The sequence below is a fragment of the Haemaphysalis longicornis genome, unplaced genomic scaffold (genome assembly GCF_048455015.1).
Source record: "Haemaphysalis longicornis isolate Haplotype H1 unplaced genomic scaffold, Haemaphysalis longicornis Haplotype H1 scaffold_5, whole genome shotgun sequence".
NCBI lineage: Eukaryota > Metazoa > Arthropoda > Arachnida > Ixodida > Ixodidae > Haemaphysalis > Haemaphysalis longicornis.
The window spans coordinates 10018009-10162187 of NW_027526385.1; the positions used below are offsets into that span (position 1 = coordinate 10018009).

At 46.8% G+C, this 144179-nt stretch overlaps 1 protein-coding gene across 1 annotated transcript; it reads left to right on the plus strand.

Moving 5' to 3' along the window:
- Positions 1–16306: 16306 nt before the first annotated feature.
- Positions 16307–74110, plus strand: LOC144139038 (uncharacterized). Its single transcript, XM_077671527.1, has 8 exons — positions 16307–16522; positions 18698–18900; positions 22646–22796; positions 51560–51663; positions 62549–62687; positions 64978–65160; positions 69926–70051; positions 73858–74110. Exons 5-8 carry the CDS (start codon positions 62628–62630, stop codon positions 74065–74067), a joined length of 579 nt encoding a protein of 192 aa, XP_077527653.1. The 5' UTR covers positions 16307–16522; positions 18698–18900; positions 22646–22796; positions 51560–51663; positions 62549–62627; the 3' UTR covers positions 74068–74110.
- The last annotated feature ends 70069 nt before the right edge of the window (positions 74111–144179 follow it).

Consider the following 144179-nt stretch of genomic DNA (forward strand, 5'->3'; position numbering starts at 1 on the left):
ATCGAGTCCGTCTGTAGCAGGCGGTATAGCACGCCTTTGCGGCGCGTTAGTTGCGGGTGTGGGGCAGGGAGTCGCTGCCTGTTGTGGAGGTACCATCTCAGGGTGTCTCCGTACGTCTCCAGTGGTGCTGGTTCGCTCTCTTCGGCTCGCAGTTGGCTGGTTCCGATTGCGGTCCGAGTGTTGGCTGGTGTGCGTCGCGCGGTAAGTCCTCGCGTTGCGCGGTCAGCCTCCTCGTTCCGGTTACGGATCCGCCCCTCTGGGTCGAGTGGTCCCAAGTGTGCAGGATACCAACTGAGAAAGATCGGGTGCTGGCGGGTTTGGCCCGTCCTGTGGAGGAAGCGGGCCGTACTGGTGCTTGTTGTGTTGTTCGCAAAGCGGAGGATCGCTGTTCTTGAGTCGCTGAGTATCGTTCTACATCGAGGGTCGGTCGCGGCGAGGGCGATCGCGAGCTCTTCTGCGTGATGCGGTTCCGTGGCCTTGAAGCGGCCGGCCGTGCGGATTGTTCCATCGGATGCTGCGATTGCGACTGTCGTGTAGTAGTTGGGCCGGGCGCGGTCTTCCGCCGCGTCGACGTAGTATGCGGTGTTATCCGCGGCGTACCTGGAGGCTACCGATCGGGCTCTAGCCAGCCGGCGTTCTGGATGGTGTTCCGGGTTCGTATTCTTGGGAAGCGGGCGGACTCGGAGGAGTCTGAGCATGGGTACGGATAGGGTGGTCGTGCCCTCGGCGGGCTGGTTGCGGGACCTGATATTCACTTGTTGCAAGATGTGTCGTCCAGACCGCGTGGTCGACAGCCGGGCTATTTGGGACGTGTTTTGGGCTTCTGCTATTTCTACCAGAGTGTTGTGGACGCCGAGGTCGAGCAGCCGGTCTGTGCGTGAGTGCTGGTAGAGGCCTATCGCTGCTCGGTAGGCTTTGCGTATTGCTGCGTCAATTTTCTCACGCTCGGCCTTGCTCAAGTTGTGGTACGGGGCTATGTAGGCGACGTGGCTAATAGTGAAAGGCTGCAGAAGTCTCAGTACATGTCCTTCTATCAAGCCGGCGTGTCCCGATGAGACCCGGCGGATCAGCTGCGTTTGCCGCCTTAATCATGACAAGGTATACTTTTGAGTAATATTTTTTCAGCCGCGGTAATCGACGCAGAAGCGTAGGGTGCCGTCTTTTTTTGTCACGAGGATGACAGGTGATGCCTATGGACTCTTTGATGGCTGTATCACATAACCGCGAAACATTTACTGTACTTCGCGTTGAATCGCCTCTCTCTCTCTCTCTCTCTTGAGGAAGCCCTCTACTGTTTTTGCTGAACAAGCCTCTCTACTTTGTCGGCTATGTTTCGATGTTTAACCATCGCAGTGCGCTCGAGCTTCGAGGGAGAAGGGAAACCGTAACTGCAGGAGTTGATGATGGCGTGATGCTGATGTTTTTGCTCTGAATCTAAATTGGGGCCGATGTCCACTTGAATGGACGTATCGTAAGTGGCTGGAGCAGCAGATACGCTCTGGGTTTCTTAGTGATTTTGTGCCCCGAGAGCGGGTAATGAACTTTGTAGGGAGTCTACTATTTCCACGTCAGCTATTTCGGAGAGAGAAGCCACATTCATGTTACGGGCTAGTTGCTGAGGTGCGGTACAGGAGTTTGTGACGAGTAATTCATTGCGGTTATCGTGGAACTCCACTTCTCCCCAAGCGACGTGTCGTTCTAATAAAAGGGGCACATTAGCCTAGGCATTTCCACTTCTACTAGTTTCGAAATTTACAACAAAAAACTAGCGCAGGGCGGCAGTGTGACGTGATCATCGCCGATACGCAATGCCATGCTGTACGGTTCATTTTCTGTTTTACCGCTCGCTTTTTCGAGAAGGTCATGAGTAGTGCCCTTAAGTGAATACCCGCCCTGTAGTCGTGAAGAAATTTCAATCCGAGAATAAGACTCCCGAAGTAGTCTCGGGCGACAAGGAAGCACGCTAAAACTTAAGCCTCCTCTACTGTTATCCTTGGTGTGCACATGATCATAGGTACAATGAGATGGCCGCCTGTCGTCCGAATTTGTGTCGCATGTCGTTGTGTTATCAATTTTTTCAATCCGTTTGCCAACTGGCGGCTCGTCACCGAAGAAATCAGCCCTGGTGACAGCGACAGCTGTCAAGGGGTAGTTGTCGAGAAAGACCGGAATTTCACCAGAAGCTGCACCATCGCCTCTATGGACCAATGTTCTAGCGGCTGTGCAATCGCTGGGTCGAGTCGTGGAGCTAAGGCCGAGTTCACAGTAGGGTAGGAGATTCAATTGCGTCGAGTGGTCGGGCTCTGTTGAATGTGGGCGTTGCGTCGATGAAGGATGTTGTGATGACTGAGCGGCGGCAGCCCTACCCCCGGAAGATGCCGTCCTCAGTTTGTCCGGCTTGGGCTCGCTAAAGTCTCGCCAGTCTAGGAGATGGTAATAAATTGTAGGCGGCGGGTAGAGGCGAATCGGCGGGGTGATGGAGACCTGGATTGGCGTCGCAATGGTGGTGACGATAGAGTAAGCAGGTTGGTGGGCTAGGTATTCCTGGACCTCAGGAGGGCCTTCACCACAGCGGCATCGAGGGGCATCCGATGAAAATCCTCGAAACCCCATGCGAAAATAGGGGCAGTGGCTCCGAACGTAATCCGGCTTCTACGCCGTGATATCACTATGACCGATTGTCGGCAGTGGGTCATACCACGGCCTTCCTAGCGGGTTGTCCTTGGTGAAGCCGCGCTGCGCCACTGGTTAACCGTTAGTGCCCGCATGTTGGTTGAAGGCTGGAAAGGTAGACCTCAAATTACCGGTCGCAGGAGCACATTCGAATACGCCATAACCTGGGGTGCTGTCAGTTTGTAATTTGGAGAAGGGGGCCGCCTCCGGCACCACAGTTGGCTACAACAAGTTCCGTATATCTTCGCCAACAACGTCGTTGAAGCAGGTTTTACTGCGCTGATGACGTATTGAGTGGGCTTTCTGCAGCTCGACTTCCGAACAATAGCTCTTAAAGGCTGCCGCAGACAGGATTCGGCCAGATTTCCCGGCATTAGAGCATGACAGTTTGAGGTCTGGGTTTCAAAATGGCGGGCGTATTGCATCACACGTTGCTGTAGCACACGTTTCATCTCTGCTGCTTCTTTGATGAATTCAGCAACGTTGCGCGATGGATTGCGAACTAGGTCACGAACAGCTGTTCTTTAACTGCTCGCAATAAATGCCATACTTTTTTTCATCCGGCATGTTGGCGTCCACCCGCCTACACAATCGGCTCATGTCTTCCACAAACATGGCAACAGTCTGTTTTGGACCCCGCACTCTTGATTCAGGGTGATCTCCTCCTGCTCCTTTATTTCGCCGCTGCGGTAAGTAGCCAAGAGCTGCCGCCGAAATTCCTGCTAGGTGTTTAGGGCGGACTCGTGGTTTTCAATCCAGGTCTGAGCAGCATGCTCCGGAATGAAATAGCCATTTATGAGCTTTCGACAATCACCCCACTTATTGAAAGAGGCCACACGTTTAAAGCTGTCAAGCCAATCGTGGGCGTACTTAAAGCGATCCCCCTGAAATGATTTCAGGAGAAGCGGCTGAGTCACTCCTTTTGCCTGTATTGCTTCGCTCGGGTAGAAGTGATGACTAACCTGACCGGCAATGCGAGACGTCCGAACGCCGTCGCCGGCTTGTATGGTGAATAGGCATGGTGTCGACGGCACTGGGCCTAGAAGCAAGCAGTTCTTCAAGGGTGAGGTACATGGGCTTGTACCCCGCACACACTACAAAAATATCACAGTAGAGGGAAGCCCTTTCTGAAAACAGAGCCCCGTTTGTTGACGAGCCGCTCGCAGAGCACCAAAGAGCAGCCCTTGGGGTATACCTTTTCAAACCACAGTCACACTGCTCGGTTATAGTAGCGGGCTTTTTGGCGCATACCCGTGCGGGTAATTAGTGTTTGCAGTGTTGTAATATATATATATATATATATATATATATATATATATAGAGAGAGAGAGAGAGAGAGAGAGGATAATAGTTAGATACAAGGTACGTTAGCTCACTTGACATCATAGTTGACACCCCAGAATCCTGAACAAATCTAGCAATTGTGGTCGTTTTCATAAATACTCAATGGCGTCATTGGGTAACGCTTTGAAAAGCGTTAAATTGAGTTGGTTCAGTGTCTGGTTAGAGCCAGGGTCTCATAGGTAGTGATGACAAGTGTACCCTTTTTGAGACATATGTGCAAGCTAGTGTGGTCTGCTCTTGGTGCAGCGTGCCTACTTGCTATGCATTGGGTGATTAACTTAACATGAGGTTGGACGTTGAAAACGACTGGTTGCCCGTTTGCTGCGCTAACGCGATTCCCAGTTTCGGCGCGTAATGACGCCTGTGTTGGTGTTTAGGTAATATATCGTTCCACTCCCTAGACGCAAAGCGGAGATAGCGTTACAGCTCGGCCTCTAGCTGTGAACAATCCCCGCCGAGTCTACCTGTGCGCTGAGGTGCGTCCGTTGCCATCCCCCTTCATGTTCATTTTGTTTCCCTGAGCTTTTGCCGGCCACTAGGGGCAATGCGGCAAGTGTCTCCATGTCTAACAAATTTCTTATGCGTAATTCAAAAAATGCAGGTTTTTCATTATTTTTTACCTTTATTATTTCCAGTAGGCGGGATTTGGGGCTTTTCCATTCGGGCTTTCAACTTTCAACCGTTATTTTTCCAACCCAAAGCGCCGTTGTTCTTTTTTGACATACATTGGCTGCACGTGATGCGGCCGGTTTTCCTCTGTCAACGTCGCAGTTATGCCGGCTTACTAATCCACACTTTTGTCTTTGTTTACCCCTTCCCTCTCTCGAGTTTGCATTGCCTCTGTTGTTGTTACGAGATGTTGTTGTTACTTTTCCTTCTGTTCTACTTTCCCAGAGATTCTCCTTGATTAGGGGGAGAAAGGGAATCTTTCGCACGCCACCTGTGCATAAGAGTTGTGTGTTCGTTGTAGCAGAACCCCGAGGAATAAAGCTCCACCTTTCCAAAATCTTGGAAAATTAAACACTGTAATGGACGAAAACCCTATATCATGTCCCCCACTATATATTCTATATAGATAAATATAGATGTCTTTGTGCCTGTGTGTGTGTGTGTGTGTGTGTGTGTGTGTGTGTGTGTGTGTGTGTGTGCGTGTGTGCGCGTGTACGTGCGTGTGTGTGCGCGTCTGCAAACACCACGCAGAAAGCCACCAGACATTCACTCAAAACCAGTCTGTTCTTCCATGACGTGAAAGAGCCGCCCTAAAGAAATATTGGTTGTGTTCCACACTAAGGCACTTTCTCTGAACCACGTACTTCAACGCCCAATCCAGCGTGGTGAAACAGCACGTTCTAGGTACCCACAACACATGAATGTACTGTTCTTTGAAGCCGTTGTTTCCGCGCCCCCAAAACCGTTCTGAGCACTGTATCGAAATTCCTGGTTACTTTGTTCGAGCTCTGAAGATGCTATGTTGTCGCTACAGGCAACGCATCCCATTCGACGCTACTCTGCTTCGGGGGCTATATAATCTCTGCTGAGGATGCCCAGGAGCATTGGCTAAGCCATGGGTACGTCAACAAAGTTGCAGGAGGGCGAGGAGCAAGAGGAAGCGGTGTTTCATGCCGAATTGTGTATTCAATACCTGGATACATGTTGAATAACCTGTCTGAAATTTTTTCTCCACCAGGTGACTTACCTGAAGGTGCCAATTTATCAGGTGTGTATAATTTATTCCTCATTTTCACCTAACGTTTTTTAACTCCCTTGCCACGTACTTTAACAGCGTAGGGGCCAGATGAATTATTGTCATGAAGTCAAAGAAGACGCAGTTGTCTTCAAGGAAAACAAGTTTTTTGGAGCGAATTACCCTAAAAACTCAAAGAATACACAGGCGGTGAAGCAGCAGTCAACAAGGTGACGTGTGCAGGCGAGCTCCGGCGATTCGAATGCCGTGGCGTCTGCTCTGCAGGTTTTATGTTTCGGCGCGGGTGGTTCTGGAACCCTCGATTTACATCAATTTACAAACCATGAACTGCTGCTTTTCCAGCTTAGCAAACTAAACCTTGATCGCAATCTTTTCGCTTGGTTGGAGCAGTTTCTTCTTAACCGTTCACAGTTTGTAACGTGCAATGATCATGAATCTTCACTTAATACCGTTTTATCTGGTGTGCCACAAGGTTTCGTTCTTGGTCCTCTTCTTTTTCTTATATATATTAATGATTTGCCTGAGCGTGTTTCCTCTAACATCCACCTATTTGCTGATGACTGTGTTATTTTTCGCGAAATAAAGGATGTTAACGATACTAACCAATTGCAAAATGATATCGCTGCCATACCAGATTGGTGCTTGAAGTGGCAAATGGAACTTAGCTTTGCTAAATGCAAAGTTTTGCATGTCTCACAGTTGATGCTTTCTTCGCCTTCTTACTACCTCAATTGCACGCCGCTCGAAAACGTTACATGATATCGGTACTTAGGTGTTAATATTTGTGATCATCAAACCTGGTCTTTGCATGTTGAGAATTTAATTAACAGCGCTAATCACGTGTTAGGCTACTTACGCCGCAACTTTCGTTCCGCACCGGTCTCATTAAAAGCACTGGTATACAAAACATTAGGTCAAAACGTCAATACGCAGCTTCTATTTGGGACCCCAGCTCTGAAACTCTAATTAAATCATTAGACCTAGTCTAGAACAACGCCGCTCGTTTCTTTCTTCACATTTACAGCAGAATAGGTAGTGTTACATTAATGAAAAATTCCTTGCAATTACCTCATCTGGCTGCTCGTCGCAAATACAGTAGACTTTCCTTGTTCCATAAAATTTATTACCACAACTCTATTTTACGCACCGCTCTCATTTCCCCACCTTCGTATGTTTCCTCTCGCACTCACCACCCTCAAAAAGTAGGCATTATGACATGCCTTCTAACCCTTGTTTTCCGTCATTCATTCCTCGTACATCGAACGAATGTACATCGAACGAATTTTACTGTTCTATTAGAACAGTAAAATAGAAAGCCAGAGTATCAAGTGTTGAAGTTTATATAATACATAGAATTCAGTGGCACGCCCGTCGGCTTCTCTCAAAGCACTTACAAACACGCAACGGTGCAGAGAATTCGTGAGAATGATGTGTTATAGACAGCGAAGCCAATAATTTGAAGGAATTGGCTCAATGTGGCACTGCATTAAAATCGTTATACATATGAGTGCATGCTTATAATGTCGCTGGTGGAAAGAAAAAAACATGCTGGGAAGTTTTTCGCAATTTATATCCCTTATCTACAAGCCAGGCGCGCGGATTCTAGTATGTGTTTAGCATGAAAAATACTTCTGCGGACACTTTTTTATTACTAAACTTTTGTATTATAAATGTGTCAAGAAATATCTAATCGCTGCTTACGTGGAACGTTGGCGATCTGAAATGAGCCCTATATTTTTTTCTTGTAATTTTTAATTACGTAATGGTCTTTCCTTTAAATATCCAAAATTTCAACCCAGCGGGCTGTTTTTGTTTTAGATGAAAGCAGCTTAAGGGCAGGAGGACATCCTCAAACTTGAAAGCGAATAAACAACGTTACATGATGCTAATATTTCATATAAATGCTTCAGTCATTATTTGAACACCGCCCACGCTATTTTTATCATGTTTATCCCTTTTTAGGCGCTCTACCTACGTAAGTAACTTATATGAATGCCAATCCATAGTAGGTACCTCCGATCTGTATGTGCAATAAGCAAGTTTAGGCAGTAGTATTATTTTAACAGGGGAGTGTTTCATGCCGGGGTACACAAACCTCACCCACGTCGCTATCCGTCACAGAAATGGCATCACCAAATTATGCTCCAGTTGCTCGGTGGTTCTACGAATCGAGCCCATGATCAGTCTAGCCACAACGGAAGGTGTGAAACGCTCTGTCAACTCAGCCATGAAGTCATGCCCGGATAGCTTTACCAACGCGCTGGATGTTCTTCCCTCTAACTTATTCATTCAGAAGGTGCTGCCGTCTAGAAGAGGAGAAGCGAAGCAGTGCGTGATGACGCTAACGAGCACTGATGGTTGGCGCCTCGATAGGGCAGTGTAGTGCTGCAGCAGCTGCTGACTGTCCGTAAGCCGCCTCTGTGGAACGCCGCCGTAGCATTCCACAAGCTGAGGTAATCGCTACACGAGCGTCTCGTGTACACGCCACGGAGCAGACCCAATGTGCTCGCACCTTTGCCGAAGCGTGCCGGCAGCTGGATGTCGCTTTTCAGCAGGTCGTCGCTCGCCAAGGACACCCACAAGACTGCTGCCGATAATCAAAGCATGATCCTTTCGGTGTAGCGGGACGTTATTTTACTAAACCATTAGCTGTAAACCCATTATGTTTCGTTTGCACGGTTTGCGAGCGCCTAGGGTCACAATCGGGCTTACGCAATGCTCCGGCACTGGCAATCCTGTGTTTAATGTTGATATGTCAGCGCTGCCATACCGATGAAATATAAATAGCGATGTGCACGTTAATATCGATGGGCAATAAATATTGAAATGCTCCGGTGAGGGCAGATTTCACTTTCGTGTTTTACCTATTACTATAAAATAGGGATTAGCCACATTTTTTACTGCGATGCAGTGTCTCACTCCCCGTTTACATCCCGGTGTAGGCGATGTACTGGGAGCCGCTTCTATGGTCCTCCTCGCCACCGCCAACCCATTCTAACAACTGGTATACCCGTCGCCACCACCGATAGCGCTTTCATAAATTGCACACATGGTTGACAACAGCTGTAGCTGTGTTACCAAATTTCAGCGGACAAATTACAGAAGCGTGAATTGGCAACAAAACCACGTAGCCACTGCTGCCGAATTTTTATCCGCCACCGCTCTTTCCTGAAATTCTACCTCAGGGTGCAGTTGCGAATATGGCCCGGATGTAGCGGGATTTGCCCGCTTGCATCGTCGGCGTGACCCCATTGTTCTTCAGATTGAAAGGCTTTCTGAGCGACATTTAACCGGTGCATTTGGCGCCTAAGCACCTAATCACCGATTGCCTGTTTATGTGTTTACACTTAGAGTGCGGAAGGAGGCAGAAGGCACACGCAGCTAGCCTTCATGCGCGTACCGATGACGCCCTTTTTGCTGGCGGAAACTTTAAACTTGGAAGTGTCACGGCTGAATCCGACCTGCTGTCAGCTGTCCTCCGCGGTCAAGCGTTTTGGGTTTGGGTCGGTATATTGCGGCGTCAGTAAGATGCCTCGAACCAGGAAAAAAACGGATATGCTGGGGAAAATTCTCAGCTCAGAGAGTGAGATTAGTGGTGGTTCCTTACATCTAGCACATCTCGCATGGCGTCAAAAAGGTGGCGAGAAATTGCAGAGTGCCCGTTGTGTTTTCGGCTCCCCACAAGTTGGCGGAAATGTGCCACAAAGTCAACAGAGAAACAAAAAGACCTTAGGGCTGGAAGCACTCCACGGGCTTTGTGCCATTGATTACTGGTGTAGTTTATCGCATTCCGCTCGCCTGCCGTAAATGTTACATTGGCCAGACGGGGTGATGGCTGAATGACGGACGTAGAGAGCATCGCTCAGCAGTATGGGCTTTAAAAGGAATGGGGCACTAGGCCGACGATTGTTGCAGGTGCAAATGCACTCCACCCTACGAATGAACACAGGTCTTGCACATGTCACGCACCCAATGCGAACGTGATATCGACAAAGGATATTGAATTGATCAAGAAGGCGGCGCTTGTATCAGCACCTATTCTGTGGCATTCTCCACTAGCAAAGTGGGATTCCTGGAGCAAAGATTAACCCGTGGACGTGTTGATAAATAAGCGTCCCCTTTCTCTCCCCCTTTTTGCCTGTGTCCGCGGTTGGCATATTGTGTATGTGTATTTTGTAAAAAATTCAGCTGATGCCTAGCATTCGTGCTGTGATTTCTTTACTCTTGCGGTTCATCTTTTGCACTAGTAAAATGCACCCAGGATCCACTGTTTTCTTGCGCAATAGTTTTATTTAGTTATGTGCTTGATATTTGCGATAGCATTTTAGGAAGTACGCGTTAAAAAGATTTTTTACACCAAAATACAAAAGAGCCCGTGCCGTAGCCAAGACCTTTTGGTGGTGGTAACTCCAACAGTAACGAAAGGTTCCAATGAATTGCGGGTGAACAGTATAAAGGGGAAATCAGACTTAATCGAGCAAATCTCTACCGTGTTTATAGTTGGAGGAACGAGAAAGTAGGTGAAGAGAGGTTTAGGTTGGTGGGGCGAGGAGCGACATTTACATGGCAGGACGGTAGAGAACTGGTTTTCAAGGTCATTCGCAGCGAAGTGAGACTACGCGCTGGTATACTCTTTTGTTTTATTGATAAAAAACTTTGTCAATCTTTCTTGCTATCATGTAATCACGGTTGCATTTAGGAAACCTTTTGTTCAGAGTAATAAAGTGCAAACATATATGCAATGCAAATGATATGCAAACATATATGCAGTTTAGGTGCTTCCTTGATGATGAAATTTCATGCTCAATGTTGACTCCTGTTGATCTTCCGTCTTGATCTTCCGTGTTCGTTCTCTGCCGTGATCAGATCTTCATCTTTCCCTCTCCTGCTGCCCCTTGTGCCCTGGTAGACCTTCTGTAAAACTCAGAAACTGATTACTTCCCCCTACCCCGAGTCTCCGTGTTTTTCCTCCCCTTTACTTCATATTAGTCTTTGTTGTTACTGGTGTTCCAACGTGAACTATCTTGATTGTGGTTTCACTTTTTTTTGTCACTGATATCCCTACCTGAGCTATCTTGATTGGGGTTGCAAGTCGTTTTTTACGGAAATTTGTTGGACTTCCGCTACTTCCCACTCCTCCACGTATACTCCCTTTATATTTTATACTTCCTACTTGAACTCCTACACTGTTGCACTTATGTCATGTTTATCGCTCATTATAAGTACTATATGATCTCGTGCACCCCGTTACGCGATTATATCTGCCAGCTAACCTCAGATATTTTAACCTCGGATATTTTCAAGCGAGTGCACCACTCTAACCTCTTCCTCTCTTCCTTAAACATTAATGTACATATATAGTTCTACCCTTTTACAATAGGGTTTTTTCCCTTCTAAAGTACATATACTAAATTTGGACCGATACAGAGAAGATAAGCTTGGCCTCTCTTCTAGACAGGAGTACCACCCTTATGGAGGAGTTGGAAGGAAAGACATAAAGCGCGTCGTACAGCTATACGGATATGACATCATGGCTAAATTGGCGCAGCGCTTCACACGTTCTGTTGCGGCCAAACTGATCGTGGCTGGAATCCTAGCGCCGCCGCGCCTATGGATCTTTTTCTGATGAGGTCATTTCCGTTACGGATATGACGTTAGTGAGGTTTGGGTACCCCGTCATTAAATACTCTTATGTTAAAAATCCTTCATAGGACAGACGGGACGATGCATTAACAACCGGCTGAGCGATATTGCGCACTCATTAGTTACCGAAACAGGAAGCATGGTAGCCCAGCATGTGAAAAGTTGCGCTTGTGTGATGGTGACTTTGAGGACTGCCATATCATGAAAAGGTACAGAAAGCAGCGAACACGTGAGATAAGCGAGGAATTCTTTATTCACATCAGAGGATCGTAATGCACAAACAAACCACCCATCGCCCTGCTGGATAAAGAAATCACCGGTTTAGTGACTTAGGAGAGCTTCTCGTTTAACCTAAAGTACCGCGACCATGCTAGATACGCCCCCTGACTGCCTGTTTAATCTATTTTTCTGGTGCCTTATTGCGCACAGAGATAACCATGCTCATTTTGTTCCTCTGTAAATATTCCTTTCACAAGTCAACGGTAATAATTCAGAAACCGTGTTTGTTACTCTTGACTTTGGCCTGTCTTATTGCCGTTCAATCCATGCTATTATGATGATGAGTTTCCTTTAATAAATTACAGATGAATCGGGGTATATAGAACCTCTATTTAAGAAATTCCTTGAATCAAAGAAGTTTTCATATTCGCCATTGTCACCCCGATTGAAGCCCATGTGTTCGAGACCTTTACATAACAAAACGTGGGTGTGGTTAACCATATTTTACAAATCCGGCGAGCTGATCAGTTGTTGTTTTTTCACTTTTACTTAAAAATCGGCTGGATAAAGGAATTTAGCTAATACTAGCAGTACCATAAGAATGCAGGAGGAATAAAGCCATCTGGAATCGCGTAAGTATAAAATTCACCATTACGATGATCATGATGATATGGGCTAGCACCTTCCCGTGGCTAATGAAGCGGTCATTTCTGGCTCTGATTGTGAATCGTGACACCGCAACAGCTGGCAAGAGTAACAACCCTTCATATTTTCTTTTCGCCCGCACCGCAAACTACCATACGTTTCAACGTGTGCGCGGGGTTTCGTTTCCAGACTGACGGTTTTAGATGCTAGGCTGTTCTGTCGGGGTTTAGTCGCATCTCTCCACTTCAATCTGTAGTATCGTTTCTTCGGTGATGAGACCTGGTGCTAAAAATGAAACTTTGTGTCTTTTCAAGAAAAACGCACAATTTTACATGCTGTCTCTGCTGGCAAGGAGGAAGAATGTTGACGCCTGGTACTGTATCCCACCTAGTACCCTTTCAACAACATTGAGTGCGGTAAAGGGCATCAAGTTCGCAAAAAACACCGTTTCAGCATAATTTTGGTTGTGGTAACGCCCTAAGGCGCCGAAATTTGTCAAGAAGCAAAAGTGATACCTAGGTACGTTTGTTAACGTAGGGGTAATGAATTCGCTTCCTTGGAGCGCAGTGCAGTGCAAAAACAACGAAGTTAGTGAAAAAGCAGGAGCCGCAACTCACGCAGCTTTTCGCTGCGAAAGCTATCCTTGAAGGTTGATTTCAGCTTCGCTGATTTTGAGCGTTTCGGCTTCGTTTCTGCTTCATTCCCTCAAGCCTTAACTCCAAAGCTACATTTAATGAAAGCCTCGACGTAACGAAAAATTGCGAACTTTTGTCAGCTTCGTTACACCCAGGTTTAACTGCATGGCCCTGATGCAGATAAAAGCGACAAAGTAATTTTTTAGAGATTGGTCCTTTTATCAAGGGAATATGACATATGTAACCAGATTTTGCACATACGACTGATACGGCTAAAAAAACGCTGTTTTGCGTGGTCTCCTGAGAAACCTGTGGCAGGGCTAATTGAGGTTAGGTGTAAATTACTGGCGTTGACGAGTTCGTCAGTACGTGTGCAGACATTCGGCATACTGAAACAGTTTGTGATTACACATTTTCAACATACAACCACCCAAAAAATGTTTTAAACATATTTAGCAAGCAGGTAAAAGGCGCAGAAAAATGTCTGAAATTACACACATAAGGCTGTGGACAGCGGGTAAATATGACATCAGAGAAGGTTACTAAGAGATAATTTCAAAATAAACTTCAAAAACTAACGAAAATTTGCAAATTTATTGATTTCAATGGACGGAGCGTGGGCGCGCGCGGCTCAGTCATCTTGTTGCTGACTCTCAAAACCGGCCGAAGCGTCAGACAATGTTATATAGCCGGGGTCGGAAAGGCCATACCGACGCCAATATAGTGACCTTACAGGTTTATTGCTCCAGCAGCTTTTGGTGTGGTTCAGAGAGCGATCACACAAATACACATAGACGTAATCAGTGTTAATAACTTGGCAGGTTTGAAATGCCGAAATTTGATATTGTCGGTGCAGAAACTTCTAACGGAATAAAGCCGACCCGTTTCAAGGCTCTGTATAAGTAATATAGAGGAAAACGTTTTCATGCTTTCGCAGGGGAGGCTCTTCTGATTCATGGAATGCGACGCTGACCTTCGGGTGCATGTTCTTGCTCGTCGGAGTGGTGGTCACCAGCGTCGCAGTTCTCACTGCAGCCAGCCTGGGCAAGTAACTAGCTCGTTCCAAAAATTCACGCTTCTCCTTTGATCATCTGACAGAGTTGTACTATGGGCGAAACTCGATGGGTATACGCCCATCATGCGGAAATCCTGCGGGACATCATCTTTGAAGTAAGCTCGACATATTGATAAAAAGGCACAGCCGTCTTTTTGGGGAATTGTGTGAAGAATATTTTTAGAGAAACAGTTTCAAGTAAAGCAAATATACAACAGTGCAGCTCTATCGCCGAACCAATTCGATAACGAACGTTTGGAAAGCGTCGCGTTCTTTTGCGTAGAAATTCACAGAAGTTCCGACACTGAGCCGCCGTGGTAGCTGCGTGGATAAGGCGTTCTGCGGCTAACGGTACCACGATGCTCCCTGTGGCCACTTCAGTGCTGGAGACATTAAAGTAAAATGTCCACCTGTTAAGTATTCAAACAACACTAAATGCCCCCAAGTAGCGTAACCTATATTGTAGAACAACATTATCAGGTGCTTTGCAGTATAACTGTGGCTTTCGCGCGTTGCACCCCGCAATGTTGATTTTTGCTAGCTGGAGGATGCGCAGAGAAAGCAAGTAGAAAGCCTGGAGTACTCAGACACACAGTTGGGCGCTGGTGAAGTGTTCTCAACAGCGGGCGCCACGCAACGGGGCTTATCGGTAATTTCACCACCTCTCCCGTGGTCCGTAAATAAAATCTGCGCTTGCACAATGTGCACAAAAGGCAGTGTGTACGCTACTTGCGCCAGCCTGCTGTTAAAACAACTAGGTGGGCCACCTAAAGCATTAATGACACTCGTATTCACGTCCTTAGTTTTGATTACTTGTTGCGTTTGGGCAGAACGGCTGAGAAATGCTTGCAAGCAGCAGCGAAGAGGCCTGTTGAAAAAGATGACGCCTCCCCTCCTTCGTGATTATTATCATTATAGGTATCAGCACGTTTCCTTAATGCACTCTACAGAACGAGTCACGGCGGATCGTCCGTGTCGCCCCATTTTTGGTGCCAAAACCCGGGACCAAAGAACCTCTGGAGGTGAGCCACTCCGAGCGGATTTGTCTTATCGTCTTCGACTGCCGTCTCCCCTTTTTGGCACAAGAATGGAGCCGCCGTTTTAAAGAACCCGTGATAAAGCTGGGGGTATCCTTTAGAATCAGAAGAAACAAGCCGGACCCGTTCGTGCTGCACCTTTGCCGACACATGAGATGCGCCTTCGCGGCTGCGTAACTCCCTGTACGATGGCGTCAGATTCGGCCGTGTGTGCCTGATCGCCAGCCATATCGACGTCCCTGACGCTGCAATGGACCATGAAGGCCCTCATCGAAAGACAAAGAATCTTGTGGGCGCGACTAACAGATGTTTCGTTTCGACTGGGATTTGGTGGTATGCCGCTACGAGGTCGATCTTGCTGTATTATTTTGTACCTGCCAGCCGCGCACTAAAATCGTAAGTGTGTGGCAGAGTATACTGGTCCGGCGTTGTCGATGCGTTCAAGGCTCTGTAGTCACCGCACGGGCGCCAGTCATCTCCGTCGTCTTTAAGTACCATGTGCAGCGGCGATGAATGGTTGCTAGACGAAGGGCGAATAATTGCCAGCTGCAGCATATGTTCGAACTCACTGCGTGAAGCTTGAAGCCTGTTGCTGGAAAGACGTCATGGCCGGGCGGTGACTGGAGGCCCGGTGGTGACGATGTGGTGAGTCACGTTATGTTTCACCGGCTGTTCCGTGTTGCGGGGCTTGGTGAGCGAAGGGAAATCGGCCAGGATGTGGTGGTAGGTAGATACTGGCTGGAAGGCGCAGATGCAAGATGAGCAGATGTTTGACTCCAAACCACGTACTTTGAGGGATGTGATGTTATCCTTGAGGCAACGGTCACGTACGCTCGCATCCAGTTTGAAGTGGCTGAGAAAGTCTGCTCCGAGTATGGCGAAATTAATGTGTTCTACCACGAAGACCCAGCGAAATTTGCGCCTGAGTCGAACGCCTTTTGTCAGCGAGCGGAAGCCGTACGTAGCGATTGCAGTGTTGTTCACCGCCTGCAGCGACGATATGTCCTTTCTACATAGGCGATCCTCGGGAGTTGCCGGGACAAAAGAGATTTCGGCTACTGTGTCGAGTGCAGCTCACAGAGAAGGAATAAGATAGGAGTGGAAACAAGGCTCCCTAGCGCGACCAGATAATTCCAGAAGCGCTCGTCATAGGTTACGCTAGCGGCATCTGCCGCGGGTGAAGAAACTGCGTGGCTATCGCGATCGATATTGCACTGCGCAGCCACGGAATGAATTGCGGCCGCTATCGTTTTGTTCATCAGGTGCCGCTACCCTCTCCTTCGCCGTGGCAGCTACGATGCTTTGCAGTCCGCTGTGGGTTTCATTGTGACATTCTGGTCGCACGCCCGCGCTTGTCGCATGGGCTGTTTCGCCTCCTATATATTCGTGTTCCGTGGTGCAGCTGCTAGCAGCCGTGCCGAAACGACGTTGGTACCAGCAAACTCCTTCGTGTCTATCTCGTGACTGCCTTCTCTGGGAAGAGCTTGGCCGTCTTGAAGGGGATCGGTCGCGTTGTTGCTCGGCGAGTTGGGGAGCGCCAGACAGCAAACGTTGCTGCATGGTCTCGGTAAGTTGCACTTACTCCTCAAGGCGCAACAGTCGATCTGGTTTTTCGTGCGTTCTTGCAGCAGCTATGGGCGCGACGTTTGGAGCAGAGTATTCCGTGATGCGATGGGCAAGTTGCGCAGGCGATCAAGGGAAGTCTTATCTGAACCCGTGAGAGCCACGCGCACCGACTGGGGCAACCGTTGCAGAAAAAGTTCACGAAGAAGTGAGAGCTGGCTGTCCAGACTCGCGTGCACACGGAGTAGTTGCCGTATCCACTGAGGCAGTTGGAAAGGTCGTTGGTCGCCCAGCTCTTCCCGACATAAGAGCTGCTGAAGTCTGCTCTTTTCAGGCGCCTCGAGGTGGTCCAGCACCGTCTTCTTGATGATGATGATGATGGTTGGATGTTTATGGCGCAAGGCCAACTGGGGCAAAGAGCGCCAAAACAATAGTCACCGTCTTCTTGAGGGTGTCGTATTCCCCTTGTGTGTGTGGGGAGGGGGGGGGAAGGGCGAAACCAAAATTTCGTCGATAACGTGGGCTATTTCTGGAGGCAGGGCTGCGACGACGTGAATATACTTCGTCGACTGCGAGGTGATCTGCCGGAGCTGAAAACGGGCTTCCACTTGGCGGAACCAAACTCTTGGATTTGGATGCCAAAGATCTGGTAGCTTCAGTTCGGTGGCGAAGACTGCAGGCGTTGAGGCAGCAGTGCTGTCGTCGGAGCTGATCGCAGCGTGTTCGTTGAAGCATAGGGAGAATCTGAGCTAGTTCGATCATAATTGATTAAATACTGGTCAGCCTAAATGTAACTGGGGAAGCAGACAATGGCGAGAGACGAAGCACAAGCGCTGACTTTGCGCTTGTGCGTCGTCTCTCGCCTTTGTATGCGTCCCCAGTTAAATTTGGGCTGACCAGTATTTAATCAATTCGTTGAACAGTTGTTCGGGTCACCAACTTTGTAGCAGCTAGGAATGTTGGTGCTGAAGGAGGTGAGAAAGCAGACATGAAGCTAGTTTTCAGTTTCAAGGCAAGACTTTATTTTCCAAAGATGCGTGCGCCGAGAGCTTTCCCCGACGAGGGAAAGAAGGGAAACCCCCGCGTCCTTCAAACGGAAGAGGAAAAAGGCCTCCCGAGCGAGCAGACGACAACGGTGCAAGGACTAATGCCAGGAGTTGACCGGGAAACCAGATAAGCACTTTCCCGAAAGGCGACCATTGAAGAGCGCGGGGGAAGGACCCTAAGCCGGCGGTGGCGTCACCAATACCTGTCTTTCACAAAGGCGCACTCTCATCAGTTCGGCGGCAGACCGAAGGGAAAGGAATGCGCGCGGGTACCGACCGGATTCCGCTACAAAGTCATGAAGAATATTGTAGCTTGCCGAGAAACCGCGAATGTGCATCTAACGGTTCTATACGGTATTGTGAACTTGTGCCAATCATTTTTGCATTGAAATACTCAGAGAAGTCTGGAAACCTAAGAGACGAAGCACTAAAATGCCCACACCGGATTTTCCTGATCTCAGAGCTTGCAGGGTACATCAAATGTTTACAGACGACGCTTTCTGTTCTTGTTTGTTCTGGAAATTACCAGAAATAAAGAACGTGAATACCAGCCACCAATACGAAGGACAGGATGGGCGTGCGGGGAGAGATATAGCTTTAAAATAGTTTATTGTCAAGAGCACATTATTTTAGCATCAACGTACATATAACAACAGGCAAAAATATATATTGAACCAGTACGCGTGTTTATCGTCCCCTTCTAGGGCCGCTGGCTTGCATAAACGCAGTCTCAATGGTTTGATAATACATCTGCCTCCAATTTTGGAACTTCAGTCTCTTCTACTATTTCGGCGGTTGCGTGGTCCTTGCCTGGTTCTTGCAGTTTGAAAACAGAGGCACGGTGTTGTGGCTGCGTGCGCCTGTTTTCTGGTTTCGCAGTAGACCGTGTAGTTCACAGTGATAATATTGTGTCATGCTGTATTTTTATTTAGCGACGCGTGCACGACTGCTTTCCGCAATGTGCATGCCCAAATTCTCGCGGAAAAAATGCTCAGAACAGTTGCCGCAACCGTCGCGGAACAGTTGCTAAGAACTTGTAAATCACGCGGTCATTCGGAACTGACGTACGGGCGAGTGTGTGTAATTCGCAGCTAGAAGGTACTCAAACTAACCCCCTATTTGCCCTTCAACAGGTGTAACTCACGAGGACGACGATGCAAGACCTACCGGAGGCGCCGGTGATCCCGGTTCCTCTGTTCCCGATGTTGACACCTCGGGACGGAAAAATACTGGTGACTCCGATGAAACAACCGGTCACCCGGTTGTTTCCGGTATTAGAACACCCAAACGTACAAGTCCCACGCATACAGAGGGACCAGGAACCCGTTTTCCAGGAGTAGGTGCCACAGTGGATTCATTCACTCGGTTTGTCCCATCGGTGACGGATTCAAATCGGCATTAGCCGTGATTGATTGATCGAAAATATCTATATTCAAAAGAAAAAGAGTTGGACACAAGAAGGTAGCTATCCCAATTAGAAGATACCACTGGCTTCCAACGCCGCTGAGTTGGACACAAGAAGGTAGCTATCCTAATTAGAAGATACCACTGGCTTCCAACGCCGCTGTGAGTCTCGTTGTCAGGCAGGGCTGTTGTGCAGAATGCCGCCACTATTGTGCTTTGTAACTTTTACGCCACTTGCAACTTACAGTTGTGTAACAAACAAATCATAGTTTTGGGAATATGTTACGTTGTGTGACGGTTTAACGATAGCGAAACAAGTATATTAAATATTTTGAAGGAAGCGGGCATCAAAACTGGCCCCCACAGTCGTATGACATTTACCAGGGATCAGTCCCGAGTGAATATGGGTTATCGTCCATCAACGTGTGAGACACATCATCATCCCCAAAAATACGGGAAGCAAAAAAAGCAATAAGCTTGAAGCATTTACGCATGGCCCTAGCTATGAACCTGTGGAATTTTTACGTCCCAGGACAACATTTTCACGCTCGTGCACGGATCGAAGTACTGTATTCTGGTTTTTCTCAACACCCTAAATTTTGCACTTTCTTCCAATGCGAGCACTTGTGACTTCGAAATAAGTATTGATTTTGCAATGAAACTTCGCATGCTTGTTTCTTCATTACTACGCTGGGCAATGAACTAAGATTTTTAAAACAGGATAGTAAGTCTTTTATATAATCATGTTTTATTTCAAAGAAGGCCGACTCTGAAATAATGCAGACAAAATTATACATTTTTGGTTTATTTGGTATTTTAACAATACACGGATTCCCAAATATGGGATAGAAAAGATCCTAGTTGTTTGCACGGAACAGTTATTTGGCAACCTCTGTACAACAACGTTTCCAGTTCCTGCTAACCATTCAGTAGCATAATTGGTGCCGTAACGGTCACGTTAAGGGTAATATTGGCCAATAACAAGCATCACTATATTTTTAATATTTTCACTAAAAGACGGTGGTTGTTTACTTGGTTCATGTGAAACAACGATTGGGTAATCAAAATTTTAAAAATTTTTGAATGAGGTTTTGACATCCATTAACAAGGTACTATGCTAGTGAATTCGAAGGTGAGCAGCCACCGAGCTGACTTATAATTTAGGTCGGCTGAGGTGATAACTGGATTGTATTGCCAGTGCTTGTATTGCCAGTGGCAGAACTCATGGCAATATGCAGAATTAGCGTTCGGCTTGCATCTGGCTTAGCACCTCTTTTCTGACCGCTTACTGGTGGTAGGACGGCAATTTCACGTCCAAAGGAAGAAGGGCTGAAGCAGTGGAGGGGGAGGGTGTTCCTTGGAAACGAACTTGATGGAAGGAGGGGTAGGCGAAGGGTAAATAGATGAGAAGGATGAGTTACGCTGCATAGTGAGGAACGTTCAGTCGTCTTGGAGAAAGAAGTCAGTTTGACCCGCATATTGATAAGAGGGGGGGCAGAGGCGGGCGAACTGAATTGAGTTCAACTCTAGTCTGGCATCAAACCGCGAGAGAGCTAATATCATGGCCCGGCATCGAATGCGAGGGCCATCAGATTTTTAACAGTGGATCTATTTTAGAGCTGGCCCTGACGACAGAGTAAAGGGGCAGTGGTGTCTCGCTCTCTCTCAAGCAGGTTTCTTCGCTGCGCAAAAGTCTGTTCCCCGTATAAAAAAATATAAAATAAAGAAAATGTCCGCTGGCCTACGTATTTTCATACAAAACGGTTTATACAACGGTGCATTGCTACAACTGCGCCTCAGCCTCTGGGGCTTCGCGAAACCGTTTTCCCTAGCTGGTGTCAAAAGTGCAATAGCGCTTCATCGGTCCTTCCAAGTAACGCCTATACTCCCTAATTGAGGAGCCAATTGTGCATGAGGTGTTTTTATTGTGTACAGCTTTCACCAAGGGTTATTTTGGTGAAGCGCTAGAGGTCCCATGTGTCGGTGGATTCGGGTGCTTTACCACCATTATTCACAGAGTGCGGGTGAGCTCGAAAGGGGCATTTCCTTCCGCACTAGGGTCGAGAGCTATGGCGCGCGTAGAAGCATATTACCCAAGGTTCCCAGTATCGTTCAATTGTCTCTAAAAGAACCTGTAAATACACACGTCATTTTAAGCAAATGAATTTCTGCAGGCGATATTTCGCGGCACTAACGTAATTACCATGAAAGAGTTCTTCCAGAACAGCAGGTACTTTTCATTAAACCTGTTACCCGCCATAGTGGCCCAGTGGCTGAGGCGTTGTGCTGAGGAGCCCAAGGTAGCGGGGTCGACATCTGCTCGTTGGTGGCTTTTAGATAAAGGCGAAAACCAAAGACGCACTTGTGCGCAGCTTTCAGCGCCCGCTAAAGATGCCCGAATTGGAAAAATTATTCTGGAGTCCTCCGCTACGGAGGGTCTCTTGGTCCATGTGTAGGTTCGCCGCATCTTAACCCCAAAAATCATTGGTTTTATTTACGAATTAGGTAAAATAATAAGCAAGTCCGAAATACGTAAACCTAGCAGCAAATCCTTGTTTTAATTTTGTAAAATGTGACAGATATTTTTCACACCATAAATAATTCTTTCAATTTCAAACTTTACTCCTACTTTAGGATTCGAGCTGCTGAGGACTCCATCGCAATGGGTATCGCCGTATAATATCAGGGCCGCCGTTGCTTAAGAAGCGTGCCTGTAATTTGGGATACCCGATACGATGGCTACGTTATTACAAAGTATATATTTATCAAATGAACCTCGGCTTTCACGCAGATACACACGGCTCAATAGTCATTAACTTCTTTGAAAGAATGGGTCTATGAGTCAACATGTAAAAATCAGGTAACATAGTTCTTGAGTGCCTGCTGTATTGGTTACTTGTTTTGATGGAGGATATTGTCTGTAATCATTGTTTACCGTTACATTTGCCTTAAGCACGGGAAACAATTTTGCGTGCTCGCTTCATTATATTACGAAAAGATGTTTGTTTTTTTCATTTATACAACTAATAAAATCATTGGTATGACCTCGCTTACGTCACCAATTATCCTTTAGGCTTCTTCGGCACAAACAATTTTAAATTCCAATCTGACAATTGGTTTAGTGCTCGGTATTATCCATGCACCTGTAGCTCTTACGAGGCCTACTGTTCGGAAGCTGAATCATCTCAAGACGACTTCGTGTACCGATACACGGGCGTTGATTTTTCCTTTTACACATAGTTTACACGCGCGGCTACCACCATGCAAATATGAAAATTTTCATGAGCCCTCCAAAGTCCTGGCAGAGAGTATGTGGGTGGAGTGCATTGTTCGACCACGAGCTGAGCATACACTTGCTGTTAAAAGGCTTTTAAGCTGATTCTTGATATACCCAGTGATATTGCGTGAGAGAAATGGTGTGTTTCTGTATTCGAATGCCAAAGGAAAGGGTGCGGGTGAAGCCGATATCAACCTTAACATGGCAAGATTAACCCTGACCCCTTTACCCAATATATACTGCATTACACCATATTACCCCATATTACCGTATTATCCCATGTATATCAAATGAATTTCTTACTTTTTCTTTACGTTGGCTTAAAGTTAAAACTTCGAACTACAAATAAGTGCAGTGGTTGTTGTATGTGAATCATAATACAAAATACCATTTGTTCTAGAGCCAAGTAGGAGGAATTGCCTCAACTGCCAAAGATACCAAGGGAGGAAGTGCCGAAGAAGCAATTACCATTGACACCAAAACTACTGCTTCTTCTAGCACCACTACCACTACTACAACTACAACAAGTGCTACGACTACTACGACCACAAGTGAGTAAGCCAGAAACTAATTCACCGTATACCTTAACGGGGCCATGCAAAGAAAATACAACTTTTATTCCAAATACGTAGTGTTTTATAGAGCCCCGACCCATTTTTGGCTGGAAAGTTACGTTTTTTCACTCAGAAAAAAATAATCAATTTAAGAAAGTTTTGATTTTCAGGCGAAAATCGTGTTTCGTGACGTCTGCCATGACGTCACATGGACTGGTATTCAAGTGACCCTCAAGTTCGCTGTTCACTCTGCAGCGGGCTGCAGAGCCTTGTTTACCATCATTCTGCCTAGATAGCGCCACCATACTGCTCTGCGCAACTATGGTCCTTTGCTTCGTTTTTGACAGTGTTTGCAGCAGCCTTGTTTTTGTTACGGCGGCAAGTAATGGTTTTGTGACACGTGGTATATTTGCAAAAGAGGGTCACGTAATACAATGTCGCTTACACCAATTGGCCAGGGTAGTCTGAGGCAATCCCGAAGCGCCGCAGTGCTCTGTAGCTACAACAAGCATAGTGGGCGCAGTGCACACAACGATACGCACTGGTGCTTCTATGAATACTCGTACTTTCGTAACTTCCGTTGTTTCCCCCCACCATTCTTACTGCTGTAAAACGGATATACATTACACTTAAGCGAAAATATTTCCTTCTTTAAGGTTATTACCTCTTCATAACTTGCATTTGCTTTTTCCGGCATCATCCAATCGCATGGCTCTGCATCGACGTCGTATGTTCTATTGCTGGAAATGAGCTTGTGGGTAACATATCCATTCCATTTTTTTCCTAATTATATAGCGGATTTGAGCAAAGTTTTTTTGTTTAAAGAGGCGTCAGTATGATTCTAACAAGCCAAGCTTTCGGATGAACCAAACTTGTGTTTTCTCTGCAAGTCCCCTCTAAACAACAAAGGGCTCAAAGTACGTTAGGGCCAAAAAGTGGTCTTCAGGGAATTCTGCAGATACGTTTCGGGGGCTTAGGGAAAGTCGCTGCTAATTCAACTAAAATATTGAATTTTTTTGCAACTTGAGGCAAGGGGAGCGTGCTTGGCATGTTGTCAGCCATGTCGTCCTTTTTATTTATTTTTTTTATATGTACATAGCTGCTACCTCACGGAATATGTTCGCCACACCTTTTTAAGGAGAAAACAATAAATAGCCTATTCAGCGAAAGAAACCCACGCCCGGCTCCGGGAACTTATGAACAGCGTTCACGAAGGCCCTTGGTTACACGATGCGTTCCACGGTGCGAACTTGAGCCAAAAAATGACAGCCCATCTGCTATGGTAAGAGGAAAGAGGGCATGCACACAGCAAAGTTGGCGGTCGGGTTGGATTTTCTATGTTGGGGTGTTGCTTTATTTTGGGCTTCCTATCTTGAGTTATAAGGACGGTGGCCCGATCTCTGTCACAGATTAAGACGGCGCACGATTGTCGGGTAGGGGCAGTGACGTCTACTTTAGCGTGGCTGCGCCAATCGTATCGCAGGCTTCAGTGCGTCGCACAGGTGGCCGCTAAGCACAGCACGAAAATTCGCAATGGAAAAGGGGGAGACACGCCGTGCGTGGCGACCAGTATGCATGCCGTGGTAAAAAAGGCCACGTTGGTGGATAGGAGTTTAAAACGGGGCTGTAGGCAAACTCCCTCTGTAGAAGACCATGCTTCACTGGGCAACAGATAATGTGAGAAAGCCCGTTTAAAACGAAGTCCACTGCATTGTAATGTCGGCTTCACCTGTAAATACACGCGCATTGCTGGAAGGACCATTTTGTGGGGTCAGCATAGGACATGTTGTATCAAAATATGGAGGACGTAGGGGCATTTTAAGAGTGCAACGGTTTTCACCGGCCGTAACTTCGCCGCTGCAGAAAAAATGCCAAGATAATGACGGGCTCTCGTGATCGCGTGCCCCGCGGCGCCACCGAGCGTCCTCAGAACGCGCAGTGGCTTTAGTAAAAAACTTCAAGGAGTAATAAAATGCCTCTCGTTAAGCAATGCCTCACAGGGAGCACTGAATCCCCGGCTCGCGCAGTGGGTTAGAAAAAAAAAAACTTCAGCGCTGTATTCAAGCGCTAGGACGCGTGTAAAAAACTCCACCACTAATGCTAAAGATGAAAAGACAACCTGCGTTGGAGAGAGAGAGAGAGAGAATGAACATCTTTAGTTTGGAGCCTAATGGTGCAGGATGGTGAGAGCACCACCTGTGGGGGGCGTCCGCTAGTCCGGGATGCCCTGGTCCTTGCTGTATGCTCGTGCCCTGTCTGTCAGCATGCGCTGGGTCGAGAGGTCCGAGATGGACAGCCGTTCCACCCACTGCTCGTACGTAGGACGGGGACGGGGTGTAAGGGATGGGGATTTTTGGCACTCCCAGACCAGATGGTACAGGATGCCTGGCTGGGGGCAAAAGTGGCAGGTACTATAATACTGGGTGGGGTAGATATGGTGGAGGAGGGTACAGTGCGGGTAGGAGTTGGTCTGTAGCCGGTGGAGTGTGGGTGGTTCGGCTCTGGAAAGGTGGTAGTTGGGGGGGGGGGGGGGGGGGACCGCTGACGCTCGTGTCTGGAGTGAGCGAGAATGTCCACGTAGCCATCCAGTGTGTGGGGCGCCTTCTCTGTGTCTTGGCTCTCTTCGGAAATGGCCCGGAGAGTGTGTCGGAAATGGCCCGGAGAGTGTGTCCTGCATCAGGCAGCGGCGTGTGCGGCCTCGTTTCCGTCGAGACACTCGTGTCCAGGGGCCCAAACATTATGAATGTCGGGAAGCTGCGGGATGACATTCAGGATCTTGAGAGGACACCGCGACTGCCGCATTCGCCAGAAGCCATTAGCAACGATTGGAGACATGGCTATGAGTGTGCCACTGCTTCCCGAGGCGACTTGCCGATTCCGCAACCGCTGCCTAGAGTCGATGACGAAGAGCAGGTGTAAGTCAACAATTCTGAGGATGGCATCGAATTCACCAGGGCGGCGGCGACCTCTTCGATGCAAAATTAGTAGCCCCGCAACTATGCAAATAAATAATGATATTGAACTCAGTTTTGTGTCCGGAAATGCTTACCAATAACCGCTTCGCAGTTGAAGTTTTTTGCTTCTCGCAATTTTTTTTCCCTTTTTAATGAATATTTTTCATAACCTGAGCACACGACGCTGAGAGAAATGAGGCACGCGAGAAAGAAAGCTGTCACCTACGCACGACAAGCGAGCATCACCAGCAATATAAATTCGTAACGCCCACCAGAAGACGAAATGATTCCGCGAGTTTTTGTTTCATACAAGCCGGACAACGGGGGTATTAGGCATAGGAAGTTTCGCCCTGAAAATTGGCAGTGTATCTGGTCATTTTTTTCTGCAAATTTCTTCGAAATCCTTCTCCCCACCCTGCCACGTAATAGGACCTCCTCTATACCCTGACCACCTCTCCCTCCCTCTGGTTCCCGTCTCGCTCATGTCACTATAAACACGGTGGGGCCTAGCTCAAGCCCATCTAATATTGCTACAGTTGTCAGTTATGACTGTTGCACCGCCGCCTGCACCGTGAGTGATGCAATGAGAAATTCCACAGCAACAAGGACCTATTTTTGAAGCAGATAAAAAGAGAACGCTGACGGCGTGTGCCCGGTGAATTTGGCAACCGTTTTTGTGGCTTTAGCTCTAGTCGTTCCCGGCAATAAAACACCTTGTTTTCCCTCTCTTCTGCCGAGGTGCCAGGGCCATCTGTGACAATATGATCTTGTTCGCCCTGGTCTCCCACCATCTACTGGAGCTCTGAAAGCGAAAGCGTTTTTAGTTGGACCCATAGATCGCGGTAAATAAAAACTAATGAATTTCCTCAGACACCGGTTGGTCGACCTACAACCCCTAATATTAGAGATGTGTGCACACACGATGAGTTCGTCAAACCGTGCTCCCATTGCGTCGAAATGGTTACTTGAAAATCGTCAAAAAATGATTCCAGATATGACAATATACGCATCGATCATGAAGAAAGAGTTCAGTAGTATATCTTTATTTCATGCGCCTCGTAACGGTGTACATTTAAATCATTTGCAGAGTCATCTACTTAGTGCTCGACAAAATGTCGCATCAGTTCGTTTTTTGTTTCTGATTTAGGTGCTTCAAAATTTTTTGGTGAATTAGAAGCACTTTCCGAGGATTGGGCGAACCTTTCACGCTTTCATCAGGGAATGATAATTATTTTATTAGTAAACATCTATGCCGCCTTCAGATCTAAGCTCCAGTGAAATTCCTTTCGTATTTTTGGCTACAAAACGGGGTTTTCGAACCTTTTATTTGACATCGCAAAAAATTCGAAACATATCTATTTACAAATAATAGAACACGGCATAGTACCAATTATGTATTGACATTTTACTTAAATTTCGTAATATTTTCTGTTCGATCAAAATATGTCCCGGCTATTCAATCGAGTATCAAGGGACAAATAGAAAGACATACATGCCAAACCTTTGTGTTTTTAGAAGGCCAAGACAGGCAATTTTATTTAAAAGCCAGCGTATGACATTGGCGTCTTCAATACAGTAGGCCTCCTCACACGGCTCTTCACACATGACCTTGATCTCGGCAGTAGCGATAGGCGGTCGTCCCCGCCAGTTTTGCCCCTTACGAATGGAGGGAAAGAACGAGCAGAGAAACTAACCATCATCACCAGTAGCCCGTGGACAAGTAGGAGCGCAACGCGTATGAGACAGACCGAAGCAATTCGAAAGCGTTGAGGCTAATCGCGAAGTAACGCGAGTTTTGCGGAGATACTGAGAAGACAATCGCAACTCTAGGCGAAAAAAAGGTGTTCCAAGCGTTCTGTCGGAAATTGTGCTTTCGCAGTCATAACCCGCAACTAGCGCATAGCCTTCAGGAAATTGTTAATGCACAGAGCACTAAAGGGGCCCGGCTGGCCATTGTGCGTCGTCCGGGGTAACGGTATCTAGCCAGCGCCATAACGAGTACCGCAGCGTCACGTACCCAAACAGGGGCTTCGCTTCAAAAACACCACTGCTTCCTCTGGTCGGGATCATACCTGGGTAGCCCGACTTATGCAGCCGATTTCAATCCCATTAAGCCACATTACCACACGTTCCTAGTTAGGAAAGTGTTGGGGCAGTCTTTGCGCTGCGTTGTGGCAACGGAATCTGGCGCTACTAGGATGCAAACAAGTACCCAGTAACATAAAAAAGAAAAGATCAATAACCACGAAATAATTACTCTGTAATAATGAAAACCCTATCTAGTGCCTTTGGGCATTTTAAGCACTCAGTCCATGCTGATGCACTTAAATTAGTCAAGTGAGGAGTACTTAATTACTCCGCACTGTTATTCCTTTACGGGATGGCTACAAGCCAGGCACTTCCGATGTGATGCGCAACATAATATAACGTATTCATGCACCGCATCACCGTTTGTCAGTCGGCCTAAAAGGTACTAAACCACTGTTACTTACAAAAAGTACGGCTATAATTGAGCCATGACAGCATTTACCGTAAAGAGACAACTGCTCTCTATAAACATTTTGCCACTACTGTGACGGGAATCCAGGTCGTTTTCGCAAAACTCATGCTACATTCAAATTCCGTTATTGCGAACCTCAGATTATTGATTTTTTCATATAACGAAGCTATTAAAAATCCCCTACCAAATCCTCATTAATTTTTGAGTAAAAATATTTTAATACTACGAGTTTTAGAACATCAAATAGTTCAGAATAAGGTATTGAATTTCATCATCCTCATATACAACACTTCCAAATAACAAATTCAGAGTGCATGAAATTACTCGTGTTGGTGTGAATGACGAGTAATAATGGGCATGTACAACTATCATCACCAACATACTAAATGCGCGTTAGCCCTATCGCAAGCGGTTGTGCTTGGGTGGCGCCGCTTCCTGACAAGACCGTGCATTTTAAGGGAAGCAATTGCAAATGCGGGAAAAAGTCGAAAGTGCGAGTGCCTGTACTGCAGTGCTGAAATTCCACGGGCGCTAAAAAACTCACGCCCATGTCATCAGCAAATACAAGAAGCCTCGCTGGATGTAAATTAGGTCTCTCTGTCGTGCTATTACCGAGCCAATCCACACTTATGAATGACGCGATAGCTGTTTTCCGAATGGCTGCTCAAGGCGGATGACAAGACGGGGGGTTGCGGAAAGAAAGATCCGCGTCATTCTGGACAGCTATTCGCACACCTTGTTAACGTTCGCCTCACAAATGTTCGGTCGGAGTTCTTCCTCTTGCGGAAGCTAGTGCGAGTCAAAGCCCAGAGCCCTAGACGGAGCGATACGTGCTTCTTTATTGGCTGTCCTCGAACAGAACTACTCATGATGACCGTGGCGCGTGCTCACGCCCGCTTCGTCCTTCTTTTCTACATCCTCCCGCGGGCCTAAGATGATTAAGCGGCTGATTTTGACAGGACATGATTTTGCACTGGACGGTTTATCACGTGACCGGTTGCTATCTGCAACGCTCTAGCGACGCCGTCGACGCCGTGGTGCAGCATTGTCACTCGCCCTAGTTTCCACTGCACTGGCGGAGCGTTGTCGTCATGCACTATTACGACGTCGCCCACCTTCAGCTGCGGTGAAGTAGCCTGGGGACAGCTGTGAGCCGAACGCAGAAACAGCAAGTATGCATTCCTCCATCTGTGCCCCAACTCAGCCGTCAGCCTTTGATGGTAGTGTGCTCGTCGCCGTAGCCGTAGCTCGTTCCCAGAGTTGACGACGTCTCAGTCACCGATTACTCTTGGAGCATGCAAAGCGCACGCCTACCTGCCAGGAAGTGGGAAGGCATAAGTGGCACTCTTTCTTCGGGGTGGTCTTCGACGTATGTTAGAGGTCGGCTATTAGTAACAGCTTCCACTTTGCAAAGGGGGGTGGACAGTGCTTCGGCAGTAAGGCTACTGCGCCCAAGTGAGCGCTTGAGTACGTCCTTGGTGGAGCAAATGAGACGCTCCAACCAGCCACCGCACCAAGGGGCTCGCTCAACAATGAATTTCCAGTGCACATTGAGCCAAGTCGCATATTCTTGAACGGCTGACGCAGTGGCCTTATATTCTCGAGCGCAACTATGAAACTACTGAGCGTTGTCAGAGTAAACAGTGTTCGGTATGCCGCGTCTTGACCCGAACTGACGGAAAGCCAGTAGCGTGGTAGTCTCTGTCATAACCGAAGTCGGCTCCAAATCTATGGAACGAGTGACAGCACATGAAAATAATAGAAAGTAAGCTTTTGCCGGAGGAGCTTTTTCACGCACGTAGAGTGGTCCACAGAAGTCCATGCCGACCACCGAGAACGGGTGTGCTGCCGTGATTCTGCCGCTTGGGAATGGAGCAAACGGTGCAGTTTGGGCACTCAGCCTCCGGCGTCTGCACGTCAGACATTGGGACAGCACCGTTTTGACGTATTGGCGTCCCTTCACAATGCAGAACCGTTCTCGTGTCTCCGTGAGCTTGGCTTCGAGTCCACCGTGAAGAGTGTGGTGATGGGCCGCCGAAACAACAAGGTACGTAAACTTGTGCCGCGCAGGTAGCAGAAACGGGTGCTTGACGTCGATGCTGGAATTCAATTTGTGTAATCGGCCTGCTACGCGGAGCAGACCTTCGCCATCCATGAAGGGTGAAAGTAGAAGCACCGCTGATGTTGAAGGAACGGTCTGACCGACTGACAGTACCCGTACTTCAGTGCTGAATAACTGATTGATTGATTGATTGATTGTGGGGTTTAACGCGCCGACGCAACGCAGGCGATGAGGCGCGCCGTAGTGGAGGGCTCCGGATTAATTTTGACCACCTGGGGATCTTTATCGTGCGCCGAAATCTCGTACACACGGGCGTTTTTGCTTTTCGCCTCCATCAGAAAAGCGGCCGCCGCGGCCGGGAATCGAACCCGCGACCTCGTGCTCAGCAGCGCAACGCCAGTGCTGAATAACTCCAGCTGGACGTGCCGCATCCAGTAGCGTTCAGCTTTCATCATCTCAGTTGCTGAGAGGGGACCGCTTGCTGGTGGTCCTCGCCGCATTGCATTTTGCAGAAAACGTAGAATCCAGGCCGTGACCAGCAAAAGGGCCCTGAGGGTGCTGTAATTTTCTACGGGCAGTAGCTGTTCGTGCTTCGTTACATCGCAAGGGCAAACCAAAGTTTCCTGTGACACTGCGAGCTCCTTCGGGCCAACATCATCAATGTGCATTTCAGGGAACTCATGTTTTGGACCTAGGAGCCACGAAGGTCCGTGCCACTATTGGGTTGAGTGCGGAAGAGCCTTTGCCAGTATACGTCGTCTGACTAAATCTGCCGGGTTGTCTTTCCCGCTGCAATGTTTCCAGTCTGTAGGAGCAGTTAGTCATCCTATTTCAGCCACGCGGTGTTCTACGAACTGGTCACGCTTTGTGGTGGCGCTAGTAATCCAGCGCAGCGCGACAAGAGAGTACCTTCACAAACTGGCGGGGGCGTCTTCCAGAATTGCAGTTGCTTTGGCATAACGTACGAGTCGTGCTCCAATAACGCAGGCAAGAAGCTCTAGCCAAGGCAGGGAAATGGGCCTGAGAGGGGCGACTCGGCTCTTGCTTTTTAACAATCTGGTGTCATATAGGCCACTGGCACCCAGCTTTCGGACGTATAAACGCCGTAAGCTCGCGGGCTTGCATCGCAAAAAGCGTGGATCTCGACTGAACCTTCCACATCGAACGAGTGCGAGAACATAAACCGTGGAACCTGGACCTCATTCAACTGTGTTAATTGTGCGCACCAACTGTTCCATCGCGCTTGTTCGTTATCTGGAAGGCGTTCATCCCATGAGCGGCTCTTTTCCAGAGGTCCTGGAACACAAGCTTGGCCGTGAAAGTGAATGGTGCAAAGTATCCCAAGGGATCATACATTCTCGCAAACGCCTGCGATCACGGTACGCTTGGTTGACAGATTGGCTGCCGCAAATTCTGATGCGTCTTTCGTCGACAGGTAAATGCAGACTCCAGTGCGCTTCCAGGGCACTCCCACCACCTTCATCCTGATTGCATCTCCCGCTTCATTTTTGATTGCGATATTGTCCCGCACAAACTGATGTCCGAGCTCCTCTGAGTTTGATGCCCATTTTTGTATCTCCATTGCACCCTCGGAGAATATTTTTCGAGCTTCCTCTTACACTTCAATTGCCTTTTCGACGGTAGGTACACCAATTATGAGGTCATCCACGTAGAATGCCCTTTCCAGCAGCGCTAGTGTTTCCAGGTACTGCTCCCGACAGGCCTGGAGACGGTGGCGAATCATGGCAGCCAGCAGGAATGGGCTGGATGACGCGCCAAATGGTACGCGGGTCATCCTCCAGGTGACAATGGGGACGCCGGATTATCTCGCGTAGGCAGTCGTTCCACACAGAGGAATCTCAACGCGTCGCGATCTCCTGGTTGAAGCAGCAACTGCAGGTGCGCCTTTTTTATGTCTGCGACGATGACAACAGGGTGACAGCGAAAAGTCATGAACAGCTGAACGACTTTGACCTCAAGCTTCATGCCCTTGCAAAGGACGTCGTTTAGGCATGGCTGGCTGGCTGTGTGCGAAGAAGCGTCGAACACTACTCCGAGCTTTGTTGTCACTGCGTACTTTCGGATGACGGCATGGTGGGGCATGTAATACAAATTGTCGTCTGGGAGCTGCTGTTTCGCAACTTATTCCGCATGGTTGTCCTCAAAATATGCTCGAATTGCCCTGTCATTCTGCTTGGCAACTGAGGTTGTTCCCGCAATCGGTTCAGTTGCGTCCGCAGACGGGGCTCCGCGAGCTGACCATTGTCGCTGCCAGGAGGTAAACCAGGAGCCTTGATCATAAGTGGTACTTGCTGGTACTTGGTACAGGCCTTCGATACGGGTGATGGTTCGCTCGAATGTTTCCATCGGGCAATCCTGCAGCGACTTTTCGTGACTCGGGTCATCAATGCCAGTGGCATCCAGCCGCCACATGGCGGACGCGTAAAACTCCAAATGTCGGGGTGAGGTGCACGACAGGAACACGGCACTGGTAAAATTGCATGTGGGAGAAGCGAGCCTGAACCAACCAGTACGGTGATTTCATTTGCTTTCCATGTACTCGGATGGAAGGCGTCGGCTATGTCGTACCGCTTTTCTATAAGGGTTTTTACGGTGGCGTTGTCGAGTTCCGGACTCGTAAGGGAGCAAATCTTCAGGACTTTTAAAGCTTCCAACACGACCGGTGCGTTGGCTGCCAGTGTCTAACAGCACTCGAACAACAAGGCGTCGCCGTACACCCTCTGCCTAGGATCGGGCCGTCTGGAGCAACACTGACGTTGCCCCGGAGTGTCCGCTCGAAGCTGTCATAACGGCAGGTGCGCTTTCTCCAGCTTGTACCTGGCCTGTTTCTCTGGGCGTGCTGCTGCCAGTCGGATTGAACAAGTCACACAGGACGGTTAGGTGACGCCGATTGCAACTACTGCATGTCAGGTTGCGGGAAGCTCTGCACTGACGCGCCACATGGTTACGTCGGCCGAACCGAAAACAGCAATGAACGTTGCGCAATCGCGTCCTGTTCTCGTTCGCCGACATGTCAACTAGGCAGTCTGCCATCTTGTGACCATGGCTGTCACACAAGGGACACGCGGGTATTATTACGGACTCAGACTTCGCGGTCAAGGCTGACGCTGAGGGGACGGGTGCCTCCGGTTGTTCTGGAGAGATGAAGTCGGCATTTTAGACGGATCTACGAGCTGCGTTAGAGGTAGGCTGTCCTTGTCTTCCTACCTTGCGAATTTCGATTTGAATACTGAGGAATTCTATTAGCTCCTTCACCTGGCCAGCTCCTTGTTGCCGTGTCACGGATTCATCCGTTAGCCCCTTGTCCGTCTCCTTAACACTCTGTCGGTACGTTAGAGTGAGGTCATCCGGCAGGCATTGCAGGAGCACATGGTTCAGGATTACGGCGTATTGCTCGCGCGGAACTCCCAGGGCTTCCAAGGCGCTGACACGGAATTGTATCTTATCGTACATTTCGCGGAGCCTCTCGATGTCCGTTGAGCTTCTGATTGGCTTCGTTGCCATGAGTTGGTCAATGTGCTCATTGATGAGCGAGTCTCGTCAGACGAGTTGCTGAACTAAGGTCTTAACCGTGAGGTCGTAGTTCGTGTCGGCAAGCCGGATTCCCTCAATGGCTAGTTTGGCGTCGCCGATCAAGTACGTCCATAAGTACTTAAACTTCTCTATCTTCGGCAGCTCAGTAGTTTCAAGGATCGTCACGTTAAAATGATCCCAAAACGCTTGCCAGTCGTGCAGATTTTCCAAAAACGCTGGGATCTGTAGCTTGGGAAGCATAACCGTCCGATGACGTGAAGCGTGCGTATGCCCGCCTGACGCACCCGTGGGATCAATAGCTGGAGCGGCTGCCCCTCCGCTGGTGATGTAATAGGTCGCGCTGGGCACTTTCTGGGCATTTCGTAGGAGGAAGCGTGCTTGAGAGACGGCGTTAGATATCTTGCGGGTATACTCTGGCGCTCCTTCGACCTCCTGCTGCAGCCCGTCGTCATCCATGGCATCGGCGATTTTCTAGTTGAAGGCGGTAAGCTGAGGCTCTCGCTGTACTATGTACTCGACGTGGGAGCTCAGGGTTGCTGCGTCGGGAGAGGGCTGCGGCAGCAGGTCACTCAGCTGGGTGAGAGACCGCGTGATGCCGCTCCTGACGGTGCCACGGGTATTTCGAAGGCGGTCGATCGACGAAGCCATGAGGGTGATACTCCGAAGGGCAATTTCCCGGGTTGGTCGGCCCCAAAGATGTCGCGGAAGTTAGCGCGAGTCAAAGCCCAGAGCCCTAGACTGAGCGATACGTGCTTCTTTATTGGCTGTCCTCGAACAGAACTACTCTTGATGATCATAGCGCGTGCTCACGGCCGCTTCGTCCTTCTTTTCTACACTTCCCTCCGATCTGCACGTCCCTGTTGCAGCCGCTGGACCAAGGGTTTATAAAAAGCGTGAAGGCTCATTTCCGGAGGCGTCTCGTTCGGCGAGTCCCGATTAACCTTCGAATGAAGGTCGTGACCTCAATCAATGTGCGACATGCCGTGGAAATGATTGCGGGGGCCTGGTGGAGCGTGACAGCGAGCACCATCGAGAACTGTTGGAGGAAATGTGCCCTACTTGAGACGCCAGCTGAAGCCGAACACATGGTGCCAAGCAGTGAAGAACGCAATGCATGGGATGAAGACGCAAAAAAGCTTGCCTTGGACGCTAAGGTAACCTTTGAAGATTACGTGCAGTGCGACGATGAACCACGCATGTCTGCTGAACTGACGACTGAAGACATCATCAACACCGTTCGTCGCGATGATGGAACCAGCAACGAAGATGCCGAGAGTGAGGACGGCGATGCTGAGACAGGTCCCGCAAGCCAAGCCGAAGAAGCCGTGTCTAACGCGGATGTTTTCAAGTGCATAGCAAAAATGCGCACTTTTCTTCGTAGGTGCACCAATTCCACCGAGGCAGTGCACAAGTACGTGGACAGCTTCGAATCATTCGTCATTCAGCTGTTTAGTGGCACACGTAAGGAAAAGATCGCCGATTATTTAAAATAAACATGCGTCAAGACCCGCGCTAGAGGCTAGCGCGACTGTGCAAGTGTTCCCGGTAAAGGTAGGGGATGCTTTTGTTACGTTCACAATTTTGACGGCGCGTTTTTTATTTTTTCACCATAACGATTAATAAAAATAGCGAGCTAGTTTTACCAGTCCCTTGAAATTCGTTGGATCGAGATCTGACTGTATTTCTAGAAACAAAAGGAATGTTCGAAGTAATGCAGTAGGTGGCGTTGGGTGAAAACTGCAGTTACGGGCTTGTACCCACACGGGAGCAGATTCTCGCACCCAAAATGTCTTATCTGGAGAAAACCCAGAAATAAGAGCCTTTTAAAACAGTGGTTACGTCTGTATGGTCGGCTCGGCGGTAATCGTTTCGTTGAGAATAAGAGAATTTGGAGTGATTCATTTTAACGGTTATTACACATTCATTATGCTGGGCGTTGCCCATGTTGAAGTACACTTACATTTCAGAAAAAAAAAAAACTAAAATCTTAGCCGCTTCCTTTGTTTCAATCGCTACTTTAGAAAACAAAAAAATGTCATCGTGTGCATTATTGTCATTTCTCAGTATTCGCGCTGTGACTCCTGGCATTCTAGCTGAATATCTGTTAATTCTGTGACAAGAGAATTACCATAAGAACAGCTGCTAACTTAGCAGGTGATAATTTAGTTTGTCCCTGCTCGGCCATAGCTGTGGATAAACCCTGAAATAAGAAGTTCCGATGTAGTCCTTGCAAAACACCGAAACATTTCATTTAACAGCCACTTTAGTATTTTGAGAACCACTAGAATGGTACAGCCTGCGGCAATTCTCTTAACTATTCCGTCTACATTTCTTCAACGGTGAGAAGTGCACGGCTTACATTTGTATTGCAGGCAAACCGCTTGATGTGCTTGATAAGTACGCAGTCATCTGCACTATCGATTCCGACGGCCAAGACATAGTAGTGCCTCCAGATGGCATATGTACCGTTATATTCTTCGAGTCTTTATACAAGAAAGGCGCACATAAGCCGCTCGATCAGACGTCGCAAAAATTGCAAGAGTTCTTCACGCTGGCCGCATCCTCCCAGAAAACCAAATTTGGTCTCTCCTTTGACACCCAAAATAGGTAAGCAGAGTCTGCAATTGAACCCGGAAACGCATGAATTGCTACTACATGTCTCGCTACCACATTCCCTTAGCCGTTTGCGGAAACTAGCCACGTTCGCCATTGGTTCACATGATTTCCTTCAACGGCCATGAAGAGAAAATAAGGTTGTTCTGTGAAAAAATCTAGACTTTCGTAGCTCACTCAGCTATATTGCAAGCATGAAAGACGTTTCGAAGGAAAAAAGAAGACGGCAAATATTTTACAGGTTTCAAATTTCCGTCATGGGGACGTAACATCTACCTGGTTGATGTTTTGTGAAAATGAACTAAAACATTTTTATCTGTGTCAACTTCGCAACATCTCTCAAGTGGTACGCTCAAACGAAACTAGGGCCCCACTACCACCTCCCACTCACGTATTTCTGGCGTTTGTTTAGATCTTTGTCTACCAAGCGCACGCACAAGATTGTGTAATATCATATCAAAATTGCCCGAAAATAGTTAATGGGCCGCCACAGTTCAATATATTTATTCTAAAATATTCAATTAGTTTTGAAGTTTTCCATGTAATGTCATAGTTATCCCCGCACAATACAGCCTTTTATATGACCCTAACTTGTATTTCGCCTATGTGGACTGTTCAAGAATTTTCGGGCTCCCCTAACACGTTGTTTCCTGCCGCCCGATCTTTTTGGCGGAACACTGGAAATAATGTGGCGGTACATGACCCAATTCCGAGCGTGCCACTTCGTATTACCGCTGGGTAAAATCGTAGAACTGAAAGAACGTTACGACTTTTTAATCGGCTGCAGACTAAGTTGCTGATCAATGAATAAGTGGCTACAAAAAAGGAATATAATCAGTGCGAAAGTGATTGAATTCTTATAAAAAAATTATTCCAGGTGATGAATGTAGTAGGTAGAAAATTGTGGCTATAAATTTCAAGCTACCGAGTGGAGTGAATATTTTGCAAAGAAACTGAATGAAGGACTAATTTATTGTGCCATGTCTTCCTTTAGCTCAATGACGGAGATTTTGAAAGACATCAGTGACTCTCGATTCGAGCCCTGGATTGGCACTGTGTTTCGGCACAAGGTGTACCACTGGGGGTGCCTGAACAAACACTCTCAGCAGTCTGACGTGAGCCTTAATGACGTCTTGACGGTTCTCAAGGTACGAGAACTTTTAACGTTACTCCAGTGTAGAACACGAACCAATTTTAAGCTGAAGTTATTGACTACTTAACAGTGCCATAAAGTGTACATGAGACTATTGTAGTGCCACATATACCTTTGCAAAAAAGCTAATTGCACTTTCCCCGCCTAAGTTTGGTCACATACGTCGTGCCCTTAGGTCTACCCAGAGAGCAGTGCTGTACACGTTCCTCTAAAACAAGAACGAAAGCTCGTTCCTCGTTCCTTGCCAATTTTGAAACGAGTTCCCGTTACAAGTTTATTGTGAAAGGAACGCGTTCCAGTTACTCTTCGAAAATTGGAACGTGCCGTTACATTAACATTACACTTCATTTTTAAAATGAAAATATGGTGTCGGATAATCGTGAGGCGAATAAAAGTGAGAACATTAGAACTCACACCAAACTACGTATATTATACGAATAAGAACACCGCTGGCAGCATATTATCGGGAGATTAAGCGAATCCAAAGAAACGCTCCTACACGAATTTTTTCTGGGAGCACCGGACAACCTCAAGACATAACTAACCGCAATTTTCGTGCTCGTCTATTATGGGTTCAACAGATATGGCACTTTACACTTCGGTCTTACAAATGCGCAGTTAGGTTAGTGCGCTTCAGATGTGCAGATAGAAAGTTACTCTTATGGCGGAACTTCACTAAATTTCTTGCTTAAGACATTGTGTGGAAAGGAACAATACATAGGCGTTTACTGATATATTATTCAATATTGCAGTTTATTTAAAATACTTTACATGCCCTTTGCAGGGAATTGAGTAAGGGCGTTACAAAAGTGAAGCTTTGCGGATCAAACAGCACAAATTTGCGAGTAACAAAACACAGCAGAACAAGTTATGGCTACAAGGTCCGCAATGAAGTTGAAGTCGGAAGACGATCACAAGAACAAAAAAAATATTACTCAAAAGTTTAGTCACACACGAAATCTACATGCACGAATGACAAAGTCTACGGAACACAATCACGATAGTAGATAAAGGAAACAACCACAGATAGCCAAATATGTGGACGCGACGCACAAATCAGTTGCGGAGGTTTGAAATGCGCGTAAGGGAAAAACACAATAAATAACGCGGAGCCGAATCACGTGCGTAACAAACATTTAAACTACAACAAAACAAAGCACAGGTTGAACCGACACACTAAAGAAACTTAGAACGCTGGCCGTCCACGTTCGGGCGGCCTCTCTTAGGTATTGTCCATACGGCACGCGATGAAATTATGCTCAACAATGATGAAATTCCTGTCCTTTGTCAACACGACGCGTGCTATACAAAAGTACCTAACACTTCCGTCGATCCATTCCCGCCAGAGCGGCCACAGATCGCGCCGTGACGAACTGAGCGCATACTATGTAACTTCGAGCACTTCAGCATCCCGGGACACTGCTGCGCGCCCAGCCCAATTGATCGCCGGTGACCCTTCGAATGACCTCCCCGTGAGCGCAACTCCCAAGACAGCAACACACCTGCGCTTCACTCACACTAATGCGGTAATTACCCTTGACAATATACAGATATGATGGTTTCACAAGGGACTTGCAGCGCCACCCGGCAGGGAGGAATTCTATCACCCAGACGCGCACCCTGGCCTCTCCAGATAAACGATGAAAGGTGAAAAGCATTCTCGCGGCTGTTCTATTCACCCGTCGGACGCTGCGTAAGCTCAACAGGAACGAAAGCAAGCACAAGCTGCGGCCCGCTCCGTGGTTATTCTTCCGCCTTAGACTTTCGAGGAAGCACGTTCCGCTGAACAGCGCGGGCAAATTGGCCAACTTGTAGGAAGAGAAACACAGTAGCGACTTATGGATTTTTGTACTCCAACCTTTGCATCAAAAACAGCCAAATCCTAGCAATGTAACGTTTGCTGAAAGAACGCCGTTCCTGCCGTTCCTTCATAAACCTAACGAGTTACCGTTACAGTTCAATCGACCCTTAATGAAACTGTGGCGTTCCTCCGTTCCTCTAAAAGGAACTAGTTCCAGGAACGCCGTTCCTTGGAACGGCGTTTTGTACAACACTTCCGGAGAGCACGTTTTCGTTGCTATTATTAATTTATACAAATGAACGCTTTCAGTGGAAACATGGATGAATTTGTTGCGTTTTTTCTGCATCGTCGTTGTGGACTGCTTGTCTATCTTCCCGTGGCTGTGTAGTGAACACTCTATTCATTATTTTGATTTGATATATGTCTATAGAAGTTAACGGAATGCGCTTTTAAAGAAACTGCTTATACGTCGACGTTTTAGTCGACAATTGGAGAACAACCTTCAAGAATTTAACCAGCCGGCCTCACCTCCAAAACGTCGAGTAATAAACAGTCTTGTTAGGTGACTATGTACCTTGTGCTGAAGTTCTACAGTAACCGACCGCAGGCCTTCTTTTGATTGATATGTATGTATGTATACACACACACACACACACACACACACACATATATATATATATATATATATATATATATATAAGACAGAAATAAGAATTGGCAGTCAAGACAACCTCAGAAAGCGAAGGGGAGGATGTAGTACGTCAAGATAAAGAATTTGGAAAATAAGAAAGTGGAGAAAAAATGCCCGCCAGTTGGGATCCGAACCCACGACCTCCAGTGGAGAAAAAATGCCCGCCATGTGGGTTCCGAACCCACGACCTCCAGGAGGTCGGATCCCACCTGGCGGGCATTTTTTCTCCACTTTCTTATTTTCCAAATTCTTTATCTTGACGTACTACATCCTCCCCTTTGCTTTCTGAGGTTGTCTTGACTGCCAATTCTTATTTCTGTCGTATATATATATATATATATATATATATATATATATATATATATATATATATATATATATATATATATATATATATATATATATATATATATATATATATATATATATACAAGAAAAGAAAACTTCGAACAAGGTAGCAATCAGGATTTTTGCCAACGTTTCAGCAGAGACTTGCCTTCGTCAGGGCGAACCCTCACCAGGGTGGAACGCTTTATATAGGGGTAGGTGAGAAGGGAGTGTAATTGAGAAAGCTGGTTGGTTTGGGAGTATGTAGGTGGAGACAGGGATGCAGGGACAAGGCGAGTGAATGAGATGCAGTCGCATCTAAACTAATTGATAGTTAAAACTAGCTTTAACAAAGATATTGTCATGGGAGGGGACAATACCCGCGCCAGCATCACCCTCCGCTTATGACGAAAAGGAAGAAGATGAGTGCGGGGCGCAGCCAGCCCGGGGTGAGAATGGCTGCGTGTAAATAGTCGCGTAAATACATCGTTTCATCGTCCCATGGTTCGTGTCGTCTGCCGCCACGTTTCATTTGTGTGGAGGTGCCGGTTCGTCATACCCATCCTGGCTCCAGCATCGCATCGCCTCGAGGTGGACGCAGCCGCCAAGGACAACGAAGCCGCCCCGGGCCGCCCCAGCCCAGTCGAGAACAAGACGATGTCTCCCGCCCCGTGTTCCCACCCCGAAAGACCCGAATGAATACCAGCCGAGACCAGCCGACCCAGACACGCCAACGATGTGTTCCACCGCTCTTACGTCCGACGTGGCTCGATGACCTTCGGTTCTTCGTCAGGGCTGACGCCATTGCTATTGCTGGGCCAGGCATCATCAACACCGTCACCCTCCTCCGTGGCGGCAAATCATTCGTCACTGCATTTTTCATCTCATCCGCATTCAATCGCCAATTTGCTCTGCGTCGACCGGGACGGTCTTCCTCGACCGGGGAGGTGATGTCATGGGACGGGACAATATCCGCGCCGGAAAGGCCCACCACTTATGACGAAAAGAAAGATGAGCGCGGGGCGCAGCCAGCCCGGGCTCCGAATGGCTGCCTGTAAATAGTAGTGTGAATACATCGTTTCATCGCCCCATGGTTCGTGCCGTCTGCCGCCACGTTACAATATGTACGCTTCTGGCGCACGTTGGTGCGGGTTTTGTTTTATTTATTTATTTGTAATATACTGCCAGCCACCTGTTGGCAGCCAAGGCAGGAGTGGTTACATATTGATACATTGAGCACTGTGGTGCAGCGGAGAACACGCGTGGTACAGCGAAACACATAACCGAACAAGGGAGACAGTTTTCTGAGTAGAAACCAACAGCCCGAAGAAAAAACAAAATAGCGCGTAACATAGCCGACAAAAGCACTCTTGGTTAACTACATCCATCACAAAGTTTCCGGAGCAGGAACAAGCAAAAAAAAGCGCGTAACACACCAGAAAACAGACTGTTGGGTAGGTACATCCGGGCTTCCAAGAAAATAAACACAATTTGAAATGTACACAATGTTTGCCCAATGGCGATAACGCTCGTTGGCGTCTTGCGGGCCCTGTTTGTTTGTTAAAAGTACGAACTGATAGATGATACAAATGATTCCGGGGTCACAATTTCAGTGACCGCTTGTGGCAGTGCATTCCAATCCGATATTGTTCGTGGAAAAAAAGAAAAACGGTGAGCATTAGTTCTTGTGCGGGGCATTTCGATTGTTTTGGCATGTTTGTTACGTGTTTGACGCGATTTATTAAACTGCATGTAGGTGTCAAAGGCTATTCCTAAGTTATTGTTAACAATGTTGAACAGAAATTTTAAGCGGTGTATTTTCCGGCGTGCTTGTAGTGTTGGAAGTCCTGATCGGGTACGTAGCTCTGTAACGGAAACTCGCCTGCCGTACGCGTTGTGAATAAACCGTAGGGATTTGTTTTGGATGCGTTCAAGACAGTGTATGTCTGCTTTCGTATGGGGATCCCACACAACGTCTGCATATTCCAATATAGGTCGTACTAAAGATGTGTATGCCAATTGTTTTGTTTTGCTTGTGCAATGTTTTAATCGGTGCCTTAGCAACCACAAACGTTGAATTGCAATTGATGATATGATTCGAATATGTGTGTTCCAGCTTAGATTTGAAGTTATTGTTACACCTAGGTATTTAAACTGGTGTACAGTTTGCAGTGCAGTATTGTTCAGTTTGTAAGGAAATTCGAGGGGGTCTCTTGTACGCGTTATGGTCATTTGGGCATACTTTTTTACATTGAGGCTCATTTTCCAGGAATTGCACCAGTCAGTGATAGCGCTTAGATACGTGCTGAGGGCAGTCTGGTCCTCTCTCGTGCGAACAGGAAGGTACGCAACGCAGTCATCGGCAAAAAGCCGACAGCGCACTGAAGATGAAGAAGACAGATCGTTCAAATAAATCAAAAATAAGAGTGGACCCAGGACCGAACCTTGGGGAACACCAGAGTATACGGGGGCTAAGTTTGACGTATTATTAGAAATGTGGACGTACTGACATCTGCCTGACAAATACGAATCAAGCCACCGGAGAATTTTCGGGTTAGCTAATAATTTTTTTATTTTAAACAGCAAGTGAGAATTGGAGACACGGTCAAAGGCTTTTTCAAAATCTATAAAAACTGCGTCGATTTGCCCGCCTTCATCAAGCGATTTAATGAGATCGTTTGTAGTATGAATTAACTGCGTTACGGTTGAAAACCCACGCCGAAATCCGTGTTGATTAGGAGAGAAGAAGTTATTTTGTTCCAAGAATGAGCTGATATGTTTAAAAAGAAAGTGTTCCATCACTTTACTTGCTGTGCATAAGAGAGAAATCGGCCGGTAATTTTTAATATCAAATTTGTCGCCGGTCTTGGGAACGGGGACAACTTTAGCCTTTTTCCAGTCTTCTGGAACTTCACCTCGTAGGATGCTTTCTCGAAAAATTACAAACAAAAAACTTGAGCACCACTCAGCATACCTAACAAGGAAAGCATTTGGTATATCGTCCGGTCCAGCTGATTTTTTTGCGTCGAGGTGGAGCAGAGCGGAGAAAATGCCCTCCTCGGTAACAACCAAATCAGGTATATTTATGCAAGACACCAAACATTCTGGTGGTGAGTCGACTGTCCGTACAAATACAGAGGAAATATCTTCGATTCCTTCAACGAAAGGGATGTTTGTATACAATGCAACAACGGCAAGAGTAACAACGAGGGTTCCACTGGGTAGCCGCCCAGCTTTATTTAACTCTTCTATTATATGCGTACGAAAGGGGGTGTCCTGTACGAATATAGGAAGAAGAGCCGTAATGTTGGTTAGGAAATGATTCAGAAACACAGATAATGCTTCGGTGGGGTATTGTTATTCGGAACTATTGGTCTGCCAGGAATGGCAGCAGTAAACAATGACTCTACGGGGAATATGTGGACTTCTGGGAGGAGGTAAAAAAGTCCTGCCTGCTTATTATTCGGTTTCATGAAATATCAGTCAGTAGTCGTTATTAATTCTCTAGATCGCTGATCTATGAGGCTCTCAAGTACTGTTAAGCTGTACTCCTGGCTCGGATCGTTATCTAAGGGCTTGTAGTGGCAAGGGTCGTTGAGCTGCCTATGAGCTTTATCTTTGTATTTTCCCATAGATAAAACAACTACGCCACCGCCTTTCTCGGCTGTATTTATGACTAAGTCGGCTCTGGCTGCTAGGCTATTGAGAGTAACTTCTTCCGACGGAGTTAGGTTCTTCCACTTGTTTCATCGCTTTGTTGTCAATATTTCTCTTGGTACTGATTTTAAGTACAGATCTAATTTTGGAGATTGATTTACATCTGTAGTCCAAGTGCTATGTCGGTGAAGGGTGCACTCGTTAACATCATGTTGGTCCTGTTTTTCCTAAAAAAAAGTGCTGTTAGCCTCATTCTCTGAGAAAATTCAGCGATATCCTTATGTAACTCGTATTCATTCGTACGGTTATTTGCGGGAGAGAAAGTTAGACGTCGTATTGAGAAGCTGATACTGTACAGTGCAAGCCGAATTTCGCAAGGGAAGCTGTACACGTTGACACTTAACTGCTTGCTTATTGCTTGGATCATTTTCTTTGCGATGTATAAAAATATTAAGATCTAGTTTCTCCTGCTGAGTTAGCGGAAGAGCTCCAGTACGGTAATTGAAGAGGCTGAGTTGGCTGGTACAATGGTATCTAAGAATTTTGAGGAGGGAAAGCGAGTCATTCTTCGGAATAACTTGTCGTTTGGCATCTAGTTCAGGAGGGAGCACACCAAGAGAACAACTTTTACGTGGAGGTCTTCGGGGATCTTTTTGATATAGAAATACGAGGAGTACACATTGAGGTGAAATCTGTAGTTGGTTTGTTTGCCGGCTAGTTTTCTTGCTTGAAGGAAAGAGCGGGATTTAAGGGTTGGAGCATCCGGTCTACTCGGTGGTAGTCATTTGTGTTTGTTTCGAGCAAACCTGTGGGGTGAGACGTTTCTGCTTAAATTCTGTTGTTTAGGGGTGCTGCTAGGGATGAGGTCAACATCGATTCCTCTTTCGGCGCTTATGTGCGTTGAAGTGCGTGTTGGTGACTGCGTGAACACTGAGCGTGATGTCTTTGGTGGGTCCGGGTGTTGTTCGCCTGTGTGCTCTACAGTTCGTGTGGCAGCCACGTCCACGGTTTCTGTGCTGGTGTCCCTTGTGCTACTCTTAGGTGAACAGGACATTTCGCTACTGCTGGAGATGTTGGGTTGGTTGTGTTGGCTGTGTTGTTTTGTGCTGGCCGCGGACAGGACTCTAATCCGCACCCCGTGGTCCTCGTAACAAAAAAAGATGGGTCTTTGCGGTTCTGTGTTGACTACCGCCGCCTCAACAAAGTTACCCTCCAGGAACTTTATCCAATCCCTCGCATCGACGACGCTCTCGATTGTTTACACGGTGCAGAATACTTTTCGTCCCTTGATTTGCGCTGGGACCATTGACAACTGCCAGTGGCGGAATCGGATAGCCCCAATACATTTGTAACCGCGGCCGGTTTATATGAATTCCACGCCAAGCCATTTGGCCTAAGCAACCCCGCTGCAACATTCGAGAGAATCCTGATTAATATCTTGCATGGTCTCAAATGGCATGCGTCTTTGTTACTTAAATAATGTCGTCGGATTCTCGCCAGATGTCGCCACACATCTAACTCGTCTACAACAGATCCTGACGTATCCAACCGCTCCCAGCTTCCAAATGAACTTAAAAAAGCCTCCTTTTTTTGCGCGCAAGTTGAATATTCTGGGACACTGTGGGCCACATTGTTTCAAAGATGCTGTGTCACCTGATCCCGATAAGCTATGTGCTGTCACGGACTTTCCGAAGCCGATTTGCATGAAAACCCTCCGCAGCTTCGTCGATCTCGCTTCCTATTTCCGACGCCTCGTTAGCAACTTTCGCTACCATCGTTGTCTCCCTAACAAGACTGCTGAACGGCGATGACACTCTCTGCGTGGTCCTCAGTGTGACGAAGCATTTTCCTCCTTGCGACGTCTGTTAATCTCACCACCTATCCTCTGGCATTACGACCCAGCAGATCCTACTGAGGTGCACACTGATGCCAGTAGGTCTCGGTGCAGTGCTTGCGCAACGGAAGCCCAACTACGACGTAGGGTATGCAGGTCAAACTCTCACCAAGGCTGACAAGAACTATTCTATGACCGAAAAGGATTGCCTGGCCATTGTCTGGGGGCTAACCTACTTCCGCCCTTACATTTATGGCCGCCCCTTCGGTGTTATCACCGACCGCCCCGCATTGGGGGGCTGTCGTCTCTGAAAGACCTCACGGGACGACTCGCTCGCTGGGCCACTCGTCTACAAGAATTCGACATTCGCGTTATGTATCGATCGGGAAGCAAGTATTCTGATGCCGATTCCCTCCGTCGCTCCCCTGCGCCTGCTCGTACGGAACACCTCAGAAAAACGGACTCTCCTTTATAATCGATTCCGCTCCAGACATGGCATTCCAGCAAAAAGAACATCCGTGGATCGCTACTATCGTCAACTTCCTATCTTCCCCGCCGAACACTCCTCAGCCTAGAGGCCTGCATCGCCAATGTTCTCAATTTGCCATTCACAACAACATCCTCTAGCGCCGCAACTGCACGCCTTACGGCCTAAATTGTCTCATTGTGGTACCACAGAGCCTCCGAGCGAAGTTGACATCATCACCCAGTGCCATAGCTACGACCAACTCCGCAGGCAAGGGGGCGCTTAGTCGGGGCTCTTTTGCGCAGGGCGAGTGGCTGTCGAGTTTGACAGCGGCGAGAAACGAAGCCTCCTTGATGCGGCAGCTTGAACAGTTTGTTCGCGAAGAAGTCGCTCGGCAACTGTCACTTATTACCCTTTCACCTTCTGTCAGCAGCGCAACTTGGAGCGGCGGAAACACCCTCCTGTTCCCGTGGTGGGCCCGCTGCAGGCACTGTCGTGCCCAGAAAGACCGATTCATCGCACTGGCATCGACCGTTACGGTCCCCTACCACCCACAGCTGCTGGAAACTGTTGGGTCACTGTGGCTGTGAATCACGTTACGTGCTATGCAGAAACCGCTGCGGTAGCAACTGCCACGGCACGTGAGGTCGCGTCCTTCCTGTTAAGCCGCTTCATACTGCGCCATGGGAGCTGCTCATGGGAGCTACTCCCTCGGGAGCTGTGCAGTGACGGAGGTCGCGTCTTCCAGTCAGAAGTCAGCGATGCCGTCCTGCGCGAATGCCGAATTGTTCAATCAACAACCACGTCTTACCACCCGCAGAAGAACGGGCTCACAGAACGATTTTATCTCTCATTGAGTGACAAGCTTTCGATGTACGTGGTGCCGGACCATTCTGACTTGGACGTGATACTTCCATTTTTCACGTACACGCCTGCAGCACGGCCACTCTGACGACGACGGGATTTCCTCCTTCTTTTCTGCTCTATGGACGGGAGCTCTCATGCATTCTTCACACAATTTTGCCGTATTGCCCAGATCAAGCCTACTTCGCACCTATTTCGGAAATAGTCAAACATGCCGAAAAGCACCGTCATTGCGCCCGCTCTCATACTTATGAACACCAGCAACACCAGAAGCATAATCTGGACGTTTCCACCGCGGTTCCCACCTATAGGTCTGATTCACTTCTCTGGCTTCGGGTGCCATGCCCTCCACCCGGCCTCTCACCGAAGCTTGTTTCAAAGTATCGTGAACAATACAGACTAGTCAAGCAAACTTCGCCACTAAATTGCCCCATCGAACCGGTCGCGCACGCACCCGACCGTCGACACTGTGGACGAGAGATAGTTCATTACAACGGGTTTTAAGAGTACCAAAATCCTCTGGTCCCTTCATCCCCTTGAGTCGGCAGGATCGCTCCGTTTGATAGAGTTGGGTCTCATTGAAATGTCAGGAGGCTGGGTAAAATGTCAAACCTTTTGAGATAAGTTTTTCTTGAGCCGGGGATAACGTTTTGCTTGACAGATTTTTCACGTTCGTTTGTTATATGTTCATGGGGAGAGATATAGCATCGGGAGCTTGGGTGACGCCTACGGGATAGCTTGGTTGCATGGAGTTGACTAAAAACTGAGGGGAAATCTTATCGCGTTGCAATTTCTTGATCTATTGTTCTGATATGTTTCCTCTTTGTCTCAAAGTTTTTAAGTTGATTGCGTTCAAACGCGGATAGATTCGATTGCGACCACTCTAGACTTTCGGCATCTTGAAGCTCCATGGCCCGTCTTCGGCTGTGCTACAAAACAATCTCTGTGAGGCCCACCGACGCATCGGACAGCACTTTCTTTCATTCCGTAATTTCCTCCAGATTAATTGTGCACATAGAGGGTGTGCAGGCTAGAAGAAGGCCTTTTCGTGCGGTGTTCTGGTTAACGTATGTTTCTAAGTGAGCAGCATGCAAACAAAGCGAACACGCTTGTCGATTAATTTTCTAATTGACAAAAAAGAGGGGGACCATGCATGATCTGGGCGAGCCGTACCTGTCTCCACTACAAGTCAATTCTCAGCCCCCCGGCGTAGTTGCGACGCCGCCTGCGTGGCCAGGCGCGTCATATAGCGGCGTTCTGGGACTGGCGGGGCTCGGGAAGGCGTGGGACAGGGCCGACGTTGTGGACACCATGGGCACGGTGGGCACGGAGGACAGGGGGGCAGGCCGGCCGGAGCAGACGCTTGGCCATGGTTGTCCGTTTCTTCTGTGAGTCGAGGCGTGGAGGCCCAATGCGGGCGATGATAGCGCAGGCGTTCCTTAAAGTGTTGCGCCATGACCGCGACGCACTCGAAACCCGCGTGCAGCCCGTCGGCGGCGAGGAAGCGCCAAGGGGGAAGTCCCAGGAACCTATGATCTATGTAGAAATTATGGTGCCCCAGTATAGTTCTAGTAAATATAAATACATAAAGTGAAGGAGAACACTGTCGCCCAGATATCCGAATTGGTAAGGCATTCGAGAGCAAATCGAAAGGCGTTTCTGGCCCCACTCTGTGCGCGTATCTTGCTTTCTTTCTTTCTTACTTAAAAAAAATGTTAACTTCCCTAACCGTAGTAAAAAAAGGGCCTAACAACACCCGTATGCCTCCTTTGACGTTGAAGACTGCCGACCTATCTTTGTGGATTTCCTCAACGAGCCCCTCTTTTCCTAACTATATATTTCCGCGGAAGCCTAGCGAGGGTCTCGGTACTGACAGCCTTGATGCCAAGGTAGCGTAAGAGGGCTTCCAGCCAGTTACCCGCTCATGACAGGCTGCAGATATTCGAGTCACGCCCCGGGAGTTGAAAAGAAGGTCCCCTTCTCCCCGCGTAGTCAGAGTGGCGCTGGCTACCACCCTCAAGTGGGAGTTATAGTTCTAGTGAATATAAATACCCCCAAAAGTGAAGGAGAACACAGTAACGCAGATAGCTCAATTGGTGAGGCATTCGAGATCAAATCAGAAAACGTGGGTTTGGTTCCCACACTGGGCGCGTGTTTTAAGTGCGAATGCACTTTATAAGCGACCCCAAACCATCCACCGCCGGCGGCGGCGGCGGCGGCGGCGTCCGCAGTGCTCCTCTATATTTAAAAAAGAAACAGCATCCGGCGCCAGGTTTCGATCCGAGGACTTTGCGGCCGCAGCGCGACGCTCTACCGACCAAGCCACGGACGCGACGCTGATATCAGTGTTAGTGACGCGCCTTATATCTTTAACGCATTCAAACTACGTCGTCAGCGGCGTGCGTTGGCGACTCAGCGGCGTTATAGCGGCTTGATAACTGCGTGGTGTACACGTGATACTGCAAACCCGATGGAAGAGATGGAAGAGAAGGCGGTGAGGCGGTGGGCTGCGGGGGCCGAGCGCAAGCGCCGCAAGCGGGCCGACAACCGTGCATTCGCACTTTCACATTCTCCCCCTCGGGGAAATGCGGGGGAATTTTTTTCTTTCTTTATTTCTTACTTAAATTGAAAAAAATGTTAACTTCACCAGCCGTACTAAAAAAAGAACCCCACAACACCCCCATGCCTCTTTTGCGTTGTAGACTGCTGAACTATCTTTCTGTATTCTCACAACGAGCCCTCATTTCCGAACTATATATATATATATATATATATATATATATATATATATATATACGCGTGTGTGTGTTTAGGTGCATTCGAAGGATGCACTTTGTGAATACAGAGCCGGTATTCATGTTAGGACCCGAATGGTTGAAGATTAAAAAAGGAAGAGGGGTTGTGGCAGAGAGTCGAAGTTCGGCTACGCCACATGTGGAAACGGTTTTACAGTTGAATCCTACACCATTACCCTGAAGTACCTAAGCAAAAAAAAACTACGCCAATCATCACTTTCACAAATGAATGTTATTAATATTCATGGCAGGAGCTTTTTTCTCGAAAGTGGTTACCAAAGTTAGAAGCAAGTAGGGTAACCACAAAATTTCGAAAGGAAATAGGAGAGGAAAAATAAATCACCGCGGAACAGGCGATTATGTCAACAACTGAGCACTAAAAAGTACATGGAATGCTTAAAACTCTCTGAAAATGGAACGGCGGAAGCCTAGATGGAGATTCTGTTTACGCGCTGTAGAACTTTCTGAAGAAACTTGCCGCCACGTCCGTTCAGCACCTGCCCAGCATTTCGACCAGAACCTTTCCTGCCATAATTCGTCGTCCGGCTCAACAAAGTAATCAAGCGCTGGTAGGCACAGTCTCCAGCTAGGCTTGCGGCAGGAATAATGTTAGGAAGTTCTAGGCTTACCGTACTTTTGGTCCGATGCTTTCCACAAGATTTTCGCACAAATTCCAAATCTACACTTGCGCTTTGAACTGTTTTATTGCTACGAAGAATGAACGTTGGTTTTACCGCCCAAACCCATACCAGCGGGGATTGGGACCAGTGGTAATAACATTCGGTATCTGCTGTACACAATTGAAGGTTTTCATCTACTTCTAAGCTGTCTTTATTATATCATCAAGACTGTTTCAGACTTTTCGAATTGCTTTCAACCACACAATGTCATACTGGCACTAACCACGGCCGAGCATGTTAACTTAGCATTTATAGCTTCACCGCTCAGAATACCGAATGTTTGGGAACCATTTGAAACCGTAGCAGAAAAGTAGTATTTTGCACTAGGCAAGGCGCCGCCTCAGATATGAACCCAGAAATATACTTTGACAAAGTCGTAATAATGTTTGTTTAATTTATGGTCAAATGTTGCTGCCAATGAATTTTAATTGGATAGAAATCTTTCGCCCCAAGAATAATCCCGTGGCATATTAATTGCACTACGCTAACAGCCGAGTAATCATGTCGGAAATAACTGCAACCAACCGGAAAGCTGCGCCGGAATATGATAATAGGTTAATAAATTCTATGACCAATATTACCTCCGATATCTTTGTTCTTTTAAAAATTGGTACATTTTAATGCATCACAACTCCAACATTCCAAAGAAAATGATACAATCTGCCCCTAATTTTTGCTTATTGTGAGTTAAAGAGCACACGTCATGGTAATATGGCCCCAGAAGACTCAGCCAGTGGCCATCCGCCGTTTCTGATAAACAGCAGTGTACGGAGCCCAAACCGTCAACTATGATTTCTGTAACTTGCAGACGCTGGACTACCTTTCCGATTATTCAAGGGGCAAAAAGGAAGAACCCTACACGTTTCTTGGAATCTTCAATCCTGACTGTCGTAGCGTCACCGCAAGTTTCACGTGAGTCAACAGGTTCATTTTGGGATGAATACATCTACGGTACCGCTACTCCTAAAGGTAGTTTCTATAAAATACCGAGAATACATGTCCAATAAATGCTTTGGTAGTACAAAATGCCAGATAATGTTTTACGAAAGCCTTCAAAAGAAATATCTTGGCCCACGGACTTTCGCCGCTAAGTGGCTTTTGGCTTGCGGAATTATACAGATTTTAAAGGTTATTGCCTGACACCGGTGATTGATCCTATTATTTCTGAAACCTACTATGTTGTAACGCATTAAGGAAACCAGAGAGGATAGTGACATTAAACGTAAGAAAGCAACAGTACACCAGCAGAGGGTAACATGGCAAGTAGTGAAGTTTTTTTTGAAAAACCCGTCTAGTGGCAGGAAAAGCATGAATATTTGTATTAATTGAGAGAAAGGTTCCCCGTGATAAATGTTGGTCTTCCATTAGTGGCTGCTTTAAGGTCGCAGTTCCTCATTCTATTTTCTTAGAAGGTAGATGTATAGCAGTGTGGACCAGCCTGACCAATCCAGAGCTATCCATGAATTTCATTTGGTGAAACTCTATTGTTGGTGCGTATGCTAAAAAAGAGGAACTGAGCGAAAAAATTCGATCTCTGACTTGCGGTACCGTACCTGTTAGCGGAAAATAGTCGTCACAAGCAGTTGTTACGCGCAGCGGTTACCCTCAAAGGTCTACCAGGAAATACTTTACCTTGATTATGGCAGGCCACGTTCCCAAGCATGCGTACCGAATCAACGTGAAGCACCTTATAGGCACCCAACCTAATGGAGTCTATCTGCAGCACTGTCGACAAATCCTCTTAGTTTTATTTCATATTTCTCCTTCAACTTTTGTATTAGGGCGAGAGGCTTCAGGTGGCTGTTTCAAGAAAACGTTGTGTTCAAGGAAACGTGGAACCGAACTTTTGTTCAGAGAAGCATTGCGATGTTGAAAATGGGAGTGCGAACAGCCGCGGCATAGGAGGGCTCTGAGAAAGGTGAAGGGGCTTGTGTTGGCTGGGTAGTAGAGACTTTTTTAAGAAAGCAGGCATGATAAAATAACTGGGGATATTGTTAAACTCAACGGGGAGGTCGCCCTCATACAATCCAGTCCAAAGAAGTGAAGGGGGGTTTCACAGGATAGGCGAGAGAAATAGAGGGAAGCAGTATGTGAGTCGCGGACAGTCTATGACGCGTTCGTCTCGTTCAAAGCTCGACGGCTACAAACGCTCCACTAGTCCTGTCCCAACCAGGAAGGTGAGGAGATACTGGAAGATCTCCCGTCGGAAGGCGTCCGGTCCTGTGGGGAACAGGAATTCTTCCAGGTTGTGGCTGGGTGCACCGAGTCGCTGAAGTGCGGCCCGAAGTTTCTCCCTGGTGGTGTCATGCTGGCGGCCAGAGCACAGTAAGTGCTCCAGCTTCTCGGGCTCTGGGCAATCGGCGCAGGTGGGGAATGCCCGGCGGGCCTGGTATTCAGGCGGGCTTGCACGTTGCAGAAGTTGAGCCGCAGGCGAAGCAGGAGCAACCGGGTGCCTCTGCGGGTGCATCCGAGTAAGGACCTTGAGGCCGACCAGTGACTGCTGGAGCATCTGTATGCAGGGCTTTTACCAATCGTGCCAGGATAGTCCTTGCAGTGTCAAATGACACCACATTACAGCAGGCTGGAACCCCTGCCTGTCGAGCAGCACCCTTGGGTATGGTGTATGCAACCTCGTTGCTCATGATGTACACGTGTGATAGCAGCCGGTGAAGTCGCAGTGGGCATCCGTGGGCCTCCACGGCATGAAGCTTGGCCGCCAGTGACCACTCTACGTAGCCGCTGGAGCTGGCTGGCTGGTCGGCAGCTCGCAGACGGAGGAGGGCAGAGCAGGCGTGAGTCAGGATGATGGGCCCACGGACCTGGGCCCCTTGCTGTGGAAGATTCGCGGCCAAGGGGAGTCTAGCCATCTCTGCGTGGCTGGAAGAGGTCAGGAAGGGCAGGTTGCACTTGCTGGTGCCAAGTTCGTGGTCCGTGAAGGTGGCTCCGGCCCTGCCCGTCCACTGTTGCACAGAGCCACACGTGTTCACCAGCAGAAGTCTGGCAGCGTCGTCCTTTCGCCACGCAGCCATCTCTTAATAGATGGCCTTGAGTGGAGTGTACCTCTTGCTACGCACACCCAGCAATGTGGTGGCGATGCGTAGAGCCTACCCCGTTCCAGGTGGTGATGGCTCTACGCGGGGCCGCGGTGGCAACGCGATATGGCTCGCGTAGGTACTGAGCAGCATGCCCATCCAAGTGTTTGGCCGGCTGCGGTAGCTCTAGAGGAGTGCCGCGCCTTCCGGTCTGCTCTGCAGGAGGTGGATGTGGTTGAGCTTCATCTGCAGGGCCCACATCTGCAGGGGCCACGATCCTGCCTCCGTGTACGTGGCCGCCACCGGAGATGTGCTCGGAAGGCCCAGGCAAAGGCCGATGGCCCGACGCTGATCATCCTCTAGATACTCCCATTGGCTCGGCTTGAGTTGCACCACATGCCGAACATAAAGGGCTGCGAAGGGCGCCATCCCGTGGAACAGGCGCTGGGCGACAGTGTGTTAGCAGCCCTCGCCACACGCCAGTGACCACCGCACGCCCTGGCCAGAGCGCCTTCCTGGAGTGCATTGCCAGAGTGCCTTCACCGCAGGTGGCCAGGAGAAACTGGCAGTCGACCATAAACGCCAGATACTTGCCAGTGGTGCAGAACGGAAGGGACTGGCCGCTCAAGGTGAGCGGTGGTTTCGCCTTGCGTGCCTTGTAGCCCCTCAGGTGGACAACGAAGGCCTTCATTTTCAACTAAAACAGCTGTAGGCCAAGACGTGCCATTAAGATTGCGACTGCCACAGTACCTCCTGAAGGCACGCCTTCACCTTGAAGAGTTGTCTCGTTGTCCCGTGTGCCCAGATGGCGATATTGTCGGAATAGTCTGCCACCCCCACTGGAACAGCAAGCCCAGCAGGGATGCAGCGCGGGAATAGAGCCAGGATGAGGATAAAGAGCAATGGGCTGAGCGAACTCCCCTGGTGAACCCCACAGCTGACATCTCGTGGGCTGCTGCTTGCTCGGCCCACCTTGACTCAAAGGGTTTGGTTGGCCAGGAATGCTCTCACGTAACGTCGGAGGTGCCCCACAACGCCCATGTGGTCTAAAACCTTCAGGACGGCAAGTGGGAGATAGAGTCGGAGGACGACTTCATGTTTATCAGGAGCAAAAAGGGAACCTCGTTGTCATGGCGGGCCTCTTGCAGCATAGACACCACATCTCCCAGGGTGTGCACCGTGCAGCGGTGGCACCTGAAGCCGCTTTGCTGCTTCTGGAAGTCGCCACGACGATGAGAAATCCACCAGAGGAGGACCACGACCGTGCTCTCCATTAGCTTCCCCGCTGCGGACGTCAGGGAAACCAGCCGGTACGATGCAGGATTGGTGGACGGCTTACCGACCATCAGCATCGGCGCGGCAAGTGCCGCCCATTAAGAAGGTGGAAGGCTGCCCTCCCTCCATACCCAGTTCTTCCCCAGGCGGCACAGAAAGTGTGCCCCAAGACCGGCCCGTCTATGGCCGCTTTCTGGCATGTCCGGCCAGCATCCAGGTTCTGGCAGCCACTGATCATGCGTTGAACGGCCAACATTCGGCAACCAGCGCTTCGGTATTTTTCCGTCCGCCCGTGTCCGGACGCACAACGGCAGCTAACCGGCTGCCAGATATTCAGTTCTCTTACGGCTGCCGAAGTTAACAAAGAGAACGGCCGAAGTACGGCCTTAGGGCATCCGTTTTTTCTTCGGGAAGCGGTAATCGGCCGAAGCACGGCAGGCGACCGGCCACAGAATATGCGTATTCTTGCGGCAGTTGGTGTTCGAAAGGAGACCGGCCGGAGCGCGGCTGCCGTGCATTCGTTGTTTCAACGGTGAACCGCGCGTCCGGCGGTAGAATATTCCTTCTCTTCCGGCAACCAGTGTTATGAAGGATACCGGCCGACGTACGGCCCCAGAATATACGTTTTTCATTCGGTTAGCTGTCCTCGGCCGAATTACGGCAAGCGAATGGCCACAGAATATTTGGCAACCGGTGTTCAAGAGGAGACCGGCCTACGTAAGGTATCTGGTTATACGTCATTTTTTCGGCAAACGGCATACAGCCGAACAACGGCCGCGCCTGGGCGCCGAAAATTCATGCACAGACGTGTTTGGAAGGAGACCGACCGGTTTTTTCCTGGGGGGAGAAAAAGCCGTTACGGAGCCGAACGACGGGGACGCATTTTTCATCCGCTCCGTGTTTCCACGTTTTAAATGAACGAACATCGTTTGTCAAACAGTAATGAGTGTTCTCGGTGAACGGGCAAGGTGCAAGGACTCACTGGACATTAGCAGGGAACCTTTTAGGCCATCGAAATGTCATTTATTGCCACAAGAAGACTGTGCCACACCGACGGGTGAGCTAAGCCTCGCCAGTCATCGCCGCTACCACGCCTCTGCCGCCGGCTTCGTCGACGCATCAGCTCGAGGCTATTCGCCCCCTCAAGAAATGGAGAGCATTGGAGACATCGACCCGGCAGAGATGTACGATCCGAGACGGAGATGGTTCACCAAAATAACTGGCCTTCAAGGGCACCGAGCAAGCGGCCACCACGCAGGAGCTAATCCGCCACCATGTAAAGGACTCCCCACCAAAGAAAGGCAAGTGCGAGCAAAAGCGCAAGTTATTCTGCTTACAATTAAACTGCGACAAGCAATGTTGCACTATGTTGTTGGTGATAAACGTAGAAGAGACTCGCTCGTGCATTGGTAGGATCAACTTCATGCCCTGCACTATGTTACTTCAAGGGAATTTACGACTGCCTATTTAGAAAAAAAAATTATTTTAAATTTGCGATAACAACAGAGCCTTGTCACTGACGAAGCCTAGCTGTTAATTTAGTTCTGATGTTTGAAGGTGAGCCTAGCTACTCCTGGGATATGACTCATTTGGTTAAACATAATCGCCAGCATTCTAGCAAACACGGATTTTGTCAGGATTTTCTTGCTCAACGCAGATTGTTGAGTTCACGCACGATTTGGCTCTTGCAATAGATAAGCTTAAAGTGGTTGACTGTATATTCTTGGACTGCAAAAAAGCAAATGATGGTGTTCCATATCACCTACTGCGTAGTACATTTCATCCTATGAACTGAACGAATCGGTTTTCGCATTGTTATTACTATTGGCCCTATAGCTTTGTTCAAAAGTACTGTGTAGTTTACCGGACTATAGCGAATGAACGTGATTCCGTATACCTGCAGCTTTATTCGAATTTAATAACATACTGGTGTGCTGATTCAAAAAAGTTTTTGGATGTTAAACAGTGTGTTAACGGCACCTTTACGAGAAAACCTTCATTCCAATTGAATACGTATACCGTAAATTATGCTGCTGTGACAACGGCCGAGGAATATAAATACCTAGGAGTTCATTTAGGGAGTGGTCAGAGGTTAAATAGGCAGGTTCACACAATAAAAGTTACGGCTGCATATGTTTTTGGCTTTCTGAGACGAAATTTTAGTGAACCTCCATCTAACTGAAAAGAACAACATTTTTCACTCATGTGCGCTCAATCTTGGAGTACGCATGTGTTTTCGTGGATCCCTACGCCAAAAAGCTGGTTGATACGCTCGAAAACATACAGAATATGTCAGTGCGATTCGTATTACGTAATTGGCACGCTCAACTTAGCATGAGAGAAAGTAAAAGTAAACTGAAATGGCAGGACGTGAAAGATCACAGACGAAACCACAGGTTGAACTTTTTTCGTAATATCTATCATTCGAAAACTGGAGTAGAAGGGGAGAAGTATGTCCAAGCGCCATTCTACATATCGCAAAGTGGGACCGCTAGCTTAAAGCAAATGATCAACTTTCCTTTAAAGGTGACGCCTTGCGCGATTCATTTGATTTTACATCAATACTGCAGTGTAATTATCTTCCACGTATGATTGCATTAACTGTTTATATTGACGATTTTCAGCGTGCTTTGTAGAATTATTTTGTTATTTTGTCTCACATTTAATGCTTAGTGTTGTGTATCTCCCTTCTCTAATGCATGCAAAGGCAAGAAGGCATCAAATAAATAAATAAATAAATAAATAAATAAACTTCCAGAGGCGCAAGTTTGCCTCCGACGGGTTGAGAACCCTACGGATTCAACCTTGACCAATAAAATATTTATTGCCCTATTCGTTGCAGTATGCAAGGTTTCCTGTATGCATGCTACCATTGGTATGTTATTGGTTTGAAACAAATTATGCAACTCTAATTTTACGCCTTTCCTTGCGTGAACACAGAGGGATACAACTGCAGCCACCTGAAGCAGGGCGTCATTCGCAACTCGTCTAGAATTTTTTGAACGTAGTATGACATTAGAAGAAAATTAAGTTCTTTTGGACTATTAAGTGGTGTGGACGTATACTCATGAAAACAACATTAAAATAGATTGAAAATGAAAGTACCTGTTCGCTCCTTCTTAGGATTAGCCCTGCGCAAGATCATCAGAAAAGTTGATCGAGTAGAAAATGTCTTTGCAAGAAAAATGGGAACAAACTGGAGATACGTTTTTGTGAAGGAGTTATATTAAATGCTCCTGAGTCTTTTGTTGAGAACCAAAACGCTTCGTAAAGGCATTCACGCCGGTTTTATATACATCAAAATTGGTCAAGCAACTGTTATAAAAATAGTCGATGTAGTCATAGCATGAAAGTGTTCCGGAATATTGCCCTAACATAAATTGGCTAAAAGCGGCGCAATTTATCTGTCTGAAATTCAACCCACTAAAGTATGCGCCCTCCGCCGCCCCCCCCCCCCCTCCTCTTTCCCCGTTTATTACAGGTAAGCCGCACCACAGAGGATATCAGGACCTGGACAATACATCTATTCAAGCTCTACAAAGAACTGAATATTTTCTGTGTTCAGCAGTAAAAGAGGCACAGCAATTAAAGGAACGACAATTTGTGAGCACTGTTTAATAAATAAATTTTGCTGTCAACTGAGGCTGGTAATTAAGCAAGGCTGCGCTGAAAGCTTGACGGCTGGTGGTTGCGCGCGAGCTCACTTTGATGTGGCTGCATTGGACCCAAAATGCTGGGTTTGTGCTGCTTCTGCACAGCGCGAATGAATCATCTGCCTTCGCGACATGCAGTGACCGGCCTCAGTACTGCATTGGAGTTCAGCCACAGTACGTTAACTGCAGTTAACGTACTGTGGCTGAACTCTAATGCCCGTAGCACGGCCGTATTTCCGGTAGTTTTAGTCCGGCTGGAGTCCGGCGACCGCATCTCGGCTGTCCTCCGGCGACCGTACTTCGGCCGTACACGGGTGGCTTTCGAATGGCCGGAGCCCTACGGCTAGAATCTGGCCGTATGACCGTAAGCCGGTCGACTGGCCGACGGACACTGGCCGTTGGACAGCCATGGGAGTACGGCCGTATACGGCCAAAAGGCCCACATTTGGACATGGGCCGAACATGGCTGCCGGAAAACGGCCGGACAGAAAATCACCGGCCAAAGTACACCGGCCTGTTTTAGGCCGAACAGTCCTGTGCTGCCTGGGTCAACCGGTGGCAGAAGCGGGTAGAACTGGGTGACGTCCAGGTTCCGGAGCATCTGGTACGTCACCCCGGGAATACCAGGTCCGCTCCGCTGCTTCGCGCATGCATTTAGAGCTGTCCGCAGCTCCCGCAGCGGGATGTCATTACGGCAAATGGCCACCGCAAATGCACCGCACTTGCTAGTCCTGGGGGCGGTGCCAGCGCGTGCAGCTGGGCCGCAGTGACAGCTAAAGCTGGGTTGAACAGGTCGGCTAGCCGCTCTGTCAAGGCCTCCTCCGTGATGTCCAAGGAAATGGCAGAGGCCATCAGAGGGCACTGGTTGGTGATGGCAGGATGTAACGCGGCCCAGAAGACGCGTGGCTTCGGCTGGAGCCCTACGTGAGTCCATGGAGGATTCACGTAATATGCAATATCTCTTCTTCCAGACGCCTGCTCTGGATGGCCCACGGTTGCAGCTGATTGCACCTTGGTTAGAGTTTAAGAGCTCCAGGTCCGGTAGTGCCATGCAGAGGGGTACCTCCTCCCGTACCGTGACCTTGTGGGCGCTCTGCATGACAGCTGCCAGGAGGTGAGGCTCTGGGTCCTCCAGACACATTCTCTTGGGTTAATTGTTCAGTTGGTGAGGGCGTAGACCCGCGTGTCTGCTCACCGGCGGTGGCTCCTTGGGGTGACCAGGATAGATTAGTGGTCCGAGCTCCAGATGCTCGTGGCGGGTTTCCAGGTGTGAGCACACTGCTGGGACACCAGTGTTACGTTGGACACCTGAAACGTAACGTGGGACAACGTAGGACAGCTGAACCGTTCCCGAAAGACTAGGACGAGTTAAGGGGGGCTGCCTGTGTTGGCCATTAACAGGCCGCAGGCTGTGGTAGCATCCAGCAGCTCTAGTCCCCTACAGGTAGTGCGGGGGCTGCTCCAGGCTTGGTTGAGCGCATTATAATCTCTCCGCACGACTACGTCCGGGCCCAGGTGGGCCCGCAGCCGTCCCACTGCTGTGGCATACGAGGGCCGCGTTTGGCAGACGTAGACGCTGGCCAGAGTGGTGTCCGTTTATCCGATGAGCAAAGTAACGGCGGCGCATTCCATTTGGCCATCCACGACCGAGGCCAGGTCTACTGGAGCACTGTTCAGCACAGCCCTCATACAACTGGCTTGGACTTGCTTGGTTGGTGGCTGGTGTCTTGACATGGACGGCTGGGGCAGGAGCGCAGAGTGCAGCTGGTTGCGCTGGAGTGTCACACGTACCACGGCAGGCACAGACAGCTCCGACAGACGTTGGTCTCCTTGTAGTTCTCCCCCAGAAACCACTCTCCCAGTTCCGCATGGCACGGCCCCAAGTGGTTGCAGTTCCACTGCACCACGCATGGCCGCTGGCCTCTCCTGCAGAGTCGGTTTGCCATGTTTGGGGAGAGGGCATACAGGTGTGCCATGGCGGCAGTGTCCGCCAGGCGTGCCAAGTCTTCAGCAGGCAGGCGATCCACCAGGCTGTGCACCAAAGCCAGCACAAAGGGCACCAGCTGGTCTTGACCAGCTGGTGGCCGTCCGCCCATGGGAAGCTGCTCCAACACTGGCGTTTTGCCCACGTTTGGGCAGGTGGGCGCCTAAATGGCTAGCGTGGCTGCTGTTGGCGTCCCTAGGTAGCCGCAGGCTGCTGCTTCTGGCGTCCTTGGACCGCAGAAGGCTGCTGCCGCTGGCTCCTCTCCTGGTGCTGGCTGCCGTGTCGCCTGGCCATCTCCACGTAGCTAGGTCGCTGCTAGGTTAGGACCGACGCTGTGACCTCAGCTCGGGTCACTGGATGCTGTGCGCATGCCATAGCTGTGGCCACCATGGGTTCATGCTGCCAGCGGGGGCTGCGGGGGTTCGGGACTTGGTGGGGGCACTGCAGTTGTTGCATCGTGCGATAGAGGCAGGGCACTGCTGTTTGGTGTGGCCTCCACGGCAGCTAGCACACCTCTGTTCTTCCCTGCTGCAGGCTGTCAGGTGGTCTAGGCGACCACAGCGTGCACACTGCGTGGGCTGCGGACGACATCCACGCAGAGACAGCAGCAACTTGTACACAGCCACAAGAGTAGGGGGAAGCGGCAGTAAATGCGAACAGCACATCAGCTTTAGCCTTCCGCCCCCTACTACTCCAATTTATGTTGGTCTATATCTCCTTAACGGTGAGTTCAGGGTCCGCGCCAAAAACGAGGCCGCGTCTGGTGCCTCGACTGGCGGAGCGTCCGCCGCGAATAGCAATGCTAGCCCCCCTTAGTGGCCAGAAGGCCTGCAAGGCACTCGTCCGTCTCGGTGTCGGCTGCAACCACATTCAGTTGGGTATTTACCCTCACCTGGGAGACTACGGCAGCGGCGGCAAATTCGCTGGCCATGGTCGACCTAGATGCTCTGAGGAAGAAGGCAGGTCGGTCCTACCGACTGAACAGACAGGTGCCGCCGGCTCGCGGCGCGAACGGGAACCGCGTGGTCAGTTTTGTGGCCTTCCGCCGCTTTGCCTTGCATTGCTGGAGGGTACACGGGCCCTGACGTTGCTCGGGACGAAGTTCCCAGGTCAAGGAGCCACACGAACGGCTGCCGCAGGTCGCGATCTCCACGGAGAGCGGCCCACTAAGCGGCTTGTTTTTGAGAGAGAAACAGCAGCGCAGAGCTGTGTTCTGAGAAGTGCCTAGAGAGTGTAGGCGCAGGGCGGAGGGAAAGGGGTTTTCGGCGGGAAATGGTAATAGCGGCGTGCTCAGTATGTAACAGGAAGGAGGTAAAACAGCCTTGGAGATGTTGAGATGGCAGCAGCAGTGTAGTGGAGGCGGTTAGGGTAAGCGGGGTGAGTGTACTAGAAGAAGGAAGGAAAAACGTAATTGGGGTCGCCCATTGAAAGTTCTAGACGCGCCTTGCTACACCATCACGTGAGCCCAGAGCTTCGTTCCACATTAGCATGGGCGACGACGCACGGCACCGAGAAAGTCCTAATTTGGTTCCTTCGCCTAATGTTCAACGATATGGATGATTCTATGAATGGTGGGGTTTTCTATGAATTACTTAAGTAAATAACAAAGGAATAGTTTGTTGCATACAGTGGTGAATCATAAGCGCTCATCATATGTTAAAATTCTTCCTCGGCTGAACTGCATCGTTACTGGAACTCAAGTCCCTCATACACACTGCGTGATGATGCGTCTAGTTAGCTCGTGCACATTGCTCTTGTATCAGAAAGTTCGCAAAATAAAGAAATCAACGGACGTTTTACCTGACATTCCTTATGTCTGCATTATATGAGGAAATTTCGTGCATTTATTTCAGCGCGATTTACAAACCTGACGCGGTGGTTGTCTTAGGGCACCTCAGCTTCGATGACCGCAAACTAACCAACTGTCGTCTGATGGCACCGACCTGGGTAGATAGCCCAACGCCAACTATAGGTCCTTACGCTCCCACCATGGTGAGTAGACTCCCACGTCGTCATTATATCGCTTTCACAATATTACCGTGAAACCGTCGCTACAGAAGACTGCATGATCTGACATAAAAGCAGCTCTAGTGTTCGATGCTGTTTTATGTAATTGTATTAAATTGAAAAGAAACTGGAAGGGACTGTTTTATACCTTATTGATTCCATTGATTAATGCAATAATTGATTGATTGATTGGTTAACTGATTGATTGATTTGATTGATTGATTGATTGATTGTGCCTGGCTGAATGATTCATTGATTGATCGATCGATCTATAGCAGGGTGTGTTGGGCCGTCAGGTTTGACCCTTACAGTGGCACACTGTATTCTGAATAACAAACAAGGCGACTCATTTTCATCCTTTAATATGCGTGCCAGACGAGGTAATAAGAGAGTAAATAGAGAGGCACCTCACTTCAGAGAGAAATTCAGTTTAATAAACTTTAATAAACTGATATTCTCTTGAATGTGAGGTGGCCGTTGTTACCCTCAAAGCGACCAGCAAGCCGGCGCTTGCAGCGAGGGTCGTCTGTGCCTCCCTGTCGTGAGCTGCCATTGGTTCTCTCCTCTGTTTAGCTCTTGTGATTCGAGGATGTGTATTTTGCCCACATTATGCAGGGTAGGGTGGCTCGCGCTGTGCAGAATGTGCAGTTCGAATATGAGGCTTGTGCTGGGTGGATTAGGCACAGGGAGTTTGTTGTTTTATTTATTTATTTATTTATTTAATATGTATTTATTTACATGCCCAAAAGGCCCCGAAGGGCATTACATATGAGGGAATTTACGCAATCAATAATAAAACACATACAAGGGAGAAAAGTCATGCGCATGAAGAATAACATCGGGGCGCACTTGAACGGTAACATGGCGGGTTTGAAATCGGGTATGTGCTAGTTTGTATTAGGCTCCACTCTTGCGTTCTGGCTGTTTCGAGACCCGAGAGTGGGGTTGCTATCTTTTGGATTGATAGGGGGTAATGTGTCATATTGGTATAGTAAAGGGCACTGTTTCTGGCTAACCTTGCCCCGTGGGACGGGTCGGGCGGAATTACAGCTCGCGGAGTAATATCTCGATCCTGCGAGTGTGCTGTTTTGTTCCCATCGGGCACCGTGTAGGTCAGTGTCTAGAGCAGGTCAATAAGGCTGATGAAGGAATTCTTCTGAAGCATTTTGTGTTCCAGGAATGAAATGTTGCTCTGGGCACAATTTTTGATCGCAGTTTGGGACCGTGAAACAATTGGAGTGGGGGGTTAGTAGGTCGTGCAAGGGATACGGCTGTTGCTGCCTCTACCACATCGGTCGGCATTTTCGTATGGATGGTTATTTCGTGCAATGATGGTTCGTCCGTGGTTCTCGTTACAACAATGGAGAATGCTATTTCGTGTCGGTATTCGCGCGAATTCATGAAGAAGGTGTTTTTACGTGACCGGTATGGTTTTGTAGTTCTTGTATTCCAAGTTCTCTTTTGTATTCGGGATGTGCGGGGCGCATACGCTCCGGCAGTGGTTTCACGAATAGACTGTCGCTTATTCCTTGTGGAATTCTCTCTCTCAGATATTTTTACTAGAGGGGGATATTCTGATTTCTTTTATTATATCTCGACCTGTCTGAGCTTTGCCCAGGCGAAGTGTTTGATTGTTTAATTGTGCTTCTCCTAATTCCTAGCTAACGTTGTATATGCCCAGCTTGTCGAGTCAAGCGTTAGATGTACTTGGAGGTATTCGTAAGGATGCTTTTTATGCCTTTCTAATTAGTGCATTTGTGGCTTACCTTGGTGGGGTGCTTAAATGAAAGAAGTTGGTGGGGTAGGTAATTCGGCTGATCACAAGTGTCTGATGATGCAATCTGTCGAGAATAGGAATGTATAATTTTGATGCCAACAAATGCATGTGCCAGCTATGTACCAAAAAGGCCACACTCTTCCATTACACTCAAGCTAACCAAGGGATAAGGTAGCGGGGATTCCAAAGGTTTTACGTGAGGCTGACGCTACAGACCTGTAATTAGAATTTCAGCTGTCTATGGCACATTGATCACGACTGGCAGCACGCAGAAGTATGGCCCTTGCAATGAGTTAGCTGGAGCGTGTGTAGAGGCTGCCAGGCTACGCACCACTGGACTAAAACATTCAGAAGTTACTTTATGACATTTTTATACGTTCCAAGCGTGTCAACTTGTTGCCGTTAGATAAGAAAACACAAATTAATTTCTTAACTGCGCTGCAAAATTGTTTACGCCACTAAATGTTTATGGTTTTTTTTGTCTTGTCCAACCTGCAGCTTGAATCTATGAACTGCATTGAGGATATGACAGGAATCATCAGTGGACCTGTGGCGCTCTCCGTCAGCATGAAAGGTCGCTGGTACAGGCCGGTAGACAAGGTCATACTTGCACATTACTTTTTACACGCGAACTGTAAGCTTTCCGACAACCCTGTGTTCCCTGACGCAAGCCCAATCAAGGTAGGTGGCGACCAGATTGTTTATCTTCAAAAAAATTCATCCGAGTGGTCAAAAGTATTTCTCTAGCCAAACAAAATTTAACCTGTAGCGATGACCGTGCCCACAGAAAAGGCAAAGGTTATTATTTGCGTGTTATTGAGTGTATTCCACCTGGGCCTGTGATCACTGAAGGTTAAAGGCCTCATTTCCCTGGCCCCAACATGGCTTTAAAGGAACTAGGCTTGTGCTTTGTGAGGATACGGTGCCAATTTCAGTCAGCAGTAATACTCTAGTTTTTGTCTTGACGGGCCAGGGATATGCAGTTAGTGGGAGAGGCCTAAACACGCCTGCTGGCGCCAAGACAAACTGTTATAGCGAAGCTTTAACTTCTGAACACGCGTTCCGCCCAGACGCGTAGAATTTCCTATTCATAACTTCTTTAGACGGTAGCTGTGTCATATAAAGCGTATCGTGCGAACCTAGCACGAAATTGTTTTTACGAAGCGTTGTCCAGTACGGTGTCGCACATAGCCAGTAAGTCTGTAACAATTTTTGGGCTTCCAAATTCGCATCCTTAATTCCAAGTACAGTCCCAGATTTGATGTGCTCCACTCTCACAGATACGCAGCGATGATTCAGTGGCTAAGGTTCTGATTGTAGACACGAGCTAGGCATTATACAGAGGAGCAGTGGGACTAGGTTTCGATCATGTGTCGGCCGAAATTTTTCTGGTGGAGGAGAAAAACTGAGTCCTACAATTCCACATTTTCGACACATTCACACCTGCCTAGTCGTCTAAATGTCCGGGATAACACCAAAACGGCGTTCCTCGTGGCCCAGAAGTACTTCGAACACGGAACCTAAAAACTGCACTCCACTAGAGTTTCCTTGGAAATAAAAGTACAACACTTGTGCGTTTATGGTTTTGTTTCCAGATCCCACATTTCCCGCAGTACTCCGAGCGGAGGGGACAATCGGTTGGTGGTGCCACAGAAATTCATCTGGATATTTGTCTTCTTGCGTGCTGTTTAAAGGAAAACATCTTTATACCTTTGACAAACTGTGTTGCGTCGCATCGTATTCGCACCTGTTTTAACACAGGACATGTTTAAACGTGAGCTTGGTTCGATGGCAACAAAAAAAACAAGAGGAAAGACAGTGCACCATCGCAGGTAGGGTATTAAAACAGTGAGTCCGGCATTCGCGCTTGTTCAAGCGTGAGCAGAAGTGACGCTGCGTTTGGCGGCCATACTATGCAATTTTAAAGGTCATAGCCTTTCTTGGGCTACAAATATTCAACAGGAAAACTGGTCGAGCTAGAGCTAGTTGTGCAAGCGTAGAGAAAAATCTAAGCTTGGCGTCGGTCCAGCTTCTTCCCTCCTAGGATTCTCGGTCAGTGTAGGGGACCTACTGAAACCGCCTCGAAAAACACATTCGGCCTTACTACTAAACAATTTCGCCATCCCGGCAAAACCATACCAACACCTAACAAAATTTCGCAAAGCGTAGGAAAACTTAGCGGAACCTATACAACTTAGGTCAACCCCCAGCTCCTGTGTTTCTCCAGCCTTGCAACACAAGTGCAATCTGCATAAATTTTTTTCTTCGCTTTCGTTTCTTCATTACTTAGAGCTGATGACACCGACTGGGTTTTCACTACATGGTCCTTTTCGTCTTTTGGGTAAATGATTTCTAACACTATACTGGTAACACTCCCCGATGATTCTCCAAAATCATTGTTCTGGTCCGGTGAAGTGTTCTCATTGCAGGCCGTCATGCTGACCCGTAACGCAGGAAACACCGGTTTCCCATTTCGTTACGGCTTCCGACGAGCAAAAGTAGCGCGTTGGTGTACGCCTTGGGCTCCTACTCTGGAAAGCCTGGTTTAAGTCCCGCAGTGTCTCGAAGTGAAGAACGAAGCAATGTTCTTGTGGAAGCAAAAGTTATTAGCAATGTTGCCTTTCACAAGGAACTTTTAAAACGCAACTGTTGAAGAAGCAGTCAGCAGAGGGACGTTCGCCGTTTATTGCCGGCCAACCGGATGCTGCAACGTTTGCCTTAGACGCAATTATTTGTTGTGCTTTCGTTTGTAGTAACATCGACTAAAATCCAGAACAATACGATTGACCAAGAACAGTCTAGGATAGTGACCGAAAAGCAACACCCATACTTCTTCATAACAAGACTACCAGGGTTGTATAGAAATTTGGAAAGAAACGAGCACTTTTCTTAACTCACATGAGAAAAACACAACACAAGTACAGAAATGCTAGAACGCTTTATAGGCACAAATAATGACTAAACAAATCAAAGAACAAGGTTAGCGGGAATATGAACTCGAATATGTTTTCGCGTATTCTTTGCATCAGAAACAGTTTTTTATGCGCCAGTCACCGTCTACGCTTTTTCGCCCGTTGAGACACAACGTAAAGCGCTTCTATTTAGCTTGTCTCAAAGAAAACATTACACGCCTAGGCACGTTTCCATAATCGGAACGCCATTATCATCATAAAAAATCTCCGCATAACCCTAGTCTCTTGGAGCTCCTTCCACGATCCTCTTTCTGAATTCTACATTCCCATTCGTCGTGCAGTAGTCCTCCCTACTCGCTGCTTACCCGATCGATTCCAGGGTGATTTTCTTAATGCAATTCCAATTTCTTTCGGTCCCTCTTGTGGCATATTTTGGGAGAGCGCGCAACTTTTATTTACCTGTTATTGCAGGAAGAATGAGAACTCAAGCCTTGTTTGTTGTGTTTGCTTTCATGGCAAGTTTCTGCGGCATGTTGAATTTTTATTCCGCTATCGTAAAAAATGGCGCAGGTTTCACTAGTGATGCAATGCTGAAGAAACAGTACAGCTGGCGGCCCCCTCTGTTCGTTGGAGACGCGTCTGTTGCACTTCACATGAATATCCCTAATTGCCGCTGACATTTTTTCAAGACAAGGGGCCGCGGATCATTTTAAAAAGCCCGAATGCTTTCACATATCTCCCAAACGTTACCACGTTGGCACGCTCTAGAAACGGCTGTCACCAGCTTCACAAAATCGGCGTCTGTCGCGCAAACTCCGCGCCTGCACTCCGCTTTTCAGGCGCGAACGCATGTGAGCTCTCAAGAACAACAGCACCCAAGAGGTCACGGCAGGAACCGAATTGCACAAAAGCTGGTTTCGCAACTCAAGGTACCCAGGTTAGATTCCGCCGACAGTAACAGGTTTTTAAGCTCGTTCATCTCTTTCTTATTCATGCGGCTGCGGCATTTAACGTTTTCTGTTGTGCTCATTCTTGGGGTTTCTGTCATCTCTATTTGTTCTATTTGTAATTATTTCAAACGTCCCAAACTTGTATGTGCATTTGCACTGGCGTCTGATGAAGAGGCGGTCTCAAAAGGCAAGATGGAACAGTTTGTGCTGCTTATGGGCCCCTACATTTGTTGCTACGATTATTTCTTTTCTTCCTTCAGATTTATTTTTTTCTCTCGCTTCAATATTAACCCATTTGTATCTAATTCCTGCGAGAATTCGTTCGTGGTATTCCTTCCGTGTAGATATTGCGCACTGCGTGCCAACACAACTTTTTTTCAAATTGCTGCACATGTTATCAGCCGCTGCTAAGCCCATACCCCTCGTGCCTTTGGGAACGGGCCAGTGGTTAAATTGCCGGTTTCACGTGAGAAAGATCCCAGGTTCAATTCCAGGAACCTCTCTCACGACATTGTTTTCTTGAGAGGCGCACTCTAAACCCCTGCTAGTAGGCTCCTTTCGTCTCCTCGGCACATTCCATGACACTTCTTGGCCTCAATGTTTACCCTCTCCACTTCCCCGATGATGGCAGTTTTGTGCGAACACTCCACGGCGGAACTGTAGTTCATACCACAAGCTGTGTGCAGCACTGTGGAGGCTACATTGTTGTCAACAGACCGCCCACTCAGGGCGCCTAACTCACCGTTAAAGAAGCGACAAAAGGCCCCAGGGCCTTGCGGTTCCACGTAAAGACAGGGGAGAGGACAATGTCCTTTCAGGGCCATATTCATGGTCAGTTGGGCACCCTCATTGAACGAATTGTTGATAACAATGTAGCTTCCACAGTGCTGCACGCAGCTTGTGGTATGAACTATAAATGCCTAAAGAGCACCGATATTAAGTGTACGGTTTATAAAAGAACGCGGGTAGCCTTTCTTCTGCACATACATTTTGCGTTAAATGCGCCTGCAGTTTTCTTTGCGCCAAATACAGTGGGCAAGTATGTCTAACGCCAGAAATTTTATAAGTAGTTTTAATTAGTATGCGTATAAATACTTGGCGTCCAGTGTCCTTTCTGATTCATTCAGGGCTGAGTCGAGTGCAATGCAAGTAGAACGAAAGGTAAAACGTTTCGTGTTGAAGAAGCCAAAGAAAGACTGCCCTCCTCACTGAACATTCAAAGTAATGCCTGCAGCACAATATGGTTAGTGAACTGTGTGATGGGGAAAACTGTGTTACGCACCGGGGACAGTTATCACACGAGTATCAAGAACAAGCACGGGCTGCATCTTATTCCCCTTTTCGCTGACATAATTGTATCCCCTGGTACCGGCCGCGACAGGTGAATACTTCCTGCTGGGCGTGCAGTAAGCTAAGTACGCGGCTTAACATTGGTACACCTAATCATAACAGTGTAGGAAATATTTTGTGGTATAAATTACCCGCGTGTTGCGGCATCTTTTTTTTCTTCCACGCCAACGACTCACACGAAACGCAAGCAATGTTAATTCTCTGTGACCTGTCTTTTCTCAAATTATTCGACAGATCTGCAATGCCAGCAATGATTTTCAGAAAAACCTTGACGTAAAACACAAAGAGGTAGGGAAGACGTATGACAATGCTCTGAGATATGCCTTCTTGTTCGACACCTCCGGAACCCTTCAAGCTAAGGTGAGAATGCAGTATAAAAATGCCGGTCCTCCTCGAAAGAGAGTGAGTCATGAATTTCAAGCATGGGTTAAGCAGATGAATCTCCGAAGGCCTAATCTAACACTTCCGAGACATGCACCAATATTAAGAGAGGAAAATGAGGATAATGGTGGCGGGGTGAAATGCAAGCAATCACCTTATTGTGGAACTCCTTAGGCTGCCTCGTCTTACCATTTTCCTACTCCACATTGTAGTAGTAATCACGTCCTTAATGATGAGCAACAGTTAAACAAGCTCGCACAGGACTTATGGATTTCAGTGAAAGTGAGTTCTTTGACATCATACTTTCGCGCGCACTTGAGGCTGCTTAATTTTGCTTTCCATTCTGATTCCGAATTTTAAGACACTGCTAAAATAGCGCTTTTCATCGGCACGTTAAATGGGCAGAAGGCTTCATATCGGTCGCTCTACCTATAAATGTCACCGCATAGGATTTAGTCGCACAGATTCGGTTACCGCAATAGTAACCGGGAATGCCAAGAAATAATTCAGCGCATTCTAAAAACGGCACAACTAGCAAGACACATAAGACTGTCTGTCCATGTACCTGGCCTCGGTCTGCCTTTCCGTTTTCTGCAAATGTTATTTTGGCACAGTAAAAATATTCGTACGTCATGCAAGCGCAATTTTCCAAAATATAAGAAAAACATAGCAGTAACCACGTATACGTAGAAACGATTGCTTCTTCAAACAAACTTGCTGACACTTATGAGAAATAAATGCTGTAAAGATTTTATTCTTTATCGCTTTCCAAAGTATTTTTTGAATTCAATTCAACATTAGTTATAATTTATAATTTGTAAATTGGTACAAAAACACTCGAACGACGCAAGTTAAAAACCTCATGAGGGACCTGCCGGGATGATAGTCACCGAATAAAGAACGCATCCCAATAATACTAATTTGAAAAAAAGCCAGAACAAAACAATAGCTCAGAATAAAGCCGAGAGAAAAAGAGCATGAATGCCACATAATCAAAGCAAAATAATACTCTGATAAACAGTTACACCATCAAGAACAATGGGCACAAAATCAGCGTGGTCTCAATAACGGTATTAAAACGGGATCTCAACCAAATTGAATATACATTTAATGCTCACGCCAGGTCAATTCGTTGAGACACGAAATAGCTAACAGAAAGCATTTTAACTTAAATTTATAAAAAAAGGAGCACAATAGAAAATTTATTATGAGGACTTAGCGAATCAGGACTTAGCGTAAAATATGAGGATTTGTTTGGCTTAGTGAGTTACGTAAAAGCTCGTTAATCCGAACTGGAAGGGCTGTACGAATTTTTCCAATTAGGCGTAGCCAGAATTAGAGGGCGCGTGCTAGAATGAATGTAAATCGCTCGGCTCTGCGCGGGCAGAACCCAAAGCAGCCATCTCTGGACTCGTTATCGTAAATTAGGCGCTACTACACGTTTGTTGCAGGTGATTTCGTAAACATGTTTTGTAAATAATCATGATATGCACCGTAGGACTGGTACAATGGCGCGGCGCCCACTCTAGAAGTGAAATAAGCTGTTGCAGGATGTAGCGCGCGCGCCACACTGTTGTTTCTCTGTTTCGTTGTGTTGCATCTCTTGAAAATTTGGTTTGGTTTGGATTTGAACCCATTTTATTCACTCTGGGCAGACTTCTTCTGTGAGGAACAATAGAAACCAGGGGATCATAGTTCGAATGAACTGTTCTGGACGCCGACGCGTTCGAATTATGGGTAGTTTCCCCCCTTGAAGTAGGGAGGGCTTAAGTAAGAACAAGGGCGTAAGTTAGAATTAACAAAGTTCGAATTAACATGCTTTTACTCTATATATAAACGAGTGTAGAAAACTGCCGTCAACCAAGTAGGAATCTCAGAATTGAAGTGGTGTGTGGGGGCAAAATATCAAAATAGGAAGATCATTGAAGATACCAAAAACAAAATACAGATGCTATAGCAATGAATTCACGTTGTGGGAAAACACTCAGAAGATAAAATAAAGGGGAATATAGTTGTCGTTGGTGGGAGCATCAATTAATGTGTACGGATTGTTTCTGCAGTGTTATTAACGGTGCAATGCGGCAATTCAGGTAACTGTGAACTACAGCGCATAATGTAACGCGAGTTTTCAAGTTGGCGTAATGTCCAACTCGACCAAAAACACTGACAGCGAGACAACTTTCTTTGTAAGTGACATTACATGCCTTTGAAAGTTGAGGTTCATTGTCCTCGTCGTCATCACCCTTTTTAGGTAGAGTTCAAGAAAGGCTTCTCGCAGTGACCTCCACCCACCCCTGTCCAATGCTGCCCAAGCGGAGTCCTTGCCTATAATTTTGATATTTTTTCTCAACATTTAGATAATGGTGTTCGCCTTATTCTGAAGGAGTCTCTTGGCAGCCGTTATGTTATCCTGGTTGCCCACCGGCTGTGGTAAAGCCTCACTACATGGGCAGTTCTTTCTCTGTAAACTTTTTCTTTCTCTTTAAAATAAACTTTATCTTCTACTCGTGTTTTGCTACCTGATCCCCGAAGGTTGTTTCTGCTCCTATCATTATTTGTTGCTTGTGCTGATCAGCTGATCTAAGATTTTAAATTATTGGTTAAGGCGCCAGGATTCCACTCCTTGTGTCTTCATCGACAGCAGTCATCGGTTTCATTCTGTACTTTTGAGTGACAGCGGCAGATTAGTTTTCAGCAGGTAGACGTGTTAGCGCAGTGGACTCAAGCCCATAACTATTAAAAGTTTGAAAAGTTGTGCAATAATATAGAGAAAAATGATTGCCTCAGAAAATAGCTGTAACGTGATAAGGAGGTTTGAGACCTGGGCGAGGATATTCTATTTTTTGACACAACATTTGTGAATTGCGAACGATAAAACATAGGCTTTTATTTTCTTTTTGTGCTCGTGAAAAGTCTTTGGAAATGATCACTAATATGGCAGTCGATGGTGTGTGGGTCTCTTGTGGAAGCGTGAATAGAAAAAATATAGCCAAAAGAGAATGGAAAGAATCGTCTACAACACAGGTTGTACAATAAGTCATCCAGAAATGATGGTTCACAGCGTGCTAAAATGTTCAAATATCCAGTGTTTTTTGTACGGCTACGATCGTTGAATGAAACTGTGTTGAAAACATTCCCAATTCCCAAGCTTCTTGCTGCGACTGCTGGTGAAGTACAAGTAATAAAAAGAGAAGATTAGAAAGGTGAGAAAATTAGCCATTTTGTAAACCCTTGCAACGTCACCAGGAAACATTATCCGGTAAATATGACTGACGCGCTAATCTGTTTTCAGTGCTTTTCCAATAAGAAACGGGAGCTGGAAAGGCTTTAAATCACATCCAGACAACATTTTACAGAGCCTCAATTAGCTCGAAGGCTGCTTTGTTACGACGCGCGAATAAGTACAGGGCCCGTAGCCCAAGTGGCACTTTATGTAAGCGGGAAATTTAAACCACGTCTTTGCTTCCTTGTCTGCCAGGCTCACCACTAGCAACTATCAGTGAACAGGTTCAGGTGTCACAGAAAAGCTGGCGTCGAGAAAATTCAGGCTCTCTAAGTTTCCTGGGCGCGTACCAGCCGAGGAAAATGAAAAAATACGGTTGAATACACAGAGTAAATGAAACGTGCGATATTCACTATTGGCTCACGGCCAGTTCCTAATACAGTCAAGGCGGATTAATTGCGGTTGCCTTGCCATGCTATGCTGGTTTGCTCACCTCGGGGTTCAGAAACGAACCTCTGTCCACTAATATGCATTTACGCCCACCTTTGTCGTATGATTGCAGATTTGTAAGACGCAGAGACTTGTGAAGCACGTCCGGTTTACCGTCGCAATCTACGACGTCAATTACGACTCTGGCAGTTCCAACTGCCCTGACAAAATTCCAGGAAGTTATGCACGCCTCAGCACCATGAAGAATCTCAATGTTTTTCTGAGCCAGTCTGACCCGAATACTGCGGACTTTTACAGCCGGTGTCAAAACTTTACTGCTTGATAAAGTGATTTCCTTTGCTACTGAGAAAAAAAAAACCTAAGTGGCCATTTATATAACACGTGTGGTGTGCCGGTATCTGAGAACTATTCTGGGTGCACTGTCGGCATGAGTGCGTTACATGAATTATATGTAAACATTACGCAATGTAGCGACCTTTCCTGTAATGATGATCAGAAAGGACGCAGATGTAGAGCGTATTGGTAAGCGTCTTTTTTTAGCTTCTGTGTCAGTGCGAGCTTTGTGAATGCGCGGTGCTAATTTAGCTTGCGACCGAACTGAATCCGCAAGGCTTGTCCATGACTTGTGGCATGTGATAACAGCCACAGTCCGTAAGATATTTAGGATCTTTTTCCCGTATGAGCGAGATTCAGCTTAGCAGAATCTCAGAAACAAGCGAAAATTTTGTAGCGGGCATAAACCAAATGCTGCCAGAGTTACCTATCCCTAATGGGCATGCAGAACATATCAAAGTATAGGTTGACAGCGTTACGCTTATGCCCGGTAAAAAATATTTCCATGTTTCTGCAGGACTTTTCACGTGGATTTCACTAGTATTGAGGAAAGCTGCTCAACCAAGGGGGTGGGGGGGGGGGGGGTGGCGATGTACGCATCATGAAGCATCATCACGTCATACTGTAGGAAGTAAGCAACATGCGTAGGAAAGGCGCTTGGTAGCGCAAGCGTGAATGTAGTGGGTCGCGTATACCGTGACGACTGCAGTCCACAACTTCCCTGATGTAGATAAAGGGAAACGAATAGGAAAGTTCAAGCCAACACGCTATATTGTCTCGGTGTGTATCTGCACTGGTTGGAACGGAGTTCTGGGAGTGTTGCGGAAGCCGCTCGGCACCCCAGCGCAAACGGCTTCCGCGAGACGAGGCTTTTCCTTTCTCTCCGTTCTGCCGCCGGCTCGTCGACAGTACGCCTTTTGTGGGGGTCCTTCTCCCATCCCATTCAAAGGCCGCCTTTCGGGAGAAAGGTTAACTTGTTGTCCGGCTGACTCCTGGCATTAATCCTGGAGCCGCTGCCGTCGGCGCGCTTGGGGGGCCTTTTTCCGCTCTCTTTTGAAGGACGCGGGGGTCCCCCTTCTTTCCCTTGTCGGGGGACGCTCTCGGTGTTCGCACCTTTGAAAATAAACAGTCTTGTCTTGAAACTGCCAACCATCTCCACGTCTGCTTTCTCGCCTCCTTCAGCAGCCGACATACAGGAGAAAAGGAGGGGATTGCTGATGTTGGCACCGGTCGCAAGTACCCACGTAACAGTGAGAGGAATGGTCGGTGCCGGGATAGACTAAACGGTGGCGGAAGCCACCATAACGGCGAGACACTCCTAGTTAATCAGCGGTAGGTTGTTCTTTATCGTCAAGTTAAAGAAAATGCAGACCTAGGTTCTGGGGGACGCCTACAAGCAAAAGAGGTCGGTGGGGTCAAATATTTTCTGGTTATAAGTTGGCTCTCCGGAGAAGAATAAACTTACCGGAAGGTTAATTGCTGTATATTTGAGATCTTACATGCTAGAGCGCAGCGATGTACGGCAGCTTCGTTTTTTGGCGATGCGGTAAGACCGGGTGCAGCGAGCACCCTGGTGTCGAAGTTTTCATGAGTGCTCTCACGTGCGTCGACCGGGAGTAGGACCAAGCAGTAGGCGCATTTAAGGAGTCGACCAGATCTTTGGTGCAGCGCAAACAAGTATGTTCGCAGGCGTGGTGCAATTCAATTCTGTCATATATATTAACTTGTGCTTTATGACTGTTTAGTAATCCGCCCGATTTATTTTTATTTGGTCTTTCCTGCTTTGTACAAGGAAACTCAGGAATCATCTACATTCAGCCATGGGGCCATCACCCCCACCACAGGCGTAAATAATTTCAAGACCAATATACATCTACAATTGCTTTACCTGGAATACTTCAACGATTTGTTATTATCAGCCTAATTTCTTCGAGTGGGAATGTATATTCAAGATAAAGTAATACTGCAATATTCCATTGCAGACGTGAATGGGTAATATATTTTTACGTTGAACGCAACTAATTTAAGTATAAGATAATTGCTGCAATGGCTCTTGTGTGCATGCGGATGACCAATACAACATACAACATAGAGGGAGCGTGATTTGTTTACAGCGCCTGGCTGTGGCCTCAAACACTGGTACCTCAATGTGAAAAACGCGTTATAAACGTATGATATCTGTAAACACCCAGGCAATTTTTCACAAAGCAATCGTAGCAGAGCAATCAAGTGGCTTGGTCGCTTATAATGCTGTTACATATTTAAAGCGACGAGCACAAGAAGAGGACGACGAACGTGGCCTGAAGTGCGGGTACGGGGGGAATGAGGTGGCGCGTGCCATCATCATTAGGTTTTTGGAATGATGCTGGCCGCTGGCACAATAAAGTGGTCCTCCCTCTACGTCGCCCGCTGCTCGGTTTTCAACAAATGCTGAATCTTGACATCGGAGAGGGGAAAGGGGGCATAAAAAGGCCTTGCTGGTCCTTAATTATTGAACCCATTCTCTCAAGCGATAAGAAGACAGGTTTTCATTCATTTGTTTGAAGGAAAACATTTTTGATTGTTCTCAACACATTTATTTGCGCTGCCCTCAATCGATGGCTGTTATACGGGTGACGTTGTCGTTCGCCGTGAACGGTCGGTCCTTTCCGTTATCCCCTCATGGCCCTGAAGAGAAGAAACAGAAACATGTTACACGGGCATGCGTTGCTCCTTCCCTGCCTCGCATGAAGAAACACGCGGAAGGCAGGGAATTTCTTTGTCGTCGTCATCTCAGTCAGCGTCATGGACACCCTATTCTAAACTATTAACCCACATCCCGTGCCCCACTCTTGCCCTGTTTTATCCTTTCCCAACCTTTCCCATATTCATTGCGTAGCGTTCTTTGACGAGTACCCACGCAGCCAGGAGTGTGTAGCGCACTGCATTTTTAAACAAATACATGTTTGCCGGAATTGCAATCATTAAATGTAAGTAAAGGGTGAAGGGTTGTAGAAAAGCGTTTTAAAATGAACGAATAATAAAACTACAAACAAAAGTATTTTCACAAAAAAGATTTGACAACATCAAATGCAACTCTTACATCTCCATCCCCCCAAACCCCCCCAAAAAACAAAGTCCGCCAGAATAAAGTTCAAATACACATAAAGTTTGCAAAGTTGGCGAGCCACGTAACGCCATGGCTTTGCAATAAAATACGGGTTTCGCGAAACCCACACTTGTAATTGTTATAAACGCGTAAATGAAGATACTAGGTCGAGCAATATTTAGAAAAAATTGAAACATACGTAACAAAAAAACAATTTTCACAAAAATGGTCCGACAAAATGAGGAAGATGCTTCTCATATATCTCCCGCCAAAGCCGAACCATAAACAAAAAACTTCGGAAAAGAACATCTGAAATGCGTATAAAAATAGCGTTAATGAACCAACTCTGCAGTATGCCTTGCTTCTTTATAAAACCATACCCACTGGAACTTCTGTTCTTTGACTTAAGCTATCTTGTTGCCCGATATTCAATAGTGACGCCTTGATTTGTCTTATTTATTGGTATAAATATGTTAAAAAGTATTCAATGCGTTTAGCTACAGGTTGCTTTTGCGTAACCGATAAAACAACATTACTAAATATATTTACTTGATACTGCAGTTCGCTTACGCTGATACGGGAGAAAAATACGTTCGTGTCTTTTGCAAATCTGGCTATCTAGGCTGTACTCGCTATCTTCAGAATATCATTCAAATATAATAAACATAAGAGTGGTCCTTGCTTTTACCCTAACGGGCCGCCTAGTTGTATTCCTAATAACTCCGGGAAACACCTTTATATGTAACAAAATGGTGCCTAATATTTAAATAGCTCCTAATCAGCCCAGCTTCACCTCCCTGTATTCCTACCGTTCTTAACTTTGTCACCGATATTCCATGATTTATAGTATCAAATTACAAAAGGGGAACAGCGCAAACTCGGACAAACCGCAAGAAGAAGGAGGTGACGTTATTCCATATTCCAATAAATCCCGTTATTCCATATACTGACAGCAGTTTTCCCCTTTCTATCAATTTCGGAACACTTTTCCGAAAAATGCAAAACTTTTACCAGCCCAACTGCTCAATCTTCTTCTCTAAGATTATTTGGCCTCCATGCAGCCAGGGGCTATAATATATACATATGCCTCTCAACGACAAAAATCCGGTATAGGTATATTTTCCCTTTCCCTAACTGGTCTTTTCGGTTAGTATGGTTGATTTTATTCTCATATTTTTCGCGGAATTCCTGGCACTTATCCTGGCACTACGAAAGCTGGATGTATCAATTACATCTCCAATCATAATTTTAGATTCTTTTTCTGTATGCTTATCCCTTTCTTCTCCTAGAGACACTCCCCTTCTGCGGACGTTTCGGTCCCTCCAGCCACCTCATCTCACTGAAACGAACCTTTTTTGGGTTTCAGGGCAGGCGGGGCTCCCATTCAACGAGACCGCAGGCTCACTACCCAAGGTTGTTGAACCGACACCTTTAATAACCGCTGCTATGTACCGTATGTTGTTGAAACTCTGAGAACACCAAGAGTTAGTTTTATTCTCTTTAAAAAATTTAGTCATCTTAAATTTCCATGGAACTCTGAATGGTGCCCTTCGGGCTACTCAGAGCATATTATAACAATCCTACGTTGTCGGTTACTCCAGTTAAGCCGGAAGTTAAACGGGGCTCCTCTGGAGCCAACAGAATTGGACAGCTATTGTAACGAAGACGAGCCTGTGAGAACACTGCCTTTTGACATGTCGACATTTTTAACGTCTCAGCCGCCAGTTCGTAGACGTTCTGCTTCACAGTCGGGTAAGGACCCTATCAGTGCCAGCTCTACTATCATTCGGGGCTTCCGAAACGGGGTACGGACGGCGGAACATAAGCTCTGCCCTCCTGCGCTTTCGTGGAAATTCTAATAGATTCACTTTATGATTGCGATTGGTTCCTCTCGCCTTACTTTTTCAGTTCTTCTGTCGTTTATGGAGGCAAAACTCTTTCCATCCGGTCTACGTTATTTTTTCTAAGCGTTTATTTGGAAAAACGTTCACAGTGCGGGAGACGAGGACAACAAAGTACACTTTCACAAACGCTGACTTCAACAAGGTTTCTTGGCGATACCGCCCAAAATATATACAGAATAAAAAACACAAAAAGAAGCTAACGAGAGCAATGATCATGAGGTTTCACGTATACAAAAGTTGAAACCTATAGCGACACAGCAAGATAATGAAGATAGTTTTCTTGGAAAGTTCTAACGCGACAGAGCCAGGTAATGAGGTTCGTTCTCAGAAAGTGCTATCGACGGCACGCTGATGCATAGTTCACCCAGTCGCTATATTTGTTCAGCTCCTGCGATTTCACGTGTTAGCTGTTCACGGTTTTTGTAGATATTCTCACATTTTTTTAAAGACCGCGACGCAACCACAATCTCAGCATTAAATGCCCAGATGGTCTTGAACTGCGGTATTAACATTGTAACACTGCTCTTTTAATCTTTTGTTTAGGCATCTGCCCGTTTGGCCAACATAGGTATTACCGAAAGTAAGCGGACTGTCATAAACAACTCCAGCCGTACATGTCACAAAAGGCTTTGCGTGGTTAGTGGTGCAAATGTTTCGTCGTCCGGCACGGAGATTCACGCGCTTTCGAAGCCCTGATAATTTCTGAGGGGCAGAGAACACCGCTCTAACGTTGACCTTGTCGCCATTCTTCTCCAAACTGCGCGATATTTTATACGAATACAGCAGCACAACAAGAGGCTTCTTCTCGTCAGCGCAGTCCGTCGTTGCATGTTCTCCCTGCATAACTTTCTTTAAAAATTTTTCCGCCACGGAAACCAATAGAGGGGAGACCTAGCGCTTCTCGGGCGAGACGCCTGCCTGTGCGAGAAGGCTAGGCTGCGTAGAGTGGCCAGAAGATTTGTGCAGGGTATTAGTGAAACATGGATTTGCGATTCCGCGTTTAACAAGCTTAGAATGCGGCGACAGAAAAGGCAGGAGGGGTTTCCTTTCCCGGGGTTCAGAGATCCAGCACAGGTGATCAGCAGAGATGCATAGCCTCAGATCCACAACTCTCAACTCCCCATCGACCGGTAGTTCGTGGGTGAGGACGGTAGGTGCAGGGCAGTCTTCCGAAATGCAGCGCACATTCGTAACCCGAAACTCCAACTTTGAAAACTTCTGACTATCCTCAGAAAAAACAATCGGAAAGTCGTCTACGAAGCGAAAAACTTTTCGAACGACTGCTTGATCAAGGAGGCTAGCAAGGAGACGGTCATGGTAGGCAAGAAAGATGTCGCTTAAGATGGGAGTAATGCATGTTACGATACAAACACCGCTTTTTGGTATGTAAGTGCTATTATTCCAAGACGAAAATGTTGATTTCAAGTACAAGTCGAGAAGTGCTAAAACATTCTCACAAAAATGCCGCGGGTATTCTGGAATGCAATACAGCCGAAGTCATCAATGCAGTCCTGAACACACGGTAGCAACGTATCGTGCGCCAAGGAGTAATACAAGTCTTTAATATCAATGTAGCAGGCGTTGAAACCTTTCTGACTACTTGACATGAACGCAATTATACCGTTTCTGTGTCTAACAAGAAAAGGGTCATCAATCATTAGCAGATTTAGATTAGATTTTAAAAACAAGGCAACAGCTTTCTGCCACGTCCCATTCTCGGAAACAATTATTCGTAAGGGCCAGTCAATTATATGAGTTATAAAACTAAAAATATCCAAGCTAAATTTCTCACTTTTGTCAATAGAGATGGCTAACCGATGGGGGTTCAGTGCGTTACAAGGCTTTTCGCATCATTACGTACTTTTGAGAGCGAGATGTCATTACGGCGGTTAAAAGCAGAATTAATAGCAGAGGTGGCCTTGGAAACAAGCTAGGCATTCGGTAAAACCGCGAAGCCCCCTTCCTTGTCAGCAGTAAGCAAGGAAAGGGACCGTTTAAAAAACCTGACGGCACTATTTACAGGCAAGGGTTTGCAGGGTGGTCGAGCCTGTGACGGGACATGAACACCTTCCGACACGCACCGTCCAAGCTCTGATTCCGGAGCTCACCTGGCAACTTGCCTTAATAGGCTGAACAGTTCCGGGGGCGACGTATGCGGCTCCACGGCGAACTTGGGACCCAAGTTTAGAACACGTTGGACCCTTTCCGGAATGCGCACATCACACCTTGTGTGGACGGGGTTGCTTGGAGGAGGGGCCTTGAATCAGCGAGGGGCCTTGCATGAACTACGTATCATCGTGCCGTCGATAGCAAGTTCCAAAAACGAACATCATTATCTGGCTGTGTCGCGCTAGAACTTCCCAAAAACGAACCTCATTATCTGGCTGCGTCGCGATTGGGTTCCACGTGTGTATAAATGAGACCTAATGCCCATTGCTTTTTTCGTGTTGTTCTTCATGTTTTCCCTTCTGTATATATTCTGGCCAGCATTGTCAATAGAGCTTGTTGAAGTCAGCCCTTGTCGTGTGTTCTTTATGGTCCTCCTCTCCCGCGCTGTGAACCTTTTTCCAAAATGAATTACCAACACGCCGCATTTTGCACACTACTGTTTTCTAAGCGCCTCGTAATTACATAGGCATGTTATTTAGTTGCACTGTCTTCTGTTCATTGACCGATCTCCTGATTGGGTGCGTGCCGTGCCTAAACGCGCCACAAGAACAACAACAGGGGCGTGGCAAGGTCGGAGGCACGTGGAACGAGGTGATCGGGAGTTCTCTACTCGGCGAGAACGCCCAGGAGAATCCAGTTCCCATCACCATCCTCGTTATGTCTTTCAAGATAGCCACCCCGTACCTACAGCTTCAGTAATCCGACCAGCGCTAGCGGCCGAGGTTTAACGTCGCTTCACCTTGGTGAAGCGGCGTTAACGGCAACGGCAAAGCGGCACAGCCACACCGGCCATCACACTGGGACAACACGCCGCCCAAGCTCACTGACGCCATAGACAACCCAAAACGTGAACCAGAACTGTTTTGAGGGAAGGTCTTTTTCATAGGACATTTACTCTTTTAACTAGATTAGGTTAATTGTCATTTATGTATGTTTTTATCTATTTGTCCTGTGAATACATTATCCTTGAGAGGAGCATACACGCGTCGTCCTCGGCCGGGTGGTATAACACCTCCCCATAAACAAAACAATCTGCATCAAAACCAGTGCTGTGTATTCCATAAACCCGACATCAACACGCGTCTTTCGAAGATGTTTTTTAAAATGTACACGGGTCGTGTTTTCAGTCAAGAGAACGCTGGAATTTCGTGGCCGGAACGCCGGAACGGGATGACTCATATTCGTAGTTTACGAAGGCAGGGCGATGATACCTGAGTTCAGCGATTACAACTGTATATCTTTTAAACTTTTCAGCGCTAGTGTACAAACGTCTCTCACGCAATGCGGATTCGGCCCCGTGCTCAAGTTCGTCTCAAAATAAGGCAAAGGCCCCATCATATTAGTCGTGATGGTATATACGTTGTATTCACTGGCGGGAGTGGCGCTCATGCTGGCAACTGTGTGCCAGTGACGCCTAGCCTGAGCGTGTGTGTCCCCGTCAGTAAGGCGACGTCGCATGCTCGACCACTTGCCTATAGATGGTTCTAGCCTCCACGCTAACAATGCACCAATTTTACACTGCATTTTTAACTGAATCGGCGTTCGCGCGAAAAGTCACTATTGTAATGAATGACTCTGCCATGGGGAAGGTGTGATCACTCATGTGTCGATATCTTTGTCCGCGGGCAACTGCGCTCGAACGAAGGCATTTGTGCGTAATGCCGCTTTCTTTCGCAAGCATGGCTCCATTCTCCGCTGGTAGTGCGGAGTTCTTAAAAGCAAGTAGACTATCACTACACAATGTCCCTCCGATTAATCACAACCATTGACGCCACAGCCGAGAATTGGATGGTAACAACACAGCCAATGTATGCCAAAACCCGTTCTTTTCTGCGTGATGCGGACGTATGCCCAGACATGAAGGTGTCGGCCGCTCTCATTTGAGTTTTCAGTGTCGCATAGAAAAGAACGATTCCGCTAAACTTTTATGTGAATCGCATCTATATGTCGAAGTTCAATAAGCGGTAATTTAGGAATTCACAGTAGTCAGGATTACACTATTTATGCTGATATGCTTCACATTTACTGATATACAAGAAGAGCAGTTTTTTTCATCCAGCTAGCACACACCGTATAGGTAGGTGAAAATCGTAGAAAGTAAGTTTCAAATCCTAAAATACGTACGGAAAACCGACTCCACCGTTGCCAGCACGGCCAAGCCATGGTTTCACTGAAAAAAAGCGTTATAAAATCGGAAGCTGGAAGGGGTTTCTAGGAAAAAATTATAAGTGCAGTGACTACGCCCGGGAATATGAACGCTGTAGTGTGACATTATTTATTATGAACTACATTACGGCTACACTGATTGTTATCATGAAATGGTATTGTAGATAAAATCCCAAATGGTTCTTTGTAGGTGAAGTCGCGTCATACCATGTGCGAGAAAATGTTAAAGTAAGCGTAGCTTTGTGCTGTCGTTTCTGGCATGCTTAAAATGTTACAAAACTTCTCCATTACTTATACCACCACGTAGGAACAGTAAGGCTCTAAAAAGCTTTATCCACCTTGGCTCATCAATGTGTGCTGATGTGCAAGTGAATTGTAAACGACACGGTAAAAAGGTTTCGACTATACTTCCTCTGAAGGGGAGTTCTTCACATTTACGGTCAACCTTCATATTAATTCGTAGCCAAGGATGCGGTACGGTACAACTTTATTTATAGGGCCTGTAGACGGCTTGTCGCTCTGGTCTTGTTAGGGTACTTCGCGGCGACGCGGCCTTGACGTCGTCTCACACCAAGTAGGAGGGAGGAATTTTTAAGTAAACAAGGTTTATCGGAACGAACTTGTGCTCCACAGCGAGCTTAAAAATAGGCATTAAACAGAGGGACGGGCACAGACGATAGTGAGTGAAACGAGTGCCACCGTGTTCGTCCTGCGATCATATATGCTTCGGCGTTACTCTGTCGCAAATCACCGCAATTCATATTTCTACAAACACCGCGATTCAAAGAAGAACATTATAGTATAGTAAGGACATGGTGATGCACTCTCCGGATCAAACCAGATAGCCTGCGCGACATACAAAAAAAGAAGGAAGCACGTGCTTCCCTTCAAACTCGCATAACCAAGCCGAGCCCGGTGATAAGGTGAAAACAATACACATAACCAAGCAAAATAGAACACATAGTTTCCGGAAGTATTAACTATATTTCGGAACAATGTGTGGGTAACATTACTGCCACTCCTCGAATGTGTCCTTGACATCTTATTTTCAAACTACGCATAGTTCCTTCCGTGATTCTGTCTGGTCGGTTGGTAAAAACTTCATTGAATGCTTGCAGAGCTATCGCAGACCGGGCCAAAGTCACCCGCATGGGGGCTTCGCCGCTGGTCCTCTTCGCCCGTTTGGACGCGTCGAATTCTTGTCGCTTCACCGTGTCACAGGCCTGCTGAACGGTCAGAATTGATCGCTGAGCTTGAGGCTGCACAGGGCAGCGGGATGCCGTGGCGGGAGGGTACCGGCGAATTTTCGGTACAGTCCCAAATTATGTGGATTAAGGTGGCTACCTTTTTGCGGCAGACGTTACACGTGTTCTTTGTGTAAATCTCCGGATACATTCTGTGATAGTGTGCCGGGCTAAGCTCCTCTGTCCCTGCGTAACAAATGCGTACAACAATCGTAAAGGTAAAAGCTTTCCCCCATTCAATATTCCCGCGTCCAAAGTTGTTTCCTCGCAAAAAGCATGCCTTGATTTCACTAAGCCCCGCCATGGCACGATGTGTCCAGGCATTTCTGAAGAGCCAGGCGGCCAAAACGGCTTTCAATGGGGCGCGCGCTCGAGTGCGTCCACAGGGTAAGCAAAACACAGAGTACCCAAAAGGGGTACCACCACATTTCACTACTTTCGTTTAATTTTTGCTATTGCAATTTTTTCGTGTTTATTTGTATGGACAACGAACCGAAGAAAAGTGTGTTACAAAAGCGTTTGGTATTTGTGCATTCCCGGGACAGAAGAGGCTATTGCCCGTGCACGTCTCGCAGTTGCCTGAGTTTGACCGTTTGTGACATGTCCAGCTTGTTGCTGGGTGGAGGGAAGGTTCGTCCGGCCAAGCGGAAAGACGTGATGTCGTTGTAGCTCGTTATTTGGTCCTTGGTACTCTACCACAGAAGGTCGTCGCAAGCGTGGTTTGTTACTTCGTGCGCCCTGGCGTGTGTCGCCTCGTTGCCTTTACGACGGTTCTCGGAGACCTCCCCCATCTGTGCGGGGAACCACCTGAGTCGGGTTTGTGGTTCAAGTTCTCTAAAGATTTGGCGTCGGCTTAGGATTCGGGTCGCTCTCGGCGATATCCATCCATTGGCGAAGTTCTTGATCGCTCGTCTGGAGCCGCTTTTGATGCGTTGCCCATGTTCGGATTTAACTCGATGGCTTCGGAATGGAAAGGGTTTAACATTAAATGCGTGAAAAAAATGCCATGGTACTGAATTTGAGGTCGCAGGAGAGGGCGTGTCACATTGTTGACTGGTTTTTTGCCTGTGGTACTTTCTTCTTGTTTGCACGGCACAAGCTCGCTCTAGGAAACGATAAATTCCAACAAAACCTTTTCTTCGGCCTTCACTCTGACAATCTAGGCACGTTTACCTTCACGAAACCGCAGAGAAATAAAATCTCGCAAGAAGTATTTATAAAAAAGCCTCTGTGTATTAGGATACGTCAAATAAAGACAACTGCTGCAAATGCATTCTAATTGCGTGTTTTTGCAAAAGTAACACTCCTTATAAAGAGAGCTTCACTCATAACAGGAAGTTTCATATTTACTAAATATGAAAATTACATAACCACGCTACATTTTTATTGGTATTAATGCAAGGGCGGCTGATAGTAAAACACGTAACAAACAAAAAGTTGTTTGCCGCATACTTATTATGCTGCCACGGCTCAATCCATTGATGTTTAGTTCATGTCATGTAGTCAACTGTATGATATTTTATGGTGCTAATTACACATGCTACGTAGAAAACCACCGCTGTAGGCCCACTTTCATCAGCGTTTGCTGATGAGTCCGATCTCCTTAATGAAAGAAGTAGTTAAAGTTGCTTAGCCTGGCGAATTTCACCGAATGCAATGGCGTGAGAACGCGCCTATAGGGGTTCCCTTAGGAAGAAATAACAACCACAGGTAAAATGATTACAAAAATTGCTGTTTATACTACCGCTTACGACCCATGTCTAACGCCGACCTCTTCGCAGTGCGGACCCTTCACATAAACTGCATTTTTTGATTACCGACGTCTACTCGGAATAAAAGCCGGTCTTTTATTTGCGCATCAATTAAAAATTACAGCACACTTACAACTTACGTGTGGATTTTGTTAATGTGCAGCCCACTTGACTTGCAAACACCAAACACACTTACATGCTGCTTTAGATCGTACCTGGAAGCATTGTCTCACCTTGGCCTACTGGGTAAAAGTACCTGCAAAAAATAGGAAGTTTTTGTTAGGCAATTTAATCAGGCGGAGCTTTTGTAGACAAATCTGCGCACATTTGCGTAGATTTTTTTCCGATGAGTAAATCTGTGCATTTTAAATTACACTCACTTATTTTTACCGCAATATTTCCCCGCCATCGCTTAGCGATTTCAGTTGTCTCATGCTTGATACAAGTTATGAATCCATGCCCGCAATATAAGATCAGCAAAACGCACATAGTCTACTGTTTCAATATTTAAACATTTCTACGAGGAAGCTTTTCCCCTGAGGCCTTGTACCAAAAACTGAAAGAAAACTTAAGGAAGCTGGGGATTACGGTTGACCATCTTAATTAAAATGAAGATAAACGAACTGTATGATTGATTTAAAAAAAAGCTCGTCTTCCTGCAAACTCACCTAGGTAAAAAAAAATCAGAAACAAATGTATTACGAAATCAAGAAAGCTAAAGAACAGCACGATGAACAGCTTTTTTCCCAAATGTACATAGACTCTAGAAAAGTGTGCAAAATCTTTAGAATCTTTCCAAGAAAAATTCTTAGACTGGCACAGTTCAAATACCCCTAGGAGAAGAAAATGTGACTGGTTTAAATGCAGCTTTAGCATTGCGCACACGTTTTTTTTCATCTGGTTGAAAATGTGCGCTCTTTACGCAATAAAGATTTGCAGAAAGGACCTTAGCCAAACTAACGTAAGGAAATTCTGTGTGGTTCCTTACTAGTGTACATTAGGTGGAGTAAACAATAAACCCCTAAAAGAACCGCAGTGAACGGATGCGATTTTCAGGGACGGTGCTAATAAATAATTGGTTAATACATTGTCTCTGCCTTTACTTATAATTTTGATACAGCGTTAGAAACTGGTATATTTCTAGACAAACACTAAATAGCGATAGAGTTCGCGGTTCATAGAGGTTGAAGCGACGATACTATAAAAAATTTACACCAACTTCTGAGTTGCTTGTATTGTATAAACAGTTTGAGCGAGCTATAACAGTTAGACTGGCTCAGTGTACGGACCAATACAGAGTTTTAGGTGATGCACAGTAAGATTTTCGAAAAAGCTAATGCACCAAACAGGAACTATTGATGACGAAAACAGGAAAGGATAAGCAATATAGTGCAAAATATTTACGCACTTTTTTTATATCTGTGCGCAACATTTAAATCAGTAAATTTTCAAGCCCTTTGGCAGAAACACCATCTCTATAGAATGCGTGGAATTACATTACATCTTTGAAGAGGCTCTCTAAGTAATAGATACCAGTATGTGTTGATCATCATCATCATATTCAACAGCCTTTTTGGGTTCACTGCAGGACGAACGCCTTCCGCATTGATCTCCACCTTTTTTCTATCCCGCGCTGCCCAAGTCCACTCTCTGCCCATGAATCTCTTATTCAGTCTCTCCACCCTGTTAATGGCCTTCTCCTTCTTCTAGTACAGTCTCTCGGTGTCAACTCTGTTACACAGGTGGTCCACCGGTTGCCAGTCGGTTGTTCTGAATGGCCAGCCTAAGTCTATTTCTTTTTCTTGACTTGAACTAAAATATCTTCTACTAGAGCTTGCGCCGTGTTTCGTTTCTTCATTTTCTATCTCTACGCGCACTCCTAACATTATTCCCTCCATGGCACATTGGAGCATATCAACACATTGGATACGTATCAACCAACCTGCTATAAGTAAGTAGAAAGGGTGGTTCCCCAAGGTTCTTTATTCGGCCCATTGCTAATTAACTAATACGTTAATGACATGTCGGCAATGCCTAACTCCCGATAGTTCGTTATGTATGCAGGTGGTACTGATAGGTTCTTGTCCTCCAAATCACTTCCTAACCTGAAAATAAACGCTAATAAATACGCGTACTTTGTGTGAAATTGGCTGCACATCAATAAACTTCCACTAAATGTATATAAACATCGATTGTTTACATTCGCTCAAGCTAATAAACCATTACTACTAATTTACCGGTAATGTTATAAAACTGTAAAATACAGCTAGTAGAAACCCAAAATGGTTTTGGTATTTGGCATAAAAGTGGTTTACCCCAAAACGTAGCAGAGTTTGGGTTTCGGCTTTGGGAGCGGCAATCTATGACCTCGTGCAGCGCAAAAAAACGGAGGAGGTCAGTTGGAGGGAACGGGCACAAGCGCTAACTTCCAACTGAAATTTATTGAAAAACAAATAGCGAATTTAGACACCTAGGCGGAACATTTTCGTCAACAAAGATAGAAAAGAACAGAAGAGAAGCAGGGAATCATGAAATTTTCACACAGTTATTTGCACTACGATGTGCCACCGACAAAACGCTGCACACGGCATTGACTAAGGCGCACCAAACCTCATTTTAGATAGCCTTTTAGATGCATAGGAAAAGTTATGAATGTGCGCGTTAGGCTTGTCTTGATCAAGCGAGCGCGCGGTTTCGGAGCATGCTGGCCACATCTCGTAATAGCTGCTATGTTAGAAATAGCTTCCCATTGCGCGTGCGTGGATCTTGGACAGGATCTGGCCGGTCGTCGTTCAGCTCAGGCCTCTCAAATTTTCAGACGCCACCACCCACAAGGGCGCTTCTTTATTGCATGCAAGCCATAAGCGGTGACACTGGAGATCAGCTTGTAATTTGATGCGGTGCATTACACACAGGAATTTACGTAATTGCACAACAGGTTTGACCGAAAGCTCTGCAGTGAATTCTTGTGGCGTGCTTTTCGTTTGGTACACGTGAAATTCATAAAATTGGCGCTTTCGCTGTTAGGTAGCTGCCTGCGGTGACAGTACACCGCCTCAAACGACGCGCCAATCTGGCCTGTCCAGGGGCCCTTTTCTCGACTGCACAAATAGACGGCAATTCAGGCAATTTTGCGGAAGTCTGTTCTGATTGGCTTTCGACTTTGGTCACGTGCTTCCGGTTGACAAAGCGGTTGTGTGTGCTGTCATCATTTTGACGTTTCATGTCGTTTACGGGCACCAGTTCTAAAGTTTGCCTTATTTCTCGTTACTAAAGGTGCATAATTCTTGGCCGGCAATGAAAAACCAGACTAAATGCAGCGGACATGACAACGTAAGCCTGTCTTTGCTACTCAACAACAATACTGCTTGTAATACACACCCCCTCTGTGATTGGCTGAGAAGGCGTGACGTAATTTAAACACTTGGCGGGAACGATTACGTCATGCATTGGCAACTTCAGCCTGCGTAAAAGTGACGTAATGCTAAGTAACAGCTTGAAAATGGCCGCTGTTTTTGTCGCAAAATACAAGCCAAATAGGGCAAACTATTGCCCCGGCTTACGGAGCCGCGAAATGTGGGGCAATTTGCAGCAGGCGCAGTTTCGCATGCGCGCTGTTTAAAGCCTGTTTCCTACCGAAACAAATTATAGTTTCAACTGCTTCCAAGTCAGCGATCATGGAACATACAAATAACATGCAGTATTTTGCTTTTATATTTGGCAATGAAATAAAAATTATTTGTTTGGCGTAACCACAACATAAGAGGGCAGTACAAGCCTCTCGATGACAAAGAGAACTCAATGCATGGCATTTGTCCATACTTGTCCTAGTAAGCTGTTGGGTCACATGATCGAACTCAAGAGAAAAATAACAATGAAAAGTGACTATATAATTCATTACAGCGCTGATTGCAGTCGAGCTTGACGAATGAGTGAATCGGCGACATCGGTGCGCTCCGCGGTTATCAGGCGTAGCGCTTCGCTGCTCTTATGTGTCATAGAAGCGATGGTCGCGGCCGCCTTTTTCTGCGATCACGCCATAAACTTGCAACATAGAAGCACACGATGGCGTGGCGGCGGTGGCGGCAGGGAAGGTGATAACGCAACAAAGCTTGCATTGAAGCAGAGAGCCCAGCTATGTTAATAAAAGCGATTGAAAGAAAGAAATAGATAGGGTAAAAAAATTGTGTGATGTTGTTTCGCTCGCCTTTCGCTCGCTTTTGGATCAACCTCACTCGATCGCCTTGTGGTGTTGGCGCCAAATTTGACCTCCAGAAGTGTGCTTTTCTTGTCAGCCTCAGCTACCGTCTTAAGTTTTATAGTACATGCCAAGTGTTTTTATACCTTTCTTGCACAATATTTGATACCTTGGTAGCGATCTTTATGAGTGACTCGTCAAATTACACTGCATGTCGTCATAGCTATAGGTGCAGCACGTCACTGATTGCTTACGTCGTGCTTACGGAAAAAAACATGGGCGAAATGCCGGCAATTTGTGCAGTCGAGAATAGGCCCCAGCTCAGGGATGGCACTAGGGAAGAGCAGCGCCCTTCGTGGCGTGTGGCGTCTGCAAATTAGTGACCCATTCGAAACGACGAGCGGCCCAACCCTGACTGAGATCCGCGCACGCGCAATGGCAAGCTATCAGCACATGTCGCCGACACACTCCGGAGCCCTGCGCTCCCCTACCTTCCCCTCCCCACCACTGACACGCACTGTACGCCATTCCCCTGAAGGGCCTGTAAGTATATGTCGGGCAAACCGGTCGTTGTCAAGGGAACTTGGGTTGCACATGAGTAAACAGGCCGCCATTTTGGTTGTACACCCGTCTTTGAGACCTGCGCCGTCATTGCCCGACTCACCAACGAGAAGAGACAAATAATTGACGCGGCCGAAATAGCCGGCCTGGGGGATCGTAGTGTGTCCGCACCGTCTGTGGCCTTGTTTGATAAGGAAATTTGCGGTCTAAAAGGGGGTGGGTGCCACCTTAGTCAATGCATCGTGATGCAGCAGAGTTTGTAGTTGGGCAAATTGGTGTGTAATTTGACAAAGCAGCGCGATGCACGGGACAAAGGGAAAAGAAGACCACACAAGCGCTGACTAACAACTGTTTATTTGAAAACAAAGAATCAGTTATATAGGCGAAATGTTATCAAAGAGCAGCCGCGCGCATGATCAATGAACGAATGAGGTGATTTGCAAGCAGAGGGAATGTCACATTCAATGGAAGACGCTATCTTGACACGTACGATATTTCTTTTATCCAGGAGTGTTCCTGAAGGGGTGCTTACGCACTAGGTTACTCTCTTGTGCGTCGCGAACGCTTGGCGGATTTCGCAAGTGCGCTGGCCCTTGTATGTTCGTAAGATACTAAATTTGTTTAACTGTGGTGTGCAGCGGCAGGCCTTCACGTGTTGAGCGCGCTTGCGGCCCTTGCTGGTCTTCAATGTGTTGGTATGCTCCCTTAACCTGTCGTTCATGCAACGCCTGGGTTGTCCGACGTACGACTTGCCCCAAGGCACCAACGGGACGGCGGCATTCGACATAGGGCTTGTTGTGATTCACCTGGAATCCTTTCTCCGCTGCTTGCTCAATATTCACTCTCCTGCAGAGCCCGCCCAGTTTGTTGGGGCCAGAGAACAGCAGCTGCACACCCGACCACCGTACTATCTTTTTGAGGTTGTGCCTGACACCATGAGTGTATGCAATTACCGTTTTTTGTTGCGGCTTTCTCGCGGCGTTTCCGGTGCGGCAGTCTTCCTCATGTCGCTCCAAAGCTCAGAGCAAGTCCCATGTCGAATACCAAGAAGCGGTGGTATACGAGATCCCCTTGGTGACCTGTGACTAGTCGTACGTCGGACAAACCGGCGTTGCATCAACGACCGGTTAAGGAAGCATGCCAACACACAGAGGACCGGCACGGGCAGCATGCTTGCTCAACAAGTCAAGGGCTGCCGATGCACACCACAGTTCGACAAATGTAGTATCTTACGAAGATACAAGGGACAGCGCACGCGCGAAATCGGTGAAGCGTTTGTGATACACAAGACGGGAACCGCGTGTGTAAGCACCCCTTCCATAGCTCTCCTGGAAAAAGAAATATACTTGCCAAGATAGCGTCTTCCATTGAATGTGACATTCCCTCTGCTTCAAATAACCCAATTCGATCACTGATCACGCGCGCGGCTGCTCTTTGATAACATTTCGCCTATATACTCCGTTCTTTGTTTTCAAACCAACAGTTCTTATACATCGCTTGTGCCGTCTTGTATTCCTTCCGTACCGTGAATCCAGCTGTTTCGCCAAACCTCGTGCCGTATTTTGTCCACGTCACATCGTTGTGCGAATGATTTTGTCAGCAAATTTCATGACGATGTTCGGTTCTTTCCTGTGTTTGTTTGTTAAAGAAAATGTTGCGCCGCAGTGTTCAAATTCCCCCATTTTTAAATACAGCTCAGTTGGAACTTGGCGCTTTTGCCCGGCGTCTCACTCTGTACTTGTCCGTTTTCGTTTTTTTTTGCTTTCACGAAGTCATGGATTATCCCAAATAGACTCCTAGAAAAATAAACTTTTCTGAACAGAAAAAGCTGTTGGTTTTCTAGCGAAAATCCCGGCATTTATCTGGCTTTGGTTAAAGAACAGCTGTATTATACGTCAGTTTGTTCAGGGTTATCCTAATGCTCATCGGTATGGAGCGCCACGTCCTCTCATAACTACACTAGACTGATAATTTCGCAAAAAACGTACACCCTATTTCTGAAAATGCACTACGGAAGAATTTTGTAGTTAGGAACCCATGATTTGCTTGAAAGCATAGTTTTTTTAAATCCCGTGAAGCATATTATTACAGACTGCTGCACTACTTTCAAAATATAAAGCTTACTAACTAAATTGCCCCTCAGCGAGAGAGTCGGTACTGACTGTGGGGTGGACGTGCAAAAATACCGAATACCTATTCATATTACCGTAAAAGAGAAATATTTTTACATTCCACTGGCTTTAAATAAAATTGGAGTTCACTCTATTGGAAGCGAAAGCTGGTTTACTAAAGTCATTACAGAACTCTGCGAGAACATTGTATAAAATACTATAGACCTGACAAATACAGAGAGAAAACGTTTGATGAAAGCCTGAAAGGCCAGGCACACAAACGGTAGGGCTTGCTACTCCGGATGGGTGTGAATATAGTGAAATTAAAGGGGGAAAATGTAAAAAGCAAAACAAGAAATAAAAAGGAGATGCACAAATACAAAGCGTACACAGAACCTCTGCCAGCCCTCTTTGCGCAGGGAATGTGAACAAACAGTTTTGTTTCCACCAGTGCCTCGCCTTGATTTCAACGCCTTGTTTGAATGCGCTGTTATGTATCTACTGTCAATTATATATTTAAATAATGTTTTGGTAATAATATATTTTATTTATTGAGTGAATAATAACAATCCCTAATAAAATTAAAGTCATCGCCTCCCCCCCCCCCCCCGAAACGTTTGGACATGGTGGCTGTCGTAGCTTTAGACTTGACCACTTCCCCTCTCTTCTAAAGTTGATGCAAAGGTTGTCACTAAGCTAATGCACTGAAACATGAATCCATTGTATCATGCGCACGGCAAGTATGCAGGGCCATGCTCTCCAAAAACGATTTCCCGCTAAAGCGTTATGACTTTTTGGATGCTGCGGAATACCGAAACCATGCCGCATACACCTTTGCATCGAATAATGACTCTGACAATCCCTTCTCAAACACTTCGCAATAAATACCGCCTTTCTGCCACGATGAACGAGGCAGCAAGAGTTTAGCCTTCTCCCAAAGGCCCGAAATACCTGATTCCAAAGCAACCATTCCAAATTAACAGCGGAGCTGCTCTTACTGTACGTTAGGTCGAGCTCAGACCGTTGCCGCAACTTTCATAATAACGTTACACAATGACGTAATTTGACGTATCTGCCAACCGAACTGCGTGACATGCCGTTTTTTTACCTCTACAGATCCCTGTGTCTTTTTTTCGTCGGTAGCCACACAAGCCAGCGGCCACAACCGCCCTAAAAGCGACGCAAAAGTGACGAAAAGTTTTTGATCTCTCAGCGAATAACTGTCAGGAAGCCCGTTTCAGGTTTAGTTTTTACAGACGGAGAAATTAGGTTTTCTAGAACGAAAGCAAAAACATTTTTTGAAGTGCACCTTTAGTAGCTTATATGGATGCCATCGTTTTATGTAGTGAGGTATCCTCACCCATTTTGTAAATAACGCGGAGGAGGAGTAAAAAATCTTTATTCCTCTAATAGTTTATGTGTAGTGCCAATGGGCGGTCTTCTCAGTCCAGAGTTCCCTGGGCGGTCGCTGCCAGGCGGGCCCTTTCAACCAGGCGAAGCTGATCGTCGGGGTCCGGGCTGGCTAGCATGCCTTCCCACTGCTCATGGTTTGGGGAGGAAATACGTGGGAGGGATGACGTGTGGGAGGACGGCCAAACCATATGGTAGAGTGTGCAGTGTTGGGGACAGTACTTGCAGGTGGCGGAGTAGGAGGTCGGGCGGATGGCATAAAGGAGAGTGCCGTGCAGGTAGATGTTGGTTTGAAGGCGGCGGTAGGTGGCCGCTTCTTCCTTAGTCAAGTTGTCGTGGGGTGAAGGAAGATGCGGCGTCCGAGGCGGTAGTGTTCGAGGATGTCTGAATTTTTGAGGTACTTAATGCTATGCTTCCGACGGTGACGTTGGAGTGTTGGAGGGGAACGCCCGGTATATATGCGCGCGGGCGGCAGCATGAGCCGCCTCATTCCCCTCAAGAGACTCATGTCCCGGGGTCCAGAGAATGCAGAGGTAAGGAGGGTTAGGAATGGACTGTAGGATGCGGAGGGCTAAGGGGGGAATGTGACCGACGGCTTAATGGCGGCAGCCAGCTTGCGAATCTGTAACTATGGTGATAATGTCTTGAGATGTAGTGGCTGCGAGGGCTATAGCGATTTCTTCTGCAGTTGTGGAGTCGTTTCCAATGATTGTTGCGGAAGTTAGTTCAATTCCTCGGTGGTCTACGTTCGTTTTTCCTTCCTTTTCCTTCTCCTGAGATACATTTGTGGTGCAGGCTGGGCTCTGTTGCCCATCTCACATTCTGTTGTAACTGCGAAGGCTGGTTTATCGGCAAATTTCGCGGCGTCAACGTAGCGGATGTCTCGTGGTTTGACTAGAAGCATCTTGCGAAGCATTCGAATCGGGGCTTGTAGACAGCCCTGGATATGAAGGGGGTGCATATTCTTGGGTATTGGTGCGACGGAGATGGAATCGTGTAGTTCCAGAGGGATGCGTTGGCGGGGGTTATGGGTGGCAGGTAGTTGGTAGCCGAGGCGACGGAGGAAGTGAGAGCCAGTGTGTGAGAGCTTGAGCCGTGACGTGGCTATTTAGTTAGGCTTGTATGAGGCGCCATTTTCTTTTACTCCTTGTCGACGATTAGCAATGCGTTTTATGAGGTGTGTGATTTGTAATAGCGTGCTTTGTAATTTATGAATACTAGTAGAGATGCCTGCGCCGCGTCTGATTGGATAGTGAGTCCCAGAACACGAATTGTAGGAGTGGTTAGGATGGGAGTGCCATGTAGGCTTATTTGTGGTTCTGGGAGGGGTTGTCGTTTACGGGCTTGCGTGCGCTTTTCGGAGGACAAGAAGGGCATATTTTTGTGCTGCACAATTGTGGCCGCGGGCTGTAAGGTAGTTGTCTGTGGTGTGAATCGCTTCTTGGAGGGCGTCTTGTTGTTCCCCAATCGAGCCCCCTGTGGTCCAAATAGCGAGATCGCCTGCATAAAGTGCGTGTTGTATGTGGGGAATTTGTTGCAGAAGTGGCGAAAGTAGTAGCAGGGCAAGGTTAAAGAGGAGTGGGAAAATGACTGACCCCTGAGGTGTACCACGCGGTCGGGCACGAAAGTAGATGGAGCGGACGGGGCCGAGGTTGAGGTTGGCTTTGCGAGTGGTAAGAAAATTTTGTATGTAATTGTGTATACGTGTGCCACCGTTAGTTAATGGGAATCCTTGGAGTATAGCCTGAGGTGATACATAGTCAAAGGCTCCCTTAATGTCCAGGGCTAGGATAGCGCGTTTGGTTTGTGAGCTGAACGATGTAAGGATTTCCTCTTTTAGTTGCAACAGGACGTCTTGCGAGAATAGGTGTGCGCGGAAGCCAAAAATGGTGTGAGGTAGTAAGCTGTTTTCTTCGAGGCACGCTGTGAGCCGATTATTAACTACGTGTTCATACAACTTGCCTAAATAAGATGTTAAAGATTTGGGACAAATATTTTCTTGGGTGACTGGTTCCCGGGCTCCGGAATGATCGTGATTTTTATGCGTGTTTCACTGTGATGGTCTCCAGCCTCCCTATTGGCTGAATATTAGGGCTAGTGGACTGAAAAGTTTCACTTTCAAACAGTGTATTGCCCTTTAAGGGAAGCCATTTTAGCTGAAGGAATCTCACGCCATGCCCTTTCATTGGAGATATAGAGCATATACTTAACAAGAATGGGCTTTCCGTCCTTTAGGGCCCATTTGCCAGAAGTATTGTCAGTTCTGTGAATCCCGCCTGGACATACTCATAAGCGTAGAGAGGAATGGTACAGAAAATAAAACAGGTGTATCTATCTTCGCGTAAACTTAGGTAAATGTATGAAAGCATTGCAGTATTTCTACCAATAAAATTTGTATAACGAAATTTAGAAAGACTGATTGTAAACACAATATAGCTTTTCAGGGTTACCGTGCATCTCCTGCAAATCACATTCATTTCCAGCAGATGAAAATCACTGAACGTTTAATTCTCTACTGCTAGGAAAGTAATAACAGAAATCACTCAAAATTTACAGTCTGATAAGCTAAAGATGGCGTGCTTTTTAAACATACGTGCATTTTATTGCGGAGGATTAAAAGCCTGGGGTATTTTATCAACGCGACAAAAGTTAACGAACTCGGAGGCATTTCTTTCAGGTAGTACACAACAATCACCTTCTGTGCGAAATACACCGGCAATGCAGCGTTGACGAATTACTTTGGAATGGAGGTTATAAGCGCTGATTTCATTGCTCTGAATATCCTATCACCGTGGTTGATGATGGTGGAACAACGATACGTGAGTTGAATGATTAGTAGTGCATACCATTTAAATTTATCTCGGCTCATCCACAAACGTCTCTTTTGCAAAACGGAGTCGCCCCCGCCCTGAGGTTTTTCTCCAAGTGAACTAGAGTCCAAATAACCACGTCCGAATTGCGCATCTTGCTGCCGTTATTAACCGGTTTTGAACATCCATCATGTTTATGATTACAATGGCTGCGCGTCACGATTTCTCACAAACAAGGAAGTTTTTCTTTATTAGTAAATATACACCCTTGAAGATCGGATAAAACTATAGAAAAAATGTGTAATTCTTCATATACGTACCTGACACGATATTCATGACTGAAGTAGGGCGCCCATGGTCCCTTCAATCCTCGAAAGATTTGCTGACGAGACGATAGGGGCACTCCCGCGTCTGTAAAGTGATTCCACAAGCAAGTTACAGGCAGCTGCGGCAACACACAGCTACGCGGGTATGAACACAGTACCACACATTTTTTTCATATATTATACGATCACGAAAATGACGACACTGCCATGCAATCGTTTTGTATATACATGCTCAGCTGGCGATTCCCAGGTGGCGTCCCGTCATAGCCGACGTAAGGTACTGGCTCACTGCGCTATGCGTCGTCTTTCTCTTTCGGCATGCTAAATAATCTAGTCTGAATTTGTTTAAAGCAAAGCTTTCTATGCTTCCCTGATGGCGACATTGCCTTATAACGCACGTCCGGCTCTCTCTGGCAATGCTGAAGTCTGTGGGTGAAGCAAGCATGGCTGAAACGTGAAGCTTTACCAGGTCGGTAGCCAACGAATTCAGTCAAAAGTTATATTCCAAATCGTTTCGTACAAAGGTCACTTCAGGGCACACATTTGCTCAATGAGTTACGGCAAAGAGACATCAAGCGCCTAGAAAAGCGCTCGTTATCATTATCAGACCTGGGTCCCTCTTTATTATGATGCCGTCGTCCATCCGCCCCGGTCATTCCGAGACGGCTGAGGCTGTTCCGATTTTCGACTTTGGCTATGGCTCAGGTAGCTTGGGAGAAAGCATCGCGTTTTAACCATTTTTTTCTCTGAAGTCAAGGTTTTTATTCTTTTATTGCCTCGCCTATTTACTGGGGGAGAAAAGTTTACACCCCCCATTTCAACTTTTCGCAAGCCAATTAGGTGTTGAGCCACCACTGGGACCTGAACACCGAATTTGAATTCTTAAGCTGCCATGAACTGTTCGCCTCCGCTTCACTAGTGCCGTGAGTCTACGCATATTCGGTTGTCTTTCTGAACCTCTCTCTTCTTTATCGCAACGTATCGTTTCAGCTCTCCGATAATATATTTCGGGCAAAGGTGCCTGTCTTCATTGTCGCACGTTAATTTCGCCATACTTGGAGCAGACTTCTTGAGCCACTTCAAGCTGGTTATGAGTGTCCATGACCGTTGCCTCAAGCATAACACATCCCTTACGGTGTGTGGTTTTGAGTCAGATATCTGCTCGTCTGGTATCTGCGCCTTCCAGCCAGTTTGTTCCTATCATCACGTCCCAGCCGAAGTTCCATCTCTAATAAAACCCCGCAACAGAGAAGAGTCCGTGAATCATAACGTGACTCACCATATCATCACCACCTGACCTCTAGTCACTGCGCGGCAACGAAGTCTGTCCAACAGGAGGCTTCAAGCTTTACCAGGTGAGTTTAAACACATACTGCAGGTGGGAATCATTCGCCCTTTGTCTAGCAACCAGCCATCTCGGTTGCACCTGGTGCCTAACGACGGCGTGGACGACCTGTGGGTGTGCGGTGATTAAAGAGCGTTTAACGCATCGACAATGCCAGGCCCGTGTCTCCTACCACGTATTCATGACTTCAGTGCATGACTAGCAGTTATGAAGGTACACAGGAAGATTGGCCGTGCCGCCGCATTTCATAAAATCTCCCTCGAACAGGAACACTTACCAAAAATGGCAATAAGAATTCCATACATCCTTTTGGCTTCCTCCATATTCCTTACGGCATACGAAATGCGGCACAGACCTTTCAGTTGTTCGCAAATGAGGTCATCCGTGGGGCTTCGTTGAACTCCGCCTGCCTGAACAATATTTCTGTGACCAGCAGAATTCCCAGCAAGCGTGAACAGCACCTTCGCCAGCTCTTTCAGTGCCTTGATGAGCGCGATGTTGTGCTCAAACCTCCGATGTGCGTATTTGGTGGCAATGCTCTTAACTTTCTTGGCCGCCAAATCACTGCTGAAGGCATTACGAATTGGAAGCGAGTGTAGAATCTACCAAGACGTTTCCTGCTCCAACATCTTTCCGCAAGCTGCGAGAGTTCCTCCGGCTGATACACTTCCACCGGCGGTTTATTTCGTCTTGCGCTCAAATACTACGGTCTCTGGCCGCGCTTCTGCACCGAGACTAGCAAAAGGCACCAGAATTCTGTTGGTGTGACGAGCACCAGAACGCTTTTCAGAAAGCTAAGGACGACCTAGCCACGGCTACCGTTCTCATTCATGCTCTGCCTGACATCCCAACACGCCTCATTGTTGACGCCCGGTCCACGTCACCCGGAGCGGTGTTGCAGCCACTGGAGGTTGCAGATGCGCAGCCACTGGGCTTAGTTGAGAAACATCTGATGCCTGCAGAAGTACGGTACATCTCTTCCACAAGGAAGATGCTCGCAATTTATTGCGCGATCTAGCACTTGCGCTACTTCCTTGAAGGTCATGCCTTTTGCTTATTGGCAGTTTACCAGTCCTTCAACTATGTATTCAACAACAAAAGTTCCTCCTGCAGATAATGGGAAATCCGTCAACAGGCCTCCATCTCGGAGATTTCTAAAAACATTCGCGAAGTTCCTGGGGTCAAAAATGATGAAGGCGGCGCTTTGCCTCTTGTCAACGCCTCCAACACAAAAGTCGCCGGCTTCGAGGCGCTGGAAGCTGCTCGGCGGGGGGGACACTAAATTGACGAGGCTGAAGGGTGGGGACTCTTTAATCGTGCTTTCGGACGTTTCACTTCTCTCCGCCCAAGGCACGATAACTTGCGATACCTCCCAGGCAACCGAACAACCTTTCGTCGCGCTGAAGTTTCGCCGAGTGTTATTCAACTCTTTTCATTCCGTTTCCCCTAGGTGTCCCGCTAACACAGGAACTTGATCACAGAACGCTTTGTTTGGCCCCGCGTCAAGGCGGACGTGGGACGTTGGGCTGAGACTTGTTAGTAGTGTCAGCAGGTGAAGTCGACCCGCCACACTCGCCCAGTATTAAAGGAATTTCGGACGCCTGAGTTGCGCTTTGATGACGCTCACATAGACCTCGAGACACAGTTACCACCATGCCCGGGTTTAAGTTACCTGCTCAGATGCATCGACAGATACAGCCGATGGCCCGATGCTAGGCTAATTCCGCACATATCGGGGAGACCATCGCCGAGGCCTTTATTCAGACATTGGTGTCCCGCTTCGGCTGCTGCGCCGGAAAAATAACTCAGCCCGGTCGGAAATTCTAAAGCAACCAATTTTCTACGCTTTCGATCCTCCTTGGCACCAAGTTTTAGTATACAACCGTCGACAACCCCGCCAGATACGGAATGGTTGAGCGCTTCAACAGGCAACTAAAAGCTACACTCGTAGCGAAACTCGACCACCAGCATTGGATTTGAAGTCCTCCAGCTCGTTTTTCTATGCCTACGCTCGATAGTGACGGAAGTCCTCGGCTTCACTGAAGCATAGCGGAAATGGTGTATGGCTCAACATTGCACCTCTGTGTGGGATTCTTTTGCCACCATAAGCTTTCCTCCTGAGTTCCCTCCGACCACATCGAGAAGCTACGTGCATGGCCTGACCAACTCAGGCCAAAAGAAGGCTTTTACTTTTTCCGACACGTACTCGGCTACACATGTGTTTGTGCGACACGAGTCATCAAATTCGCCCCTCACCCCGCCGTACGACAGCCAGTTCCATGTATTGAAACGTAATAACAAGGTCATAACAATCGACCTGCGGGGCAGTTGAGAAGTCGTCGCCGTCGACCGAGCCAAGCTTTCTCATATTGAGGCTTCTATTCATGTTGCCACTAACGTATTCGGTGATAACCAGTGACCTTTGTCGACTCCGAACTTTCTCCATTCAGCCCGTAACTACTGTATTTTTTTAAAAGCTCCGCACTCTTTCGGGGTGAGCCTCCGTAGAAGTAGTCTCATGGCAACGCCGCACAATCGGCCCCCGCCGTTGCTGCCTCCCCGTTTCTCCCCTGTCTGCCGGCCGCATCGCAGAAAGAATGCCCCCTTTGTAGCGGACGCTTTTTAGCGACGCTTCCGCCTGCTCACTGTTCGGTAATTCCCTCTCCCTTTTCGATTGATTGATTGATTGTGGGGTTTAACGCGCCGACGCAACGCAGGCGATGAGGCGCGCCGTAGTGGAGGGCTCCGGATTAATTTTGACCACCTGGGGATCTTTAACGTGCGCCGAAATCTCGTACACACGGGCGTTTTTGCTTTTCGCCTCCATCAGAAAAGCGGCCGCCGCGGCCGGGAATCGAACCCGCAACCTTGTGCTCACCAGCGCAACGCCTTAGCCACTGAGCCACCGCGGCGGGTCCTCTCCCTTTTCAACGGTCGCCTTGCGCGGGGACAATTAACTAGCTGTCATGCCGACTCCTAGCACCACGGCCGACTGCTCGCTGAGTGACCTTTCCCTCTGTCTTTAAAAGAACGCGTCAGCCCCCTCCTTTCCCCGTTGTGGGACCAACTACGTACGCCTCTTTTGAAAATAAACAGTCTGGTTATGAAACCGCGAAACAGCAAAACTTCTATTTTCTCTTATCCTTCAGCAGCCGACATCCCAGGCTGCTACAGTAGCGTAGGATAATAGCACGCCAGTCCCTTGATTGCGGTGTAATGAGTTCCTGAAGCAAAGTAGGATGCTTCCCTTTCTGGCACCCCCTGCCATCTACGAAATGGTGTACTGGATGAACATGATTTGCGAAACATTACAGTCGCACAAAGAACGAATGTGGACGCACCTCGGAAAGGCGGCCACTAAGACGATTCGTCCGTGCACATGACACTGCTGGCACCATTACACTCGCCATCCGAATGCCCAAATACAGGCGTCGCCACAGACTTGACCCATGTCTTCCTTCAAGTAACGCGTTAACTGAAGAGGTGCAGTCGGCTCACAATGTCAGCCAAACTTTTGCTACCGGAGATCATGTGCTCTTTCCCAATAACGGCCGTTAGGACAATCTGACCTGTCGATAGGTCAGGTCTGCCATGAGTGAACGGATGGAGTTGGTAGACACGAAAAACGGACTTGTTCAGTGCCGTGTGGACAAGAGCAGGCCGAGAAGCACCGAATAAACTTTGGCTTCAGGCATCTTCGCAAGCCCCCAGATCAGACCAAAACCCAATACAAGAGCACAGATCTCTTACGGCCACTACCACATGCCTTCCGTAACGCCCTCCTCCCGCGCTACATGGTAGTACAACTTTAATGGAGCGTAATGGAGTCTAAGCGAAGAAGACTGCCACGAGCGGCTTCTTTTTCGTCCCTCCCTTCCAAATGTCTTTCGCTGTTACGAAACCCCAAGCTGCATATTATACGTCATTTTTCGGGCCGGTACTGTGTTCGCGCACTTCCCGGCGGGGGATGGGAGAGGTAAGATACAATTACACGGGGGAGTGTGGCTGAATAGTTCCTACAAATAAAACGGGGAAGAAAAAGTCACTGACAATTACTATCCCCCTAAAGCGAAATTTGTCCACAGCGCGAACTACAGTTTTCTGGGTCACTGTGCATATGGGCTGCGTCTCAGGCAGGGATTGCGTAATTCGCGAACACGCGGCGGCGCGCGTAACTACGTCCCCACATTACATGCGGCAAGACGAGCTCCCTGTGCAGAGAAACTGCAACGGCTGCATCCCCCCAACCTCATACCATCTACGTAGACGCTGCTATTTACCCCTCTCGAGCTGCATTCTCCATAGTAGCGCTCTCCGAGGATAGCACACCACAGGACTCCCTCACTGTCCTCACGACTTCAGCCACAGCGGTGGAGGAGGCGGCCATCTCAGTCTCCCTAGCCAAACACGCCTGTCCATACACGATCCTGTCCGACTCGCAAGCTGCCATAGAGATTTCGAAGATGGCAGGATATACAGGATTGCCCTTCAAATTCTACCCCTAAAACAACCTCCCTTCCCCGTGGTTTAGTTGTTGGCTTCCGCCCATACAGGATAGGTGTCAACCAGGCGGCGAACAAAGAAGCTCGAGCTATGGCTAACCGATCAGGCCCTTCGCAGCCCAACCATAGCCTACACACCTCCTGGGACATTCTCATCTCGTATCGGGAGATCACACATCACCGCCTCCACTACCTCCATTACCCGCCGAACCCCACCATCGCACAGGTGGAGGCCAGAACCTGGCGGCTCCTCCAAATGCGCTCCTTCCCTAACAAAGCCTCCCTTTCTCACTAACACAACTCCCGCTTCCCATTCTTACTCTGTCAAGTCTGCAGCGTTGGGTACTGTGAACTACATTATTTGTGCGACAACTCGCACCCCCATTCTCAACCTTTTCCCACAAGCACCCACTGGGAGCAAGCCATGCGGAGCTCAACCATGTCAACCCAGAGCTACCTTGTCTCCAGGGCCCAACAGGTCGTGGAGACTTTTTTGACCCAACCAACCTTTCCCCCGACCCAGTTGTAAATAAAGTGGTTCTCTCTCTCTCTCCCTCTGCCTCTACTTAGCTGCTGTCTCGCAGCGCATCGCCGCCGCCGGCGAGCATGTCGCTTCAAATCGTGTTTGTACCTCCCTATCAAATGTAACGAGGATCGGGGAGCCACGCTCGAGGAGCCGCCAGCAGGTTGTTGGAAATAGTGCTTGAAGCTATCCCGCAAATGTCACGTGCATGGGTTGAGTGGCGAACGGAGCAACATCTGGGATCGGAGACAGTGAGACATACTAAGTCCTGGTGACGCGCTAGGAGATAATGCTTTAGCAGCTCATGCAGCCCTCTCCCTTACACTTTCCCCACGTGCTCCTTTCCCTCTTTTCTGTGTGGAAGTGGGTCGTTCGCTCACTCGGTTGGGCGGATGTCGGAGCCGCAGCCGACACTGCAGCCGCGAAACCCAGGTACCAAGCACCAAAGGGCCATACCCTTAAAAGAACAGTTACCACACAGTAATTATGCACTGATAGCTCTGTGCAAATATCTTGGGCCTATGTCCCGCTATCAACAATATAATATTCTACAGAAATATTCGCATCTGCCATGGAGACAACCTTTGCTTGCCCAGCTTGCATTGGACCAGACAGTCAACTTGTGCGGACGAGGCGGTCCCATGCGTGGATTTTAGCTCGTGCCAAAAAGATCGAATTTGTCATCGGAGCAAACCCACACGCCTGACAAAAAAAGTGTTTTCTAACCGCGCCCTAAGTGAGAGAACGCGTTTTAAACAAGTTAGCTTTCCTTGTACTTGCTACACCTTTATGAACCATTTTTATCTTCGAGAGAGAAGATTTCCATCTGATATTTTTGGGGATATCAGGCAAATCGGTTTAAATTACTTTTACTGCATCTTAAAATTGCCGTGCTGTAAATTTTTAACCTATTCGCCGTGTATGCGTTGGTATGAAATTAAGAACGTGATCTTAGTTCTTGATTCATGTTAATTTGTATGTCCCTTTTTGTCAAATTACTGTTGTTAAACTTGTTCTACGAGCAATTGGAGCCAACTTACGAGGAAATGGCGCGATCCTTTTAGCTCTGTGTACCGCGGATCCGGACCTGCAAGAGAGCATCAGCATTGCCATTCCATAAAATCGACATTCAGCTACTGAGGCAGCAAAGTTTTCAAAACGAAACTTGACATGTCCAAAAAGAGAATTTCTTTACGGAACAATATTTTCTACAGGAAATGAACGCGTACAGATAGAGCAGGTTTGATTTTGTTTAGTTGCACGAAATCTTAGGTGAGCTTGGTAAGGTTATTTAAAAACAACACAGTGCAAAGAAGACAAGAACGAGGGAGATGTCGCCGCAGCTACGTATCGTTTTCGCATCATCGTCTTGTCTGAGTTTCTTTTTTCTTGCTTGCTGTCGGTTGTTACGGCACAACATACATATCTAAGCACACATTGTTAGTGTAGTTATCAAAATGAGCGCGAATGGCAGAGGTATCGTGTGCGTCTTCATACCACAGCAGGGTCTGTACGTGTTAAGTATAGAACGCAAAAGAGTCCGCACGTTTGCGCAGTTGGTAGTCATATACCGCTCTGTTCGGTTTATAGTAAGCCCGCTTATATCGAACACGGATATATCAAAATATTGCCTATATCAAACCCTTGTATAATTCTTGTAAAAATTACATGCATTTAAAAATTTTTATATCGAACGCGATTTTGCTCCCAATGGATATATCGAACTCTCCCGCGCGGAATTTTTCGCTTGCCTTAGTCATGCGGTAGCCTTTCTCGCAATACATCGGAGCGCAGCGCTGTCGCGGGTCTCGGTTGCAACTCCCGCGCGAGCTCCGGCGCGTCCAAACCGGCCGTGGCAGTGTGGACTAGCTCCACGCATGCATGCCGTTGGAGCAGCAAGCACCACATTGGGCGATGCGGGCTGCGGTGTCACCGAACTTCCAGTCCGCGCCATTCGCTGCGCGCACTAGCTCAGTTCGCTGGGTTTAACGTTATTCGCTTGTATCCAGGCTTGTCTCCGCTCTGTCGAAGAGGCCGAGGGCTCCGTACCGCTTCCTAGCACGAGCGAAGCCGTCGCTGCCGTGCCCCTGCTACGGCGATACTGCAGTGCCATTGAGGGCAGCGGTCTTGTGCTTGTCGACAGTTTAGATACCGTGGAGCAAGCAGTCACCATAAACGCGTTGCGCTCCAAGAACCAGGCTACACTCACGCAGTACTTCCGCAACAATAAATTGCGGGGAAGTGTCGTATCAATAGTGAACTGCAGGGTGGCAAGAGCTCAGCGTTTGCTCGTGACTTGATCGGGAAGATTGCTGTCATATATGTTTTTTGTGCTTCACTTTCTATATCAAATTTTTGCTATATCGAACTATTTTACAATCCTCAAGCTGTTTGGTATAAGCGGGCTTTACTGTATTGACAAGAAACACCACGAAAAGATCACCTAAATGAACTGACGGACATTCAGTGATACAATGTGGGTTATAACAGTAGGAACATGCCGACAAATGGTCGTTTCTACGGATGTTCACAAGTTTTTTCACAGCGAAGCTGATTACCAAATCGTTATTTTTTCGTGTCCGCACATAAAAATGCCAAGACGCCGTGCGGGGCAACGTGAGCGCGTGCCTCACGGCAATCGCCCTGCAGTTAAAGAACCAGAAAATACCGAAAGCTCGTGTGTGCGTGCCTTGTGGCCACAGCCCAGTGTCTCCGGCGCATGTTTGTCAAGTCAAGCATACCCACTTAAAAGATTGGCCAAGATTGTTAAAAAACTCCGAGCATTCACCGTCATCGCGGCTACCGTTGCCAGGAACCGTTGCTAGTAACCCGGCAACCCTTACTAGGAAAGACGCGTCATAGCGTACGCCCCTCCCGTGTGAAATGCAATGATTATAATTTCTAAAAATGTAGGATGATCAAACTTCCATTAACATTGACGGAGTAAAGATAGTTTAACGCGGAAGCGTAGAAGCAGCAAACCGGCTGCAATCGCGGACTTAAACCATTGTGATGGTCGTGAGGGTTGCGTAAAGCTTCGCCAAATGTAAGTCTTACTGGTTACCTGTGAGCTACCTGTATTTTTTGATAGTTTCAGAAAAATAGGCGTGATTGGAAAGCGAAGAGAAAGGGATACTTACATTTGCAAAATACAAGAGAGATCTTACACTAAACCGACTGCTTTCTTTTTCCTGGGTTTCCGGAGATTTGTTGTCAAAAATGTTTTAATCAGCAATTGAGATCGCATACCCGCCATTGCACAACTAGCATGGTGGTTGCTGCCCAAGGTACGGAGCGAGCGGTTGCATCCGCCCCGCCCCATTCGCAACGTATTCACTCGAACGGGTGCAAACAAGTGCAAAGAAGAGCGCAAGGTGAACTGATGACGATATAAGAACAGCGCTGATACTCAGAGAACGGGTGGGCCTCTCGCTCACACGACATGCAACGTCACCTTCCGATGACGCAAACTCAAGCGCGAAAGGCATGCGCACCGAGCTCATGCCAACCGGCCACCTGCGGCCTGATATAGTTTTACCAATTTTTCTCAGCTTAGGAGAAGAAACCAGTTGTGTATAAGTGAGCTAGCTGTCTTTAAACCGAGAAATCTACAAATATATACTCAATAACACAATGTTCATTTAACGCAAACAAAAAAATTCTTCTCCGTAATGTGTACCTTTATTAAGGCATTTTCTTAATCAGGAAGGAGGACGTGTCAAGAATCGTGGACAAACCCCGGTTGTTCTCATGCAGTGCACATTGTGGTGCTTAAAGTTTGCGTTGGCTTTAGGACCGTTGCATTTCATATGGGTATTCCAGGAATAAGAGTTACCGAACAATTGAAGCTATTTGAGTTTGCAAAATGTTTAGTACTTTGTCTTCGCTACCTTCAAACAGTTGATTAATGCCAAAAATGCGTGTTAGTGGCCATACCGCAGGAACGCGTCTGTGCGGTATAATACTTCAAAATTCCTTTTTATAGTGGGAGCGGTGCTGGGCCCATCACAGTAAAATTCCCCCCAAAAATGGTGGAAATTCAGTTGTGACCGAGATGAATGGGTGGTAATTAGTTGATTGCAAAAAGGGTTTCCAAAGATGTTTCAAATGCCAGGGTTTAAATTTTCAAAGCACAAAAGAAAAGCAACACTATTGTTCATACAAATTTCCAGTCCGCATTTTCAGCTAACAGCAATGTTTTCAGAAACTAAGAGTGTGAACTTAATGAACACTTAATATCCAAAACACCTTTGATAGATATGACGATTGTTCCCGCAGAAAGTGTACAAAGCTACTGAAACCAAAATATTTGTAAATAAATTATAAGACAACCAGCTTGCAGCATCGAGCTCCTAAACATAGGTCAAGGTGTGCTGCATTATAAGAAAGAGTTAAATGTGTAGTTTGTGCTCCTGATGAATATTTTGGAGTGGGTATTTCATGGTTAGGAAAATCAAGCGGGGCCTGGAATACGTTCTCTGTAAATATGCATTGATGGGATAGCTGTGGGGAAACCAGATTTAGAGCAAGTCTACTCGCCCGTCGAATTCTTCTCCTTTGATGAAACCTGCAAAGTGAAAATGAAAGAATTATTTGGCAGTCCTCTCTTTCACAGGAAATATGGGTCCTGAACGTTTATACGAAACCAGTTACATTTTTGCATTCTTCCGAGTTCTCACGTGCACCACGTCACTGCGAAATGAATATTAGGATGAAACACAGGAACCTTGAATGGTTTCAGATTTGCAACACATAACAGTGCTTATTTCTAGTTTCGTTTCCTTACATAACGTGGTTTTGTTGCACTGCGGATGAACAGTAAGGATAAGCTTCACAGACGTATAAGTACACTAAGAACGACGCCTTTTTTGTCTCTCTGCATGTGAACTAAAGTACTATAAGGTTGAACATAACTTACATCACATATTCTGAGTGCCATAAAAAAAGCTTCATAATGATATTTATTTATTTATTTTTATTTTCCTCAAGGGTCCCTGAAGAAGCATTACATGAAGGGTGGAGATACAAATGTTTGATTATTGCAGAGTGATTTGCAAAGAACGGTCAAAACAGCAAGAAAACGTCTGCGTAAACGAAGACACAAAAATGTGTGAATACATTCGGAATGTTATGTAACACAGGCAGAAGTTGTTGGACGGTTGGGGTATATACAATCGCAGTGTGGCACAAATCATAAGCAACTACAAGGGAACAGCAGATACAAAAGGCCAACCACCGAAATCAGTACTGCAGTTCAATGTACACCATATGATACCATTTAAAGCAAAAAATGAGAAGAGAGAGAGAGGAAGACCATAAAAACAATAAACACAAATGGTCACTCGGGCTGCGAAAGGGGGAGTAGTAACTTTTTGAATGTTTCTGTATTTTTAGTATTAACGACGTTATCCGGTAGAACATTCCAGTCTTTAGCAGTGCGAATAAAGAATGACTGTGCAAACGTGTTGGTTTTAGGGCGAGGGCATAGAACTTGCTTAGAGTTGCTACGACGATCTGAAGAATGGGTGCGGGGTGGGATGTAGATGCTAGGTGGGGATGCGTAGAAGAATTTGTGGAACAGAGGAAGTCTTGACATCTTTCGACGGTGGATGAGGGGCCTAAGGGCGGCGCATTTTTTAATTCTGTCAATCTGGTGAACAGTGAATAATCTGAGAAGGCGAATCTGGTAGCGCGGTTCTGAATACCTTCAATGTTTTCTACCAGGTAATTCTGGTGGGGGTACCACATGGCTGCCGCCTACTCAAGTTTTGGTCGGGTAAATGTGGTAAAGGACTGTATTGTACCGGGGGTGATAGCAAACCTCAAGGTGCGCAGCAAATACCCTAGGGATATATTAGGTGCAGCAGTGATAAGGTTAATATGGTTAATATAAAACATACGCAACGCAGCAATCCTAATTTAAAACGCACCGCTTGAGCGCGAAAGAGCAAAATAGCACACTTAGCATCCACTTGTCTGGCTAGCACACCGACATGAGAGTGGGCAGCCTCTCATGCCGACGCCCTGGGCTGGCATGAGGAGCTTGCCTTGTCTGTGCCTCTCACCTACCCAATAGCATTGATTTGGTGGCGCGCTAAAAATGAAGACACAGTAAAATTCAATGGCATCTATGAGTAGGTTATTTCCGTGTAACAACAAAAAATTGCTAGTTGTAACAGTACGCGAAGCAGCATATTCTTTTTGACAACTACATTTGACTTATCTAGGTTGCAAAGAGTAAGACTTTTAACTTGGTCACCCCAGTGCTGTAGTAAAGGTAGCTTTGCTTGTAAATGCAGAAGTCTTCCCTAATTAAATTTGTTCTGAAGTGTTTTTTCCAGGCTCATGTGCCATCACGTACAACCCAGATGATTGTTCGCCGTGCGTTTCGTTGAGAACTCCAACTTATCATTCGTGAAGTATTGCCGCGCCTCCCCATTTTGAAAGTGTGCGTTTGTGCAAGTAAGCTTAATAGGGGTCGCTACGTGGAGTTAAGCACTCAGTACTCCGGGCAAACTAAAATGCAAAAATGTGCCCAAGTTGACCTATTGTAAAATATTTGATTTTATAGAGCAAATACAGCGCATTTAGAATTGCGGTGTGCACGGATATAGTGTGTTGGCGATATGAATTAGTGCGGTGGGGTAAAGTAAAACAACGAAAGGAAAAGTTTCAGCTTTAAAAATCCAGAGCTCTAAAAATTGAACCTGAAGAACATTGTCCCTTATCGTTAACAACTGTGCGTATTTCCAGAATACGCCGCAGCGATGCTGCTTTTATAGGAATGAGGCGCTATACGTACTCAAATTTCTATAAGATGCAAGGCGTTCCTACTTCAAACGCAATTGAAACAGCGCTTTTTCTAATATGTGGCTGAACATAAGAGCTTTCGCGATCTTCTGCTCCTCCTTAGACATTCAATTGGGCGAATATTTGTTGGTATGATTACAATGTCGGCATTAAAAACGCCATTTCTTCTGTTACGTTCTCACAAATTGTATCCTAAAGGGGTTATCAGTCTTTCACACAAAAATACGTAATCTATGCAAATTTTACGAAAGATCGCTATCACTACAGTACGCAGTGTAAAGACGGGCGGATACGGCTCTTCTCCCGCGCTCTACAAACTCCAGTAAAAAATGAAGCAACATATTTTGATGATATTTCAAGAGCCTCTAAAGCTCTAGGTCTGGGGAGAATTTTAGAAAACTCAAAGACGTGTTGTTTTAATTTACTCCTTACATGTTTCTTTTTTAGTGTCTTTTTACAAACTTGCCTCCCCGTTGATTTTAACCGTACATTATATAACGATAACATTGGGTGCGTCAGTTTAAAACTTCGAGGAGCACACGTGCCCAACAGTGAAAAGTTGTAAATTAAGTAATATTTGTAATGTTTAGGCTGAAACTTTGCACAAAAGTGCGCTGGTAGCCGAAATTCACATTTTATTCCATCAAATTTCTATACCTTAGAACAGCAAAATGTTTCTGGGTACATTTACACCAGGCGTAGATGGAGAATAAAATTTACGAATTGCTCCTCGTGGACATTTTTGTACCTAGAAGTTGCTAAAGTTGGCCGAGGCGCACTTGCATATAGCGGTGGTGGTCCACCTTGTCGCATTACAAAATGTTTTGCCATTCGACAACAATTTTCTCGCGCAGAAGGTTTCTGAATTTCGGAAGCGGAATTGTCAAGGGTCTATATACAAAACTTTTGAGCAAATTGAAGAAGCCGAAAAGAGACATTTTGGCAGACCATAAATCATTCGACATAGTTAATAGGTGAATGGTGGCATTAAAGTACTGAGGATTTAAAAAAAATGTGATGTGCAGCCTCAGATATTATATCAACGTTCTTCGATAAAAAATGCAGGAGGCGCAAATACACGCCGAATAAAGACATATGAGACTCCCACTCGGTGGAGGTAATCACTTACTGCCAATCATGAGCAGCAGAACGCCGAACACAACCGTCGCTTTCATGTTCTATGAAGGAGAGAGCTGATGAGAGGTCGTGCTCAAACGATCAGTTCAGGGATGCTTCTGTTAGAGGAGACGTGTATTCCGATTCATTTATACCCGAGGTCTACCTACAAGGCTGCATACTCAAACAAGAGTATGAGACATGAAAATAAAAAGAAGCTTTCGTCGAAATGATTTTCATTAGCAGGGAGAGGGGGAACTTGAATTTTGGGAATTCAAACGGTGCAAAAAAGGGTGAACATCGTACGAATAGGGAACGTCTTAAGAACCGGTGAGGGCTTGAAACAGTTTAATGGCAGATATATCCATTCCTAAGAAATGAAGAATGAGAAAATATACTGCGGAATTCCCGATCCGCAAAGAAATTGCATGGAACGTTGAGGGCTTCCTCTGTTCTGCCATATGAATCGCCGCTGTTGCCAACAAGCTTGACAACTTGTACTTGTGAAGCTGGCTAGAGCTTATTTATATATATTTGGAGGGAAGTATTGTTGTTGTTAAAAGCAGTGATGAGCGGTGAAAAGAAACTAGTGTAATACACGACAGTCGTGGATTTGTTCAACAAAAAACGCAAACGTGACGTCCAATAATTGGCACTAGCTAGACGCTAAACTTGGGCGGGGTCCGTTTCCTTAGAGAAAATTTAAATAAACCGGACATAACCAGTACAATATCTTCACACAAAAAAGTTCCGAAATGGACGAAGCAAAGACCAAGTGGTACTACAAAACAGCAATTCACTTGAGTCCAGCTAGCACGCAGGCATTGTACATAATGTCACCATATTGGGCAAGCTAGGTGGCAGTGATCTCAGGCCACACCTCCTGAAAACAGGGAAAATACTCCCAAAAGGAAGATAACCAAATGTGTAGCTATAAAAAGACAGAGATCAGGAGCCTTACTAGTTCTGGAAAAAATCTCCAGGTTTAGCCCCAGTGTGCGATGACACCCTAGTAACAATAACGCTGAAAAAGCAGCAGTAGTACGAATGGCATAAATAAGAAAAAAGCAGGTACGAAATGTTACAAACAAGTTGATCTTAATGAAAAATGGGAATATGAAAACATAAACCGCGTCCCATTGAGCGGAAAATCTTCCAAAACAACAAAACTATGGCTCTGTTAAGCAGAGTGAAAAGAAACGGGCACTATCCCTAGCACGGTAGCGCCTTCGCCTGGCAAACTGCACGGTTCATCGAAAGGTATAGTTAGTTTAAAGCCAATGGCGCGAAGCTCCCTCTCTCTGCTTGGTGTAGCGGTAGCTACAGAAACACACTTTCCGACCGTCCATCGGTTGGTGACAATATTGGTGTTGCGTGATGAAAACGAAGGTTGGGTGCCAGTCTGCCTACTCACTCCGATGAGGGTGCGGACATCCGCGTCGTGTGCTACAACACCCGCCATTACGAGGCAAGACGCAGCCCAGCAGAATGCGAGGCGTGTGTAACTATGTCAGTGTTTGGCCGTGGGAATGCGAAGACTTGCCCTCGAGCTAAATACAGATCTACCGACGAAGGCCAAACAAAGATGTTTTGTATTGGAGTGGGCAAACGGGCCAAATGGGTCAAAAGAAAGAAAAACCTCGTAAAAAACGGGCACCGCGCATAAAAGCGATCACAGAAAACAGCATACCTATGCCCTACAGGCGAGCACAGTCCCACGGGATTCCCAGTTCAGCGATAACAGAAAGTAACCACGAAACCATGTAAGTCGTAACGCGCTGAGGTGGGTAGCCCGTCGCGAGCGGTAGTAGGTTGCTTATGTCGTGTGGTTTCCATTGGGCCAAGTCTTACATCAACTATAACCTACAGTGGCCCTGTCTTTTGTGGCAGCTCGGCAGGAACACGTGGTGGCCGGCTAGACAGCACGGACCCTTCCGCCCGTCGTCCCTGGAGTGGCAGGCAGGGGTAGGGTAGCGGCCTCGACGGGTGTTCCGCTGGAACACATGGTTGCCCTGCCAGTGGCCTGAGGAAAGTGGCCTTTCTTTAATTTTTATATTTGTATTTTCCTCCTTGTGTGTACGAATGTATCTTAAAAGGGGCTCCCGGCCTCTGAAACATTTTTGATCTTTGGTTGTCAATGTGACTAGTTGATGTATTGCTTTTTGTTAACCCCCCCCCCCACTGTAATGCCAAAAAGGCGCTGTGGGTACCAAATAAAGAAGAAGAAGAAGAAGAAGGACAAGGCGGCCACGCGTGAAGCCCGTGTGCCAGGTGCTGTGGCGAATACGGGTGACCAGCGCTACGGCGCGGCCCCGTTATCCTGCTGTTACAGCCGACGACTCGGCGCGGTATCACGGGTGCACTCGGTTGGTGTGGGGACGTGAGATCCTTTTGAAGAGCACAACAAACTTCTGCCGAAAGGTGGTGGTTCCTGTCGCGTTGATTTGTTGTTGTTGTTGTTGTTGCGCCTTTTGGTATGGCACATACCCAATCAGGGGATCGGCCAATCAACAGAGGATGGTTAAAATGAATGGAATTCTTATCTAATCACGAGACGTTTAGGAAAGATAATTTAGACCGGTTTGAAAAATGTTTGGGAAAAAAGGAAAAAGAAAAAAAACCCCTGAAAAATCAAAGCGAGGGTGACCAATCGCAATCATAAAAAGAATCGTTTTGAATTTTCAATGTAGCGAAGCAGGGCAGAGCATACATCCCGGCGGCAGAACCCGGTTTCGGATGCCCCGAACGATAGAATAGCCGGCACTGTTAGGGATATCCCCAAACTGTAAAGCGGCACCTCCAGGGACTGACGTCTGAGTCGGGAAAAACGTCGGCATGTCAAAAAGTAGTGATCGACCGACTCGTCTTCGTGGCAATAGCTGCACAGAGCGGTTGGCGCCAGACGAGACCTGTGCAAATACCTATTTAACTTGGGTACTCGACAACGTAAGGCTGTAATAATCACCTCTAAGTTGCGTGAAGGGCACCATTCAGGTTTCCATGAGAATTTAAGATGATTAAAATCCCTTAATGATAATAAAACCGATTCTTGCTGTACTTGGAGTTTCAGCATCCTACGGTACCTAGCTGCTGTTATTAAAGGTGTCGGCTCTACGACGTGTACTACAGGCCCAGAAAGTGCTACCCTTGCTAGAGAGTCGGCAGTCTCGTTGAATGTGATCCCTGCATGACCAGGAACCCAAAGAAGGTGAATTTCAGTGAAGTGAGGTGGCAGGAGTGACCGAAACGTCCGCAGAAGGGGAGTGTCTTTAGGGGAAGAAAGGGCTAGGCGTACAGAAAAAGAATCGGAAATGATCATTGGAGATGTAATTGACACATCCAGCTTTCGTAGCGCCAGGACAATTGCCAGGAATTCCGCAAAGAATATGGGGATAAAATCACGCAGACGAACCGAAAAGATTTACCTCGTCTGCTTCCTCTTCTGTTCACGGGTTCGCGCTGAGTGAAAGGTGGCCTCAAATCGCTACGTATATCCATGCGGGGATTGGCTGTTCCACAGCACTACCCCCTCTTCATTAGGTGTTTTCAGATGAACCAACAGAGATTTTAAGACGCCATCAGTGGGCGAGATATCAGGGGTACAGGGGTAAAAACAAAATCTCTATACGCACACTTAGTAGAGTTTGTGGATTCTCCGAACCCATAGTCAGCATCGTTCGCAGATGCACCCGCAAACTTGCTGCCAGAGTGATGTGAGAACATGGCTCTATCTTAACACACAGATGCTTAGTGGTGCTTAAGTTCTCTATAGGCTTGAAGTTATGCTTGAAGGACACCTTCCGTCACACACAAGCATAATATGCATATTTGTCAAGGGAGCAATACCACCTTCGTTTTAAGAATTATCCGTCTGAAATGGCTAACACACCCTGCAAAACCTTCAAACGTCGGCATAAATAGTTGGTCATTATTATTCCCGAAGAATTTGTCTAGTATTTATGAACTCGTGAAGGCCACACAATCCTTCATTAGCAGTCTTCATGGACGAGGCTCTGACAAGATGCGAAATCACCTGTTATTTGATGCGGCAACCAGGCGGCAAGGAGTACCGACATGCAGGAGCCTATTTTAATAGCAAAAATGCAGGAGGGCTCCTTCTCGCAAGAGGAACCCGTCTTTGCCATTTTGATGCCGTTGGTGGCTTTTTGTCCGCCGGCTGACCTTGCTTCACGTTTTTGCCCATGCCGCCGGCGAACGTATTATTGTTTGAAGGTTGGTGTTGTTTTCCCTAGCAAGGGTTTTCCACAGCATGTCGTCGGCGAATCTCGTAGACAAAGAAAAACAGGTTTATGCTCTGTTCTCTGCTAGAGTCGCTCAGGACAACAGTTGCATTGGCTGCCACTCTATTTCACGCCTTTTAGGTTGCCTGGCGGCTGGTACATCTCAATCAATCAATCCTTCAATCAATAAGTACATAAATTAAAAAATAAATATTAGATTGATAAATAATTTGAGAGAAAGGTCATACAGAGAATTATCCATGAGTTGGCCAGGAAGCTGAGAATATTTGACCATGCATTTCGCCACGAATTTGTCTCGTGAAGTATGGCTTGCAAACGTGGATGAATTCCTCTTCAAGGTGCCTCGCGGGGGCGTCAAGAAACCGTATAATTGAGTCTTGGTCTATAAGCCACCTGTATAGGACGCAGTCTTGTAGCACAATGATCACCTTGCTGCCGTTGTTCCTGAAACCAAAAACCGGCGTTCGTTGGTCCTACGGGTTACAACCAGCATACTTGTTCCGGTGGTTGTGTTTTGCAGCCGGTGCTGTTTTTTTGCTGGTAACGGGTGGGCGCCAATGTTCCTGTGTACCCAGGGGGTCACTGCAGTTTTTTGTGAGGACATTTCTCAATAGCGAAGACGGTTGAGAGAGACAGCTGTCTGCCGTTTCCCGCGTTTTCCGCAATTTTCACAGCGGACATGTTGAACTGGCCTCCGGAAGTTTATGCGCAGTGCCCGGTTTCGCCGCGTATTAAGCAAGTACGACCTTCTACAATAGGACTGCTTGGAACTTCTTGTTTGCGTACCTGACCTTTCACAACTTTGTCAGGTCTTGTTCCTCAAGGAAGTGATCGCAGGCGTCAGGAATTGTTTTGTGAATTGAGAATCTCTTTCTAATAAGAACAGGCAGCTAAGCGGAGCATCATTTTACTAGTTTTTCCGCGATAATTTTATTTCCTGAAGCTTCCAGCGTCTTGGGCAATTGAGGCGTTTCCGCGCCACCGGTCGAAGTAACGGATTGTGGATTAACAAACTGGGTTCCGGTTTCTCTCTTGTTAGTTTTACCCTGCAGAACTGGTCATTGTAGCCTGGAGGGTTGGAACGAAACCGGTGAAGCAGTGCCAGCTTGCATTTGCATAATAAAAGGAAACTTCTGGGGCCTACTTAAGTAACTTTCTGTGCGAACGTACAGATACTCGAGCTGTAGGGGGACTCCACTCAGATGTGATAAAGCTTGGGAGTACTGGGACTCCGCGAGGTTCTGTTTTTTTCCCGCTGCTTTTCGACGTAGCCATGTCGTGGCTTCCCCAAATAGTGGAAAAGATCAATGGTCTCCAATACAGCCTCTGTGAAGACGATGACACGCTTTGGGTCAGCTGAGGCAGTCATGGGCAAATTTAGGACATCTGACTGTGATGGAACATAGCCGGGTAGGGGAGTGACGCCGTATTCTACGCGAGAAAGACGAAGTGCAAGGCCAAGCGCCTGCTGAGGAGTTGGAAGAAGAAGAGGTGAAGGAGGCACGGGCGCGGAGAGCGAGACCCCAACCAGGGAACAAGGCGGACGGAACGGGGCACGGCTCTGTGCGACCTCACGGCAAGACGTCCGGCCTACGTGCCACAGTGAGGCAAGGCCGTCGCCGGTCTCCGCTACGGTTCCGGGCGTCGCCGCCAAGGCCCGGGACATCGTCGCCAGCACGGGTCACCGTCGACCGGGCTCCGGCGTTCCGAACGGCGCGTGACCGGGTGCGAGGCGGGAGCAAGGCCGTCAGCGTACCCGGCCGAAAGTCTTCTGGCTTCGGAACCTGGGGTGCCAACCTCAACGACGCGAACACCGCTACGAGGGCGACGTCGGCACCCGCGTCCCATACAACCGACTGTGAGCGTTTCCTGCCCTCGGGACGTTTACGCGGGGACGGTCGCGGACTTTGTAGCTGCGGGCGCTGGAGCGGGCCGCGTGGGCTGTTTTTATTATCTGAGTTTCTCCATAACGCTTCGTGAATTCCCTTTTGTCATTGCTTAAACCCTCTGTGCTGTCCAGTCTGTAAATATAATGCCATTTCCTCATCCGCACTAAGAGCGTTCCCTCCGTTTCGTGTGATCCGGCCCATTTCATTACAAAAAGTGGCGAGCCTGCCAGGATTCCTATCATTAAGATCTGCGAAAAGTGGTTGAACGCTGTGTGCGGACGAGTGATCTGACAGTTTGAAGATGGATTTGGAAAAGTTAATGGCAATAGGGTCACAGTTAGGCTTGACGGGACCCGAACTTCGGGAGTGGATTGAGAACAAGCGTGGGGAGGAGAGGGCTCACAGGGCAGCCGAGAGAGAAGCCCTTAGAGAAGCAGCGGAAAGGAAAAAGGAAGCTGACGAAAGAGTTGGCACTCCTGCAACTTAGGCTGCGCATCCAGGAAGGGGCGCAAAACACTCCAGCAGTTACTGGTGAGAATAGCGCTGACTCCAACACGCTTGTGATCAACCCACAGAAGTTGCTACCCTTGTTTTTGCACGCTACCCTTGTTTTTGAGACGATTTGCACGCCTATCTGCAAAGGTTCGAGCGCGTAGCAACGGGTCAGGGTTGGCCCCAAGACAAATGGGCTGTTGCCATTAGTATGTGCTTGTCTGGGGAGGCACTTTCAGTTATCGGCCGGATGACTGCAACAGAGTCGTTGGACTATGCGAAAGTCAAGAATGCTCTGCTGCAACGGTTTAAGTTTACTGCCCAAGGCTACCAGGACAAGTTTCGCAAAGCACGAGCTGAGGATGGCGAAACAGGGAGGCAGCTAGCAGCTAGGATATCCGGTTATTTCGATCATTGGATTGAAATGGCCGGGACACCGAAAATATTTGAGGGTCTCCGCGATCACGGCATTGCGGACAGTTCCTCCGCTGTTGCCATCCGAAGCTCGTAGTCGTTTTAAAAGAGCGCCAGTTGAAAACGCTGGATAACTTGGCAGATTACACCGACCGGTTTCTGGAGGCGCAAAAGATCCCAAATCTTGAGAAAGGCCCAGATGACGCAGATCAATCGCGGAAGAATGCGCAAGACGCGCAGACGAAGCAACCTCCCAAGTGCTTTTTGTGCAACCGGCCGGGCCACCGCGCTTCGGACTGCCGCAGCACCGCAAGGGATCCACCGAAGTGCAGCGCCTGTGTACGTGTCGGACGCAAAACAGAGGACTGCCAACCTGGGTCAGACGGTGAAGAGCAGTTTGCTGCTTGCGCACTGACCATGGCCTCTCCAAATCATCCGGTGTGTAGCCAGCGGAGTGCTTCCGGAGCAAATGCTTACCCTTTCGCCCACGACCGCGGTCAAGTCACTGGAAAGGACGCGTTTTGCGTGAATGGCATGCCTGTCGTGGAAGGCCGTGTTCAAGGGAAGCCTGCTACAGTCCTTCGGGATACTGGAAGCAATACCGCCATCGTTCGGAGAGATTTGGTTGAAGACGGTTGCTTAACCGGAAGAACAACACGTGTATCACTTATATACGGCTCCATGAAGCAAATAGCCCAGGCGAAGATCCATGTCGACACTCCGTACTTCGTAGGTGAACTCACCGTATCGGGTATGGAGCGGCCGATCTACAATCTCGTCCTCGGGAACCTTTCGGGTGTCAGAGCGCTGGGCAACCCGGATCCGCACTGGAAACGCCCCGATGGACGTTCACTTAACCTGGTGAAGAATATCACCAAGGAGCTTGTGTATCCTAGCAAGAATGTTTTGGTGTCGGCCGTCGCACAGGCTACCCCATCGTACATCAAGCACGAGAAAGCGCTTGTGATTCCGACCACCGAGATCGAAAGAGGACAGCTCGCCCAAGAGCAGCAAAGCGATCCTTCGCTAATGAGCTGTTTCCGCAAGATTGGAAAAACATTCTCACTAGGGAAAGACCACGGTACTGTTTCGCCAAAACCAGCGACATCCTGTATCGTCACTTCTAGCTTTCAACTGGCAGAAGAGTCCGACAGATCGTCGTGCCTAAGGCACAAAGGGAAGCAATCCTTCGATCTGCGCACGAAGGCTTTGGTGCAGGACATCAGAGCATGCGAAAACAGCCTACCGCGTTTTAGACACGTTTTACTGGCCTGGTCTGCGTGGAGACGTCAAACGCATCGTCAGATCATGCGACTACAGCTGCAGAACATGTACGCGCAGGGTTGCGATACCACCACGACATACTGCTGAGATTCAGACCTCTCACTGCGTTGCCGTGTGCAAGAAGAAAGAGTGCGACATCATGAAAAAGCATGTTCAATCTCTAGGCCATGGCATGAGTGGCTCCAAAGGATTTCGTCGACGGACCTTAGAGAAGATCCTGGATATTTGAGAGACCTATAACCAAGAGGGGCCTGCACTACTTTCTCAACTTGACTGGGTGCTACCGGAAGTTCATTCCGAACTATGCTGCCATCGCCAGACCTTTAAATGACTTGATGGAAACAACAAAGAGAAAGAGTGTTGCTTGGAGTGCATCTCAGGAGGCCGCGTTCTTCACCCTGAAGCAAAAGCTCTCCCAACACTTGACAGAATTGGAAACCGACGCATCGGACACCAACCTTGGTGCCTCTCGAGTAGGCCACAGGATGGAAAATCCTTTAGAACCTGTCTCCCAGGCTCTTACGAAAACAAAAGGGCGGAAATAACCTATTTTGACTACACCTACAATCGGCTAAGCATGTCCACAGTTTTGCACTGTCGCTTGCCATTGTACGAGAATATTTTGTGTTAATTCTGCCAAGAACTCTTTTACTGTATAAGCTTACCGTAGTATTTGACGTGCCTTAGCAACTTGCATGCTTCCGTAGGACACAATGTCTGTGAGGACAATGTTTTTGTGTATGTTCGACTGTTTTGGGCTCTGCTTTGGACTTTAGAATAGTTCCCCGAACAACTTTCTTAAGCCGGGGGTTAATGTGGTGGAACATAGCCGGGTAGGGGACTGACGCCGTATTCTACGCGAGAAAGACGAAGTGCAAGTGCAAGCGCCTGCTGAGGAGTTGGAAGAAGAAGAGGTGAAGGAGGCACGGGCGCGGAGAGCGAGACCCCAACCAGGGAACAGGGCGGACGGAACGGGGCACGGCTCTGTGCGATCTCACGGCAAGACGTCCGGCCTACGTGCCACAGTGAGGCAGGGCCGTCTCCGGTCTCCGCTACGGTTCCGGGCGTCGCCGCCAAGGCCCGGGACATCATCGCCAGCACGGGTCGCCGTCGACCGGGCTCCGGCGTTCCGAACGGCGCATGACGGGGTGCGAGGCGGGAGCAAGGCCGTCAGCGGACCCGGCCGAAAGTCTTCTGGCTTCGGAACCTGGGGTGCCAACCTCAACGACGCGAACACCGCTACGAGGGTGACGTCGGCACCCGCGTCCCATACAACCGACTATGAGCGTTTCCTGCCCTCGGGACGTATACGCGGGGACGGTCGCGGACTTTGTAGCTGCGGGCGCTGGAGCGGGCCGCGTGGGCTGTTTTTATTATCGGAGTTTCTCCATAACGCTTCGTCAATTCCCTTTTGTCATTGCTTAAACCCTCTGTGCTGTCCAGTCTGTAAATATAATGTCATTTCCTCATCCGCACCAAGAGCGTTCCGTCCGTTTCGTGTGATCCGGCCCATTTCATTACACTAACAGGGAAACAGGCGGTGGAGCGTTACGTAAGCCCCAGGGGTCTCAGCTGCTCCTAGCAAAAGTCAGAAATTCTGCTCTACAGACCAACTAGTAGGGGTAGATGTACAGATTCGAACCTCCCAATTCCACAATCTTACGAATGGAACGCAGCCCATCCCCACAATGCCCAGAATACGGGTTCTGGGGCTACAAATACAAACCAATGGACACAACTCGGAAACCATCCTCGCGCTCCAAAATATCGTGTATAAACTACTCCACTGACATCAGGAATCGATAACCGACATCAAAGTATGATGGAGCAAAATCTTGTTCCATTAGTTGAAGCCTTCGTCCTCAATAGGATAACCTACGTCTCCCTTTTTCTACACCGCCAAAAGGACGAAGAACTCAAAATTGACGCCCTTATTAGACGGGCATACAAGCAGGCCCCCGGCATCCCGATCACTGCTCCTACCAAACGTTTCGAGGTGCGGGCGCGTCACAACAACCTCGGCGAACAAATAAGGCTCAACAGCTGGCTCAACGAGAGCGGTTTAGCTACAGCCAGAGAGGCGGCATATTCTCTGCTCCCTGTGCATCAACCACCGGAGAACCGGCATTCACAAGGTATCCTTGGCTCCCCCTGTGGCAGAACAATCTCACATCCCGCCGATCCCTAAAAACATGCACCCGGTCCACAAGCCAGAACACACGCACGCAAGAGCACAAACGATTTGGAAATTCGGAGGACGAGGTATACGTGGACGCGGCGGATTACCCGGGTTGCGGTACCATATCGCTTGCAATAGGCAATCACCAGGACAATTTCATCAGCTCCGGGTCGGTCTGCACGAGCAAACCGCAGGTGGGCGAAGAGGCGTCCGTTCCCCTTGCAATGACGGCCTCCGCAAAAATCAAAATGTGGTCAACGCCTCGAAATCTGCTTTTAGAAATTCCCCCATGGACTCAACTCCCTAGAGGCGTCTGCAATTCTAAGGACTGCGCTCAACAACATTCAGTGTTCGCTCCTGCACACTCCCGCCTGGCACTTGCACTCTCCCGCATAGCTGGGAATGACGCCGCTCGAAGATCTTCCGACCGGGCTGGTGACGACAACAGCGCTCATTCACTCCTCGGTTTGGGAGGAGATCGGCTCGTGTCCTCCAGGGACATCACTAATCCATACAGGGTAGAGGAGACCCGCTTCCCAACGGCTCGTCATACACTCAGTAAATGGCAATCCATGTCTTGTTGATTTTTGCAAACAAACTCGTATCCCAACTCGCTTGCGTATAGTCACTCTTACTACGGGCAAAATTCTGGTAAGTGCCACCGGTGTAAGGGCAGGGCAGACTTAGCCCACATGCTATAGGCCTTTCCACAGGCGACAACGTAAGGTCGCAACATCGGCACTGGAAAGCAATGGGAGATTGCTGAGCTCTAACCCAGCGAATCAAGGCTGGGCGATTCAGCTGGCCGAAGACGCTGCTAGAACCCAACGGCTCTTGCCCGGCGTCTAGGATTACTGGCTGTTATGTAATAAAGTTTTCCCTGAATCTCTCTGTCTGTGGCCATCTTCGCAGAGACGAAGAGCGCGTCTTTCTGTGAAACACGTTCTCAGTTGGATGGCCCATTTGTTCTCCGACTATTTTGAGCTACGGCGGCACTTTAGAACTGAAAGTGCTGTGCGTCAAGGTCATCTATGCGCTCATCAACCATGGGAATAATAATATCCCGACTCGTCTGTCGTACCACGTACAACAAGCGTATCACATACAAAATTGTAGTATTGCCTTAAAAGCGTTTTCAACACTTTTTATTACTTAAAATCAGTCCTCACCAGGCAGATGCGCGAGTATTCGCACGTGCTGTTTACGTTCTGCAGCTTTCGTGCGCGCGTCAATAGTGCAAAGAAAGATAGAAAAAAAAACGACTTGTAACACGAGCAAAAACAGGCACAAGCAAGACCCAACAAGGAAGTGGCTACAAGTCTTGGTAATTTTCTCTCTCTGATCATCTTATGTAAGCGTTGCTCTTGCTTGAAATCTTTTTCGTTGATTTTCTCAGAACCTATCTTTGGGCCAGTTCTCCATAGGCGAACATTCCTAACCTTTTTCCTAATAAATATTTTTTAGTGAAATTAGGCACTATTCTCGCTCACATTATTGAGTGTGCAATGAACCTCACGAAATAAAACCGAGCCAAAAGTTTTGATATGGCCATCTTTTCCACCAAGTTACACCAAATTGAAACACTCAGTTTTTTGGGTATATCAAAACTAGGCTTCGAGGATTCATCCCATATTATTACTTTTGAGTCATAGCACAGGCCTGCCCTATACCATTACCTAAACGTTTGTTTTCATTGAGGTAAAATTCAGTTAGGGGTGTTTATTCCAGTTTCCGATTAAAAATATAAACCGATATAGGACATAGTTTATTAGACTTCCCTGGGCATAAAAAGGTGTGCTTTGTGTTGGGGCCCAAAAATATGCATTGTTTATTGTTTTTTTTTTAATTTCCCCTGCACTTGCCCGTATACCTTAAGCAGACGTGGCAGGCGCCATCGTCGATAGTTATGTGTCGTATGTGGAAAAATGCCTGTACGGAAGCTTATCCTGCGGACTGAGCACACAATGCCAGCCAAGCCGAGAGAAGAGGTGTGTGACAAAGACGCCCTTTTGATCGCTTACTTGCGGTATCGGTTCGCGCACGCTAAACATTTTTTTATAAGAGTGAGGGCATTGACTTTTAATGCTGTGTGAAGATGACTTCTCTGCTAGGTACGAATATTTTTACGTGCTTATATGTAACATAAATTGCACAAATAAAAAACGCGCATGATAGATGGTGCTGTAGTTATCTCGGCGCTGTTCAAATTTTCATTACCCAAAGAAGCATTCCTTTCAAATTGTTAATTTGCTATCAGCAACCTATTTCTGTTGCCTGTTCACGATAGTGAAGCCCCTAAACAAGTACAGGAATTCTCCCGCATTAAAGATAAACCGAAGAACCAGCTCTTGCATTTCATTTCATGCAGCAAAACAGTACAAGCGGGTACGAGCGACGTTTGTTGGTGCTTTTTTCAAGAGATATTGGGCCCGGTGCTCATTTCGTCTTCAGGGTAAAAAAAAAGCATACGGTTTTTTTTCCGGGGGCAGCTGCCATCTTCGTAGTGCTTCCACATAACTAGGAGAGGCAAATGTGAATTCGTGGTTTCCACAGTCAAGCTAAGAATATTTCCATTGTTTGGCGTAATTCAAGGCGTTCCAAACTACATTTCCGTAAATAGCTCTGACATATGTCAAGGCATGAGGGGTTGCTGGGAATAGTGAGGAACTCCCTGTTTTAGTTCGAAGAATCCTCTGAACAATGGTCTCTATAACAAGCAGTATAGCAAGGCAACGCTGCATAAGCCTGAGAACCACAAGCACTTTCATTTGGGGATCTGAATGTGAATGCGAACAAAAAAATTCTCTCAATCAGGACGTGATTCCAACATGCAGCTTGACGCGACAGGCTGTGTTCCGGTGCGGGCAGAACGTGCGGACCCAAAATTTATAGATATTTTTGCAGTTGCCCATGTCCTCGCCGCGACGATGGCGAGAAGGCTTCCTGATGCGTTTTTCGCCATCGCGGTGCTGCTGTTGCGGGTTGCGCTAAAATAGCGGGAATTTTCTGCAAGCGGGGAGCGTTCGGCTCGTCATCTCAGATTCATACACACCTCTGTCTGCGTACTGGCAAAAAAATAAAAGTTACCCGAATTTGCTGGCCATGTTGTTGCGGCTGTTCGAGTGCGCGATGTAATTAAAACTGGACATAATACGCCTGGAGTAAAGACGTACGCCCATCGATTTTGAGTATGGGTAAAATATGAATAAGTACAACAATTTAAATTAATGTTTGTGTAGCAGTAGCTGTCAAGTATGAACACGAATTCGATCGCTTGACATGCCAATCGAACACATTTATTGCGGCAAGAATGACATTACTTCACAGCCGTGCGCAACGACTGCTTTTTTTTATAATAGACATCCGGGTAGGCACTTTCTCAGCCTCAATAGGTGGCTGACCACTTCAAGTTCAGCGACGGCGCAACTTGGAACCACCGAGCTAACTTGTATTCTTCCAAGCGAAATGCTCCATGATTATTCTGTTCATTTTTAAAACATATTCTACACGGATTTGCACATTAGAGTAACGGATCGGTTTGTCGGAGTCCGGAAATTCGGACTTGCGGAATATTTCAGACTTTCCCGAAGAACCGCCAGTTGCGTCGTATGAGTAATGTATATAAGAAAACAGCCCAAAGTTTAATTTTTCGTACAAAATGTTCCGCGACCGAGCTATAGATACTTCAGGGCGACATCGTTTTGATTCGCGAACCACCTGGCTAGCTTCGCAATGAATCGGGATTGGCTTTACTCCCACCGGGGTAACAAACCTTGATCTTCGAGGCCATAATTTTTTATGTAGTTTGCTGCGGAAGCAACCTGGAAAGCTCGAAACTGGTCCAGCATTTCCAGTTTTTTTCAGACCCTAATTTTTTAGGCATCAAGTGATGGTGACGTATAAGCAGCATATATATATATGAGGTTTCTCCTGAACCAGTCCTAGTAAAATGAAATGAAGTTCCTTCTTGTGACTTGTGGGTTTTTCGGAATCCCCTTTTCGTACTACTTTTCATTCCTTTTCCGGACCGAAACAATAGGCCAGCTACTGTACTTGCATGTCACGATACAAGCGGAGTGCTTACACACCAGAAACTTCAACAGCAGGCACGCAACCACCCGGCAACACTGAGCTCAGCCGACTGATGCACGTGTGTATGCTCTTCTTCAAGAGTGGACTCAGAAGAGCCACACAAAGCGCAAAAAAGTTTATTGCATCTTCTGTTTATTGTGGCTGTTTCTGCCCAGAATGTGACATTTACCAGATGTGTGCTACCACCCGCGAACGCACAACAAACGTGCTTTGCCGTTAACATGGAAAAGTGCTTTTCCCTTCCTGCTACGTTCCAAACCAAACGAATAACCGTAAAAAATGCCATTTCCGTAAAAAACGCCAATAAAATGAGGAGGGCTCGGGAGCGCGTGCCTCGGGGCAATCGCCAGGCGTCCCTTGCAAGCCCAGCGGTTTTAGTAAAGTAAGTGAGTGAGTGCAAAAGACTTTATTAAATGCCGGCAACAGACGTAGTGTCACCACTACTCCCGGACGGAACCACTCGTCGGTCCTTTGGCCACTCTACTAGACGGGCACCGTCGCTAGTCACTGCGGTGGTGATCACCCTGTTCCCCGGAGGGAGGATGACGCCCCGCAGCTTTCAGTCCGGTGCTGCTGTTCGAGAGCAGACAGTATCTGCTGGACAGCTGAAAGTTGGTCCTCCTTGCTGTAACTTCGCGTGTCGTGTTGATACCATGGCGGCAGGTCGGTCCTGGTTGCAGCCTGTACTGGTCCTCACAGTTCCACAATAAACGTACAGCAGTCACTCTGGCGTTGTTGCACAACACCCACATGTCGTCTGGGTACAGTTCTGGTGATATGTGCCGCATTATGAAATAGAAAATCTTGTATGCAAGAGGACAGCCTACTACGGCTGATCCAATCCTTTGCAATCAGCCACATGACTTACGCCGCGGCTTTCCACGAATGGCTAATAAATAAACGTAACCGTCTGAACGGTGCCATACGAATGACGTACAAAGCAGCTATTGGTGTCTTCGATCTGGCCAACACCGAGAAGCTCCTAGAGCTTGCTTTTAGTGAAAAATTGACCACATCTTTCCGCGGGGGGAAACCATGGCGTTATGCGACGTATCTGGGGGTTTCCGTTTACGTTTCTGTTAGGTTGTTTTCATTATGTCGTTTCAATTTGTTGTTTCCGTTATGCTGAGTATGATCGCGCCAGCCAGCGCGATATCAGAATTGTTAGTCTCCATTCAAATCATCGGTGGTCATCTGATGTCATCTGAGCGCCGGCGACGGAACGACTGAGCGGAGCGGAGCAGTTATCGCGGTTATATGTACAGCGCGCGTTAGCGGTGAGGGGAATGAGAGAGAGCAGCACAAGCACCGCATGCGCACAGCACACACCCTCGCTAACCGAGCGCTACGCGCGCCCACACACAGCCGTCACGGCGAGGAGAGCGAGCGCTACCGCAAGATGGCGCTGCGGTGAGAGCGGCGCTACCGCACAGCTGCCGTGGCGAGGAGAATGGGGGGAGGAATGCGGACTACGGACAACGGACGCTGGAGGGACAAGGTGAGTTAAAGAGATGCGTCGCATCTAAAAAAATCACGCCATATCCACGGAATCAATGATGATAAGTGGAGCGAAGCTAGAGAGGGGGAGATCATCGGTAACCGTAACTCCCCCGTGAAAGTTCGCCGATTTCATCATTAAGAAAGACGTAAGACTGTGTGCGTACATTGTACAAATCAACTTTTATTTTGTTCTTTTATTTTGTTCTTGTTCGTTTGTTGTTGTAGGGTTCGTGAGGCTGCAAGCAAGCGCTCGTATCGGCAGGCAAACCCCGATGCAGTGAGAGCTAGCGAGGCGGCTGCAAAACGCATCAAGCGAGCTCAGCCCGAAGCTGCCGACGCGCGGTTTAAGCGCGACTTTCTATACGAGATGCTTCGGCCTCTCTTTCGCGCACGGCGGGATCCTGTCGGCGAGCGCGCGCTGCCGCCGCCCTGCGCGCCCTCCGCTCCGCAGCCTTGTCAACAACCACCTCCTCCACCCGGTGACTCGTTGCGAAAGAGGAAGCGTGTCAACAGCGATTGCCTTTTATAGTGTCAGTCACGTGCGAGTGACGTCATTATGACGTCACTCACACCAGCGCCACCTGCGAGTGAGTCATCGAACTAGGCGGTCTCGTAGCGCCACCTGCGAGTGAGTCATCGAACTAGGCGGTCACGTACCACGAGACACAATGGATGGACAGACCCACGGCTTTAGGAGCTTCGCCCCTAAAAAAAGCCGATGCGAGAAAATGCCAAGTGCCTGTGAGCACGTGCCAATTGCTTCAAAATGCTACAAATGCCTGCTGAAAATCGTTGCAAAGAAGACGACGACTGCATCAAAGCATTTCTTTTTTACTTAGGTTGATAACCTCATTACTTTTATTTCTCTAGTCGTCTAGTGGTATTTCATTGTAATGCGAAAATATTTTTCTTTTCATCCAAAACCTGTTTCGCTTCTATTTGTGGGAACCCATTCCCTGGCCAATTCCTCTCAGTGCGTAACACACATGTAACTTGTATTACCACCACCACCACCACCACCACAATTATTAGCTCGGCAACTATGCAAATAAACACACATATTGAATGCTCCCAATGTGTCTGGCGATGCTTACTTGCGACGGCTTCACCTTTTAATTCTTGCGCTTGAGTGAAGGCGTCCCTAATTTGTTTTCTGGCATTGACAAACTTAAGGCGAGTAACAACAGCTCCGCTGTTGAAATATGATGTCCAATAGTTACCCATTCATTTTATAGAAATCATAGAGGAGGAGGAGCCCGAACTAATTTAGGAAGATAAAAATATACTGTGGAAATTTTGCATCAAAGTTTAGATATTGCTACCTTGCATAACCTGGACATCGCGTGACCAGGGTGTCACCCAGAGACCGACTGAATAATTCAACAGCCACTTGTTTATATTAGACCCCAACATGTACTTGAACGCATACTAGCCTAATGTCATAAAACTGATGAGAAACAAATTACCGGATTCCACGGGTATTTGAAGATTCTTTTTCAGATGTTAATGCGGCACATAAACAGGGAGTAAAAATCGCATACGAACTCATGGCTGTAACATTCGCGCAACTTTAGAAGGCGACAGTTACAAAAAGGGACACGAAGACCAGCGCCGACTAACAACTGAAATTTATTTCTTAAGCAACACATATATATTTGCTAACAAACCCTTGATCACCCCCCATGAACGAATGAGTACACGTTCCAACAGAATGCAAAACATGATAACTGTACAATCATAATAAACTATCTCGTATTGGTCACCAACTGGATTTCTTTTTCTGACAAGGTGACTGAAGGGTGGCTCACGCATGCTGCCTTGATTGGAGTCATGCGCTATGCTTCAACAATTTCCCTGGTAGTCTGATTAGGGTGACAGAACACGATAGTAGTTTGGTTAAATAAAGGCTCGCGCTTGTCTAACGTACACTTCTCACAGTGCATTGCCAAGTGCGTACATGGCCTTCCTTTAAAGCTGGACAAATGTTCCCTAAGCCTAACATTTACACACTCCTGGATTACACACTCCTCGGAAAACCCACTCCTGGATTACACGTCTGGGCACTCAAGGATAGTAAAAAATGGTATCGCCATGGGATGTTTCAAATCCGCCCTCACCAAGACTTGCAAGCACAAAATGGGCGAAGCATACCGTGAGCAAGAGAACCGCCTTAAAAAGGCTGGGTACCCGTCCTCGGTATTCCTGACTGCTTGCGAAAGGCTATTGAAAAGAATAAAGTCGGAGATCAAGGCGAAGAAAAGAAGCCCAGAAAATAAAATTTTAATGATCCCTTACGTGCACGGACTGTCACACAAACTTAAAAAAGTTGCAGCCAAGTATAACGTGAATGTCGTTTTCGAGGCAAAGAGCACAGTGGGGAGTGTGTGCCCGGCAGTGATTAAATTGTACGAAGGACAAAAAAGAGCCGAAACTAGGAAGTGCACGATGAGTCACAAACCCAAGTTTCTGAAATAAAAAAAGAACGCAGTTTACAAGATTCCTTTCACTTGCGGGCAGCATCAGGTTGGTCAAAAAAGCAGATGTGTCAATGTTATGATTAGGGAACACTTGTACAGCTTGAAAGGAAGGCCATGTACGCATTTGTCAATGCACTGTGAGCAATCTACGTTAGACAAGGGCGAGCCTTTGTTTAACTTAACCAAACTGCTATTGTGTTCTGTCACTCAAGGCAGAATATTAGTGAAATTGATTGATTGATTGTAGGTTTTAACCCGCCGACGCAACGCAGGCGATGAGGCGCGCCGTAGTGGAGGGCTCCGGATTAATTTTGACCACCTGGGGATCTTCAGCGTGCGCCGAAATCTCGTACACACGGGCGTTTTTGCTTTTCGCCTCCATCAGAAAAGCAACCGCCGCGGCCGGGAATCGAACCCGCGACCTATTAGTGAAATTGTTGAAGCATGGCACATGGCTGCAATCAAGGGAGCATGCGTGAGCCACCCTTCAGTCGCATTGTCGGAAGAAGAACCCAGTTGCTGACCAATACGAGATAGTTTAATATGATTGTACGGTTATCATGTTTTGCATTCTGTGGGAACGTGTAGTCATCCGCTCATGCGCGGTGATCAAGGGTTTGTTAGTGAGTGTACATATATAAGTGTTGCTTAAGAAATAAATTTCAGTTGTTAGTCTGCTCTGGTCTTCGTGTCCCTTTTTGTATCTGTCTCCGTCTAAAGTTGCGCGAACGTTACAGCCATGAATTCAGAATACCAACTAGCCCGCCTAACCGTGTTATAGCATACGAACGTCTGTGGTGAAATTTTACAGTCAAAATTATTTACATTACTTCAACCAGAAAAAAGGAGTAAATCGGGAAACCAAGTCGGAAACAACCAATCGAAGGACTTTTCGAATAATGTTTTAGCCCCAGCCTTGTAATAACTTTCCTAGGCATCGGTAGCAATAACGATATGAAAATGAAGGATGGTCGAGTGATCCTACAGGAAACCATTGAAGAATCGGGCATGCAACGTGTTTGTATATGGGTCAAGATGATGTCAAAAATGTATTTCCAGAGATCACACACTACTGCAAGGAGGCAGGAACCGAAAAAGGTCGGTATAAAGAGACTTAACCCACTTCATACCGAATGTATAAGATCCAACTAGGGGACGCTGGAACCGTGGCCACTTATTGCGTAAAGGGGGGATGCATAGCAAAAACGACTACAAATTAGATTTTTTTATTATGGGTTCAGATGTTCCATAATTAATCGAGAATGTGCCTTGAAGTGGCGTTCAAAGAAGCGCGCCACAAGTCGTTTAAAAATGGGGCCAAACGCGCCCCAAGTGGCCCCGCCTAGTCACTGCCAGTTTGGTGGGATGCACAGTGGTATTTGTATTATTTGTATTAAACAACGTGTGATAATGTATATTTTCTTAATTACTTAAAAATATAGCGCATAGGTGGTTGTGTTTTTTTGTAGTTCCTTGCAGGCGCAATAGTGCTGTGTTAGATGATATAGCATTGGGAAGGCATCGCGACACGTTTGTCAACGTCAAGCTTGTCGCCTATTTTTTATTTTTATTTACAAAATACTGCACGCCTTTTTGAGGCCCAAGCAGGAGTGGGGTACAGATACAATATTCTGATACACATTAACATTGCAAGCAAAAAAGTAAAGAATAACTAATAAAAGCAGCGCAAGGCAAAAAAGCAAGGGTGTAGTAAAGCCGAGGTTTGGCATACAAGGCATGCATGAAAAACATGAAGAACTTGAAAAAACGAAGACCATTTATAACGCTATACAACAAGAAACTGAAATGGGGAGAACACAAGACAGCTGAAATTTTACATGTTAAGGAAATTTTCAATCGATCGGGGTACATCATTTGAAAGAAATATGTGGCTGGGGAGGGCATTCCAATCTGTTATGGTTCTTGGAAAGAAGGAATGTTTAAACTTCTCTGTACGCGCAAAAATGGGAGTTAATCTACAGGAATGGTGATGTCGCGTGGGTCTAGTGGTTGAAGGCTGAAGGTAGGTAGAGGAGTCGAGCTTTAAGTCCTGATGCCAGAGATGAAAAATAAATTTTAGCCTAGCAAGCTTTCTCCGAGATTCTAAGGAGCTAATTCCATTTGCGTTCATTAGTTCGGTAGGAGAATCAGACCTTTTATAGCGATTATAAGTAAAACGAACTGCAAGTCTGTTAATCTGCTCAAGTTTGTTAATATCTTTCTTATTGAAGGGGTCCCAAACAATACATGCATATTCTAGTCTAGACCTAATTAACGAGTTGTAAGCCAATAGTTTAACATGCGGGGGCGAGTATTTGAGCCTGTGTCTGACGAGACCAAGTTTGCGACGAGCAGATGCGCAGACAGCATCGAGATGTTTGGGCCATGTTAGGTGACTAGGGAGTGTTACGCCCAGGTACTTAAAGATTTCAGTTTGAGCAAGTACAACGTCATTAATGCGGTATTGGAATTCAGCGGGACATTTTTTGTTGGTAACGCGCATGAACACTGTTTTCTCGAGATTACGTTTCATGTGCCACTTATCGCACCAGTCAGAAATAGCCCTTATACTACCATTGAAAACAACCTGGTCATTGTTATTTTTAATTTTCCTAGAAACTAAGCAATCGTCGGCAAATAATATAATAGTAACACTCTCATCAATACAGGCTGTTAGATCATTAATGTAAATTAAAAAAAGCAACGGGCCTAGGACGCTTCCTTGCGGGACGCCAGAATGAATGGGAAGGAAGTCAGAGTAGTGGCCATCTACATCGACGAACTGACGGTGCGTGTTTAAGTAGGACGATATCCATTTAACTAGGTTGGAAGGGAAGTGTGATCGGTTAAGTTTCAATATCAGACCAGAATGAGAAACCCGATCAAATGCTTTGCTGAAGTCCATAAATATTATATCCGTTTGACCAGATTTATCGAGAGTGGACGCTAGTGTATGAACGGTAGACATGAGTTGGGTGGTGGTCGAGAAGCCTTTACGAAAGCCGTGTTGAAACGGAGTTAAAAGATTATTATCTTCTAGAAATGTAATCATAAAATTTGCAATACAGTGCTCCAACAGCTTACAGGATGTACACGTGAGTGATATCGGACAGACTGATTTAAATTTGTCCCAAAGGATATTAACATCGGTATGAGTGAAATCATCCAGCGCCAATTCAAGGTAGTCAAGAACAGACTCATCGTTTGCTCTGGAGTAATTTTTAACCAATTTTTGTTTTTCTTAAACGCGGGGGTGAGAATTACCCAAATGACATGAAAAATATACTAGCTTGTGGTCAGAGATGCCTTCTTCGACACTAACCTGAACATGAGATAATGACCGGCTGTGAAATACAAGATCAAGTGTAGTGGACGAAGTTCCCTGAACCCGGGTTGGAACGTTTACCGCTTGGCAAAGGTCGGAGGCGAGCATTATATCGAAGATAATTTCGTCAGGTGGAGAGGGAGATGATAACTTAGACCAGTCAATATGTGGAAGGTTAAAATCACCGTCTTCCATGCACGACGAGCAGTTCATCTTCCTTCTGAGTACTGATCCTTTTTAAGGGGGGATGGCTAGTGAACGTAGGTGTCCAACTAAGTCTCCCTCAAACGTCGTTGCTGTTTGAGCTATCGTCGTTGCTGTTTGACCTATTCTTTTATTGCGCATGTAATTGGTTTCCTTTTTCGCATCTTACAGAGATCTTATAAGCCTGAAGTTCACTGAGCTAGTAGCATTGCCTAGCTTTTCTCAGAATCCGCGCAAGAAGCAAAAATATGAAAAAAAATAACACGGTAACTTTGAAGTGCGATTTCTCAAAACACCATTTCTTCTCAGAAAAGGAACATTTTCTTTTCACCTATCCCAGTTTCCGAGAGGATTTTTCCTTGAGTTCTTTATAAACGCCGAATACACATCCCGAACCAGAATAAGTATGTTCTCAGCAAAATTTCTTTTTTAATCACAATTTTCTCTCGAAAATCTATAAAGTTTGTGTTTGCGGTATGTATATAAATTTTAAAAAGCAATAGTCATGGCCACCATTAGTATAGCGGCTTAGAATACAACCAGAGGAAGTTACCAGATATTGAAAATGTTTCAGGCCTGTAGCTCGAAAGGCATTTCTGCAAATGTTCCTTAAGCCGAGAAAAAAATCTAAAAAAGCTCATAATTTTTATTTTCAGAACTGTTACATGTTTTTAATAAAATTTTGCACGTGGTTAATAGACATCTATTATACATATCCGTGAAAGTGTCATGACGATAGCTCAAACAGCAACGACGTTTGAGGGAGACTTAGTTGGACACCTACGTTCACTATCCACCCCCCTTAAAAAGGATCAGGGCTCAGAAGGAAAATGCACTGCTCGTCGTGCATGGAAGACTCAAACCATCTTTGAAAAGTTAATACCGTAATAATTGAAATTCGTACTTCAGTGAGGCAAATCATTCCTCAAGGTGTGACATAGGGTTAGCCACATACTTTGGTGATGGTAAGGGAAAACACTGTGCCATCTTCTAAACCAGTAACAGGGGATGTAATGTTAGGATATAAGAGTAATCCTCCTATCATTCCGAACTATCGGCCTATTTCAATAGTCTCTTCAGCCTGTAAACTTCTTGAACATATTGTAGCAACTTGCATTTCTGATTTCCTGGACCAGCACAAAATATAGACCCCTTTCCAACACGGGTTCCGAAAATGCCTGGCTACATTTACTCAACTATCCATAGTAATTCACTCTCTTGCTTCCACTTTAGATAAATGGGCAAGGTTGACGTCCATTTTCTTGATTTCAGTAAGGCCTTCGACTGCGTTCCACATGACAAACTTATTAATAGGCTACGTGTAATAAGGGATTCCTCCTTTCGTTGTGGCATGGGTTTCTACCTATCTCCCTAACCGTAAGCAGTATGTGAGCTTTAATGACCCCATTTCTGATGTCCTCCCTGTTACATCTCGTGTTCCAGAGAGTAGCGTACTTGGGCCCCTAATATTTCTTATTTATTGTAATGATATCGTTGATGTTACTGCTGAACCTGTACAAATACGTCTGTTCGCCGATGGTTGTGTACTGTTTAATAACATCCAGTCTTCAGATGACAAGAATTCTTCTCTCAACAGTATTCTTTCGTTGTGCACGCAATGGGGTACGGGAATTATTTACGAAAAATCCGTTTATCTTGAAATTCCCAATAAAACTCATCTCCTCGACTTTTGCTACATGATTTCCAACAATCCCATAGCTGAGGTTAATGAATATAAGTATCTCGGTGTTACAATTACGACCAACGTAAGCTAGGATACTCATATCAGGAATATTTCCGCTTCAGCGTTCCGTAAGGTATGTCAACTGAGGCATAAACTAAAGACGCTCCTTCTCATGTTAAATACCTGGCCTGCACAACCCTCATAAGACATAAATTAGAATATGCTTGCACAGTTTGGGATCCGTGCACCAAAGTTAATATTAACTATCTCGAGAAAATCCAAAGAAGAGCTGTTCGTTTCATATATCAAAAACATAACCGCTTTAATTCCGTGTATCAACTAATGTACACGAATAACATCCAAGCACTTGAATTAAGGCGCACATTTATTTGTTTGAAATTTATGCACAAATTGATCAATAAAAAGCTGGGATTAGATAGTAGTTTGCATGCAAATCCTCTTTCAAGTAGAACTCGCCACCCCGTGGCAAAGCTCTAACCCCATTATTTGCTAGGACTAACATATTCAAGTTTTCATTTTTCCCCCGAACTATTGAAGAAAGGAATTCATTACCGACTTCCGCACTTTCTTCTGTTGAATCCCTCGAAGCATGTTTTAGCCCAAATGCCACTGTGCCGATCTAAGGCCTAACAATGTTTTTTTTTATATTTATACCTTTTATATTATTCCTTACAAAATTGTGACTCCCGTATTCTCGTATATTGTACGTTTGTTGTGCACTCCTGCTTTGGCTGTCAAGCGTGCAGTATTTATAAATAAAATAAATAATCAATAAATTAAATACACCGCATAGCCAGAACATAGTACACAGCCAAAATGTAGTACTGGGAGAACATAACACCACAAATTCATGACTATTGTGCTTCTGCACAACCGGAATTTGTGGTTGCATAGCGCGTAGGGCATTCCTGCAGCTCATTCTCCATTATCATAACATGTTTATATCAAGGCACTATGTCAGCCCGTCATCATACGTTATACCGAGATAATTATTTCTGTAAGTTGAGATATGCTTTTCTGTCGGTAAAGCAGGCACAATGCTATGGGTATCGCAAACGGAAATAGAAGAACGCCACATTTTCTAAGCTGGGCGATAAATGAATCCTTCTATGTCAACATTCAAAGGAAATCAGACAGCTTTCTAATGGTTGGCGCAAACTACAAGTGTCTCTGCTCGATCAGCAGAAAGGAATCTCTTCTGCGTTATCCTAAGCGTAAACTCCATGTATAATCGGCATTGAACTGAGAATAATGCTAAAATGACCCAGGGAAAGAACTGATTCCTCAAACACCCCAAGAACTCGCCGATATTGGGAGGACGATAAGCCATTTTTCAGAACAAAAGAATCTACTTACCGTTAAAAACGCACAAATCTTGGACTTGACGTATTCGGGATTTCGGCTACATTCTAGGTGTGACGTAAGGGTACTATACTATACTCTTTGATAAGCGTTGTTATATGCATAGTAAGAAATTCGGTGACGCGGTTTTGACGGCGGGCCGGTTTAACGTGGTTTCCGACGTCAGCATAATCCTTTTAAGTAGAATTTCAGGTATGAAGCTGTTTTCGGTGGGGCATAAAATAATAGTAGTTTCGCGAAACCACACAAGCAAACGGTGCAGTATCATTTCGATCGGCTTTATCATGTTGCTAGTTGGTGCTTTCGGTCTGACGTTATCTGCGCCATATCTTAAACGTACTGTCTTAAAATGTTTCCATACCGGAGGTGGATGCCCAGTCTTCAAGGAGGTCCCCACACGGGGCATCTTGTGTAAACTTGGTGATAGTATTGGCGACACCACGGACACCGAGCCCCCCACCACGAGCAGCAACCTAACCTGGTGATGTGTTTACAAGTGAAGGGTAAGAAACCACAAACGGTGGCAGTTCTATCCCAGTTCGAGAGCCGGCGGATGGGCTGTCTGTCGGTTTACCAGGCAGGGAGCTCCGGGACCTCTTCATCTATCAGGGTAAGGCTGACGAAGAAAGTACACCCGTCCCCAGCTTTATACTATAGCATATTGTATTTTCTAAACCCCATCCAAAACATGATAGGCCCCCGAAAAAGGCCGCACGGGTACCGCACAGGCACGGGTGCCGGGTACCGCCCAAATCTGATCACGAGATCGGTGTGGGGCCTTTCCTGCCTGCTCAGAAGCGGAAGGCGCGGGTCCCTTCATCTAAATCTTCCGAGAAGGCAAAAAAATCCTTCCAAGAGTCCAAGCCACGAAAGGCCTTACGTCAAGTCACAATCCAGTAGCTCTTAACACTTAATAATGGGAAGAAAGAATAGTGTTCAATGGAACTGCAGAGGCGTTTCTAATAGTCTTGATGGCGTGAACACGATCCTGCATTCTAGTCAGCTAACTGTAATCTGTGTCCAAGAAGCATCTAAATTCCAGAAACCATTATCTTGAATAGTTATATGGTATTCAGAAAGGATAGGGAGTGCTGCACACACTCTTCCGGTGGTGTTTCTACACAGGCCCCAAAATACCTGGCATGGCACCCTATCACTTTAAACACTCCTTGATACTGTAGCAATCGGCACAATATATATTTAATAGTTTGATAATGGTACGCTCCGTCAAAATTCCTCCTGATTTTGCACTTTTGAGCTCTGACTTTGAGGCGGTGGTTCACCAGCTGCCCGAACCGTATATCCTCACAGACGTCCTCAATGCACACAGTTCTCTTTATTCCTCTTCTCGCATAGATGCCCGAGGTCGCCCTATAGAGAGGTTTCTAACATTACCACTAGTAGGTGCTTTCAACTAAAAACAACCTACATACAATACTTAGGACACAACATATACTCAAACCTTGACTTGGCTATTGGTTCCGCAGTTCTCTTTCCGTGTCTTGAGTGGGGCGTGTGCACGGACCCACATGGTGGTGACCACTTCCCCACCTAACATATTTAGGTAAAGGCCCAAGCAGTACATCTTCCCAGAACAGGTTCAGTGAAGCAAGAGCACACTGTAATACATTTACAGAGGCATCCAAACTATAACACACTTGCATTGGATACCTACACGTTGAACAGGCAACCAAGCTACCATGGTGCACATTCTCTACGCCCCGCGCAATTAGAGGAGTCTGTGGTGAAATGAGTACTGTAGGCGGGCGCGAGAGGCCCCGAACAAGGCGTGGGGTATCCTTCGTCGGTACCCCAAATGGGGTGACCGCCTCTTGTTCAAACGGGCAAAGGCGTTTGGAAAACGCGTGCGCCATGAGGCAAAAGAGATAGTCGGTGCTCATTCATAGCATCCATAAACTCATACACACACACACGCGAGGCATGGACACGTATACGAAAACTCAACGGACATCAGACACACAGCCTGCCCCTGGTTAGTACAACAAAGGACACACTGGAAGACCAGGCTAACATACTCGCCCAACACTCCCAACACGTGTAGAGTTCAGCACACTTCACAAAACTTTTATGAAGCACAAGCAATCGGCAGAAAAGAAGTCTTTACTTAATAACGACATGTCAGCCTCCTCTCATAACTCCGAATTTTCAGTTTTTCAGTTCATGAGCTGAGGCCCGCTCTGAGCACTTGTAAAGTCTCCCATCTAGGCCCAGACAACATAACATCTAAAATGATACAGCACCTACACTCAGACACTCTTCTAACACTCCTCCAGCTATATAACAAGGTATGCCTTTCGGGGCACAGTGCAAAATCTTGGAGTGAGGCCAGAGTTGTAGCTTTCCTGAAAGAAGGGAATGACCCTTCTTCTGTGGTTAGCTATCGACCCAGTGCCCAGACCAGCTGCATGTGCAAGCTATTCGAGAAGATGATAAACCTGAGGCTCGTTTAATTTCTGGAATACAATGATCTTCTCGAGGGCTGCCAGGCAGCTTCAGGGCAGGGCGCTCCACCAAAGATCAAGTTGTTCCGTTGGAATCATACATAAAAGATGCCTTCATCCACAAACAGTCCTGCATTACAATCTTCTTTCATATGGCAAAGTCACACGACACGTCCTGGCGATATGAAATCTTGAGTGACCGGAATTCCTTCAGTGTTTCCGGCAATTATCATAGCATCCATTCTACCTACCTGTCCGAACAAACTTTCCTTGTAAGAATTGGTAGTGCATTTTCTAATGTACATGTGCAGGAAAATGGCGAGCCTCATGCGCTGTTTTAGCTACACCCTCTTTATAGCGAAGATGTACTCGCTCTGTGAGGCATTGCCAGCAACCATTTCCTGTTCAGTTTATGTGGAGGATTTTTAAAGATCATTTACATCATGTAATATGTCAATCTGTCAACCACAAGTCCAGGTCGGCCTGAACAGATATTCTTGGTGGGCGGACACGAACGGATTTAAACTGAACCCTGGAAAAAATACTGGCGTTGTGTTCACCTGTATGCGCGGGATCCCTCTGGACCCTGGTATTACTATAAACGGCGTATGGATTCCGGTTAACAATGACCACAAATTTTTAGGCCTAATATTCGGTAACAAACTAACATTTCTTTCACATCTGAAAAAGCTCAATAAAGAAGGCCTAAAAACTATGAACCTTCTTAAAGTCGCCTCACACCAATCCTACGTTCGATTTCATTTTATTGCATTTCATATTTATTAGAAAACGTGAGCATTACAAACATGCAACAAGATGTTAGGCCAATAGCCGAAGCTAGTTGAGGCCCAGATAAAAATAGACAGCAGGGTAAACATGAACTTAATTAACAAAGAGAAACAAAGTTTTACAAATTTGAGTCTTCCACTCGAGATTGAGTGTTTAAAAAAAGTAGCTTTTCTTCAGATAAATTCATTTAGCGTTTATGTAAACACAGCTACATGTACGGACCTAAGAGCGACAAAAAACAGTACACAGCAACAAAAACTTCGATGCATTTCTGAAGGAATAGCTGCATAACCGATCGGAACCATACAATCGAGAATAAACATAAACCTTTTCCAAAAACATATTTTCGCGCAACAACCTGGTGCCTATTCACGATGCCTTCTTGCTATTTATATTGTTTTTTTCCTTCAGCCTATCATTCAACAATAGAACCTTTTTATAGAAAAAAATGAAATTGTTTGCCATCTCAATTTCAAGGGGTACACTGTTTTCGATTTTGGCACCAAAGATATGGATTAATCGTTTGCCATAGGTATTATGAGTTATCGGTACGTTGAAATTTACATTATTGGCACGCCTAGTATTGCTGGTTTGAATAATAAATTAATCTAATGACAACAGGAGATTACTAAGCAGAATTTAATTCATAGTAATCGCAATTTCGATTTCGAAATGAAACTTTACAGGCAAGATCTCAAGCTTACGAAACAACATTTCAGTGGGAGTGTGGAACTGGGGAAAGGGGTTAACACGCAAGGCTTTTTTCTGCAGTTTAAACATAGGATCGATATACGTTTTGAATGTAAAAGCCGAAGATTTCCAGCAATATGTCAGGTGGCAGTGAAACAGAGAAAAATAAATAATTTTCAACGTGTAAAGGTCAAAGAACGTTCCAGTACTTAGCAATACATAACACACAGAAGATAGATTGGAGGACATTATTTATTGAGCACATATTAGTTAAACTGACTATCAAGGGTAACACCCAAGTACTTGACGGTACTAGCTTGTTCTAACTCAAAGTCCTGAGGTCGAAGACAAGTTGCGAGAATTGCTTTCGGGGCAGACTAAAATCACACAGGAGATAAGAGGTCTTTCCTCTGGGGTTGCATGCTTTGAAGAACGATTAACTAAAATTGAGCTGTCCATTGCATCAATTACTGATGTTGCGCCACGCGTGTCTGAACTCGAGAAAGCCGTAGCTGACATTGGAGAGATTGTTAGTAAATTGGACCGCAAAAACGACGATTTAGAGAATAGGTCCCGTAGAAATAACCTGCTCATCTATGGCTTAACTGAAAATTCTGGGGAAACTTCGGATGAGTTGCTGGAAATGGTAACTGGACTGATTACATCAAAACTAGAAGTTAAGTGTGGCGACATCGAACGATGCCATTGGCTGGGAGTGCGTAAGAGCAGTAGCACTAGCCCAAGACCTGTTAATATTAAGTTGCTGGATTTCAGAACTAAGGTCGCTATTTTAAGCGATGCAGGCAAGTTGAAGGGCACGGAAATATATATGAATGAAGACTTCTCTGTGCGCGTGAGGCAGATACGCAGGGAACTGTGGAAGAATTCTGCCGAGATAAGGAAGGATGCGAAAAAAAGCCCGGCTGCACTACGCTCATTTCTTGGTGGACAACTTTCGGTATTCTTGGGATGAGAAGAAAAAAGCTATCGTTAACGAAAGACGTCGGTTGTCTGGTACAAACAACGAATGACGGCTTAGTGTGAAATCCTTTGCGCTTTTGAATTTAAATTTACGTAGCCTAGTTAATAAAATTGCAAACTTTAACTAGCTTATTGAGTGTCATAGTCCATCAGTCATCTGTGTGTCTGAGACTTGGTTAAATGAATCTATCCTTGATCATGAATTCTTGCCTCCTGGTTACACGGTTCTAAGGAAAGATAGGCCTTCTGGCCGTGGTGGCGGAGTGGCACTTTTTATTAAAAGTGGTATTGAATTCTCTTTACTGACAGAACACCTAAATACTGAATGTATATGGTGCAAACTAATGCTTGATGGTCTCGCTATTGTTGTTGGTGCTCTCTATCGTCCTCCTAACTCTGCCTCAGACTTCGACTGTCAGTGACTATATTGTTGGACAAAATCTGGACTGTTCTAAACTCGTACTCACCTGTGACTTTAATGCCCCCTCCATCGATTGGAATTTGTGAACATTAACTGGTCTCGACAGAAGAATTTGTGATTCTTTAATTAATATGTCAATAGCTTTCGATCTATCGCAGCTGGTTGATAAGGCTACGCGCGAAGATTCTATACTAGATCTTGTTTTTCCCAACCATGAATTGGTTAAGAATGGATATCAGTGCAGGGTTGTCGATTGAATTTCCGACCATAAGGCCGTTATTGTTGATTTAAATGTTGCTTTTAAGGCAGTATGACCAACGTTTAACACTGTGCTGAATTTTGAATGCGCAGACGACCCTCCAATTTAGCTAAACTTGCAACATGCTTTGACGATATCTTATCTTGTAGTGACCACTGCAGTATTGATACATTGACTAACCAATTTTACAGCATAGTTAATGAATGTATAGCGCAGTTTGTTCCTCAGAAGAGCATAAAACGTCATGCCAAACACCCTTGGTATACCAGGTCAATTATACAGCTTAAACGTCGTATTAAGCGCCTGCGAAAGCGACGGAGGGTGCACAATATAGACAAGGAGTCCCAAATTAACTTCCTTAAATTTGAACCAAAAGCTAAAATGAGTGATGCGAGAAAGTTTTACTTTAATACCACGTTAAGCTCTTTTATGAAAAATAATCCCATTAAGTTTTGGAAAACTATCAATCCTACCACTGCCTGTCCTTCAACTTTTGTGATAGATGATGTGTCCTGCTCCGATTCATCCGAAATTTCTGAAGCCTTTAATAGGTATTTCCAAACTGTATTTGGAGATGACAATGGAACAACCCCTGACATTCGTAGCAGCCAGGAAGAATTAGATTCGTTTCCAGCAATTGAAATTAGTTACACTGGCGTTCTGAACCTTCTGTTGAATATCGACACTACTAAAGGTGCCGGGCCAGATGGTATACCAAACATGTTTGTGAAGCACTATGCAGAATGTAATGCTTGTTATTTATCTATAATTTTTGCTAAATCGTTAGAGACGGGTACTGTGCCGACCGTTTGGAAAATCGCCAATGTAATTCCTGTGTTTAAATCGGGTAATAAGCAACTCATTTCTAAATACAGGCCTATTTTATTAACGTGTACCTGTTGCAAGCTTCTAGAGCACATAATTCATAAACATGTACTTCAGTACCTCACTGATAACAACGTATTGTCGCGTAATCAGCATGGTTTCCGCTCTGGTTTTTCTACAACTACACAGCTCATTGAATTCACTCACGACATCGGTTCTGCTCTTAATACTCGAGGTCAGGTTGACGCCATATTCATAGATTATAGCAAAGCGTTTGATGTAGTATGTCACAGAAAAATTCTTACTAGACTCAGAAATATTATTAACAATGACAAAATAATAGGCTGGATAGCTGATTGGCTACGTATGAGGTCACAATTTGTTACATTTGAGCATGTGCAGTCGTCGTCGTGTGCAGTCACTTCCGGGGTACCACAGGGCTCGGCACTTGGGCC

What these genes read in the sequence shown, in the direction of transcription:
- LOC144139038 (XM_077671527.1), top strand. Translation starts at nt 62,628, where the DNA reads ATGGCACCGACCTGGGTAGATAGCCCAACGCCAACTATAGGTCCTTAC. An exon ending in CTGACGCAAGCCCAATCAAG is followed by an intron (nt 65,161 to 69,925) that starts GTAGGTGGCGAC and finishes ATTATTCGACAG; the next exon opens with ATCTGCAATGCCAGCAATGA. An exon ending in CCGGAACCCTTCAAGCTAAG is followed by an intron (nt 70,052 to 73,857) that starts GTGAGAATGCAG and finishes GTATGATTGCAG; the next exon opens with ATTTGTAAGACGCAGAGACT.